Source organism: Grampus griseus (assembly GCF_964374135.1).
Source record: "Grampus griseus genome assembly, chromosome: 5".
Classification (NCBI taxonomy): domain Eukaryota; kingdom Metazoa; phylum Chordata; class Mammalia; order Artiodactyla; family Delphinidae; genus Grampus; species Grampus griseus.
The window spans coordinates 10,797,926-10,942,104 of NC_138998.1; the positions used below are offsets into that span (position 1 = coordinate 10,797,926).

Sequence of the window (144,179 nt, forward strand, 5' to 3'; positions counted from 1 at the left end):
ATGGACTCAACCCAAGGAAATTCTCTGCTGCTGGCTTTGAAGATGGAGGGGGTCATGGGGCAAGGAATTCGGGTTGGCCCTTGGCTGAGAGCAAGGAAATGGGGACCTTAGTCCTACAACCACAAGGAACTGAATTCAGCCAGCAACCTGAATGAGCTTGGAAGGACTTTTTCCTCAGAGCCTTCAGAAAGGAATGCAGCCTGATCAACACCCTGATTCAGTCTGGGAGACTCTGAGCAGAGAAGCTAGTCACACCCTGCCTCAACGTCAGGCCTACAAAACTGTGAGATAATGAACAAGTGCTGTTTTTTTTTTTTTTTTTTCGCGGCATGTGGGATCTTCCTGGACCGGGGCACGAACCCGCATCCCCTGCATCGGCAGGCGGAATCCCAACCACTGCGCCACCAGGGAAGCCCCACAAGTGCTGTTTTAAGCCAATAAATTTGTGGTAGTTTGTTACACAGCAATAGAAAATTAATACAGTATGCACTATTTTAAATTTATTTTAGAATTACACAAATAATCATAAATACATCCTCCTTGTAAGAAATGAAAACATTATCAAGAGATTAAAAGTTCCCTTTGACATGCCCAACCCCATCCTAGCCAATCTTGGGCCCCTTCATACTGCCTTTTCCAGGGCTAGCCACTCTTTGTTGGGTAGGAATCTTCCTTCCAGACCCTTTTCTATGCATTGATGTGCATATGTATGTGTCAATAGAAATATATAGTACGGCTGTGCTTTATTTATTTTCCTTACTTTAACTTTAGAACATCATGCTATAGCTGGCCCAGGTCTTCTAAAAATAAAACAACAGAAGTCTACAGTGATGTTCAGTGTTCAGGAGCAGTTGCCCTATATCCCATAAAGGCTATTTTTTTTTTTTTTTTCGGTACGCGGGCCTCTCACTGTTGTGGCCTCTCCCGTTGCGGAGCACAGGCTCCAGATGCACAGGCTCAGCGGCCATGGCTCACAGGCCCAGCCGCTCCGTGGCATGTGGGATCTTCCCGGACCGGGGCACGAACCCGTGTCCCCTGCATCGGCAGGCGGACTCTCAACCACTGCGCCACCAGGGAAGCCCGGCATTTTTTTAAAAAGAGACTACATTTTATTTATGTATTTATTATTATTATTATTATTATTGGCTGTGTTGGGTCTTCGTTGCTGCACGGGGGCTTTCTCTAGCTGTGGCGATCAGGTGCTACTCTTCTTTGCAGTTCACGGGCTTCTCTTGTTGCGGAGCATGGGCTCTAGGCACGTGCGCTTCAGTAGTTGCAGCATGCAGACTCAGTAGTTGTGGCGCACGGACTTAGTTGCTCCTTGGCATGTGGGATCTTCCCGGACCAGGGATCAAAACCATGTCTCCTGCATTGGCAGGCAGATTCTTAACCACTGCACCATAAGGGAAGTCCCCCCATAAAGGCATTTTGAACCACCTTATTGCTCTTAGATCTAAGCTTAAACCGTAATGTAATTTGGAGGCTATTGTTTGAATGGTGATGATGAGGTTCCATCACTTGGGAAGCATTTAGAATCAGGGCTGACCTCACTTGTTTTCAACCTCTGTCTCAGTTTGTGACTCTTAATGGCCATCTTGACCCTGCCTTCATCCATCGTCGGAAAATGAAAAGCAACTATGGCTTTAGCAGGGAATTTGAGAACATCTCACAAAGAATTGCTGTCACTTGATTTAAAGAACAGTGAACAGGTGTGACCTGTTCAGAACCAAGCCCATGGTGTACACCTGTGTTACCTCCAGGAGACAAGGAAGCTCCTGTGATGGTGGACCACAGTGCCAGGGTGTGTAGGGTGGAACCTTGCCCAAGGAGTAACCCCCCCGAATTAGCTTTTGATAAAACCATCATAAGCAGGTTTCCCAAGGTTGGCTTTAATGACAGGCTCTCGGAAAGAAGCTCCTTTCTCAAGCAAGTCTGCCCTCCGAACTCACAGAGCCCGCAGGCCACAAGCTTCCGTGTAGAAAGTGTGTACGCTCTGCATTTTTGTAGTGAAGGAGACATTAGCAATGGCCAGTGGCAATGTCCTTGCCTGCTTTGCTAAGGTCATCTGACCTTCTGCTCTCCTGACATCATAGTGGCCCGGGCATTTCATAAAAGCACAAACATTCCCCTTATTCTTTGGCTTTTTGTGATATTGAATTTGCCAGGCAAGTTCTGGCTCTCCGCTTGTTCAGGGTGGGCAGGAAACCTCACCAGTTCATAAATCCTTGGATGGCGTGTGCCCATGAACAGGGGTTATACTCGCATCTCCTTGAGAAGGGTGTACTGGCAGGCACCCGCTCACTCTCGCACATCCCTGATCAATGGATTTTCCATGCTTCCTGCCTCTTCAGGTAGGACCATCCTGCAACTGTGAAAGCACAGGAGCCTGCGTATGGAGCTCTGCTCAATGGGGGCCGCAGCCTTTGGGCAAGGAATCCACGCAAGGAGCTGCAGCTGGCTCCCTTCTTTGTTCTTTTGTGTCTATGTGAGCATATGTTTCAGTTCCCTTTTCTGGGGAAATCTTCAGGTACACACATTTCCCCAGGTTAACCCAAGGGGACAAAAGTGCTTTGAGTGTACACGGGGGTTTGAGTGAGTCTTGGGACTGGTCCAGGGTCACGGAGTACAAGCTTCTAAAGGTGCCTTCAGATGGTGGGAATACCCCAAACTTTCCTTGCATGCAGTCAATTGCCTTAGCAGAGGAGGGAGGGAGAGAAAAGCACCCTGACACCAGGCGGCCGACTTTCCGTAAATTGTGATCTAGTCGGGCTGCTATGGTAAAAGGGGGTGAGGGCTCCCCCATTTCACCACCCTCACGCGTTCCGGGAGTGAGGTTTTGTGACGGAGCCCCGGCTATCCCGGCCGGCCGGCCAGGTCTAGAGTCGGGGCCGCGCAGAGCCGGCGGGCTGGGGGCGGAGCGGGCGGCGCTGCGCTGACGGCCGCGGCGGAGAGGGGGCGACCGCGCCCACTTCCTCCTGAGCTGGGCCCGGGAACCCACGGCGGCGAGCGGCGCCTTCTGAGCTCGCCGGGCGGTGGCCAGACGGCTCCGGCCCAGTCTGCGGCCGCCACCCCCGCGCTCCCAAGTCCGCCGCCCGCATGGACGCGGCGCCGAAGCGGAGCCGTCCGGAGGAGCCGGCCGAGCTGCCGCCGCCAGCCCGGGACTCGGAGGAGGAGGAGGAGGGGATGGAGCCGGGGCTGGAGGAGGAGGAAGAGGTGGACCCCCGGATCCAGGTAGGGCGCGCGGGGGTGCACAAGGACCCCGGCATCTGCACTGAGCCCGCCTCGCAGCCGCCTCCCCCAACCCCCCCACCGGTGCCTGCGCCCGGGGGAGGTGGCAGCGTTAAGTCCGGGGCTGGAGGAGAGGGTCTGAGTACCCGGTTTCCCCCAGTTCCTGGGAGGCTGCGGTGCCCGCGTGGACGCAGCCTGACTCTATCGCCGGGATTCCCCGGCAGGATCCGGGGGTCGCAGCAGCGTGCCCAGCGCTGCGGGCGGTTGCGCAACAAAGAGGAAAGGGGGCGGGGGCGCCACGCCGGCGTCTGGGTACCCGGCCAGGCTCGTGGCGCCGCGGGCTTTGCACAACCTCCGGGCTCCGGGAGCCGGGCGGGCCGCTTAGGCGCGGGCTCCCGGGGCGGTGGGCGTCGTCGGCGCCTGCAGGTGGGCGGCCACCCGTGCCTGGGGGTCAGAGCCTCCTGCTGGCAGAGGTGCCCGGCCTGAGCCATCTCCCTTCTCCTCTGATTCATTGTTAGCAAACCGAAGGGCTTATTGTCACCACTGGCTCAGCTCTCCGCTTGGCCTCAAACGGTTTAAAACCCAGCTTTCCCTCCGTATGAGGTCGGGTGTGAACAGAAATCTGGGACAAGCGGTGCGCATAGCTGACGCGCGAGAAGGCAAGAGGGTTGGCCCGGTTCCTGTGCCTCCATTTCTCTGGGAGATGATTAAAAACGATTTCTAAGCCGAGATCTCGGAGTGACAGCTTAACCTCTTCACCCTCCAAGCAGAAAGCACAGCACATCGCTTTCGAAGACCCGTGTTTCTACCCTTTCCATAAAGATTTTTTTTTTTTAATATTGCTTTTCAGCATGCGCTGCAGTTTCTGGAGACTTAATTGGTTTTTCAGCCGCAGATCAATTAAAAGCTCATTTAACTCAGCTGTTGCATTTAAATGAATTGTTATGGCAGGTTAGCAAGATAAAAATCAGGTGGAAAAATCTTTGCATTAGGAATTCTATTAAATAAAATCAGTTCGGGCTACTCAATTTTGTTTTCTTGGTAGGGGAATTCTGTTCACAAGGTCCTTTGTTTGCTGAGTAAAAGGAGTTAACTTCACGCTGGGCACTTTTTTTTTTTTTTACAAAATGTCAGTGTGTGAATGTTTATTTAAAGGATCAGGATTAAAGCTAGTTTTAGTTGTTTGTTTTGTAAAACAGCCAGGTAGGTTGAATAACTAGCAGTTTGCAAAAGACTTTTCATTCCTACAGAAAAATACTCAACCATGGATGAGATAATGCCAGAATTGTACCCTTGATTTAAATTATTTCATTGGGTTTATACTTTAGGCTTGGCTTTGTTTTCTTTTATTATCTTTTCTGCAAAATCCTTGCTCTAAAGCAGAAAGCATTGTTTTGATTCAGCCTCTAAACCATTTGTAACAGGTGGGTTTACGTGAAGGCACATGCCTGGAATAAATAATTGACCTTCTAAGAAAAGACAAATTCCTAGGACCTTAAAGTCATTTTCAAAAAGGCCACCATCAAGAAAAAGGTTTCAGAAATGCTGACATTCATTTGTTCTTCCAGCCAAGGCTCAACTGTTTTCCTTGAGAATTACCACTGACTCCTTCCTCTTCCTACAAAGTGTGCCAGAGTAATTTGCAGGTACTGGGGCTGAGTCATACTGGCAACAAAAGACAAACCCCTGAATCTTTTTTCTCTCCCTTTTCTTCATCAGGGAGAGCTGGAGAAGTTAAATCAATCCACGGATGATATCAACAGACGGGAGACTGAACTTGAGGTACGGAAAGCTGGGTCTCTTTTCTCAGTGAAGTGGCGTCTGTCCCGCTGACACCAGGCTGGTTCATTTTGTTTTAATAGCTGGGGAGGGTGGTTGCTGGCATTCCCTCCTCGAAGTTGAGCAACAGCCTACTGCCTGACAGAATAAATTACACCACTGAGGCCAGCTTGTGGGTGGAACACGTGTGGATCCAGTTTCACGTGGTTTTCATCATGGAAGCTCCGAGGGGCCCAAACCAAGGGCATTACACACGCTTAAGCCCTAAAGTTAATGTGTCTGTGGAAAAGTTAAAAGAACTGAGGGGAAAAGTAGCTGTGCTCTTTAATGGACAAGAATGAATGAGCTCACAAAATCTTTTAAATATTTTAGGGCAGCTCCTTACACTTTTACTCAGAAATATTGTGTGTTTCCTCAGAAAGACTTAGACTTGTTTGACTTTCCGGCCCTAATCATTCACCCCCCTTCCACTCCCCTGCTTCTTTTATCTTTATTGTCTGCTGGTGCGTAGAATATGATGATCTTAATGGTACCGAAAAGCTGTTTAGACTGGGAAGGGCTTTCCTGCTGGGAAGAATCTTGGGAGCCGAGAACTTGATTTGAATTTCATGAGCATCTTCCAACCTGAGTGTAAACAGATTAGCATTCTTCACAGCTCCCACTTAGTCCACATCCCTTTTCAGCACCGGTTGGTTTTACCATCCATCAGATTTGAACAACCCCCGCTTCTGTCTGAGAGCTGTGGGAGGACCCGTTTCTGTAGCAGGAGGAATGGCAGGGAAGGTCAGCGGAAGGGGCAGGACACCGCTGGTCCCTAGAGTGAGGGGGTGGGAGATAGGAATGTAATCTTACCAGCAACACCCTGGCAACCTTGATTTCTGCCTGCATGTCCAGGCCCTGGAGGTATAGTGGCCCAGAGGATTAAAGCTAGTTTTCTGAGCTGTGTGTGAAGTGTTCTTGCTCTGTTCTGATTCCAGGTATCTATGAACACTCTTCTCCCCCAGGTGAAGTACAGTCTGTGTGTTTAAATTTTTTTCACTTACGATGAATCAAGTCTCTTCATTGGGCAATTGAAATCTCTCAGAATCTCGTGTTTGTAATACATCCAACAACAAAACCCCTACCATTTCTGTCAGGATTTGGCATTTCTGAAGTGCTTTTACAAGCTTTATCTCCTTCCTGCCTGTCACAGCAGGCCAGAGCTGTGCTGTCCAGGATGGCAGCCTTTTGCCACATGTGGCTATTTGAATTTAAACTTAAATTAATTACAATTAAATAAGATGAAATTTCACTTCCTCAGTCACAGTAGCCACGTTTCGAGGGCCCAGTAGGCACTGTATTGGACAAATCAGAGAAGACTCCCATCACCATAGAAAGTTCTACTGGACGGCGTGGGCCTGGCAGGTAGGGACCGGCAGGGACCACCTCTTCTCCCGGGGAGGACACGGAAGCACGGCGTCCTCACAGTTCAGCGACATGGCGGAGCCTGGTCATTTTCCAGGTCCCCTCCAGCTCTCCTATTCTATCCCAAATATGAACAAACAACTTAGAAATGGTTTTTTTTTTTTTTGCAAAGTACTGGTTTATTCATTCAACACATACCTGTAGGCCTGCTCGATGCTGGCCCCTGTTCTGGCGGTGCTCCCCTTCTGAGGGCACAATTGTTTCATCTCTTAACTCTTTCTCCTTGATTTCTGAGCCCTCTGTCGGAACACACGTAGGTCTTTGTGGGTCACAGGAAGCCACGGGACGGGTGTTTCCTGCCTGCCTCTGGAGAGTGTTAGGCAGTAGCCTAGAGAGGTGGTCAGGGCTGGCCTGTGTCACTGGCTGCCCTTTCCATGGCATTATTATAACCCAGCTGGACTCAGACAACTATAGTGCCAAGCTCTGTACGTCATGAAAACTTCCTAGCAGCCATGCTCAAAAGCAACAGGAAACAGGTGAAGTTAATTTTAATCTAGTTCCTTTAACCCAGAATGTCCAAGATGCAATAATTTCAATATGGAATCAATACAATCATGAATGAGATGTTTTACATATATTTTTGTACCAAGTCTTGGAAATCTTGTGCATCTGTTACACCTAGAGCACATCTCACTTTGGACCAGCCGCGTTTCAAGTGCACAGGAGGTGCACGTGGCCCTGGGCCATAGTGGGCATCTAATCTGTGGGGTTTCAGCCTCCGTGCAGGCTCTCTGGACGCTTGTCATGCTCCCAGAACCTGCCAGGGACCTTGTGGCCGTGTGTGTGGTGGGCTGTGTCCCTTCAGGCAAGCACTGGCCACCCACCTTGTGTTGGGCACTGTGGCCCCTGCGGATACAGGCAGATATGGGTACAAGACAGAGGCTTTGCCTCCGGGAGTTGACGTTTCAGGTGGGGGTGAGGCGTGGAGGGTTCGCTAATACTTACTGATTGTGATGAGTCTAGTAGGAGAGTGATGTGACAGAGGAGTCTCCAGAAGACACCTGAGCAGAAGCCTGCTGAGCGAGGGAGCCGGTGTGTGGAGTGGCAGATGGAGAGAGCAGTGGGGATGATGGCGGGGGGCGGGGAGGGGGAATGCCAGAGGACGCGGGTCAGGAAGCAGCCACCTTAGTATATGGTCAGTTGTCCTTATTCGCGGTAGTTTTCACTAAGGTCGCCGTGAACCTTGAATTAGTGGATACTGAGCCGTGGCTCCCAAGGGAGATGTTGTGACCAGCGGCTTTCGGGAACTTAAACCTCATTAGGCTCCTGTGAGCCTCTGGTCCCAACACCTTCATCCACTGATCAGTACGTAACCGTGTGTTATGTGTGTTTCTGTTTAAAGACACCTTACTTAATGTGTCTTGTTGGTTGAACTTGGCCCTCAGCACCATGGCTCAGCCTGATCGAAGCTCATTTAACACATGTTTTCTCCATAATGCTCACCACAGCTTTCCTGGGCTCAGGACACTAGCCAGCACTTCAGCGCTAGGCTTGGGGGCTGTTTTAAACAGCCAAATCACCAACACAAAGCACAGCAGTGCAGAAAGCCTGGCACTAAATGGACTGTGTAAAGGATGTTTGTTTACAGCATGAGAGCTGGACCAGAGTGGAGGGCGTCTGTTCATCCTCCCTGGAAGCAGGCACGTCAGGCTACTGGAGTTTCTTGCCACTCTGTGCGGGTCCACAGATGATTGTGGAGCAGCACAGTATTGATTTTGGAATCAGTTTTAGTGAGTAGGCAGATTCACAGATTTGGGATCCACAAATAATGAGGACTGACTGTATATAATTCGTAGCCACTAGGGGAGGGTCTTTTGCTGTCTGCATTTCCTTTCCTTTCCTTTTTGATTTTGGTCCACAGGGCCCAACACCCCTCCTGACTTTGAGTGATTAAAGCAGATTGGTGACCCCAATGTTCATAGCACTATTTACAATATCCAAGATAGGGAAGCAACCTAAGTGTTCATTGATAGATGAATGGATAAAGAAGATGTGGTACATATATACAGTGGAATATTACTCAGCCATAAAAAATGAAATAATGCCATTTACAGCAACATGGATAGACTTGAAGGACATTATGCTAAGTGAAATAAGGCAGACAAACACTGTATAATAGTGCTTATATGTGGAATCTAAAAAAATACAATCAACTAGTGAATATAACATAAAAGAAACGACTCACAGATATAGAGAACAAACTAGTGGTTACCAGTATGAAGTATTGGGTGTAAGAGAGGCTCAAGGATGTATTGTACAACACGGGGAAAATAACCAATATTTGGTAATAACTGTAAATGGAAAGTAACCTTTCCAAATTGTATAAAAAAATTGAAAAAACAACGAATTGGTGACCAGTTTGTGGCGCATTTGCCTCTGGGCAGCCGCAGCTGAGGTGTCAGCTGGGATTCGCCCTTGGATCCCATTCTGTTTCTCGGTAGTTTAAATGGGAGATGACCAAAGGTGTCTGATGGCTGGCCTGTTGTCAGGCAGACACCTGCTCCTTCCCATGACCATGGTTTGCCTCTGACCTTGTCTGGACAGCATGGTATCCCCTTGACACTCTGATTTGTGTTGAGAGAGCCAGCCTTTTCAAGCTGTTGAAGGGAGTAACCTTTTAACCAGAGAGGCTCTTGGATATAAGTCTGATGTTTCAAGTTAAGAAAGCACATATATTTTCTCACAGGCGCATTGGTTAGTTAGCTTTAATTATTAACTCATGGAGTATTTCTTGAGCACCTACTATTTGCTTCCGTGAAAGCCCATCTGGAGGGAGCGAGCCTCGGGGCCTTGTGCGGGAAGGGCGTTCCAGCAGCGGGAACAGCCAGTGCTAAGGTGAGAGAGAGAGGGGCCTGGTCCGGCTCAGGACCAGCCAGGGGGGCCAGTGCGCTGGGGGTGGGGAGAGCGATGAATGGAGAGAGATAAACAGGTCATTCAGTGCGCAGCAGCCCTGCCAGGTGAGGCAGTCCAGGTAAATGTACTGATGCACTTTTAGAATGCGTACCCAATAGAGCGATCTCTTCTCAAATGTTTGTTAAAACAAGAGGCAGCACAATTTCTAAATCATTTTAATCAAGATTTGTAATAGTCCGTGCCAGTTATTTATTTTTTACTATGATGTGTAGTGTTTTTGTATTCCCCCTGCTTCCTCTGAAGGCGGGCTGTTCTAGGGTGTGAGATGGTCCAGGAGGAGGGGGAAGGACACAGCCAGGCCTAGCTGCCCACAGACAGCTTTTCTGGCTCTGAGTAATCACAAGCTGACTTTTCCAGCCTGTCCTTACCTGGGGAGGCAAAGGCGGTTGATTGTAAATGGCCGTGTGCTTCCCCTCGGTGCTTGGGCGAGGGCAGTTTGCAAAGCATTTGATTCTGGACATCTGTGTTCCTCAGACTCGCATAAGGCCTGCACCCAGAATCTGCCTTTGTCCCTGCCAGAAACCAGCAAACATTTTCTCTTTAAAAAAAAAAAAAAAAAAGAAAGAAAGAAGACTGTCCTGAGCTTGGAAACCCAGGGTCAGGGGGGAATTGGGAGCAGCCTGGACTCTCTCGTAATGAATTTTTCACACAAGTCACGGGAAGAGAGAGATTCTTTTCTGAGAGGACAGTGCCATCACATCTTAGCACTTTCCCCTTGAAGACACGTGTGTGTGTGTGTGTGTGTGTGTTGTGCGTGACTGAGGCTGGGATCTCTTTTGTAGCCAGGTTAGATCTAGTTTGAGGAAACAGAGGCCTGGAGGCGTTCATGGAACCGGCACTGAGGGCCCCCTGCGGGCTGAGTCCTGTGTGGGGTTCTCACCTCGCGGGGGTGGGGGTGGGGAGGGGGTCCTGGATTCAGGCCTTGGACACAGAGCGAGGGACCCGGGCAGGGTCTTGGGAGCCGGGGGACGCTTTGCTGCAACAGGGGGCGTTGGAGTCGAGGCCTGGGGACCCTAGTTATTTGGGAGGATTAGCAGCCAGCAAGTGGAGGGGACCAGTGCAGACATCCCTTGCAGCCTGTGCAGTGCTAGGGACGGGGAGCATTGCTGATGGGACCCTTTGTTCATTGGCTGGTTGTAAAGATCAACACACTTGAGGTCTTTACTGGGCCTCCTGGGCCCCCGAGCTGGGGCTACTTCTGTCCCCACAGCTCTGACCTGAAGTTTGGCCATTGGAATAGTAGGCCTTAGGGCTTCCTGCTTGGGTAGTGGTCCCCACACTGCTGCTGGGATGTTGGGGGACAGTGACTTTTGACCCAGCAGTTGCACTTGTAAGAATTTATTTTAAGGGGTTAACTGGGCAAGGATGCAGGTCCAACAGTGCTCACTGCAGCATTGTTTAAAAATGTTGGAAAAATTGTGAGTCTGCATGACTGTCAGTAGGGGGTTGAGGAAATAAATGAATACCAAGCCTAGGCGATAGCTAAGAGAATCCAGGCTTTTAGATGATGACACAGCTTGTTATTAACCTAGAAAGGCATCTGAATGGAAAACAGGTTCCAAAAGCTTGGAGTCATGATTTAGACTCATGATGCTATTCTAAAAAATATGTTTATATGCATAAAAATATCAGGAAAGGATTACATGCCAGTTATATCTGGTGAGAGTTGAGTAAGACGTATTCTCTTGATACTTTTCTATATTTTCTGAATTATTTGCACTGAATTGTATTACTTTAGAATCAAGGGGGAAAAAACCCAAAGTCATGGGGAAGGGGTAGGTGGAGGGACGTCTTGGCATCAGGTGACGTGGTTAGAACCCGAGCTCTGCTGACTTTTGGGGGGCACTTGCCCCTTTGGAGCCCGAGCCCCCTCGTCTGTGAACTGGTGTCGTTATTCTTCCTGGGTGGCCTGGGGGACAGGAGGAGACACTGTGTGAGGGAGGGCTTTGCTAGCGGCACAGCCTGGGTGAGGGAGAGGCTGCCTGCGTGCGGGGCTGGCAGCGGGCGCCGGGGACTGCTGGATGCAGAGCAAGTTCCATCGAGATGTGCATTGGAGCCAGGCCCACCGCAGCTCTGCCCTCTTCCCCCCAGGCCCCGCCATGACGTCTCTTTGTCAGAGACCGGCTCTGGGCAAGGGGCCAGAGAGAGGGCTCGTAAGGCTAGGATTACAGCAGGGTGGACTCTGCAGTCTCTGGAGCAAGAGGGCTTTGCTCTGTGGCTGGTCTGCGGGGTGTGGAAATCAATTGTTTCCCTGCATGAGCCCTGCTGTGTTAGGCTGTCTTCTCTTGGGATTTGCCCGGCACATAATGGGTGCTCAGTAGATGTTTGAGTTGGATGAATGTCAACAGGTTGCCCCTTCGTGACTGTGTGACCTTGGGCAAGTTACTTAATGTCTCTGGGCCTCAGTTTCCTTATTCCACTGCTGGTGCGTAGTAGGCCATGAATAAACATCATTGCTGCTGTTACTGGAGCAGGGCAGGTGAGGGCCGCAGCATGGTGGGTACTTGCAGGAAGGACTTGTGTCCATCCTGGAATGTCTTTTCTGCTTGTTTTTGTCTGCTCTTCAATAATAATGATAGTTAATAATAATAACAATAATAATAATAAATGCCTACCATGTACCAGACCCTGTTCTAAGCACTTTGCGTAAAGTCACTGAATGCTCAGCACGACTTTCTGTGATAGATACTATCATCCCCATTTTGCTGATAACAAAACTGAGGCCTGGAGTTCAAGTGTCTTGCTCTCGAGGAGTTGCCCAACTGCGCTGTTGACATCGTCTATGGACGTTCTTTGTTGTGGGGGGCTGTCTTGCCCACTGTAGGAGGGTTAGCAGCATCGACTCACTAAAGGCCAGTCAACCCCACCCCCACACCTCAGTTGTGACAGACAAGCATGTCTCCAGACTTGCAAGTGTCCCAGGGGAGGGGGGCAAAGTTGCCCCTGGTGGTGAACCAGTGCCCTAGAGCAGTGCCATCAACGTGTGGTCTTTGCATCGCAGGACCAAGCTGGAATTGCAGAGTCTTGGGCCCCACCCAGACCTGATGACTCAGAATCTCCGGGGGTGGGGGATGGGGCGGCGGTGCCCAGGAGTCTGTCCTCACCGGCACTAGCAGCTTCGCGCATATCCATTAGGCTGTGTTCTGGTCATCTGTGTATTTGGCTCCCCCGCTGGACTCCCTGGAGGGAGGGGCTTGGCCTCCCCATCTTTGTGCCCTAGTATCTCATGCAGTGCCTGCACACAGGGGTACGATGAATGTCGGAATGAACGGCTAGAGTTTGTGGTTAGAACCAAACACCTTGTGGACTCGTGGCTCTTGGCGTTGCCATACACAGTGTCCTGCAAAACCGGCAGGTCCCTTTTCCCTAGTGCCTGCTCTGGAAATGCACTGGTCCCTGGGCTTTCCTTAGGCAGGGCCAACCCTGGGCACAATGGCAGCGCTGCTAAAGCACAACCTGTGACCTCCTTCCGCTCCCCTAAGCCCTCACTCCCGGAGGTCTTAGCTCATGGAGGTATAAGATTCTGCCCTGCTTGGAGATGCCAGGGTTTGAAGAGTGTTTTGCATTAAAATAGGATGACATGTGTGGTTGTGGACCCATGGCCATGATCTATTTAGTGGAAATAAAATCTAGTGGGGGAAAACATATAAAGCTATGTGTAGAGTATATGTAAAAGCATATATACATACAGTAAAAGAACATGTACATTTAACAGAAAAAATGTCTAGAACAGAGATATTCATAGTGTGGTCCACAGGCCACTGCTTGTTACCAATTAAGGTGAAGTACATACAGAAATTGAGAGTAAGACTTTAGAAATTCTTCTCTTTAGCAGTTTGACATGGCTGTGACATCCACGTGGCTTTTCACTTTTCTAGTTTATTTTTGTTGTATTCTGCAGAAGTGTTGATTCTTGTTGGTTGGTGATGGGGTGGAGGGATGCATTACCACAGAGTCTGAGAAGTACATACCCTCAGATGTTACTAGTGGTTACTGCTGGTCGCTAAGAATGCTGGTGATTTTAATTTTTCATTTCTTGATGTTTTCTGAATTATTTGCAATGACCATATTTTATCATTTTCATAGGCAGGGCGTGAGGGTGGAGAACAAAGCACTATTATAAAAAGATGTCTTTATGAGTCAAAGAGACGAATGCCTTCGGAAGGAATTTTAGGAATGATGAGGGCTGGTGGGAAAAAACTTTCAGATTGGTAATCCCTGCCCTAATTGTAGATAAACGCAGACGTTGGTGGGTTTGCTTGGTGAATTACTGTATTGTTAAACTCTCATGTGGTAATTCACAGAGGGATGAAAAGTGACTTAAAGGCATTTTAGAATTGTCTGCAGCCAAGAAACCCTCATTTATGAAAATCCAAAACAATCACCAAGATAGAGCAGTGGAAAACATTCCAAATATTAAGAATATTTAGATATTCAAACTTAGTTACTATATGGATTTGAGTAGTAGCATCCTTTCTACATGGATAAAGACTTGTGGGCACATATAAGTGGGCGTCATTCACTGTAGTCACTTAGGCAAAATGATTATTAGTGTGGGCTGTTGGCTAGAATATAGAAATAGCTGTCAATATTGAAATGGAGTCTACTGCTTTAAAAATATCAGATGTGTCTTTCTTTAAACTATAAAGACCAGTGAGGTAGTATGTAAACTTTCCTGGCCCCTTAGCTGGCATCATTGTGGGAACACGGGCCATTGCTGTTGTAGTAGAGTGACGTGACTGTGTCCCCACGTTTATCCGGGATACCTTCCCTCTGACTTCAGGGTGTCTAGAGGTGTCCCCACCTCAAAAGAAGACAGGCTCTGAGGGTTGGCGGATCCATTGTTGTCCCCACGGTTGATAGAATCTTCAGATACCCCTGTTGGCAGAGAGCTGTGGTCCCTGTGGGCTGCAGCCTTTTAATATTGAGCTGTTATTTTTCCTTCTGAGCGTTTATGGTAGGAACTTTGAACATAGCGGTGTATTTGTGTGTGTGTCGGCTGGATGAATTAAACATCTATTGAACCTCATCCTTTGGCAGCATCCCGGGTATCTTCGACCAGCCCTCCTTTCCGAGAGTTACTTAATCTGCCTATCACCACATAGATGCTTCTAACAGTAGAGACTGTATCCCTTTTATGCAACACATCTTAACCAAGAGTCTCACGATAATTTGCAAATTTGCAAAGGCACTCTTAGAGAGCTCAGAGAATCAGCCTCTTTCATTTCCTTAAAGGAAGATGGAAAACAATTTCGTTCTATTTTTGCCTGACTTTTTTCCTTTGCTGTGTTTTGCTGGATTATCCAAGAGATATTAATGTTTGCTCTGACAGAAAGAAACTGCCAGCAGGGAGACAATGACAGGAACATCCGCTGTTTATTCTCACTGCAGCCAAACCCACTTAATGTAAACGCATACTCTGTGGCATCAGACTCACCCGAAGCATGATGAACAGGGTTCGGGTATGTTCGTCCACCTGACCCTTTTGTTGCCAACACGCAAAAGGCTTCAGCTTCATTCTGATAAGATATGAAACCTGCAGATTTGATGTTTTCTTCCCTGGTTTTTGGCTTTAAAAAAAAAAAAATTTTGGCTGCGTTGGGTCTTCATTGCTGCACGTAACCTTTCTCTACTTGCGGTGAGCAGGGGCTACTCTTTGTTGCAGTGAGCAGGCTTCTCATTGCGGTGGCTTCTCTTGTTGCAGAGCGTGGGCTCTAGGTGTGCAGGCTTCAGTAGTTGCAGCACGTGGCCTCAGTAGTTGCAGCACAGGGCTCAGTAGTTGCAGCACGCAGGCTCAGTAGTTGCAGCACACAGGCCCTAGAGTGCACGGGCTTCAGTAGTTGTGGCACGCGGGATCAGTAGTTGTGGCTCGCGAGCTCTAGAGCACAGGTTCTGTAGTTGTGGCACACGGGCTTAGTTGTTCCGCGGCATGTGGGATCTTCCCAGACCAGGGATCGAACCCGTGTCCCCTGCATTGGCAGGCGGATTCTTAACCGTTGTGCCACCAGGGGAGTCCCAGCTTTTTTGGAAGAAGAGATGAAACGAAGATGTCCTTCCTTATGGTTCTGGTTCCTATTTCTACCTAATGAATTACCCCCCCAAACTACTTTACCCCAAATCAAATGCTTTATTTTGCCCATGATTTGTTGGGTCGGGAATTTGGAGAGGGCTCTGCAGGGTGGTTCTCGCCAGAGGAGTCTTGAGCAGTTGCAGGCAGATGTCGGTTGGGGGTGGGGTGGGGTGCTCATCCAAACGCCCCGCAGGACTGGATGTCCGAGGAGGCCCACTCCTGTGTCTGGCCGTGGATACTGGCTCTTGGCTGGGGGCTCAGCTGGTCAGTGGTCAGTGTTTACAGGCGACCGTCCCAGCACGGCGGTCCCAGGTACTCTGACCTCCTCATGGTGCCTGGCTTCCCACAGTGGGCATCCCAAGATGACCAGGTGGGAGCATCACAGCTTTGGAAGTCCCATAGCAGCACTTCTGTCGTATCCTGCTGGTCCAAGCAGCCATGAACCTGCCCAGGTTCAAGAGGAGATGGCCCAGACGCCATCTCTTGATGGGAGCAGTCCTAAAGCATTTCGAGCCCTGTTTTAGAATGGCCACACTCCTGGTGGTGATACAGAGACAGTGACTCGTTCTGAGGCCCGCAGGATGTCCGTTGGCTTCACGAACAGCCACATTTCACAGTGCCTTGCCGAACTGCGTTAATAGTTAACCATCCAGCAGAGCAAGGACTTTGATTCGTTCTGTCAATAACCCTTAAACCAACCAGCTACAATTAAAGCAAGAGGGAGCAGTTTTGAGCAGTGCTGTGGGTCTTGCGATAGGGAATTCTTTGCTTTGCCTGTTTCTTAAAAATGTTGTCTGAGAGAATATTATGCCATGGCTTCAATGCCTATTACAGAAAATTAGTGGAGCCTAGAGTCCCCAAAGTACAGTAGCTAGACAGACACTTTATAAATTCAGGGGGAAGGTTCTTAAGCTCCTTGGATAGCTCTTGAGCGCTGCTTTCTTTCCCTGCCACGGGTTTTGCTAGCGTCCCCACTGCAGAAATAGGATCCTGGTATTGCATGCATTTGCTGGAAATTGGATCCACTCCCCAAGTTGGAACTTGTTCAAGCAAATCGTACTTTGATGCTGTGAACCCTGGGATCAAAAAAGCATAGGAAAACTTGTTTTGGAGCTAATAGAGGAAAAGCATGGGCTTGGGAGTTCAGGAGAGCTAGGTTTGAATTCTCCCTCTGCCTCTTCATAAGCTGTGCAGTCTTGGCAAGGTTTTTAGCTTTTCTGGGTTTTTCATTTCCTGCTCTCTAAAGTGGGAAGAGCAATACCTATCTTGCAGGGTTGTTAAGGATTAAATAAGGTCATGATTGTAAAGTGCCTGGCACAGTACCTAGCATATAATACGTTCAGCCAGCTTCGGCCCTTCCCTTTCTAACCATTGCTATTTATTGAATAACAACACCTGCGTAAAAGTCACGATTATTTATCAAAAGCTTATTGTTATTCCAAGCACTGTGCTAAGTGGTTTGTATAGTTTATCCTGTTAGTTCTCAAAACTAACACAATGTCTTGAGGACATTGATGAGACATGGAGATTGAACCAGTTCTCACGGGTCACATGGCCAATGGGATGAGGACCCAAGATTTGAATCCAGGAGTCTGAGGCTGGAGCCCATGCCCTGAAGTAGTTTTTTTTTTTTTTTTTGTGGTACGCGGGCCTCTCACTGTTGTGGCCTCTCCCGTTGCGGAGCACAGGCTCCGGACGCGCAGGCTTAGCGGCCATGGCTCACGGGCCCAGCTGCTCCGCGGCATGTGGGATCTTCCCGGATTGAGGCACGAACCCGTGTCCCCTGCATCGGCAGGCGGACTCTCAACCACTGCGCCACCAGGGAAGCCCCCTGAAGTAGTTTTTAATATGTGTGTTTGTGGGTGTGGAGGCTCTGCTTCACAGGTCCTCACTGAGGCTGGTGAGATGAAAGAATGCTGATCTAGAACAAGTTTTCAGTCTTTGCCCTGACGCTCGCCAAATACACATCCTTGGGAGAGGCTTCAGTTTCCTCCTTTGTGAAATGGCAGCCTCTGAGCTAAATGATGGGCAGTGGCTTTTCCAGCCCTGATATTGAATGACCGAGATTTTTAAAAAAAATTATTTTATTGAAGTATGGTTGATTTACAGTGTTGTGTTAATTTCAGCTGTATAGCAAAGTGATTCAGTTATACATATATATGCATTTTTTTCATATTATTTTCGATTATGGTTTATCACAGGATATTGAATATAGTTCTCTGTGCTATACAGTAGGACCTTGTTGTTTATCTATTCTCTATATAATAGTTTGCATCTGCTAATCCCACACTTCCAATCCATCCCTCCCCCAACCCCCTTGGCAACCACAAGTCTGTTCTCTATGTTTGTGAGTCCTCACAAACTTTTGTAGATAAGTTCATTTGTGTCATATTTTAGATTCCACATGTAAGTGATACCATACGGTATTTGTCTTTCTCTGTCTGACTTTCTTCACTTAGTATGATAATCTCTACGTCCATCCATGTTGCTACAAATGGCATTATTTCATTCTTTTTTATGGCTGAGTAGTATTCCATTGTGTATATGTACCATGTCTTCTTTATCCATTCATCTGTCAATGGGCGTTTAGGTTGTTTCCATGTTTTGGCTATTGTGAATAGTGCTGCTGTGAACATTGGGGTGCATGTACCTTTTTGAATTACAGTTTTGTCAAGATATATGCCCAGGAGTGGGATTGTTGGATCATATGGCAGCTCTATTTTCAGTTAAAAGAAAGAAATTATTTATTTGGCTACGCTGGGTCTTAGTTGCGGCATGCGGGATCTTTGTTGCTGCGTGCAGGATCTTCATTGTGACATGCAGAATCTTTAGTTGCGGCACGCGGGAACTTTTTTAGTTGTGGCATGCAGGATGTTTAGTTGCGGCATGCGGGATCTTTAGTTGCAGCATGTGGGCTCCTTAGTTGCGGCATGCAGGCTCTTTTAGCTGCAGCATGTGGGATCTTTAGTTGTGGCATGCGGGATCTAGTTCCCTGACCAGGGATCGAACCCAGGCACCCTGCATTGGGAGTGCGGAGTCTTAACCATTGGACTACCAGCGAAGTCCCTATTTTCAGTTTTTTGAGGAACCTTCATACTGTTTTCCATAGTGGCTGCACCAGTTTACTGGAATGATTGAGATTTTGATTTGAATCTAGCCACATGCTGAATGAGCTGAGTCCCCCTCAGTCTTGATCATGGGGAAATACAAAACATTGGTCAATCTGTGCTGCAGCCAAATTAAAGTCTGATATTTATTGAAGCAATACTTGCACATAGTTGAAGAAAAGCCCCTGAGAAAATGAAAGTCCTCTGCCTCATTCCTTCCCACCCCCAGTTCTGCTAGAAGCAGCCACTTTTCCTGTTTTTAGCCACTTCCGGGTTCTCCCGTGTCTCTTAAACCAATGGCAGTGGATTTTTACTTTGTTTCCTTTGCATCCTTCGTCCTCCTTTCTTTCCGTTCTGTTCCGTGAGCTGCAGTCAGGAGGAAGGTCCTCCAAGAGGAGCAAGGCAGCAGCTTGCCTGGAGTGCTGGGAGGGGGGTGCGTGCTTTCCACAGAGGCCTCACTGCCTGGTCCCTCGAGCTTCCCTAGGCCGGGCCGTGAACTCACCATTGCCCTGATGCTGACACTCATGTTAATTTAAAACAGAACTTGTATTGCATAACTGCTTGATGGGTGGCTGAAACATCACCCCTGATAAATGTTCACATTATTTGTATGATCCGTCTAAAATCCAATATTTGCACATTGTTTTAAAATAGGAAGGCCTATTTTATTTTATTTATTTATTTTGGCTGCATTGGGTCTTTGCTGCTGCGCGCAGGCTTTCTCTAGTTGCGGCAGGCGAGGGCTACTCTTTGTCGCGGTGCGCAGGCTTCTCATTGCAGTGGCTTTTCTTGTTGCAGAGCACGGGCTCTAGGCCCACAGTCTTCAGTAGTTGAAGCACGTGGGTTCAGTATTTGCGGCATACAGGCCCTGGAGCGTGTGGGCTTCAGTAGTTGGCGGTGCGTGGGCTCAGCAGTTGCGGTTCTAGGGTACGCGGGCTTCAGTAGTTGTGGTGCATGGGCTTAGTTGCTCCACAGCATGTGGGATCTTCCTGGACCAGGGATCGAACCCATATCCCCTGCAATGGCAGGCGGATTCTTAACCACTGGGCCACCAGGGAAGTACCCCTAATATTAGCAAATGTTTGAAAAAAAGTGAGTCTTAAAATTGAGGAAATATGTTAAGCCTTTTGGTGCAGACATGGAGATAGTTCACTTGTGGTTGAACTCCATAAAATGCCTCAGTTTCAGCAGTTCTGCCTCCTCTCACACTAAGAATCTTGTGGATTTAAAAACATGTGTTTGGGGCTTCCCTGGTGGCTCAGTGGTTGAGAGTCCGCCTGCCGATGCAGGGGTCACGGGTTCGTGCCCTGGTCCGGGAAGATCCCAAATGCCGCGGAGTGGCTGGGCCCGTGAGCCATGGCCGCTGAGCCTGCGCATCCGGAGCCTGTGCTCCGCAACGGGAGAGACCACAACAATGAGAGGCCCGTGTACCGAAAAAAAACCCCCCAAAAAACACATGCGTTTGGCTCTGAGTGAAAAAAGCAGCGGGTCCTTTCAGCCTTCTCAGCTCTGCTGTGTATGTGTGTGTCACTGTGTGTGTGAGAGAGGGTGTCTGTGTGCATGAGTGTGCCTGTGTCTTTCTGTGTATGTGTGTCTGACTGAGTGTGTGTGTGTGTGTGTGTGTAGGGTGGTTATGTAGCTTCTGTCCCTCCTCCTGGGCCTCATACAATTGACCGTTGTGCCTGAAGACTAAAGGGCTGTTGGGTTTTCTCCTTTGTGGTGCTTTGGACCTTAGGCTATTTAAACGTATTTTTTTGTAATTGGTTAGATTCCATCCTGGTGGCTCCTGCCTACGTAACATCAACAAAAAAGGTGAATTGAAAGTGAGTCTTTCCCAGTGACAGACATTCTACACAATAACTGGTTCATATTATTGAAAACTATCAAGGCCATGAAAAACTGAAGAATGCTTCCAGAGTAGGGAGACTAGAGAGAGATTGACAGTAGATGCCGTTTGAGTCCTGGACTGGATCCTGGACCAGGAAAAATATCTTTTCCCCTTTGCTGTAAAAGACGTTGGTGGGACAGTTGATGCAATTTGAACAAAGTCATAGACTGGATTAATGGCATCGTATCAATGTTAATTTTCTGATTTTGATCATCGTACTCTGGTTCTGTGAGAGAATGTCCTCATCTTTAGGAAATACACACTGAAATACTTCAGGGTAAAGGGACATCAAGTCTGCATCTTACCCTCATTTTTTCCAAGTCTGAAATTATTTCAAACTAAAGAAGTTGAAAAAAGAGCTTTTTCCTTATTCCCAGACCTACCAACTGCCTTAACTCGGCCTCCAAATGGCTGTGGAATCTTGATGTTGCACGAAGCTGGGTGGTCCAGTGTGGGGACAGCTGCGGGGGCTGCTTGTGCTCTGGGAGATGGGAGGGGGTCCTCACCTGCTTGTTTGGAAACATCCCTCTAGTCAAATCAGAATTCTAGAGCACAGCCTTTCTGCCTGGGAGTAACTTGGTTCCACTTAGGCCTAAAAAAGCTCTCAGACCCTTGATAACCTCGGAAGAGGCCAACTGGGCCCAGGAAACCATGCTGACCAACCGTCTTTTCTTACTTTCCTTTTCTCCTCTCTCAGTGGAAGGAAGCTCTTGGTGGCCCAGAACCAGGACAGATGGTGTGGTGCTGTGGAAAGAGGAAGCAGGGCTGACCTTGTCACCAAGGCTGCCGATCTGCACAGGGCCTGACCCTGGGTCTGGAGCTGGGATGGAATCCCCTACACTTTCTTCCAAACCACTCAAACGGCTTAAATAAAAGGCAGGATTTTCCTTCATGAACCCCAAGGGTGGGGAGGGCGTTGTAGAGCCTTGAGTAGGGACACCAAGCATCCCAGCATCGTTATTTGCAGTCCTCACTCTCAAAGGTGCCTTTGCCAAAGGTTGATAAATGATGTGGCTGTGTAATTGCAGAATTCGGGTCGGGAAGCAGGATCATCGCCTGCATTCCCCCTCTGCTGCCTCCCCTTCTCTCGTTTGCTTTCTCTTCCCTCTCGGTCAACTCTTTCTGTGTCCCCATCTCTCCCCCCTCTGGCTTCCTCCGTTTTGTCCCCTGGGAGAGGGTCTTGTGTCAGAAGCACAGCAGCGGGGCTCTGCTTACGCGTGAGGCACAGTCCCCACAGAAGGTGGGCTTGGCAGACGCCTCAAGAAGCCTCTGCCTCTGAAGTTGGGGTTTGAGGTGGGAAAGAAGGGGGGTGGAGGGAGGGAGCTAGGCTAGAGGTCCCGGTAGCGATTCTGCTGCTTCTAACTCGGAGGCCCTGGTACTGTCTCCCCCTTCTTTCTTTTCCATGCACGTTTCCATCCTTTTGCAGCTGTCTTCACCAGGCTCCCTGGTTGGATGAAACTCGTTGATGGGGAATTGGGCCTGAGGGGTGCTGGGCGGGGAGGGGCTGGCTCCAGCCCCCCAGGGGCTCCTGCCCTCGCCCCTCCCCTTCTCCACCTCTGCCTCTTCTCTGCTCCTGGGCCCTCTTGCCTCGGCCTTTCTGGTTTGGCTCCCCAGGTCCCGGCTCTGCCCTGGCGCCGTTTTTCCACTTCTGCCTCTGCTGCAGAATTCCTGAAGGTGAAATCAGATTGTCCTGGCCGCCCTTCTCACAGGGCTGTGACAGCCGCTCCTTGTGGCAAGAAAAACCAGGCAGAGGCAAGGAGACAAGGCAGCAGGAGGACCCAGGAGCGTGGCGTGATCTCTCCGAGTGGGGAGCGGGGTGAAATCTGGGGTCCAGGAGCTGGACCTGTGCTGTCCGGGATGGCAGCCACTAGCCCCATGGGACGATTTGAAGTACACTTTAAAAATTAAAATTTAATACAAAATCCAGTTAGCTGCACTAAGCACATTTCAAGTTTTCATTTAGCCGCCTGTGGCCGGTGGCCTCTGTAGTGAGCTACACAGATACAGAACATCTGCATTGTTGCAGAAAGTTCTAGCAGCCAGCCCTGGAGGACACTTGATCCCTTTCACCGAAGCTCTAGGAAAGTGGTTTCTTTGTGTGTTTTAGTAGCTACCACAAGTGCTGTTAAAGAATAGATTGGATGGGTGGGGAAAAAACATATTGTAGTAACATTAAAAACGTTTCAGGTACCTTAGAATTGGTCAGGAAGTTGGAGTGTTTCCGGGGGTGCCTTTCATCGTGGAATTCTGGAACATTCCTGATACAGAGACTTTACATCCCCACTCTCTGGTTCTTCTGCCTCTGTCCTAATTTTTGCCTTGTTCTAGTTCTTATGTACTGTTTATTCCGTATTTTCCTGGATTCACATTCGTACTTAAGTTTGTTTGAAAATGAGACTTCATGACCAGAAGTGAAAAGTCATCAAAGGGAAATAACTTTGTTTCAAGCAGGCTTTTTTTCTAACATTTTATTTTCTTTTTTATTATTTTTTTAATATCTTTATTGGAGTATAATTGCTTTACATTGTTGTGTTAGTTTCTGCTGTATAACAAAGTGAATCAGCTATATGTGTACATATATCCCTATATCCCCTCCCTCTTGCGTCTCCCCTCCCTCCCTCCCACCCTCCCTATATCCCACCCCTCTAGGCGGTCACAAAGCACCAAGCTGATCTCCCTGTGCTATGTGGCTGCTTCCCACTAGCTATTTATTTTACATTTAGTAGCGTATATATGTCAATGCCACTCTTTCACTTCAGTGAAGAATCATATGGACGTGCCCAACTCATAGGGTCCCACTTGCTGATTTTGCAGAGCAATGCTCTTTTGTTTCCAGTGGGTTTATTGTTTTGCCTATCAAATTCTAGCAGATTCCCTTTGGGGAGGGCTCTGAGCCTAACTCCCCCTTTCTTAAAAAGGAGATTAGCAAACGTGAAGAAGGGCTATGAAGAGATAGTGACCCCAAATGGAGGCTTTCTCCTCTTGGGAAGGCCTGAGAAGGAATAGCTGCTTCTCTGTTACTGAAAATACACTGGTGTTTCCCTCCAGCAGGGTCTCTGCAGGGCAGCCCAGGGGCAGGGTGTGGTTTGGTGGTACCAGCTGACCCGATGCTTCTTTTTTTTTTTAATTGGGGTATAGTTGTTTTACAGTGTTGTGTTAGTTTCTACTGTACAGCAAAGTGAAGTAGAGTTCCCTGTGCTATACAGCAGGTTCTTATTAGTTATCTATTTTATACATATTAGTGTGTATATGTTAATCCCAATCTCCCAGTACATTCCCACCGCTTTCCCCCCTTGGTGTCCATACATTTGTTCCCTACATCCGTGTCTCTTATTTGTGCCTTGCAAACCTCGCCCGCTGCTTTTGGGCCTGAGGTTCCTTTTACACTCCTGTGATCACTGAGCATTTCAGAGCTTTTGTTTTTTGTGGGTAGCATCTACAGTATCTGCCGTGTTAGAGATTAAAACAGAGTTGTTTTAAACACTTGTATTCATTCATTAAAAATGACAGTAATAAGCCTATTACCTGTCAGCGTAAAGAATATATCTTATCAAAAATAACTGTTTTCCCAAACCAAAAGAAACCTGTGAAAAGAAAGCTGTCATTTTATGGTTTTTATGAGTCTCTTTCATGTCTGGCTTAATAGGCGAGCTGGATGCTCACTTCTGCTTCTGCGTTCTGTCTCTTGATGTCACCGCTCAAGTAGTCTCTGGAAACTCCACTCAACGCTCATGAGAGAATGAAGGTGAAAGAGGCAAATTAAGTCGAACTCAATTATGAAAATGGTTTTGACCTTGCAGACTCCCAGAAAAGGTCTCAGGGAACCCCCAGTCCCTACCCCTGTGTTCCCTGGACCAGACTTTGGGAGCCAGAGGTGAAGGGAAAGACACATGGAACTTAGGACTAGTGGTCTGTGCTCCTGACGCTAGCCTGATGCTCCCCTGCGTGTGACCTTAGGTCAAGACAGCACTTCTCCCCTGGGGCTGAGGTCTCTTATCTGGAGACTGGGGACCGCCCTTCTTGCTGAGCCTGGCCATCCTGTCCTACAGGGTCCTTGTGAGTCTCAGATCATGCCTGTGAAATCTTTCCATGAGCAGAAAGCAGTGTATTTATAAATGGCGTTACTAGGGATCTTTTGAAGTTTGGTGTCACCCTTAATTTGTAGGACAGTTATTTTTAAAAACTGACATTGTGTCCTAATCTCGCTTGGTTCTGGGGACGTCTTTGTGAAGGGGAGAGGCTGCCCTTCTCAGCTTACAGGTGAGATCATCGAGGCTTGAGTGAGTGGATTGGCCAGAAAACAGGATTGTCCCCAGGGTGGTGACCCCTGCCCGCTGTTTCCAAGGCCCACGGGTGCTGGTTTCGTGGGGCTGAGGTTCCTGTCCGGTAGGGCGCTGCATTTTTGACACACTGACATATTCAAACAGGGAGACTGCCACCCTCAGCAGTTCTCTGCGTGAAGAAATTGCCCTCAGTCTGAGTCACCTGGTGGATGTGACACAGTTTTGAGATTGGAAGATCTGAGGCCTCATCCAGGCCGAGGGAGCCCTTTTAGAACTCCTTCAAGTGGTGATCTAAAAAAAATCAGCTGGTAAACAGCCCTGGCTGGTATGTGGCTTATTTTTGTTGACTGGTGAAAGCTCTACTCGTTCTCCTGAGGTGTTTGTACTTCTGAACTGCTTCCCTCCATGGGTCACTTACCGTAGGGAAAACAGCCGGCTCTCCTCCCTGGGCACTCCTGGAAGCAGCCCCCATTCTGATCTTGGGAGACACATTTGTCTGTAATTGTAGGAGACAAAGAACCACGGTCGAGTCTTTTCTCGCACTAGGAAATAAGGCAAAAAACACAAGTTCAGTTGTGGCCAGCTGGCCTTAAGATGGATTAAAAAAAAAAAGAAAGAAATGCTTTATACGGGGTAGGTTGAATTAAGTTCCCCAGACCCTGCTCCTCATAAGCATGGCTTTATTATCAGGGGCAGAAGCCCTCCAGCAGTTACCTGTATTTAGTTACAGTGCTTTGCCACATTATAGACTGTGGATTGACTTTCCCCTCCCTGAATACATTAATATGACTACCTTAAGGCATACAGTATTTTTCAGTTTTTTAAAAGCTTAATTCAGTTGCAAATGGTAGAAATTCAATTCCAAATAACTTAAACACAACATAAAGCGAGGGGGGACAATTGGGTGTGTGTGTGCATTATTTTGGCTCTAGGAGAGTGGAGTATGGGGTTAGACTGTAAAGCATTGCTAGGACCAAGAGCTCAAAGTGTCATAGGGACTCCCTCCCTGCCTTTGGCAGGCTCTGCCCTCATGGTGCCAAGATGGCTGCAGTCTGCTCCAGCTTTCATTCCATCTTCTCAGCCATCTCAGTGCAAAAAGTTCCTCTAACAGTTTCAGAAAAGTCCCAGAATGAAATCTTACTGGTTCTGATCAGTCCCGTGCCCTCCCTCAGCAATCCCTGAGGCTAGGAGTATCCCCGACTGATTGGCCAGGCATGGGACCAGTTCTGGGACCAGGGTGAGGCCTGGGAAAATCAGGGCTATTATGTTGGGTAGGCAGGAAAGGTTTTGGTTTGTGGGCTCCCACACCCCAGCATTTGTAGTGAATTATTACTCAGGTAGCCATGACCCTTTGTGGGATGGTACCAGAACTAGGCCCACTCTTTTATCAGGAAGAAGGCTGGCTTTATGTTTAGCTTTTAACACGTCTTGGATGAATAAGTTGTTGGTGCTTGGCTGTCGGCCAGCCATGCGTCATCCTCTCTGGCAACACAGCCTCTTTTATAGAGGGAGACGCTGACGTCAAATCATATTTCCTGGGCCCAACACCCTTTGATGGTCACACGCTTGACCAGGCTGGTGGTCCCTGAATCTGCCGACCAGACTCAAATGAAGACCCCAGTCCACTCTTTGGTAAAACCCAGATTTGATCTGGTGATGCCTCTGCTTAAAAATCCACCGTGATATTTTACTACAATTTTAAAAAGGGCAGAAAACAAAATAAAACAGACAACACCCTCCCCCCACCCCATCCCCATTTATTTCTCCCTTAGAGGCAATTTAATTGATCAGTTTAACATATTTTAGCTGATTCTTTAGGTATTTACATCTGTGACTCTAGTGGCATCTTTAGGAGTCTCTATGTATAGTGTCATGTCATCTGCAAACAGTGACAGTTTAACTTCTTCTTTTCCAATTTGGATTCCTTTTATTTCTTTTCTTTCTCTGATTGCCATGGCTAGGACTTCCAAAACTATGTTGACTAATAGTGGTGAGAGTGGACATCCTTGTCTTGTTCCTGATCTTAGAAGAAATGCTTTCAGTTTTTCACCGTTGAGGACGATGTTGGCTGTGGGTTTGTGGTGTATGGCTTTTATTATGTTGAGGTAAGTTCCCCCTGTGTCTACTTTCTGGAGAGGTTTTATCATAAATGGGTGTTGAATTTTGTCAAAAGCTTTTTCTGTATCTACTGAGATGATCATATGGTTTTTATCCTTCAGATTGTTAATATGGTGTATCCCGTGGATTGATTTGCGTATATTGAAGAATCCTTGCATTCCTGGGATAAACCCCACTTGATCGTGGTGTCTGACCCTTTTAATGTGCTGTTGGATTCTGTTACTTCTGTGACTCTAAACAGTAGGCTTTGTGTGGCTACTTCTTGACTTTTTAGTTTTAGTTCTTTTTTTTTTTTTTTTTTTGCGGTACGTGGGCCTCTCAGTGTTGCGGCCTCTCCCGTTGCAGAGCACAGGCTCTGGACGCGCAGGCTCAGCGGCCATGGCTCACGGGCCCAGCCGCTCTGTGGCATGTGGGATCTTCCCAGACCAGGGCACGAACCCATGTCCCCTGCATCGGCAGGCGGACTCTCAACCACTGCGCCACCAGGGAAGCCCTAGTTTTAGTTCTTATCTGCGGACACCCCCTATGGAAGATGAGGCTTTAGTCTCCTTCCTCCTGTGTCCTCCGCCACCCCCGTCCCTCCCAGCAGGACTGCGTTGTTGTCAGTGTTCGGCGTTTACACTGTTACAGCTAGGAAAGATCTATTCACAGACATGCCATCCAGGGAACGATGCGAACTTTTGTTTTTTGTGGTAGAGAATTCTTCAAGCATTGCTGACGACAGGCATGTGGCAAGTAAATTGAGACTCACACGAGAAACCCACCCTGTCTCCCATTGCGTGTGGGATAGAGTTCAAAGGCCTCAGTGTGGCCCACGTGCCTTTCCTTCCTCCGTCCCACCAGCCCTCCCACCTGCCACCCTTCTTTGCTGGTCCTTCGATGCCCCCTTCTCTGTCTGGTGAAATCCTCCTCCATCCAAGGCCTGGCTGGAATGGTGCTTTCTCTGGGTGTGTCCTTCCTGGTTGTGTGTTCACTGCAGTGTGTAGACCGAGGTCTTAGTACTTATCACACTGCACGGTGCTTATTTATTTACCGCTTGAGTTTAAATCTTGGCTGAGCTGTTTCCCAGCTTTGCGACCTTCAGCAAGCTACCTAGTTGCTCTGTGCCTCAGTTTCCCTCTTTGTAAAATGTGGATAACAACCATAGCACCCACAGGGGACTATACTCAAGGTTTTGTAATAACCTGTGATGGAAAAGAATCTGAAAAAGAATAGATAGACATGTATAGCTGAATCACTGTGCTGTGCACCTGAGCTGTACACCTGAAACTAACACAACACTGAAAATCAACGATACTTCAATTAAGAAAAAAAGGAACAACCATAGCACCGACCTGGTAAGGTTGTTAGTGATTGCATATGCTGATGGAATGAAAGCATCTGTAAGTGTCTGCCCCAAGGGAAACTGTCCATCTGTTCCCTGTACCCGCCTCATGCAGGCAGGTGGCTTATAGGCACTGGTGCCCAGAATAGCTCTGGGCAAATCAGAAGTCTCTGAGGGCCTGGCAGGGGAGCTCAGTGAGTGAAGCAGGCTGGGTGTGGCTCAGGCACAGGACGTGGGGACTGGAAAGGACAGTCTCTAAGGGGTGTCTTCTCCTTTACTTCTAGCCAGTGGTTGCCAAGTAGGAATGGGGGCCCAGTTTGGCCAGATCATCTGATTTAAAAAATTTTTTTTTTTTTTTTTTTACGAGAAATGTGAGCATCCGCATTTAAAAAAATATACGATTTTTCCTGACATTTAGTACACAGCGTAGCGGCTGAAGGCCCTAAGCCTGTGGGCCCATAGGCCACTGGTTTGGGGCACAGTTCTCATTTCCCAGAGGAGGTGCAGAGTGATGGCGTGACCTGCCCTGGGTCACACGCTGACTGATTTGGCCCCTGGTGTTCCCACCTGTGGTCTGGACGTGGTGCTGGCCCCTTCCCCACCAGGGTGCTGAGTGGGAGGATTCAGCCATGTGTGTCGGTGCGTCTGCCAAGCCTCTGCCCACACGGTAGCAGGTTATTCCCGCCCTCACGTCAGCTCCCCCTGCCTCAGAGCCACCCCCTTGGTGGTGTTTAATAGGATCGTGGGTCTCTTTTTATGCCGGGGGGAAAAGAATTGTGTGCATTTATTGAATACCTGCCGTGTGCCCAGGAACTAGTAGGTGTTTTATGTTTGCATTCTCTCTTATTCCTTCCAACAGCCCTCCCTATGAGATGGAAAGTCACCATTTTATAGGTACTAAAAATTATTCATAAGGAAGTTACCTGATGGGGACCTCACAGAAAGAGGTTTAACCAGGATTAGATCCATCTCTCTGATACAAATCCCGAGCTCTAGACAACCTGTTACCTCCCACGTACAGGAAGTCAAGTCTAACAGAAGCTCGGTGGAGCTTTGCTTGTCCCTGGCGGCCTGCATGCATCTGTGGCGCGTCCTCTGGAGGACAAGCCTAGCCTTGTTCCGTCTTCGGCAGCTGTAGCTGTAGCACGTGACTGCAAGCCTGGCCAGATAGGAGGGAAGGCAGAGAAAATTATGATAATGAGGAGGATACAGGCCTGGGGGAAGCAACCAAGGCCTCTGTCAGAAGTAGGATGGGACTCAGGAGCTGAGAAGCTCCCATACAAGACAAAGGCCATGTCTTCATATGCTGCAGCCCTGGCACTTTCAAACCCATCTAGAAAACCCAGGGTATGAGATGATGGGGGAAAGGAAATTAGAAGTGATCGGGGCCTTCCTCACCCCCATGAGCCATCCTGTTGGCCCAAGAGGCCCATATAATTTTATGTTTAGAAATAGTTTTCAGATAGCGAGGCAGCCCCTTTGTAGCCAGCGAAGCTCACGTGTTTTACCAGCAGTGCAGCCGGCTGCTCTTGGGGCAGCCCCATGGCTGATGATCATGTGTTGTTCCTCTTTCCCTGGGCACCCACTTCTGCTCTCAAATGCCCGCACACACCCTGAGGCATGGCTGTGATAGGCCAGTGCCCGAGGGCAGAGGAGTAGAGGGGAGGGACGTGGGGTCTCTGAAGCCCTCACCGACCATCCAACATGTCCTCCTAGACCTGGGACTAAATGTTGTCATTTTAATTTTTTTTTCCTCCTTGTGGCATCCATGGATCTGGTTTCCTGACTTTCACAACGTGGTTAACCCTGGCACCGCCCACCTGCCTGTTCTTTTCTCCCAAACTCTTATGCAGGCCACCTTGCTCGTGGCATCTCTGGGAGGGGTGGCCGCCCTTATCTCTAGCCATTCTCTGCATTCCAGACGTCCAGCTTCCTTCAGTCTCTGGAAAACGCCACACTACTCCCTCCCCCCACCCGGTGGGCGCTGGTCTGCCACCTGCTCTGGACTCAGTATTTTGTCTCCTCCCCAGGTGCCCATCCATGATTCAGGCTTCTGTGCAGATAGTAACCCCTGGAAGTTTCCTGCGAGTCTCCCTCTAACCTCGCCCCCCTCCCCCTGCCCGCCTGACCTGGCCTGGTGAGGTTCTCTGCCCTGGGTTCCACGGCACCTGTACTGGTCCCATCCTGGCTCAGACTCGCTGGGTTGGGCTGTAAATGCCTCCCTCACCCACCAGACTGGAAGTGCCCTGAAAGCAGGGACCAAGCCCAAGGCCTAGCACAGGGTTTGGCATGTGGGAAATGTGTACCCGCTGTTTAATGTTGACCACGTTGCACGGGTGGGGACATCATGGGAGTGTAGCAAATGGTGCCATCATTAGGGAGTGAAGCTGCCAGGCGTGGCCGGACTGGGCATCTTCCCCTGGATGGAGCCTTTCAGTCTAACCTGCATTGTCCAATGAGGTAGTCACTGGCCACATTGTTTAAATTTAAATATAGTTACTTAAAATGAAATAAGTTAAAGACTCAGTTCGTCAGTCTTGCTAGTCAGTGTCAAGTGTTCAGTAGCCATGTGTGGTCAGTGGCTGTCATACTGACCAGTGCAGCTCATAGGACACTCCAGCATCGTGGAAGGTTCTCTTGGATGGTGGTGCTCTAGACACCGTCTTGTAAAGGCATGAAATCAGGGGCTTGTAGGCCGAGTGGAAGCCCTTCTGGGTGCTTCCGGTTAAGTAAAGCAGATTTCCGCACGTTCCTTCTTAAGCCTGAACTGTGTCCTCAATTTCCTGTCTGCAGGACATTCGTCAGAAGTTCCGCTCTGTTCTTGTTGAGGCAACAGTGAAACTGGATGAGCTGGTGAAGAAAATTGGCAAAGCTGTGGAAGACTCGAAGCCCTACTGGGAGGCACGGAGGGTGGCGAGGCAGGTAAGCTCTCCTGCTCTGCCCATCACCCCACCCCGCGCCATGGGCGCACCTCTGACTTGTGGGCCTCCTGCTGAAGCTCAGGGGCACGGGACAGCCGTGGCTTTGTCCACAGGTGCGTTTGGAGTCAGCCCCTTGTTTTCCTCCCCTCCACAGGTTGCTTTCACTCCCGCTCTTGGTACTATTAGTAGGGTGAGCGTGCTGGCATTTGGTTGCCCCTACCAGTGGGCGCTGCCTTACTGCTGGAACTGGTACCCAGGTCCACCTCCCAGGCGGCTGGACCAGAGGCTGTGCTTAGAACATCGGGCTTGTCCTCCGCCCTCCCTGATGACTGCCTGTCGGACAGCAGGAGGAACACTCCCTCCCTCGTATTCTCCTCCCTGGTTTGGGAGAAATTAGCCATCTGCTTCTCTTGGAACATTGGTTCTTTGTCCTGAGAGCCCAAATAGGCAACAGAGGAACCAAGACCAGAAAAGGGGCGGCAGAGGGGCTGTGGTCAGGCAACTGCCGGGGCTGCTGGTTTCAGAGTGTCTTCCTTGGATCGTCACCGATGTGAGGACTTCCCAGCCTGAGATGCAGGCCCTGTGAATGGGAAGGAAAAGAGCTCCCAACACATGGTGGTACCTGCTGTGTGCCAGGCCCTGGGCTGGGGGCTCTCACACTCCTTGGCCCACACTGGGGCTTCCTGCTCAGGTGACTCTTGAGGAGCTGGTCCCGGTTGAGTTCCTGTCCCTGCTGTGTGTTATGTGACAGAAGATGCTGTCGCCTCCCAGGGTCTCTTCCTGTAAGTGGATGCTCAGTGAGTGCAGGTACCACGGCAGGCCCCCACTGTGTGTGCGCAGTGTGCTGTTGGGCTGGGGCGGGGGTGGGGGAGGCGATGGGAAAGCGAGCCCTTGGGAAGTGAAGCCCCAGGAATGTGTTAAGACGGGAGCCATCGAGGATAAGGGGCCAGGACTCGGGCATTCCTCTTCCTTGCCCCGTTCCGCGCACCCCTCAGATTTCTCATCCCCTTGACGCTTTGGTGGTTCTGCCGAGATTCTAGCTACGTATTTGAGTTTTGCACTCTGCATGCTGAACTGAGCTTTCTGGTTGGAACCTTCCAGATAATGTGGCCTTTGTTCCTAGACAGACCAGCTGCCCGAAACCCTTCCTTCCCTGTCCTGCTGCCCTGGACTGTACAACATCCAAGTGCCCATGACTTGGTGGCCTGCAACAAGCCTGAGCAGCCGTCCTTCTCTCCGCCTCCCTCTGTTCCCACCCAGGCTGCAGCTTTCTAGAGAGAAGGAGCCCTTCTCCAGAAGGTGCTCACCAGTCCCCAGAAGCTCCCCAACCCTAAGGCATCCTCCCTCCAAAGTGCCCCACGTTGGCGATGTGTCTCACCCACCATAGCCCAGGGTGGTAGTGGTCTTGACCTTGCAGTGAGAAGGCTTCTGGTTAGGTTTGAGGAGAAATTTCTGATAATTGAATGTAAACATTGGGTCAGTGCTGAGGAGGTCATGAAACCTCCTCTTCTGAAAGTCTTCAACACTTGGATTTACGGTCCCTTTGAGGACACAAATATCTGTATAAGAACATCCATGTCCCCATGCCGTCGGGTGATGTCATAGTGGTCTGTGAAAGCATCCCCTTGGAGCCTCTGCAGTGGCTTCCCCACGGGAGTTTCCCCACTGGGTCCCCTGAGCTCAGATTCTGGAGCAGAGCTGGGAAAGGGACCTTTGTGTTCAGGGGCCTCTGGAGGTTGGCCGTTTAGCCACCAGCCCCAGCTGATGGGCCTTACCCTCCTCTGGCTGAACGGATGTCATATATGCTCCTACCTCAGAGTCTTTGAACCTGCTGCTCCCCCTGTTTCTTGTTGTCTTAACCATAGGGTTTGCACGGTCCACTCCATCTCCTTCAGCTTTCACTTTATCAACAAGGCCTTCCTGGGCTAACATTTAAATGACAACTGCCAGCCCACCATCTCTGCCACCCCAGCCCTCATTCCTTGATTGGCTTTTTCTTCATAGCAGTTCTCACCCCCGACCTGTTATTGTTTACTTGTTTATAGTAGTGAAACTCCACAAATTCCCAGACAGGGAATTTGGTCTGTTTGGGTCATTGCCAGCATACAGAAGGTGTTCCGTCTTGAGGAAACAAACAAATGAACCAATGAGTGAATGATGAGGCTCCCGGCCTTCCGTTGGCATCCCGAGCTTTCCCTCTCCATTGCCGCTTTACTCGCGACTTCTTCCCTGCAGAGGGATAGGAGCATGACTGGCAAATCCAGCTTCATCTGGGTTGGGTTTGTTCAAATCTCATTTGGTGGGTGGGTCTCCAGTTGGCTGTGACACACCTGGAATAGATTTCACACCACTCCCTTTTTGTTCCTCACCCCAATCCTCTTTGATGGAAAAAGAGGTAGGAGGGAGCTACGTTGGGAGGGTCCCACTGCTGAGCAGCAGTGAAGTGTGGCTTTGCGCCTTCCTCTCATCTCTTGGCCAGTGAGGACAATTACCGTGCAGTTACTGAGTCCCGTGGTCAAGTCACTGAGTCATCAGGCCTCATCAGGTGATACAGACTCTCGGGCTGAGTGACTCTCTGTCAGCTGGCAGAGCCCAGGATGAATGTTGAGGGAATCCTGCCTGGCATTATGCCTGCAAACCCCCCCTTAAACTCCTGCCTTCTCGCAGGTGGGCAGGAAGAAGGGTAGAAAAGGCTCAGCGTGACCCCTACCCCTTAGCCCCAAGGGACCTTGTTGGTCTCTGGCCGAGGAACTGGAAGGGCGCTCACAGGCTGAGGCTGGGTGAGGATGTCACTTTTTATCTCTGCGGACGGTGGGCCGTCTGGGCTTGGCCAGGAGGCTGAGTCTGTCTCTGACCTTCCTGGTGGTGAAGGGGGCTGCCAAGTAGGGCTTCCTGTTTTCTTCCTCTGGTCTTGCCCCCACCCCTTCCTTTCTGTATATACAAACCCCTCTGACTGTGTGTAGCAGGGATGGTCTCTGAGACATGGCTTCAAAGCGTCTCCTCCAAGTGCGTCTCCTCCAAGTGTGTCTGCATTCTCAGAGCCTCAGCATCCTCGTCTCTGTGGAAACAGTGATCTGAAAACAGTGAAACAGTGATGGTCATGGACCGTGAGAGTCCTGAGGTGTCCTTAGGACTTAAATGAGCTAATGTTTGATGATGGAATCCCTGTATGATCTTAGATTTTGGTTTCACTAAAAAAAAGATTGTAGAAAGTTCAGAAAATAGACAAAAAGAAGAAAATAAGTCCCCATACCTTCTGTTAATATTTGATGTATACCTCCTTTAAAAAAAAAAAAAAAGAAGCGGTAATACTGTAGTGATGGTTTTATAATGTCTGGAAAGCTCCTGTCCATCCATCCAGAGTCTCAGCGAACAGCGGAGACTTCAAAGGAAAAGACTTCTACAGCTTGGTTTTCCATAAAGCGTTTACAAAGGCTTGTGATTGTTGGGCCAGTAGGAATTGTGTCTGATCATCAGAAATTTGCACTGACTTTATTGTTCCTGATGTCAACTCATTTTCCTACCAGGAGTCAGATCCAGTTCTGTGATCTTGAAAACCCAATCCACATTCCGCCAAGAGTGGGCAGAGCACTTGTTTTTTTTCCTGGGCCAGGTGGGGGCAGGAAACTGGCTTTGATTTATTTGAGGGTTTTGTCCGTGAGCCAGAGCTTGTTTTTAAGGTGGCTTTGACATATCTGCCAGCCCATCTGGCCTTCAGTGTGTGGCGGGGGACATTCTGAAGGGGGGTGGGTGGGCGTGGAGCCTGTGTGACTCAGCAAACTTGAATGGAAGACAGTTTCTTGCTTTCTCTGCTCCCTGTGTTCTAACTAGTCCAACAGTGGCCCCGGGCCTGTCATTTTATCACTGCCTGTTCCAACCCTTGTGATTTTTTTCCTTTTTAAAAAATGGTGGTAAACTGTATGTAGCATAGGATTTACCGTTTTAACTGTTTTTAAGTACACGATTCAGTAGCATTAAGTACATTCACATTGCCGTGTAACCCTCACCACCATCCGCCTTCAGAACTTTATCATTTTCCCAACTGCAACCCTGTACTTATTAAATAATTACTCCCCACTCCTCCCTTCCCCCAGCCTTTGGCAACCACTGTCCTACTTTCTGTCTCTGAATTTGACTCCTCTAAGTACCCCATGTAAGGAGTTGTGCAGAGTTTGTCCTTTTGTGACTGGCTTTTGTCACTTAGCATAATGTCTTCAAGGTTCATCCATGTTGTAGCCTGTGTTGGAATTTCATTCCTTTTTAAGGCTGAATAACGTTCCACTGTATGTGTAGACCACATTTTGTTATTCGTTCATCCATCGGTGGACCTTCGGATTTTTTTTTTTTTTTTTTTTTTTTTGCGGTACGCGGGCCTCTCACTGTTGTGGCCTCTCCCGTTGCGGAGCACAGGCTCCGGTCGCGCAGGCCCAGCGGCCATGGCTCATGGGCCCAGCCGCTCCGCGGCATGTGGGATCTTCCCAGACCGGGGCACGAACCCGTGTCCCCTGCATCGGCAGGCGGACTCTCAACCACTGTGCCACCAGGGAAGCCCGGACCTTCGGATTTTGAAATGATTGGAATGTGTCAGGAGACTTTGGAACCCTGAAGGGCAGCATAAATGCAAAATAGTGAGGGTTATTCAGTGCTGACGGTTGCCCGTTTTGTGTTTATGGGACCAGGTAAGTCCACGTGCTTTAACCTCCTTTGGGGGAAGTAAGTGGTTGGGGAAATGTTTGAAACTTAGCTGACTTAACTGTAGGACCACTGGCAAAGCTTGGCCTCTGAGCCAGACTGCCTGGCTTTTAATCCCATTTTACCATTTAATAGCTATGGGACCTCTGCAGGTTACTTAACGTTTGTGCTTTAATTTCTTCATCTCTAAAATGGAATTGTGTATCAGTTAGTTGTTGCTGTGAAACAAACCAAACTCAGTGGCTTAATACATTTATTTAGCTCATAATTTTGCTGGGCAAGTTTTCTGAACTTAGGTTTTGGCCGATCTCATGAATGTGCAGTCAGGTGGTGGGTTGGCTGGGGCGCTGGCTGACCTGGGATGGCTTTATCTGTCAAGCGGTTGACTTGTTGTCAGCTGAGGTGTCGGGTGGCTGGACCACGTGCATCTCATCCAACAGGCTAGTGTGGGCTTCTTCATATGGTGCTGGGATTCTAGGAACAGAAACGGCAAGCCCTTTCCAAGCCTCTGCTTGCGTCACATTTGTTAATGTCCTGCCGGTCTGAGTAAGTCACATGACTCGTCCAAAAGCAAGAGGTAGGGAAAAAATAAACTCCACCTGCAAAAAATACCTGCAAAGTATTACTGCCATTTTTGCAGTTTACCACAGTGATTAAGTTAGTTCATATAAAGCATTTGGATGAAAGAAAATGAATGTTAAGTTATTATTCCAGATGTATTTTTCTATCAAATATTATATCTCCAAGGTGGATCTGCTATGTTAAAAAACAAAGCAAATACACCACCGCCACCGCAAAAAGATACCCTGTGGGTGGAAGAAGAAACAGTCCTCTGCTGGCTGGGAGGGGATATGGAAGATGTAGAGACAGAAGGGTGACCCCAGGCAGGGTTGGTACATACCAAGTTGCTTGTGAAGATAAAACGTGGCAGAGGATCGAAAATGACGATGAGGGGATAGCTGACTTACCTTGCGACTGATGGAAAGCCCTCCAAGCCCAAACGGATGAGTGGCGGGGACCTTGAATGGAAGGGAAGTCATGTTTCCAATGAAAGGAGTAAGTCAAATATGTCAGATAATCCCCTGAATTCTTATGTTAATCACTATCATAGTCTTCTGTTGTTGGGAAATCTGGACGTTGATTTTGTTTACAGAAGACCTTCCCTAAGTGGAGAACAGGAAGCCTGGGACTTTGCAGAGATGGGACGAAAATGCAAGTGTATGTCAATACAGATTATACTCTACTTGTCCATGAATTTTTTTTCTTCTAATTCATTATTTTCTTTCATTCGACAGATATTTTCAGTGTTCCTACTAAGTGTCATGCACTATTTTAGCCACTTGTCAAGAACAGAAGAAAGACTGTGTCCCGTAGAGCTGACAGTCCCCTCTTAGCAGTCTTATAAAAGTTGTGTGGGATGGAATGTTTTGGGCAAAAGTAGAATCTTTGTTACTGCTCTGGATTCGTGTGTGTGTGTGTGTGTGTGTCTGTGTGTGTGTGTGTGTGTGTGTGTGTGTGTGTCTGTGTGTGTGTGTGTGTGTGTGTGTGTGTGTGTGTGTGTGTGTGTGTGTGGTTCCCCCTTCATTTGAGAAACGGAGTGAAGCATTGCTCCCAGGGAAACAGGGTTGTTCCTGAGAGCCTCTGGTCACAATTTCATCAAACACAATTTTGTTTTATGTATGTTTCTCTTTAAAGGCACCTTCTTTAATCTGTATGTCTTATTAATTCTCTACAGTGTTTCTTTACAATGAAACACTAGCCCAGAAGGGATGAACATTTCCCTGCCCCTGGGTGAGGGAACCAAAAATTTCTCTGGCTTTCAGCCCCACACCGTATTGTGCTTGTGTCGTGACCTCTCAGGCGTTGTTGCCACACATTTAGCTGCGTTTCCATGGCCTCATCTTGCCCTACAGTCTTGACGTGAGCGCTTACTGGAGCAGCGTCTTGTACGGATCTGCACATTTCCTCTTCCTTTTTCTGAATGTACTGTATTGTTGATTCATTAACCGTGAACGCATGGCCAACGGCATGATGACTCACGCCTGGAAGTGGCTCATCTGAAACACGTATTTTCTCTGTAAGGCACGTCACAGCTGTCCTGTGCTTAGGGAAGACCCCAGACGGCACTCAGCACTAGGCTTGGGGGCCACCTTAGAGAGGAACCACTAATGAAAAGCACAAAAACGTGAAAAACATGGCACTCCGTAGACCGTGAGAAGGATGGGTGTTTGCAACCTGACAGCCGGAAGAGAAGGCAGGGGGTCCTCTCTGCTTGGCCTCAGCTGGCATCGTGCACATCAAGACTCACATTTGTTTTGCTTCTCTGGGCTGGTCCGTGAATGGCTCCAAAAGTGCAGTAAATGCTGATTTTGGGGTTACAAATAAATCATAGCGGGTAGGCAAATTCACAAATATGGGATCCATTGAATAATGAGGATCAACGTACTCAACAGGTGGAGAGCCCGGTGGGGAGGAACATCTGTTAGAGAACAGGTATAGATGGCACAGGTGTAGACAGTGTGTGGAGGAGGCCGGTGGAGTGAGGTCACGGGGTGTGTGTGCATGTGTGTAAAGCTTTGGAAACACACCTGGGCCCCTGAGTATGAGACAGTCTGGGTAAAGGACAGAGGAGCCGCAATCTGAGGGTGGAGCCGGCGTGGACGGGACCTGGCCTGAGTCCGTCAGCTCCAGGGCTGTGTGGTGGGGCTTCGGGCAGCTGAAGGACCAGGCAGGGAGGGAACCGCATGGCCCGATGAGGGAGGGTGCAGCCTCAGCCTAGCCTCCTGCCTGGGTAGAGTAGCCGTGGTGGCTCTTGCGTGTGGGCTCAGGTTGTGTTGGAGAAACTGATGGGGCACTGATGCCACATGTCGGGTCCGTACTGGTGGCAGCTCCGCATGGAGGTCCAGCGGTGTCTCAGGCACCACGTGTCCCCATAATACAGATGAGGAAACGAGCCTCGCAGCCCAGAGACCATCACTTGGGCCTTCACATGCGCCTTTCCCGTGCTGTGATCTGATCTGGGAGGACGTGGAGGGGGCTGGATCGGATTCAGTGGTTACCAGCTGCCAAGAGTGAGTCATGAGAACTCCAAGGCTGTGACCCGAAGAGGCAGCAGGCAGTTGAAGCGCAGTTGGGTGTAGCCCTGGGAGAAGGTGGTGAGCTTCTCCTCCCCTGAAAGTTCTAGCAGCACCTGGTGCCCGAGTGGGAGCCTCGCAGTGATGCAGGCACGTTGCAGGGGGGCTCTGGGCGTGGACAGCACAGAGGTGACTGTTTCCGGGAAGACAGGATGTGGACAGAGCCATCAGAGGTCAAGGATGGAGGGGAAGGAGGGTTGTTGTAACGCTCTTTGTACACCAGGCACTTTCCCAAGCACCAGGGCAATACTTTTTTTTTTATGCGGTATGCGGGCCTCTCACTGTTGTGGCCTCTCCCGTTGCGGAGCACAGGCTCCGGACGCGCAGGCTCAGCGGCCGTGGCTTATGGGCCCAGCCGCTCCGTGGCATGTGGGATCTTCCTGGACCAGGGCCCACCCGTGTCCCCTGCATCGGCAGGCAGACTCTCAACCACTGCGCCACCAGGGAAGAAGGGCAGTACTTTTAAAAAAACCTGCTGCAGTGGAGGAAACTGAGGCTTAGAGAAAGGTTATTCAAGGGGCTCCCACGGCCCTCATTTATTTGGATCTGTGGGGTGCCTGGGCCTGCAGGGGTGGGTCCCTTATAGAGATGAACCCACTGGGGCCTGACGGAAGGTGGCCAGGCGATGGTATCATTACTGCCGTCACACGGAGGAGACGATAACTAAGGCTTTGGGAGGTAAGGGAACGTGCCCAGACCACAGACCCCGTGGAGAGGAGCGAAGATTTGAACCCCCATCTCCCTGCTTCTGGCTGTTGCCTGCAGCCTGGTGCTGGCACTCTGACAGTATTTAGGGACTGTTGAAAACCTGACCATGTCCTGACACGTCTTATGGGAACAGGTAAGAGAAATACTCGACTCGTAGGGCTAAGGGGAGATGCTGGGCTCATCTGCAGTTATTTCCCTGCCTCTGCTGCCCTGGGGCACCTGGGAGGCTCTTGCCAATTCATTGGTGGCCCCTTGAAACTTCTTCCCCTCCTGGGACCTGAGTGCACTTTCGTCCTGCCTCCCTCTTTCCCGGTCACTTTTGTTTCTCCTGAGCCTGTGCCTGCCTGGGTGGCAGCTGTCTGCGTGAGGAGGGCCAGGTCAGTGACGTCCGTCCCTGTGATCCTGGTCACATTCCCACTGGGCGGCCACAGGCCAGTTCCTGGGAACTGCATCACCCGTGCACCCGGGCTGAGGGCAGGCCGCTGGGTGACGGGGGCACCTGTCCCGAAGCAGAGTCCCTGGTGATTTACGGCAGGAGGGGGATGTGCTATTAACCCTCCTTGGCCCGCAGGACCGCCCTGACTTGCAGTCTTGGCTGGAGATTCCAGGGAAGAAGCAGCCACATTGGGAGGCCTAGAATCTTGCGTCAAGATGGGGTCAGTGGGGAGACGAGGGGCAGCCTCTGACCCAGGGTGAAGGCTCCTGACATAGAGCAGGTCTCGAGGCTTCCAGAAGGACCCAACCCCCTTTGGAGCCGTTGCCCCTCCTGCTGGGCTGGCTGTGCTTCCAGCATCCTCCACTCTCCCATGACTGGAGAGGGAGTGTGGCAGATCTGAGGTTTTCTCTTCTGTGGTGCGAGGACCACCTGCATTTGACCCCTTCCTGCCTGGTGGGCAGCAGGAAGCCAGGAATGGGGCTAGTGGCCAGCAGGGTCTCAGCGGGGCAGTATGATGCTGGGGGTGCTGCCCCCGCGCCCCCCGCCGATGCCTGGTCTGTTGGGGGCTTCTCAGGGACAGTCCCCTTTTCCTTTCAATGGCCTTTTGCTGAGGCCTGGCTGATTCCCATAAGTGCTGCTTGAAGCTGACAGATGTGGTTTGTCACCACAGGAGGGGAAGCAGGATGTGGAGTTCTGTCCCGAATCTGAAACCATGAGGCTCCTTGGATGTTTCTCTTTGTCTTTTCTTTCTTCCCTCCCCCGCCTCCATCCCCCCTTCCGTCTATTATCAATAAAATCAGTGAAATTGCTGCTTCCACATGGATCGCCCTTCCCTCCCCCTCCTGTAAACCACTGGCATTCCCTAGAGGGAGCAGCAGGGTGACTGATTTCTCAGTTGAAGAAAATCAGAGTATGGGATGTATTTTTGCTACCAGTTTTGTCAACACGGGTAGGCCTCTTATGTTGCCAGGCAACAGGGTTTGGTCCCCAGCCAGCGGTGACGTTTCTCTTGAACATTTTGACTTAGCTTTCCTCGCCTGGGGACACCCCCTGCCCACCCTACTTTCCTCCTTTTCTCTTCCCCTTCCCAGTGTGACTTCCTGTCCCCCCCTTCCCTTCTAGGAAAACTTCCCCCTGAGAATCTGATGGACTTATTCACGCTGAGAAGTGGATGCCTGATAGGCTTCGAGATTTATGATCTTTGGATGTTCAAGTAGTTCTGCTTAGAAATACTCCCATAGCTTGGGTTTTTCTGCTTGGGGCTCATCACACAGGGGGAGCTTCTTGAAATGTGTGTAAGGGAACCATGCCCATCACACCAAGAGAGAGGTGCTGAGGAGTCCAGGCCATAGACGAGTTTTCGTTTCTGCCTGGTGAAAGATCCTTGTGGAGTTGAAGCCCTAAAGGTAGGGTTGGCAGACAGAATACAGGACACCCAGTTCAAGTTGAATTTCAGATCGTTTTTTTTAAGCATCACTCTGTCCCATGTAAACCTTGGGACACACTTCACTGAAACAGATTATTTGTTTATCTGAAATTCAAATGGGCCTGGGAGTCCTGTATTTTTATTTGCTAAATCTGGCAGTCCTGCTGAGGGGGGAAGCTGTGGTCTGAGTCATCAGCCAGGCGGAGAAAGTAGTTTCAGAGTCGGCAGCCCCTTCTCGGGGCTCCTGAAGTTACAGCGCTCAGCCGTTGGAGAGTTGTGGTCCCCACCTTGCCACCTGGCAGGTACAGGACGGGCACTTGTGCTAGGATTCCAAATGACTAAAATGCACTCAGCTTGGTGCTTCTAGGAGGAAATGGGGTTCCTAAGAGAGGTGCCTGAGGCTGACATTTTTTTCTGTCCCTCCCTGGCCCTCCCTAGCTTGATCGCTGCATTCCGAAGGGCCTCATGGGAGGCCACAGCACTGGGTCTCCTCTGAAGGACCTTCCAGAAGGTGAGCTCCCCAGCTGTCCTCCCTCCGCTGCCGGGCGTAAGCCTCCCTCCAGCTCTCTCTCCTTCCCCATCCTCGAGTGCCTTAATTAGTTTGATCATTTATTCATTTGCTTGTTTATTCATGTTTCCATTTAGAACTTCCTTAGGCACTAGAGGAAAGGGTGCCTCTTTGCTTCAATTAAGGCAGTGATCAGCTGGCTTTAGGAAGCCTCACTTTGAAGAAGTGGTTTAAATGGAAGTAAAATAAACAAAATACCATGTGTTCATCAATTTGTTACTGGCCTCAAGTGCATTCCACAGCCTTTTGGCAAAGCACTGTACTGCAGAGAAGGTGATGGGCCTTTTCTATTTCTGAAAATCATGGTGTGTCTTCTAAGTTCTCTCATTCTTTGAATTTAAGTCTCTTGATCTCAGGCTCAAGCCAACTGAGCGAAGATTCTCTTTATACAGAAACGACTGGGAGGTGTTTTCACACACTGACCCTGGGCAGTCATCCAGGGTGGCTGCAGGCACCTGTAGCGGGCTCTCCTGAGAGCAGTTGTTGGAAAGAAATTGACATGTGAGGCAATGTATTAGTTCAGGTAGGTTCCTCTTCAATCTGGCTCCACCCCAAGCCCGTAAAAAAATATACAAATGAACTTCTCCAACCTAAAATTCTGAAATTTATATTGCCTTGTACACAAAATAATGGCCTCATCCTGTATCAGCCAGGAATTTCCTTTTGCTGCAAGTAACACAGGGCTAAAAAACAGTGGCCGAAACACACAAGAGTACTTTCTCTCACCTGAAAGAAGACCTGAATTAGGCAGTCTAGGTGGATGCCCTGAGTCCAGGGTCATCTGAGATCCAGTGTCGTATTTATTGCTCAATCCTAGTGTGTGAGTCCCATCCTCGGAGTCACCTCATTGTCCAGGATAGCTCCAGACGCTCAAGCCATCTCATCTGTATTTCAGGAAAAGAGGAAGGGGAAAGGACGTTTGCCCCTTGTATTTGAAAGAGTCTACCCAGAAGTCCCAGGCAACACGCTGCTTCTCTTTCATTGCTGGTTCTCTCATTCTTTGAATTTAAGTCTCTTGATCTCAGGCTTACAGCTGAACACAGTTTCTCTTTGTACAGAGAAGACTGGGGAGGTGTTTTCACACTGACCCCGGGCATAGTCGTGGGTAGCAAGAAAGGCTTGGCTTGGAGCGTTTTAGCTAGCAGGGTTGTTTCTAAGGATGAAGAGAAGCATGGATACTGAGAGGCAGCTAACTACCTCTGCCGTGTCTTTGCTGTGGTTTATTCATCTTCTAGGGAGGCTCTTGGTTGGAAAGACTTAGAGGTGGGCATATGTGACCCATAGAGCAGGCATAGGACTCCTCCTCCGAGGGAACTGCTGCAAACCCCGTACCTCTCTGCTCCATCACTTCTGTCCCTTTCTGCTACATGGGAAACTTCCTTTCCTTTGCATTATGTTGGAGTCCTAGGAGAAAATGCTAGCTTACCATAAAGGAAGGGGTGTGTGTGTGTGTGTGTGTGTGTGTGAGTGTGAGAGAGAGAGATTTCGTAAAGTCACAGAATCTATTCATATCTTCTTTTAACACACACTCATTAAACGACTCATTTCCCATCACCCCTTCTTTGGTGGAAGCCCTCATGTCTTACCTGGATTGTTGAAACCGCCTTTTTCCGTTGGAATTCTGCTTCTCCCAGTCCCCCTTCTCCACTTCTCCCCCATAACCTCCCAACTCACTCTTGGCAAAGTCAGTTTTGCTGATAATCCTGCTCAAAAACTGTAGTGGATGTGCTGCTTAATTTTTTTTTTTTTACATCTTTATTGGAGTATAATTGCTTTACAATAGTGTGTTAGTTTCTGCTTTATAACAAAGTGAATCAGTTATACATATACATATGTCACCATATCTCTTCCCTCTTGCATCTCCCTCCCTCCCACCCTCCCTATCCCACCCCTCTAGGTGGTCACAAAGCACCGAGCTGCTCTCCCTGTGCTATGCTGCTGCTTCCCACTAGCTATCTACCTTACGTTTGGTAGTGTATATATGTCCATGCCTCTCTCTCGCTTTGTCACAGCTTACCCTTCCCCCTCCCCATATCCTCAAGTCCATTCTCTAGTAGATCTGTGTCTTTATTCCTGTCTTACCCCTAGGTTCTTCATGACATTTTTTTTCCCTAAATTCCATATATATGTGTTAGCATACGGTATTTGTCTTTCTCTTTCTGACTTACTTCACTCTGTATGACAGACTCTGGGTCCATCCACCTCATTACAAATAGCTCAATTTCGTTTCTTTTTATGACTAATATTCCACTGTATATATGTGCCACATCTTCTTTATCCATTCATCCGATGATGGACACTTAGGTTGTTTCCATCTCCTGGCTATTGTAAATAGAGCTGCAATGAACATTTTGGTACATGACTCTTTTTGAATTATGGTTTTCTCAGGGTATATGCCCAGTAGTGGGATTGCTGGGTCATATGGTAGTTCTATTTGTAGATTTCTAAGGAACCTCCATACTGTTCTCCATAGTGGCTGTACCAATTCATATTCCCACCAGCAGTGCAAGAGTGTTCCCTTTTCTCCACACCCTCTCCAGCATTTATTGTTTCTAGATTTTTTGATGATGGCCATTCTGACTGGTGTGAGATGATATCTCATTGTAGTTTTGATTTGCATTTCTCTAATGATTAATGATGTTGAGCATTCTTTCATGTGGAGCAGTCTGTATATCTTCTTTGGAGAAATGTCTATTTAGGTCTTCTGCCCAGTTTTGGATTGGGTGACTTTTTTTGTTATTGAGCTACATGAGCTGCTTGTAAATTTTGGAGATTAATCCTTTGTCAGTTGCTTTATTTGCAAATATTTTCTCCCATTCTGAGGGTTGTCTTTTGGTCTTGTTTATGGTTTCCTTTGCTGTGCAAAAGTTTTTCATTAGGTCCCATTTGTTTATTTTTGTTTTTATTTCCATTTCTCTGGGAGGTGGGTCAAAAAGGATCTTACTGTGATTTATGTCATAGAGTGTTCTGCCTATGTTTTCCTCTAAGAGTTTGATAGTTTCTGGCCTTACATTTAGGTCTTTAATCCATTTTGAGCTTATTTTTGTGTATGGTGTTAGGGAGTGATCTAATCTCATACTTTTACATGTACCTGTCCAGTTTTCCCAGCACCACTTATTGAAGAGACTGTCCTTTCTCCACTGTACATTCCTGCCTCCTTTATCAAAGATAAGGTGACCATATGTGCGTGGGTTTATCTCTGGGATTTCTGTTCCATTGATCTATCTTTCTGTTTTTGTGCCAGTAACATGCTGTCTTGATTACTGTAGCTTTGTAGTATAGTCTGAAGTCAGGGAGCGTGATTCCTCCAGCTCCATTTTTCTTTCTCAAGATTGCTTTGGCTATTCGGGGTCTTTTGTATTTCCATACAAATTGTGAAGTTTTTTGTTCTAGTTCTGTGAAAAATGCCAGTGGTAGTTTGATAGGGATTGTATTGAATCTGTAGATTGCTTTGGGTAGTAGAGTCATTTTCACAATGTTGATTCTTCCAATCCAAGAACATGGTATATCTCTCCATCTATTTGTATCATCTTTAATTTCTTTCATCAGTGTCTTATAATTTTCTGCATACAGGTCTTTTGTCTCCTTAGGTAGGTTTATTCCTAGATATTTTATTCTTTTTGTTGCAATGGTAAATGGGAGTGTTTTCTTGATTTCACTTTCAGATTTTTCATCATTAGTGTATAGGAATGCCAGAGATTTCTGTGCATTGATTTTGTATCCTGCTACTTTACCAAATTCATTGATTAGCTCTAGTAGTTTTCTGGTAGCATCTTCAGGATTCTCTATGTATAGTATCATGTCATCTGCAAACAGTGACAGCTTTACTTCTTCTTTTCCAATTTGGATTCCTTTTATTTCCTTTTCTTCTCTGATTGCTGTGGCTAAAACTTGCAAACTATGTTGAATAAGAGTCGTGAGACTGGGCAACCTTGTCTTGTTCCTGATCTTAGAGGAAATGCTTTCAGTTTTTCACCATTGAGGACGGTGTTGGCTGTGGGTTTGTCATATATGGCCTTTATTATGTTGAGGGAAGTTCCCTCTATGCCTGCTTTCTGCAGGGTTTTTATCATAAATCGGTGTTGAATTTTGTCAAAAGCATTCTCTGCATCTGTTGAGATGATCATATGGTTTTTCTCCTTCAATTTGTTAATATGGTGTATCACATTGATTGATTTGCGTATATTGAAGAATCCTGGCATTCCTGGAATAAACCCCACTTGATCATGGTGTAGGATCCTTTTAATGTGCTGTTGGATTCTGTTTGCTAGTATTTTGTTAAGGATTTTTGCATCTATGTTCATCAGTGATATTGGCCTGTAGTTTTCTTTCTTTGTGACATCCTTGTCTGGTTTTGGTATCAAGGTGATGGTGGCCTCGTAGAATGAATTTGGGAGTGTTCCTCCCTCTGCTGTATTTTGGAAGAGTTTGAGAAGGATAGGTGTTAGCTCTTCTCTAAATGTTTGATAGAATTCGCCTGTGAAGCCATCTGGTCCTGGGCTTTTGTTTGTTGGAAGATTTTTAATCACAGTTTCAATTTCAGTGCTTGTGATTGGTCTGTTCATATTTTCTATTTCTTCCTGATTCAGTCTTTGCAGGTTGTGCTTTTCTAAGAATTTGTCCATTTCTTCCAGATTGTCCATTTTCTTGGCATAGAGTTGCTTGTAGTAATCTCTCATGATCTTTTGTATTTCTGCAGTGTCAGTTTTTACTTCTCCTTTTTCATTTCTAATTCTATTGATTTGAGTCTTCTCCCTTTTATTCTTGATGAGTCTGGCTAGTGGTTTATCTATTTTGTTTATCTTCTCAAAGAACCAGCTTTTAGTTTTATTGATCTTTGCTATTGTTTCCTTCATTTCTTTTTCATTTATTTCTGATCTGATATTTATGATTTCTTTCCTTCTCCTAACTTTGGGTTTTTTTTGTTCTTCTTTCTCTAATTGCTTTAGGTGCAAGGTTAGGTTGTTTATTCAAGATGTTTCCTGTTTCTTAAGGCAGGATTGTATTGCTATAAACTTCCCTCTTAGAACTGCTTTTGCTGCATCCCATAGCTTTTGGGTCGTCGTGTCTCCATTGTCATTTGTTTCTAGGTATTTTTAAATTTTCTCTTTGATTTCTTCAGTGATCACTTCGTTATTAAGCAGTGTATTGTTTAGCCTCCATGTGTGTATTTTTTACAGATCTTTTCCTGTAATTGATATCTAGTCTCATAGCATTGTGGTCGGAAAAGATACTTGATACAATTTCAATTTTCTTAAATTTACCAAGGCTTGATTTGTGACCCAAGATATGATCTATCCTGGAGAATGTTCCATGAGCACTTGAGAAAAATGTGTGTTCTGTTGTTTTTGGATGGAATGTCCTATAAATATCAATTAAGTCCATCTTGTGTAATGTATCATTTAAAGCTTGTGTTTCCTTATTTATTTTCATTTTAGATGATCTGTCCATTGGTGAAAGTGGGGTGTTAAATTCCCCTACTATGAATGTGTTACTGTCGATTTCCCCTTTTTTGGCTGTGAGTATTTGCCTTATGTATTGAGGTGCTCCTATGTTGGGTGCATAAATATTTACAATTGTTATATCTTCTTCTTGGATCGATCCCTTGATCATTATGTAGTGTCCTTCTTTGTCTCTTCTAATAGTCTTTATTTTAAAGTCTATTTTGTCTGATATGAGAATTGCTACTCCAGCTATCTGTTGGTTTCCATTTGCATGGAATATCTTTTTCCATCCCCTCACTTTCAGTCTGTATGTGTCTCTAGGTCTGAAGTGGGTCTCTTGTAGATAGCATATATATGGGTCTTCTTTTTGTATCCATTCAGCCAGTCTGTGTCTTTTGGTGGGAGCATTTAACCCATTTACATTTAAGGTAATTATCGATATGTATGTTCCTATTCCCATTTTCTTAATTGTTTTGGGTTAGTTATCATAGCTCTTTTCCTTCTCTTGTGTTTCTTGCCTAGAGAAGGTCCTTTAGCATTTGTTGTAAAGCTGGTTTGGTCGTGTTGAACTCTCTCAGCTTTTGCTTGTCTGTAAAGGTTTTAATTTCTCCATCAAATCTGAATGAGATCCTTGCTGGGTAGAGTAATCTTGGTAGTAGGTTTTTCTCCTTCATCACTTTAAATATGTCCTGCCAGTCCCTTCTGGCTTGCAGAGGTTCTGCTGAAAGATGAGCTGTTAACCTTATGGGGATTCCCTTGTGTGTTATTTGTTGTTTTTCTCTTGCTGCTTTTAATATGTTTGCTTTGTGTTTAATTTTTGACAGTTTGATTAATATGTGTCTTGGCGTGTTTCTCCTTGGATTTATCCTGTATGGGACTCTCTGTGCTTCCTGGACTTGATTAACTATTTCCTTTTCCATATTAGGGAAGTTTTCAACTATAATCTCTTCAAATATTTTCTCAGTCCCTTTCTTTTTCTCTTCTTCTTCTGGAACCCCTATAATTCGAATGTTGGTGCGTTTAATGTTGTCCCAGAGGTCTCTGAGACTGTCCTCAGTTCTTTTCATTCTTTTTTCTTTATTCCGCTCTGCAGCTGTTATTTCCACTATTTTATCTTCCAGGTCACTTATCCATTCTTCTGCCTCAGTTATTCTGCTATTGATCCCATCTAGAGTATTTTTAATTTCATTTATTGTGTTGCTCATCGTTGCTTGTTTCATCTTTAGTTCTTCTAGGTCCTTGTTAAATGTTTCTTGCATTTTCTCTATTCTGTTTCCAAGATTTTGGATCATCTGTACTCTCATTATTCTGAATTCTTTTTCAGGTAGACTGCCTATTTCCTCTTCATTTGTTAAGTCTGGTGGGTTTTTTTCTTGCTCCTTCATCTGCTGTGTGTTTTTCTGTCTTCTCATTTTGCTTATTTTACAGTTTGGAGTCTCCTTTTTGCAGGCTGCAGGTCCGTAGTTCCCGTTATTTTTGGTGTCTGTCCCCAGTGGCTAAAGTTGGTTCAGTGGGTTGTGTAGGCTTCCTGGTGGAGGGGACTAGTGCTGGTGTTTTGGTGGATGAGGCTGGATCTTGTCTTTCTGGTGGGCAGGTCCATGTCTGGTGGTGTGTTTTGGGGTGTCTGTGGACTTGTTATGATTTTAGGCAGCCTCTCTGCTAATGGGTGGGGTTGTGTTCCTGTCTTGCTAGTTCTTTGGCATAGGGTGTCCAACACTGTAGCTTGCTGGTCATTGAGTGAAGCTGGGTGCTGGTGTTCAATTGGAGATCTCAGGGAGATTTTTGTCATTTGATATTATGTGGAGCTGGGAGGTCTCTTGTGGACCAGTGTCCTGAGGTTGGCTCTCCCACCTCAGAGGCACAGCACTGACTCCTGGCTGCAGCACCAAGAGCCTTTCATCCACATGGCTCAGAATAAAAGGGAGAAAAATTAGAAAGAAAGAATTAGTAGAAGTAGAAAGAAAGAGGAAGGAAGGAAGGAGGGAGGAAGGGAAGGAAGGAAGGAGGGAAGGAAGAAAGAAAAGAAAGAGGATAAAATAAAATAAAGTAAGATAAAATAAAATAAAGTTATTAAAACAAAAAATTATTAAGAAAAAAATGTTTTTTTAAAGAGGAAAAAAAAATGGACGGATAGAACCCTAGGACAAATGGTGAATGCAAAGCTATACAGAAAAAAAATCTCACACAGAAGCATACACATACACACTCACAAAAAGAGGAAAAGGGGAAAAAATAATAAATCTTGCTCTCAAAGTCCACCTCCTCAGTTTGGGATGATTCATTGTGTATTCATGTATTCCACAGATGCAGGGTACATCAAATTGATATTGGAGCTTTAATCCGCTGCTTCTGAGGCTGCTGGGAGAGATTTCCCTTTCTCTTCTTTGTCCGCACAGCTTCTGGGGTTCACCTTTGGATTTGGAGCCGCCTCTGCCAGTAGGTCGCTCAGGGCGTCTGTTCTTTGCTCAGACAGGACGGGGTTAAAGGAGCTGCTGATTCGGGGGCTCTGGCTCACTCAGGCCACGGGGAGGGAGTGGTGCGGATGCGGGGCGAGCCTGCGGCGACAGAGGCCAGCGTGACGTTGCACCAGCCTGAGGCGCACTGTGTGTTCTCCCGGGAAGGTTGTCCCTGAATCCTGGGACCCTGGCAGTGGCGGGCTGCACAGGCTCCCCGGAAGAGGGGTGTGGATAGTGACTTGTGCTCGCACACAGGCTTCTTGGTGGAGGCAGCAGCAGCCTTAGCGTCTCACGCCCATCTCTGGGGTCCGCACTGTTAGCCGCGGCTCGCGCCCGTCTCTGGAGCTCCTTTAAGCAGTGCTCTTAATCCCCTCTCCTTGTGCACCAGGAAACAAAGGGGGAAGAAAAAGTCTCTTGCCTCTTCGGCAGGTCCAGACTTTTCCCCGGACTCCCTCCCATCTAGCCATGGTGCACTAACTCCCTGCAGGCTGTGTTTACACCGCCAACCCCAGTCCTCTCCCTGCACTCCGACCGAAGCCCGAGCCTCAGCTCCCAGACCCGCCCGCCCCGGCGGGTGAGCAGGCAAGCCTCTCGGGCTGGTGAGTGCTGGTCGGCACCGATCCTCTGTGCGGGAACCTCTCCGCTTTACCCTCCGCACCCCTGTTGCTGTGCTCTCCTCCGCGGCTCCGAAGCTCCCCCCCTCGGCCACCTGCAGTCTCTGCCCACGAAGGGGCTTCCTAGTGTGTGGAAACCTTTCCTCCTTCACAGCTCCCTCCCACTGGTGCAGGTCCCGTCCCTATCCTTTTGGCTCTGTTTATTCTTTTTTCTTTTGCCCTACCCAGGTACGTGGGGAGTTTCTTGCCTTTTGGGAGGTCTGAGGTCTTCTGCCAGCGTTCAGTAGGTGTTCTGTAGGAGGTGTTCCACGTGTAGATGTATTTCTGGTGTATCTTTCTGGAGGCTAGAAGTCAGGAATCAAGGTGCCATCAGGCTTGGTTTCTGGTGAGAGCTCACTTCCTGGATTGTAGATGGCCACCTTCTCTCTGAGTCCTCACGTGGCCTTTTTCCTAAAATCTTCTTATACTTCCTCACAGTGATAGACTGTGTTAAAGGTGCTCCTGTTCTGCTGAGAAGTGACAGGCGTTCACGTGGCGCAGGAGAGGAAGGGACAAGCTGTGCTGCTTAATTTTATGTGTCAACTTGGCGGGACCTCAGTGCCCAGATACACGGTCAAACCTTATTCTGAATGTTTCTGTGAGGGAGTTTACTGGATGAGATTCATATTTAGTTCCGTGGGATTTGAGTAAGCAGATTGCCCTCCATGGTGTGGGTGGGCCTCACCCAATCAGCTGAAGGCCTGGCTACAACGGAAGACTGCCCTCCCCCAAGCAAGAGGCAGTTGTGCAGCAGAGGTCTGCGGACTTGACCTGCAGCATCAGCTCTGCTTTGGGTCTCCAGCCTGCTGGTCCACCTTGCAGATTTTGGACCTACAGCCTCAAAAATAATCATATGGGCTAATTCCTTAATATAAATCTCTTTCTATACACAGATCTTCCTCAATTTATGATGGGATGACATCCTGATAAACCCATCATAAGTTGAAAATATCATAGGTCAAAAATTCATTTGATACACGCAGCCCCCCGGACATCCGAGCTCAGCCCCGCCCACCTCACACGTGCTCAGAACACTCACATTAGCCTGCACGTGGGCAGAACCCTCTAACGCAAGGCCTAGTTTATAATAAAGGGTTGACTGTTTCACGGAGTTTATGGAATACTGCACTGAAAGGGAAGAACAGAATGGAGTGCGGGTCAGGATGGTTGTCAGTGTATCAGTTGCTCACCCCCGTGACTGGGGGCTGCAGCTACCCTGCCCAGGATCAGAGAGAGGGTCGTGCTGCATGCCGGTCCCCCAGGGAACGGTCCGCCTTTGAAGCGTGGTTTCTACTGAATGCATATAGCTTTTGCACCGTCATAAAGTCGATAACTTAAAAGTTGAACCATCGTGAGTCAGGGACCGGCTGTGTATACACAGCCCACTGGTTCTGTTTCTCCGGAGAACGCTGCCTGACACAGCACCTCTTCTGTCTCTGGTGACACGCCCAGGTCTGAGCAGAGCACACAAGGCTTTCACCTCCTCCTCCGCGTCTGCTCCTCACGGTGCTGAGCCCCGCGTGCGCCCGCCTCCGCCGCTACTCACAATTGCTGGCTGCATCGTGTTGTTTCAGTCACAACCTCTGGGTACGTCATGGGATGTTTTGCATCTGCGCACACTCTGTCCTCTTTGCCTGTGATGTTTTCCTCCCCAGACTGACTAGGTCTGTGAGGTTCAAAACAGTGGCCAGTAGCCACGCGTGGCTACTTAAATATAAATAATAAAATGAAATACAAGCAGAAGTTCAGCCCTTCGGTCTCACCAGCCACACTTCAGATGCTCACTGGGCACATGTGGCTGATGGTGGCTGTTTGGGGACAGTGCAGACAGAGGACATTTCCACTGTTGCAGAAAGTTCTATGGGAAGCTTTTGCCCTTTGCCTGATGACCTGATAAAATGAAGGCACAGGTCAGTGCACCTTCTTGAGACTCTTGCTGCAGGCCCTCTCCCGCTCTAAGCTTTCCTGCAGCTTTGCTTTGAGAACTGGATGAAAGTTGTGATGTCGTCCTCTGGGAACACACGAATGTGCACGGGGGTGTATACCTCATAATCACAATTTCAAGGTGATTGTCAGCTCCCCTTAAGGGTGAATAACAAACCTACAGGACAGGTTTGTCCTGTGGGTTAATAACCATGGGCTAATACTACGTCATGCTTGCTGGTGTAACAGCGGACACTTACGTCCTGCTCGCGCACGCCTGTTCTGAGCACTTTACGTGTGTTAACTCACTTGCTCCTCAGATCAACCCCACAAGGTGGCTTCTGTTGTCCACATTTTGCAGATGAAGGAACCAAGGCACCAAGAATTAAAGTGCTCACGGTCACTCAGCTAATGACCCAGGCAGCCCGAGCCCCGCGTCTGGGTTCCTAACCTTTCCAATGAGGGCTGAGAACCCTGACCGCCCGCCCTGAATCTGAGCTCCTTGATGACAGAAATCGCATCTTATCTTTCTGACTTTTGCAGATCTTCATGACGCATGGTGCATGGTAGAAGTGAAATGATCGCTGGGTGGAAGGAGAGTGCTGGGACTGCCTGAGTTATGCAGTGGCTTAAGGCAAAGTTGTCACAGCCCTGAGACCTTGGATTCTTCCCCTGGGTGTCTTTTCCTTTTTCTTTCTTCTTCCAATGGCTGTGGTTTGTTCCTGACCCCCTAGGGCCGGGAGAGGCCCCGAGTCCCTCAGACCTGCTTTGCTTGGCAATACCAGATGGAAAGCCAGCGGGTGCCCACATGGCCTCCCCAAGCTGGGGGCCCCGCTGCACCCTGGCCCTATTACAAGGCCATCCCTGTCTTTCTCAGAGCGCCCTAGCTGGCTTGAAGTGGCGTGGGCTCTGAGGCCTGGGTGTGCTTGCTTCTGTGTCCTGTTGCAGTGACGGCTTGCTCTGGCCCTGGCTGGGGGCTGCTGGCTTTTCCATATACCGAGCTAGGCGGGAGGTGTGCTGTGCTTACTCTTATTTATATTAGGCCCTTGTTTTCATCTGCGTCCTCCTGACCTTGAGTTCTTTTGGGGTTCATCTTGCCGGTGGTAGTTAAAATTAAGCCAAGTCATGCTAACCCAGAGGCAGAAGATGAGCTGGAGGGGAGGGGGGTTGACCTTTCGGTGAATCAGTTGCTCCTCTGGCTGTGCTTCAGCGTCCCAGGCAACCCCTGGTGCCAGATGATCCAGGGCAGGCTGAAACCCGGAGAAGGTGGGAAGGGGGCAGCCAAGGTCCCTGGCTGATGAGGGGCTTGGAACAGCTCCTGTTTCCAAGTCACTGCCCTGGTGGGGGGCACTCACAGATGTACAAAACATCACTGCGGGCTTCCCTGGTGGCGCAGTGGTTGAGAATCTGCCTGCCAATGCAGGGGACACGGGTTCGAGCCCTGGTCTGGGAAGATCCCTCATGCTGCGGAGCAACTAGGCCCGTGAGCCACAACTACTGAGCCTGCACATCTGGAGCTTGTGCTCCGCAACAAGAGAGGCCGCGACAGTGAGAGGCCCGCGCACCGCGATGAAGAGTGGCCCCCGCTCGCCGCAACTAGAGAAAGCCCACACACAGAAACGAAGACCCAACACCGCCAAAAATAAATAAATAAATAAAATTAAAAAAAAATGTTTGCTGAGTAAACTTCAAATAATTAAAAAAAACAAAAACAAACATCACTGCCTTCAAGGAGTTAGCAGTCTTGTCAAGAAGGCCAAGTGAAGGATAAAATAATTCGAGATACGTTGTCAGTACGTTCATATGTTGGACAGTTTTCAAAGTGTTAATAACATGGCAAACTGTTGAAATATAAGTATAGAAGTTTGGTCCTGTAAATTCAGAGGGTAAAATTTCACCTGGCAACAGATTTCCCGAAGACCCACTGCGACCTGGGTTATATATCAGTCAGCTTGGAGGAGGTGAGGTCGAGTAGAAGGGGAATTATTTAGATCTCAAGAGAATGACATTCACACCACACGATTTAGTGTATACCGTGAAGTCCTTATTCAGGTGAGTTTTCACATCACGTAAACGGGCACTTCGGAGGATACGTGCACCCAGAGAGATCAATGTCCATTGATCTGGAGCCACAGAAGGAGAAAATTACAAGGTGCATGTGGATGACTGACCACCAGGAAGTTGTTTGTGGCTTATCATTTGTACCCTAGCTTGGTACCTAAATTAAACAGACTGCACTATTAAAATAAGACATTTCTTAAACGTCTGCCATGTACTGGCCACTTGGCTAGGTTTTGGGAATTAAAAGTTCAGGAATGGGGCTTCCCTGGTGGCGCCGTGGTTGAGAGTCCGCCTGCCGATGCAGGGGACACGGGTTCGTGCCCCGGTCCGGGAAGATCCCACGTGCCGCGGAGCGGCTGGTCCCGTGAGCCATGGCTGCTGAGCCTGCGCGTCCGGAGCCTGTGCTCCACAACGGGAGAGGCCACAACAGTGAGAAGCCCACGTACCACAAAAAAAAAAAAAAAAAAGTTCAGGAATGGTCTCCCCGTCACTAGGGCTCCCCGGGTCACTGGATGATGCTCTGTAGAGAGATCATGGAAACTCCCTGTGAGCTTTTCTGCTGTGGCACCAACTCTGAGGGCCCTCAGCCCGGAGGACTGACCAGGTGTCTCTGGTCACCGGCATGTGTTGGGGTCCCAGGGGTTGAGTTGTCCTACTGTTCCCCCTCCTCCCTGTCTCCCTTCATGGCTCCCCTGTGGGTGTCTTCCAGCCCTCCAGGCCAAGAGTAGAAAGCTTTGTGAATCCTCTTCCCAACCATCCATCTTTAGTTGCCAAGGAAGTTGTGTGAATGGAAGTCACTTTGGAATGGGCATGTCCCCTGCCCCCGTTAACAGCAGCCTCTTGGGTGTGAAGCCAGGCAGCTGTGTGATGGAGGCACCGGCTTGGGGGAGGCCAGTCCTGGCCAATGTCAGGAAGCTTTCCAATTGAGAAGCCCCTTTTGTGGATCCCAGACTGGCGGGGAAGGGGCCCTTGACAGATACTCCCGTTATATCTTCTGAGTATTTCTTACCTCAGAGGCAGGAGGAATGTTTTTTGAGCCCATTTGTTTTAATAGTGTAGAGGCTGGAGATGTCTTTGGAACCCATTCAGTCCTTGGTACAGAGCTGGGGGTGGGGAGGTTGGCCGGGACTTGTCCAGCTTTGGATGCTCTACAGAGAGAATGTCTTGGCCAGAGGGCTGGGCAAAGTGAATGTGCAGATGGCGTTGTAGAGACAGTTTGTCAAACTGAGGATGGCCCGGTGGGTTCTGGGTTTCTCATCAGCGTCTAGAGACATGGGTCTTGTCAGCCTCCCCGCTGGACAAGTGGAGTAATACGGGGCCTGTGCTGGTGCTTTTCCTTTTCTAGGGCACTGCAGTCGTGGGACCTGGGTCCGAGCCTGGTCTGTCTGTCTGTCTGTCTCCCTCCCTCCCTCCCTCCCTCCCTTTCTTGTATAGTTGATTTACAATGTCATGTTAGTTTCAGGTGTACAGCATAGTGGTTCAGTGATACATATATCTGTGTATATAGATATTCTTTTTGAGATTCTTTTCCCTTATAGGTTATTACAAGGTATTGAATATAGTTCCCTGTGCTATACAGTAGGTCCTTGTTGTGTATTTTATACGTAGTCTATATCTGTTAATCCCAAACTCCTAATTTGTCCCTCCCTCCCCTCTTTCCCCTTTGGTAACCATAAATTTGTTTTCTATGTCTATGTGTCTGTTTCTGTTTTGTAACTAAGTTCATTTGTATCATTTTTTAGATTCCACATGTAAGTGATATCATGGTATTTGTCTTTCTGTGTCTGACTTACTTCACTTAGTATGATAATCTCTAGGTCCATCCATGTTGCTGCAAATGGTACTTCATTCTTTTTTATGGCTGAGTAATATTCCATTGCATATATATATACCACATCTTCTTTATCCATTCATCTGTTGATGGACATTTAGGTTACTTCGGTCTCCTTTCTTTCTAGCCGTGTGACCTTGGATCAGTTCCTTAACCTCCGTTTCTTTGGGTTTCAAATGGGTACAGCAATACTTACCAACAGGGCTATAGGCTAGATTCCGTAGGTGAATACTGGTGCAGCAGGAGTTGAATAAACACCCTTGACCTGGTTCCTTTTATCCTGTCGGCAGTAGAAGTGAGATGCAGGGCAGGGCAGGGCTTACCCAGGTTTCTGGTTTCTGCCCTCCTTGGAAGTGCTTTGTGCTGATAACATGCTTTGTCATTGTTAAGTGGGTGCCCTCCCCCCTCCCCCCGTCTCTGCGAGGGAGGGTTTTAAATCACAGCAGAAGAGATCAAGACTAGAGATGAGAAATTCTGGACAGCCGGAGTGGTTTGCCCACTAACAGGATGGCGGTGGGGGGGGGGCAGTGTTGGACGCCACCACATTTTTGGTAAGTTGCCCACATGGGCAAGGTGGGTTTCGAAGGGTCAGGAGCCTTTCCAGTCTTGTAAACCTGTCTCAGGCTTGGCTAAAATTTGGGCTCTTTACCTCCCCTCATTGGCAATCCTACAGGCGTTTTATTTTATTTTTTAAATTTTTATTTATTTTATTTATTTAGCTTAAATTTTGCCTTCAGTGAGGAGCACCTTTGACAAAATACCTTTGGTTTCCCTAATCTTTCAGTGAGTAGCATTTTCTTGCGTTTTGTGATTACGTGGCAGGTAAATAGCAAAAGTGATAACTGATGAACCAAAGCCTTCAGAAAACATTTCTTTACCACGTTTTATTATGGAATGTTTCAAGTGTGCACAGAAGTAGAGAGACTATCAGTGAACCCCAGGCACCCATCACCAGCAGCAACATCTTGCAGTCCTATGTTCCCCACTGTCCCCAGTTTTAATGGTATAGCTGTTCACAGATACCATATCACTTTACCCATAAATACTTAAGTGTTTATCTCTAACAGATAAGAACCTTTAAAAGATCACATTTTCACACCTAACAAAATGAATAACAGTTCTTTTTGTATCATCTCATGCCCAGTCCTTTTTCAGATTTCCCTGGCTGCTTGAACAATGTATTTTTCTTATGATCAGTTTAAAGCATTTGACTAGAAACAGCGGTTATATTTTGATTTGATAAATAGTGTGGGCCTCTCCTTTTCCCTCACGTGATGCCCTTACTCAACCCAGTGACATAATTTTGAGTGTGAGGAAAGAACTATGTGGTAGATAAATAGCAAAGTAGCAGCTGATTAAGAAGTGCATCAAGAAGCAATTTTGTAAGCTTTTTATTATGGAATATTTCCAAATATATACAATAAAGATGACAGCAAAAGCAAATTAGCCCAGTGGTAAACTCACCTGCTGATGGACTGTTTGCACATGTCTAAGCCAGACGCTGCGTTCCAGACTGCGGCCTCAAAAATCCTGCTGTAATTACATGTCTTCTGTACTGGGAACCAGGCTCCCTGGGAGATAAGAGAGGCCTTGTCCTTTCACCTCCAGTCTGAGACATCCAGTGACTTGTTCAAGGTTGAAGACCCAAGAACAATGGTCATTGTTGGTGCTGGGAGTGTACCCTGGTGCTCTCAGTTCTTTGGACGCAGGACGGTGCCTCACAGCGGCCCAGCTGTGCCAGGCGATCAATGCCAGTTCTGTGCAGGGCAGGGGAAGGTTTCTTTCGTCAGCACTATGGTGTGTTTAGAACCGGGGGCCCTGGGATTGGAGAGCTGCAAGGGGGGTGTTTGTCCACGTGGTCCCGGTGGGCCTGCCTTCTGGAGAGCAGGCCCTGGAGATGTTGGCAGCTCCCTCACAATCCCCAGGTAGAGGGAGGGCTGTGCCCACAGAGGCAGAACGGGCTGAGGGCCAGCCAGCCACCTGGCTCCCCGCCGGAGAGAAAGGAGAGGAGTAGTAGGTGAGAGCAGGGACAGAGCTCTGCCAAGGCAGCTGCTGTCTTTGGGTGCGAGACTCTGGCTGTGGCTGAGCGGAGGGAGATGCCGTTACTCATCCTGGCATCCCGATTCTTCATCCACCTCTCGTCTCCCACGCTCCCTCTTCCCCATGGGAAGCCAGCAGCAGCTCATGAGCTGTGAAGGGCCGTCATGAGGCATAATTACAGAGCCCCGGGCTCTGCCCACGCAAAGCAGCCCCCTCCCCTCCCTCAAAACCTCGGGCCATGGTCGGGCACCCTGTTGTGCCCGGGGTCTGCGCTCTTTTCCAGGGAAGCTTCCCTGATGCGTGCGTGTGTCTTTCTGACCCCGAGACTTGGAGATGCTGTGCTTCCTGTGTCCTGGGAATGACCTGGGGGTGTGGGAGGGCGGTGGGGGTGGTTTGGGGACAAGGCAGAGACAGAAATAAAGGGGAGGATTTGCGGGGAGGAAGGTACAGCCCTGCTGAGTCTGGGGAACCCTCCACAGCAGAGAGGCTCGCCAAGTGAGCGCGTATTTGAGGAAGTTAGAGGTGGTATGTGACTTGGCCCTTTGAGCCGGCCAGTTTACTTCTTAGGCTCTTGATTTCGCTTCTGTAAAACAAAACGGTTGGTCTCCGTTGTTTCTGTCTCCTCGAGCCCAAAGACTGTGATTAGACCCCCGTGGGCCAGGGGTCTGGGCCTGGTGGTAGCTCCCGGCGTGCTGCTGGGTCACGAGGGCCTTGGCCTTGGGCACCGTCCCCTGCCTCAGGCTTGCCCTGGACCGACTCGTGCCAGCTTGGAGCCCAGCCACGTGAGCATGGGAGCAAGAGGGAGCCGGGGGGTGGATGTGGAGGCACTTTTCTGGCTGGGGAGGGGGGCGCAGAGAGAGGCTTGGCATCTGTTGGGTCCCAGCAGCGGCAGCAAGCATTTGGTTTGGGGGCCCATGTGGGATGTGCCGTTCTCGGAGACCCCGCCACGCGTGGCTGGCAGGCTGGGTGAGCCACAGTGCTCGTGCAGGGGGAGCCGAGTGTGAAGGTCAGAGACGGCAGCGGCTGGCCAGCCCTGACCTGCTGACTTGGGCTAAGAACCCCATGCCCTCCCTCCTGCCAGCAGCTCTTGGCTGGACCGGGGACCGTCTGTAGTGAGGCAGATGGTGCCCACCTGAGGCCAAGGGACAAGCGGCAGGTGAGTGAAGCGGGAAGCCCCCGGGTGTGGTGTGGACGTGTGTGCTGGGCCCAGAGGTCAAGCACAGGCTGATGGCTCACACAGGAGACAAGCAAGGTGGGCTCCATCCCAGATGAACCTCCCCGAAGCCCCCAACCGAAACCCCTGAGTCACACCCAGCCCTGGTCACTCTGGGGCCCTGGATGACCAGGGGAAGTGGGAATTGTCCTGCCAGAAACTGGGTCATAGCACCCTATTGAGTGGCTGGGCCTTCCCCGCACCCAGGGTCTCACCACAGTGTGCCTCTAGGGTTCCTTTATGACAGGTTTTTAACTGTATGATTATTTATAAAAAAGAGCAGGAACAAAAATGCTGCTTTAAAAAAATTTTTTTATTTTATTGAAGTATAGTTGATTTACAGCGTTGTTAATTTCTGCTCTACAGCAAAATGATTCAGTTACACATACGTATACATTCTTTTTCATGCTCTTTTCCATTATGGTTTATCACAGGATATTGAATATACTTCCCTGTGCTGTACAGTAGGACCTTGTTGTTTATCCATTCTACATGTAATAGTTTGCATCTGCTAACCCCAAACTCCCAATCCATCCCTCCCCCACCCTCCTCCTCCTAGGCAACCACAAGTCTGTTCTCTGTCAGTGAGTCTGTTTCTGTTTTGTAAATAAGTTTGTGTCGTATTTTAGATTCCACATACAAGTGATATCACATGGTATTTGTCTTTCTCTTTCTGATGTACTTCACTTGATATGATAATCTCCAGGTCCATTCACATTGCTGCAAATGGCATTATTTCATTCTTTTTAATGGCTGAGTAATATTCCATTGAATATATGTACCACATCTTCTTTATCCATTCCTCTGTCAATGGACATTTAGGTTGTTCCATGTCTTGGCTATTGCAAACAGTGCTGCAATAAACATAGGGGTGCATGTGTCTTTTTGAATTACGGTTTTCTCTGGGTATATGCCCAGTAGTGGGATTGCCGGGTCATATGGTGCCTCTATTTTTAGTTTTTTGAGGAACCTCCATACTGTTCTCCATAATACCTGCACCAGTTTATATTCCCACCGACAGTGTAGGCGGGTTCTCTTTTCTCCATACCCTCTCCAGAGTTTGTTATTTGTAGAGTTCTTAATGATGGCCATTCTGATTGGCGTGAGGTGGTGCCTCACGGTAGTTTTGATTTGCATTTCTCTGATAATTAGCAACGATGAGCATGAAGATGCTGTTTTGATGAACACAAACCAGAGATTGTGGATGGTAGCTGAGACCTTCCACCAGCCTTTATTCATTGTTGGCCAGTGTCTAGGCCAGCCTGTCCAGTAGAACTTCCTGTGATGCTGGAAATGTTCTGTGTCTGCACTGTGCAGTGTGGGACCACCAGTCACATGTGACTCTTGAGCCCTTGAAATATGACTGGTGCAACCAAGTAACTGAAAACCTAATTTATTTCATTGTAATTAAATGTAAACAGCCACCTGTGGCCAGTGGCTCCTGCATAAGACACTGCAGATCTAGAGAACAGTAAGTAGGTAATTGCAAATGAGAATCATTTTTTTCTTTACTTTTTATTATTGGAAATTTCACATATATACAAAGTAGTGTAGTGGAGCCCTATATACCCTTCACACAGCTTCTGTAATCACTAACCCATTGGCCAGTCTTGTTTTGTCTTTACCTTCCTACACCCTGACCGCCCCAGCTCTCACTTCTGTATTATTTTGAAGCAGATAAAAGCTTTTTAATTTTTGTTTTTAAACAGCTCATCTTTAACCCCAGGACAGAGCAAAACTATTTGACCTTGATGTTTTCTCATCCCTTGGGACTCTTGACATTCTGATTTATTGACGAGCCTTCCACTAAACCAGCTGCAGGCCCTGTATGATGTCTCTTAAGACTGCTCACGGCTTCCTCGTATTTCTCTAATGAGAAACACGTACCATGGATCTTTCATGTAATTTGTAATATATATTGTTTAATATGTTTTATATTATACAGTTTAATATTAACTGATAACGGCTCAAACTGTACATGGTAACATTTGGGACTGATTAAAAATTGATGTCCTATATGTTCAACACATTTTTAGATCTGCAAAAAATTGGTCCAGGAAAATTGAGTTTGACAGAAATAACGGAAAACTCCATGGCATAGGCTGTATAATGAGTAAAGTTTGTGGATGAAACTGCTCAATGGCTCAAATTGATTTGAAATTGAAAAGAACTGATCCTAATGAAAATAATTTTGACTAAATAAAAATGAAATAATTAGGAACACTGGATATGAAAAATAATCAAGGAACTAAATGGACTTCTTGGCATTCTCTCCAGAAAATTCTTCTGATTAAAATGTTTGTGTCCGGAACATCCTCAGGGTCAAGGTGGCGGATGCCCATCTCTGGCCATTCTTCCATTAACCTCAGACAGGCTTGAAAGGGCGTGGAAGGAGGAAGTTTTCAGAATTGAAAGTCTCAGACTCTGGCAACTTCCCATCCCTGGGATTGCTCGGAACACTGGCGGACAACGAGAGCTTGAGTGAAACTGAGAACACATGACCCGTCTCCCGCCCACTTTGATGTTCATCCTGATATCCCTCCCTCGCTGGGGATCTTTGGTCTTCCTGAGATGGCTCGGAGAGGCATCTGTGGCTTTTCTTCATGAGCTTCTAGCTGGGGGATGGATTCTCCCAGCAGCACATGCAACAGTCACTGTAAAGGGGCAAGGACAAAATTGTATCTTTTTTTTTAAACAGGCAAGGACAGGGGGCTTCCCCCCAGTGGATGTCCAGTGCAGCAGGCACCTTGACCTCGTCCTGCTCTCCTGTGGGGTGGGGTCATCCCAGCCAGAGTACTCGGGCCATAGAAGGCGGGCCTCCCTGTGGTGCTCTGAGGCCCATGGCCCCTGAAGGGCCGTTGCTGCCCTCACGCTCTGGACGGCCTCTGCTCTCCCCAGGCTGGTGACTTTCTGATCCTCTTCAGGAGGCAGTGGGGCACCCTATGTTCATTTCACGCCCAGGTGTCCCGAGGTTTCCGGAAGCCTCTTGTTGATCCGTGATTGTTCCCATCGAGCACTGGGAGGTGGGTGCAGATGGAGCCCATTGGTTCCTAAGTAAACCCAGAGAATCCCTTTGGGTGTCAAGTGCTAAAGGCGTTCATAGCGAATAGGGAAAGCCATCCAGAGGCCTCTGACCTGAATGGGAGTGTGGTTTGGATAGAAGAGAAATTGTGACTGCCCCATGCTCCCCTGGGAGTGGGGTCCGAGTTGTTGCCAAGAGCAGGTGAGGGAACAGGGTCGGGGTGCAGGAGAGGTCACGCTCAGAGAGCTTTCAGCATCAGCCTCTACAGACCCCACCATCTGCTCCCCGGCTCCTGACTGGGAAAGCGCTCAGCTCTTACACCGGGGATCCCACATCCCTTACCCCCCTCACTCGCACTCTGTGGAAGGGAAACGTGGTCTCCTTGGTGGCTGACATCTTTTCTCCCTGCAAACCCCCTACCCGTCCCCATCTATTTAGCAGTGGCCAGTGTGGCCCTGTGATTAGGGAGGAGAAGTAAGAGGGACCTCGCTTGGGCTTCCCTGGTGGCACAGTGGTTAAGAATCCTCCTGCCAATGCAGGAAACATGGGTTCGAGCCCTGGTCTGGGAAGATCCCACATGCCGCGGAGCAACTAAGCCTGTGCGCCACAACTACTGAGCCTACGCTGTAGAACCCACGAGCCACAACTACTGAGCCCGTGAAGCCCGCGTACCTAGAGCCCGTACTCTGCAACGAGAGAAGCCACCGCAATGAGAAGCCCGCGCACCGCAACGAAGAGCAGCCCCCACTCGCTGCAACTAGAAAAACCCTGCACGCAGCAACAAAGACCCAATTCAGCCAAAAATAAATAAATATAAATAAACAAGCAAATAAGTAAGAAAAAAAAAAGGGCTTCTCTGGTGGCGCAGTGGTTGAGTGTCTGCCTGCCGATGCAGGGGACACGGGTTCGTGCCCCGGTCCGGGAAGGTCCCACGTGCCGCGGAGTGGCTAGGCCCGTGAGCCGTGGCCGCTGAGCCTGCGCGTCCGGGGCCTGTGTTCCGCAACGGGAGAGGCCACAACAGTGAGAGGCTCACTTGACCAGCACCTCTTGGTCAGAAGTGTGTAGCCCAGTGGGTGGTATTTGGTAGAAGCTTAGCAGGGAGGCACTGGGTCAGGGTTTTAATCTGGACCCACCCTTGCTATCTGTGTAACCTTGGGCAACTTCTTTAACCTTTCTGACCTTGGTCTCCTTTCTAAAGTAGGGATGACACTTGGACGACCTCACAGGGTAATTATGAGATCTAAATGAGATGTGTCCCAGAACGCCTTATTATGTATTATACTCAGAATAAATGCTCCAACAGTAGCTGCTATGATTTTCTTTGTAATCATCTAAATCCACACTTAGGGTTTGTTAGGAGTCAGGTACTGGGTTAGTCTCGTCTTGCAGGCTTTCTGCGTGATCTGGAGCTACCCCTAGCTAGAGCATGGCTTTGGGCAGCCGAGTGACACAACCCCTACTCTTTTTCAGTTTCTGCAGCTCACTGGCTGGTGTGAATCCCAGGTAGGGGCGCAGTCCTGCACAGTTTGAGCCGCTATCTGGTCTTTGGTCCCTCAACAGCTCCTCTAGCTGTGTAGTATTTATGGGTAGACTGTCCACTTGCCCCACGATCATGTCATTGGCAATGTTACCCAGGTTGCAGGCACCTTGTTGTAGAGCAGAAATAGCCCCACCAAGGGTTGGGGGCTCTGGTTTCCTGGCTCTGGCCAGCTACCAAGTAGCTGTGTGATATTTAACAGGTGGCCTTGCTTCTCTGGGCCCTCCTTTGAAAAATGAGGGTTGAACTGGATGGCCTGCAAACCTCCTTCCACTTTCTACCTCTGTTGCAACCAGCACAAACATCCGGGTGCTTTTGTTCCTTCCTGAGGCCGATTGTGGGCTGGCGTGGAGTGGAGTGAAGGCCATGGCCATGGCCTCGACAGTGGCCGGCCTCTCCACCCCCTCCCCCTTTGTTGATGACACTGTGGGAACCCACTTATCAAATCCATTCACAAGCAGCCTTTTAACACTCTCCCCATAGCGCTGTTTCCGTGAAAGCCATTAGTATTCACGAGTCATGAAGGTATTTCACCTTTTTCCTGTGTTGCATTGTACAGCGCCAGCCTGGTTCTGCTAACATCTCCTCCTCAGCGCTGTGTCGGGCAGGCCTCAGCTCTCTGGTTTGCTAACTGGGTTTCCCTGCCGTGCGTGAGCCCCGCTGGGCCGTGTGCGCACTTGGGGAGCCCGGGAGTGTAGTGCCCTTATTCAGATAATGTATTAATACCAGGTCCTGGGTCCTTTGTTGGAGTTTGAAGGTAAAACCTAGTTGGCTGGGCTAAAAATTTCTAGGTATCATCTTTCATGTGATGGTGAGAGCCAGATACAGCCTGCTCTTTTCTTGGACTCTAAGTTGGCTTCTGATTTTCGAGGTCACGTGTTCCTGTTAGGAGGCTGGGAAGTAGTCTCTGAGTTAAGCCTCCTCCGTTAGACATGGGTGTGAGCTCTTGGATGCCTCCTGTGCTCCATGATGCCTGGTGCCTGACACCCTCTGCTTCGAGAACTCTTCCCTAAGAAACCTTGGACTAATCACTCTCTCTTTCCAACATTCCCATGTGCTTTACACTGGTCCCTTGTCACTGTCTGTCTTGAATTGGAGTTTGTAATGAACGTGTCTGTTTACCCGACGGAGTTGGAACCCTATATGTTGGTGTGAACCCCTCCTCCCCAGAACTCAGCGCCCAGGAGATGCCTCATCAATGTCCAGCGGCTCGTGTCCTGCTGGGGGTGGGCGATGGCATGCTCCCCTCCCCACATTGTGTGCACCCGCCTGGTCCTTCCTTGTGTGTGTGGGTTTAGAAAATGTTTTATGAAATGCCTTACAAACAGGCCGTGTGCTTTGGGGTTCTTTAGGAAGCCCCAAAGTTGTTTCCTTGGGCTTAACAGTTATAAACTAGGCTCTGAGCAGCCTGAAAGAAGTTGAGGGAGATCTGACCAGGCTATGCGGGCTGCTATAATCACATCTATCAGGTTTACAGAATAGCCCAGCTGTGTGGAGGGGAAGATGTGTTATCATTTAGGTTTAGATTTGGCAGAACATAACAGAAAACCCCCAAATAACACTGGCTTGAATATGAGACTTTATTTTCTCTGTCATGTAAAAAGTCAGTTCAGGGCAGGGACCTAATTTACTGTTCCTTCATCCTTAAGAGAGTTGCCTCATGATCCAAAAAGGCTGTTGAAGCACCAGCTGTCATATTAATATCACAGATGGAAAGACAAAGGAGCTCTCCTGAAAGTCTCGCTCAGTATCTATTTATATCTCGTTAGCTAAAAGTTAGTAAGAGGAGTACTAGCTAAAAGTTAGCAACAAGGTTAGTAACAGGGGTACAAGCCTCACTCAATATCTATTTACATCTCATTAGCTAAAAGTTAGTGACAGCTGGGAAGTAGGTTTTAGCTGGGACATTGCCTCACCTGGAGACATGGGGGCTCTATTTCCCAGAAAGATGCAGTGAATAGACAGTGAGTACAGAACACGTGTCCAGCACTTACTTGAATGAATGAATGAGTGAGGGGATAAGTGATGGAGAGATGCCATCTGGGTTAAATGTATACCACACCCTCATATTAGCAGGATCCACAATATGACAAGGAAAGCACATTTCTGATACCACAAGAGGGACAGAGCCTTGAGGAAACTTCAGAAACTCCCCAGGGACTCAAAAGAGAGCATGTTCTACAGGGCACTTCAGATGGGCATCCTCTTCTCCCTCTTTGTAGGGATCTGGTTCCCCTATTTGGAACACAGCAGATGCATAGCAGCGGGTCAGGAGGGGCTGGGTCTGGGTCACGGCAGCCACATTTCAGAAGGTTCCCATGAGGGCATCTGTTTTTGGCTTGTCTGAAGAAAGAAAAGCTTCATTACTCAAGCAGGGAGACGTGGCTGAATTGAAATACTAAAATTTCCTTAAACACAGATCCCTTCTTAGAAAATGTTAGAATCCTGTGGGGTTAATTATGGTCTCATGGTCCTGGTTTGAAGCCTCTAGGTGGTCTGTGGTTCAGCATGGGGCGGCTTCTCAGTGCCAGGTGCCCTCCAGCACGTCTGGGCAGGTGGAGGGCCCCCGAGGGCTGTCCTCACACGGGAGAAGCACGGTGGACCTGGAGCTCGGGCTCTGGAGCAGTGAGTGTGCTGCTGACAGCAGGTGGTGCTGTCTTCTCAGTGGTTTGTCCTAGAGGGTGGCCCCTGGTCCCCACTGTGTCCCTGAGGCACACCTGTGTGGTCCCAGGGCCACATAGTGGGTCTGCAGCAGGCAGGTCCCCTGGTGGAAGCTTTAGCCTGGCATTCATTCACAGCCTCTGTTCTTGACTCCCTTTTTTTTTTTTGCAGTACGCGGGCCTCTCACCGTTGTGGCCTCTCCCGTTGAGGAGCACAGGCTCCAGGCGCGCAGGCTCAGCGGCCATGGCTCACGGGCCCAGCTGCTCCGCAGCATGTGGGATCTTCCTGGACCGGGGCACGAATCCGTGCCACCAGGGAAGCCCTTGACTCCCTTTTGAAACCTTGATGGGAGCCTTTGTCAAGCCTCCTACAGACACTGTTTCATAACTCTGCTTCCTCCAGGCCCCCCACCAACCGGCATTTTCAGATCATCCCCATCTCCAGCCCTCAGTTCGGGATCATCCTCATTTAAGAAGCCGTCCTGGATTCCCTCCATGGGAAGAAATTTCTCCTTCGTGTCCCCTCCCTCTGGTACTTCTGAATGTCCACTCCCTCCCCAGTTCAGCTCCCTGACCAGGTAGTTGTTGCCTGAGGGTCGGGTCGGGTGTGACCCGCAGTTACAGGATCAAAAAGATGGAGGGGGCGCCGAGAGGTCACAGAGCTGTCCCTCACCCTGGGGGCTGATGGACTCCAAGTCTGATTTTGTTCCTCTCAACTGCCTTTGAAAAATGTCCTTGGCCTGTGGTATCTGAAGACTTCCTCTCAGTCACGTGAGACTCACTCGGGGAATGGGTGTGGGCCCAGATGTTCCACCCACCCCCTGGGTCCCAGGGACTGCCTCGGGGGTGTGCCCCAGTTTATGCAACTGACTGAGGGATCCGGTTAGCCAGGGGTGAGTGGGAGGCTGCAGCGGCCCAGCATCTGGCAGTGGCTTGCCTGAACCCTGGCGGGGAGTTCAAGGTGGGTCTGCTGAGAGCAGTGACAAGGATTTGCTGCAAATTTCTGGTGCAACCTCATGGCCCACTCCTGGGGGATGCGTTTCTACTGAATGGAAACAACGGAATGCGAGTCAACTATGTGACTTACAATTTTAGTCCCAGTAAAAGATTTAAAAATAGCAGGTGGAATTAGTTTTAAATAATATATTTTAACCCCTTAGGTACAAAATATTGTCATTTCATCATGTAATCAACCTGGTCATTATAAAGGAGATCGCTGTTCTCTTTTTGTTCTAAGACTTTAAAATGTGGGGTGTTTTACACTCAGTTTGGATCAGTGACGTTTCATGTTCCTGATAGTCCAGGCTAACGGGGCTCTGCTGCCGCTTCTGTTGATTCTCCCACTTGAAGTTCCCTGAAAGCAGGGACAGCATCGTGACGATCAGGGCCTTCCCCCCACCCATCGCAGGTGTCGGCGCGTGTGATTTGAGTGGGGGCCTGTCCCGCAGGGTCACCGGCACGGGGAGGCTGGGCCTCGGAGCGGCTGGAGTCTGGTCCAGCCGCGTGAGCTCAGGGACGGCCCTGGCCTGTGGAAGCCACGGTTCCCACTCAGAATGACGCTGTTGGACAGTAATCTCCGGGGCTTTTCTGATTCTCACGTGCTGTGAGCTGAACCATGTGTCTGGGCAGGGGTGCTGCTGGAGACACTGATACCCTTGGCCTCATTAGCAAATGAGATCATCTCTTTGAAGGGCCACGGTTGACACTGTACCCAGCACGGATGGGCCAGTTCGCTGCCTCTAACTCTGACCCAGAGCCTGCGTGTTTATCTGGTATGTTGGGTCCCGGGCTGTGAAGACCCTCCACTCCCCCATCCAGCATCTACACAGACCTGCAGGTGCCCGGCCTGTTCCCAGGCTGCCCAGGCAGAGAAGGACAGGTCTCGCCCAGGCAGAGAAGGACAGGACTCGTCCAGGCCCTCGGGACGCCCACCTTCTGGAGGGTGTGATGAGCCAGCGGGAGCCCCTGCTGTGTCCGAGGCCTCATGAGGTTTCTTTCTCGCGCAGGCGCAGCTGGAAGCTCAGAGAGCCACGCAGGACTTCCAGAGGGCCACCGAGGTGCTCCGCGCCGCCAAGGAGACCATCTCCCTGGCCGAGCAGCGGCTGCTGGAGGATGACAAGCGGCAGTTTGACTCGGCCTGGCAGGAGATGCTGAACCACGCCACCCAGAGGGTATGAATCTCAGCGGAACGTTTCCGTGGAACCAGGGCCGGGCTGGGCTTACGCCCGGGTGCGCGCCTCTGCCTTGAGCCTGCCTGTGGGCCGGGGGGGGGGGGGTAGGGAGCGGGGCATGCGTCTGCGTGTGGGCGTGGGGTGGGGAGAGGGGCTGGGCTTGCGTCCGCCTTGGGATCCTGTGGCCTCGGGGTGCAGGTGCCCATCAGACCCAGACTCCCCGCTGGTTTCCCCGAGCAGAGGAAGCAGACCCCCAGGCATGTTGTGCATCACAGGCGGTCATCTCCATGGGGTCTCTGCGGGCCTGGGACTGAGCCGTACTCTACGATGACAGTCACCCGGTGACAGGCGTACCTGCCCCTTCCCTGTCGTTTGAGGTTTGTCTGGTTCAGATCACCTCTGACGGTCCTGACTGGATGGGGCTTTCCCGAGGGACCCGATCGTTCTCCAGAGTCCCCTCCCTCTGAGTCCCAGGGGACTGGCTGGGTTTGGAGCCTGGGGTGGAGGACCTTGATTACTTGCGGAGCCTGGACTCGGGGGTGGGTGCCAGTTGGTGAGAAGCGGGGGCCATGGCAGATGAGGCCAGAATACAGGGGGTGCGCAGGCTGGCCTTCGGGCTGGGCTGGGGTCTGGGGAACCAGTGTATGCACAGAAAGTGGGCTTTGACTCCTAGGTTTGGTGCCATCATTGTTTGGCCCTTTACCAGCTCCCACGATCTGCCCTCTGGCCATATTGCTGAGAATCGGACGTGGTGGGTATAGCTGGACTTGTCACCTCTTTCCTCCCCTCCTCCAGCTGGTTTGCTGTGGGGAGGTGGGTGAGGCCTTGGATGAAGGGTGATGTAGGGGGTGGGAGCTAGTCTGGATTCCCTGAGAGGCCGCCTGCGGGGCTGGAAGAGAACCTTTTCAATGTCACCTGCCATGGTGGCTCAAGTCCTGGGGGACCTGATAATTAAAGATGGCCTTGTGCTTCCTTAAATGGAATGCCTGGCACACAAACGGCTTGGACTTGGTGTCAAATGCGGGTCAACTCTGTAGCACCTCCCCTGAACCCCGGGCTCCCGGCCGGGCTTGTGTGGCCTGGGGCCTCCTGCCACCTAGTGAACACGATGTTGGGGGAGCCAAACACAGCTTTCCTGGGTCCACTGGGGAAACGCCAAAGGGGAGGTTGGAAATCTTGGAAGTTTACAAGCCACAGCCTGACAGAATGAAAAGGACAAGAAAAAAAAAAAATTAGAGTAGCTCCTTGCAAGAAATTAGCTGAAGGCCTGCCTTTCTTTCCTGCCCTTCGTCCACCCCAAACAAGACCCAAATCAGGCTAGTCAGAATCATTCAGAAATCACTTAATCTGTCCTTTAAAAATGAACAAAATGGGTTTCTGCTTTTTTTTTTTTTCCTTCTACTCTTTAAGTCCTGGGACCATAAGTGGATGGTGAGTGGCAGTCCGGGAGAGGCGTCCTCAAGACCTCCACATCCCATGACTCCGGAAGCACCATTCACACCAGTCTTTGGGAATGGCGCTTCTTGGGGTTGTGCAGTGTGCAACTTGTGGGGCTGTACCAAACGGCCCTGGACCTCCTGACATCGCATGGGGCCCCTGAGGTCCCGGGGAGGGTCATCTGATGTGTGCTGTCACTGAGGTCACTGAAGGTTTCTTGGTCATGGGGGTGTAACGCCTGCAGCTGAGCAGATTTTCTGGGTCACAGGCCAGGATTTCCACCCTGGGGCTGCCGTTCCTCTTCCCTAGATTCCTCCCCAGTTTTATGGGCCTCAGATGCTGCTCCTTGACCTGCTGATGGGGAAAAGCAGAATTGGAAACTGACACTAGCAAGAGACAGAGCCCTTGGCAGAGCTGTCCTCGACCATGTCCCCGTGTCACTGAGAAATCCAACCTGGAGGGGGCACACTCCAGGGATGTGACGGATGGTACAGACGCTCACGTGTGGCTTTGCTGTGAGCCGCGCTCTGACTGAGCATGCTCCCGGGGCCACGCGGGCCTGGCATGCTCGGCTTCCTGAGCGCTGCTGGACAAAGACAGTGAACGCCCTGGAATATGTCCCCGACCTTGGCTGACTTCTAGATCCTCCAGGAAGCCTGTTTCTTCAGGAGAAGGGAGCGTCATCTCACCCTCTTCTCCTGAAGAAACTGCCACGTGAGAGTCTAGAGAAAGATGCAGAGCTCAGAAAGGTCCAGGCTGTCTTGAGGAAGTGGCAGTGCTTTGGGCTGTGTGACCTCTAGCCCAGGCACAGTGGAAGGACCCTGGGGTCCCCACATTCCTTACTTGAGGCCATCCGTGTGTCCCTTCTGTTCCTTCAGACTTAGGGTGACAGCGGGCAGCCCCACTTGGAGCCACGCTGGAGCCCCGGGGTCTCTCTTGTTAGGCCACATGCAGTGCCCCGGTCAGGGACAGAGGAACAGTTCTGCACTCAGAGCTGGGATCAGCAGGGCTTTGGAAGCTGCGACGCACTTGAGTGGCCTTACTGGGGACGTGGCATCCCTGCTGCTCCCACTTGGGCTTTAGGCAGCTGAGGCCCCTCCAGCTTCACCCGGTTTGGCCGCGGAGCAGCCCTTCTAGGGAGGAGGTGTGGGGAGGCATGAACTGTCAGGGACCAGCAGCTCCTGGAGAGGAAGGCCCTGGGGGCATGGATCTGAGCCCTGGGATGCACATGGCCAACTTTTCTGTGCTGGTGGGCATGTACCACCTGTCGCCCAAGGCCCTGGGAAGCTACCTCCTTGGCCCTGTGTACCCAGGGCTGCAGGAGGAATCAGAAATCAGCCTGAATGGGCCAAGGATCTGAGGAGACCGTGAAGCCACCTTCTCGGGAGCGGAGGACCCTGCTCTTAGCTCCGGGATGTTGGGCATGAGGGTGGATGGCCTCGAGGTTGGGAGAGCTGAATGTGAGACGGAGGAGCCGGGCTGGCTGGACGTCTCCTGGTCGGTTGAGCTCATTCTGCCGGCAGGGGACCCAGCCTGGCTGGCAGTGCCCGTTGGTGTCCCTGTAGGAAGTATCTGTTTGAGCATCTTCTGTGTGTTGCTGTGAGCAGAGGGCCTGGGCTGCCCTGTGGCTCCCGGGAGGGGGCCCGTTAGCACTTCTGGGCCCCATTCTGTCTATTCTGCTGACCCAGGGGGAGGCCTGTGGCTTCTCAGGGTCCCGAGCACCAGCGGTGGCCTCCCCACATGCTTTCTTCAGGGCCCGCTACCTGCTGCCTGCCTGGGCCGTGGTGCTGCGGCTGTTCTGGTCACTCAGGCCTCACGCCTGGGGCCTCAAAGCCTCCCATTGGGCAGCAGCGGGTGGTCAGTCCTTGGGCGTTTGGAGCCGGCCCGGGGGGCGGGGTAGGAGCGTGTGTCTGGGTTTTGGGAACCCCAGGGATGCTGACTTCTTAGTCGTTAGAATCCGCAGAGGCCAGTGCACCCAGAGGTTAGCACAGAGCCCGTGGGTCAGCCCTGGGACATGGTCCCCCTAGGGAAGAGGGTCCCAGGGCTGTTGGTGCCCAGATAGTGATTTCTCCGGGAGCCTGCCTGCTCTGGGGAAGGAGGCGGGAAGCTGAGCGCTGCCCGCGGAGGGTGGACAGGTGGCTCTGCTAAGCGCCCCCAGCCCTAGGTACTTCCCCGCCCACGCCCTTTCCCCCAGCACCCCGCACCGAGCCCCCCAGCGCAGCCTCTGCTGCCGGTCCCCACCCACGCCCCTGGGCCCGGTGGCCCCGACAGCCTGGATCCCAGCTGCCTGAGTAGCGCGGTGCTGCTGGGCGTCTGCCCCGTGAGGCTGGCGGTCCGGGTTTGGTCTCCAGTGTGCTCTGTGCACGCAGTAGGTGCTTAATCAGAGTACGCAGCTCTGAGTTGAATATGCTGGTGGTAAACTGAAGAGCGTGGTGCTGATCGGGGGTTCAGGGGCCCAGAGTCCAGGCCAATTATCTGTCAGCCCAGCCTTCGCAGAGGTCTGGGCGCTGGCGCCCCAGGGCTGGGTTGCACGTGCGTCTGGCCACCTTGAGGTCTGCACGGACATCTGCGTTGTGCTTCCATTTGTGGCTTCCACCTTCCCAGCATCCGCCCTTATCCCCACATTCCTTTCCCACCCCTGGGCACACAGTTCACAGCTGGTTCCATGTTTCAGGGGCTGCTTGGTTACCTAGGAGACGTAACCAAGGTGACCTGCTTGGAGACTTTCTCCCTAGAGGCGGGAAGCGGAGTGGAGACTCTCCTGCGAGAGCAGGGGGTTATGTGCACGTGGAGGTTGGGACGGGGGATGGTAGATGGACTGGTGGGGGTGAATCGGGACGGCGTCCTTGCTGCTGCCTCACTCTGCGCTGGCAATGTCGCCAAGTGCTCGGAGCCTTCCGAGTGTTTAATTTTAGGAAGATTTTTGCAGACGAAGGGCCAGGGAAGACAAAGGGCCTGTGTGCAGTCGGTGAGAGCCCTGCTTCTTGCAGGGAATGCTCTATATTGTAGCCTCAGATTAGAGCTTTTGTAGATCGTCTATTTAAAATGCTTTCAGACTGGTCCTTAAAGGTGAACCCTGCATTGAATCCTCTTGCAGTGGAACAGATCACAATAGGTTGCCTTCATCTGTCTGATATGCTTGGGTTTTGTGTGTTCATAAAGGTTACACCAGTGAATCCTTAAAGATTAAGATTTAAGACAAGACTGAAGAGTTACTACCGTTTCCCTAAGTGACCAAGCTGGGGAGGTTTCGAGTGCGTTTCATGTCACTGTGACATCTTTGGTGTTAGAAGCCAAGGGGAAGGGTTCTCCGGAGCCCCTTGGTCTTGATTGAGAGGTCATTTTAGCAAGCCTGTCACCACGTGCCAGCTTGTCTCACTTCCCTATTTCCATTCTCTGACTTTGTTTTAATTCTGTTTTTAAAAGTATCTCAAGCATTAAAACCATTGTTAAAAACAAAAAACAGAAAACAAAAAAAAAAAACATTGTTAAAAGATATACATTTTAAAGAAGGTAAAGGGTGAACTCTGATAAGTATAAAGTGTTCTCCTGTCAAAGATTTTATTTAACTCATTAAGGATGGAACTAATAAGATGTTACAGCTCTTTCAAAGGAGAATTCAAAAAGCACACTCATACAGAAGTTTAGGAATGCTGAAATGAATTCACAAGATACAGAATTGGTCAATATTTACAGGGCAATCAATAATCAAATGCATCTCTACTGGACACAATCTTCATTTCTAGGGGTAAGAATCATTTATATTACTATCAGTTTTCCCCAACTTACAGGGTCATAAAATAGCTCCAAGACAACGAAAGGCAGAGATAACCTGGAAGGGGGCAGGACACCCAGACAGGACAGGACACCCAGTCTCGTTTTATGCTCATATCGAAGTCTTTCAGAATTTTTCCTGACACTTAAAAAACCCCTTATTATAAGTGCATAAGTAAACTTCCCCGGGCTGACTGTGGCTGTTGCCTGGAGGGGGTGATGGACCGCTGGCTTCCTCCTGGGTGGTGTCCTCCTGCAACTGTCCTGCTGGGTCTCCTCCCTGCTGCTCTTTGGGTAAAATAAAGCATGGCCCTCTCTCCCCACCTCACTGCTGCCTTTCCAGTTCATCCCATAACACTTGGGTGAGTTGTAAGTAAAAGATGAGAAGGAAGTTGTGAGCCGCTGATGTGGCCTAAACTGCTGTTTATCTCCTGCATCATCTGTCCTCCCAGCTGGCCTTGTTCTGATGCTTTTTAGGTGATGGGGGAGAGAACCAACACTGTCCCTGTTTCTAGGAATGTGCCTTTGTGGAGGGCCCTTGATTGTTGGGTCTTGAACTCATTTTTTTTTTTTTTTTTTTTGCTGTACGTGGGCCTCTCACTGTTGTGGCCTCTCCCGTTGTGGAGCACAGGCTCCGGACGCGCAGGCTCAGCGGCCATGGCTCACAGGCCCAGCTGCTCCGTGGCATGTGGGATCCTCCCGGACCGGGGCACAAACCCACGTCCCCTGCATCGGCAGGTGGACTCTCAACCACTGCGCCACCAGGGAAGCCCCCTTGAGCTCATTTTTAAAACCAGAATCTCCCACCAGAACACTGACTGGTCACCTGGTCACAAATTTTTGTAAACCCCAGAATCTGTTCAGTTTGACCCTCTGGATCCTGGATTCTTGTCCACCAGCTAACTCAGGATATTTGGGAAGGGGCCGAACAGCTGAGGTCACCATTGCCTTGCCGTCCTGACGCGCACACACCTGGCTTTGTAGGGCTCCCAGGTCCCTGACGTCTGAGTTCCCGCTGGTGCTGCCTGCCTGCCCCTCAGTCCCTGACCCCAGGTGAAAACAGGAGGTACCCATGGTGGCTACTCAGAAGAAGTGGACGTCAACTGAATCCGAGAACGTTTCTTTTTTTTTTCCCTCTGATTTTTTGTTTTTCCCTCTCTTCTTTCCTGCTCATTGCCTCAGCCGATCTGTTTCATCTGATCTGACGTGATTTTTCCAGAATAGATGAATAGGGAAAAATAATCCTGTTCTCTTTGGAAGTTCATTTAATCTTAGTCTGCCCACTAATTTCCTCAAATAATTTTTTTTCATTTATTTTAAAAACATTTTATTGAAGTATAGTTGATTTACAATGTTGTGATAGTTTCAGGTGTACAGCACAGTGATTCAGTTTTATACATATATATTCTTTTCATATTCTTTTCCCTTATAGGTTATTACAAGATATTGAGTTTAGTTCCCTGTGCTCTACAGTAGGTCCTTGTTTATCTACATTATATATAGTAGTGTGTATATGGGAATCCCAAATTCCTAGTTTTTTTAAATGACATAAGTAATACCCCAACAAGGGACCGTTCTGGGTTTGGCTGGGCTGACCTCTGCTGTCATTTGAAGGTCATGGAGGCGGAGCAGACCAAGACAAGGAGCGAGCTGGTGCACAAGGAGACGGCAGCCAGGTACAATGCGGCCATGGGCCGCATGCGGCAGCTGGAGAAGAAACTCAAGCGAGCTATCAACAAGTCCAAGTGAGCCTGGGAAAGCGGGTCCCTGGACTGCTGCTCGTTTCCTCTTCCTCATCTTCTCAAGCTTTTCTGTGGCCTGCCCCACCAGAGCCCCCTGCCCAGGCTACCTGTAACCCCTCAGGGGTGGGGCTGCTCCGACCTGGGAGCACAGGAAGAGGAATTTCAAGAGCAAACCATTAGCTGGCCCGTGGGCTGGGGCTGGGCTTTGGGAAACTCAGGGCGTGCCCTTGGCTCTGTGGCTGGTGGTGTGGATGAGGCCCTGTCAGCACAATGGGGTGAACTAGGTACATAATACACATCCTTGTAGACCAAGAGCTGATGAAGTGGAGCAAGACTGGTTTCTTTTCTTTCTTCCTTCCTCCCTTCCTCCCTTCCTCCTTTCCTTCCTTCCTCCTTTCCTTCCTCCCTCCCTCCCTTCCTTCCCTTTCTTCCTTCCTTCCTTTTTCTTTTTTCTTTCTTTCTTCTTTTCTTTCCTTTTCTTTCTTTCTTTCCCTTCCTTCCTTCCTTCCTTCCTTCCTTCCTTCCTTCCTTCCTTCCTTCCTTCCTTCCTTCCTTCCTTCCTTCCTTCCTTTCTTTCTTTCTCTTCTCTCCCTCCCTCCCTCCCTCCCTCCCTCCCTCTCTCTCTCCTTCTCTCCCTCTCTCTCTCTCTCTCTCACACACTCTCACACTCTCACACTCTCTCTCTCTCTTTCTTTCTTCCTTTCTTTTCACAGGATATTTATTTCAAAAGTTTCTTATAATGTTACCAAGTCCAAGCTCACTCTGTTCAACACACGACAGGCCAATAAATCAGGAGATGAGGTGTTGAGGCAAGGAATACGACTTTATTCAGAAAGCCGGCAGACTGGGAAGATGGAGGACTGGTGTCCCCCAAAACCATCGTTTCGGGGTCTGGATGCCAGTTTCTTTTATAGAACAGAGAGGGGGAGGAAGTGAGGAAGTAAAATAAAAAGGCCATTAGTTGTGCCTGGCTTGGCCAGCATCAGGGAGGGGATGTGTTAATTTCTTCTTTTCTGCCGCCATTCTCAGGTGGGCAGGGTCAGATTGTCTCCCTGTGAGCTGAACAAAGGTACTTTAATATTCAGGCAGAGGGGCAGGGTTTCCTGAGGCAGGCCATTATGTATGATTATAATAACAAAAGCAATGAAAAGCAAAGGTTAAAGTCAAAGAAACAGATCCAACATGGAGTCAGATTTTGCTCTTCCCTGTTATAATAATACCAAACACTAGGAACAGTTAATTTGTCCAACAATATAGTCTTTGGTTAAATAAGTCTTGACACTTCCAAACACTGGAATAGTTTAGAGCAGTTAAAATAATGACATAGATGCTGTCTTCATTAGTATATAAATATGTTCATAATATTTATATGTAATAAAGGTAGGCCATAAAACAGCACTGAAAGCACAGTTCATCTTATTACTGACACACACAGATGGGCCCAAAGGAATTATTTTTTTTTAATGTATATATTTTTTATTCAAGTATAGTTGATTTACAGTGTTGGGAAGACTGGTTTCAATGGAAGTTTTCTTCCGCTTTTCTCACTACCACTCCTATATGTTGTCATATGACAGTGATCTTGGGGACTAACCCCGGCTTCACTCACAGTTGCTGGGCCTCCAAGCAAAGAGATAGGACCTGGAATGGCCTAGACCCCACAGCCAGAGACAGACCCCGAGCTCATGGAGGGTGAAGGGCTCAAGAATAAAGTATTGTCAACTCCTCATGCTCAGACACCCGAGTTCCTGAAAGAGCTGGCGTCTTCCCGCTGACCCACAACCCACAACCCGTAGAATGTTGGCCTTTCTTGTCCTCTCTCTTGCCCGTGACCTGGCTGGGTCAGCACACTGTCCGGTCCCCCTAGTCCGGCACAGAATCCAAGAGGCCGACCTGAGCCCCTGTCCCTGTGGTGGCCCTGCTGTCCTCAGTGAGGGACGGTGGTGCCTCTCCCTTCCCTGGATGAACTCAGCAGAGCCGGTGTGTGTTGAGGCAGCTTCTTCTCAGCCTCATCTGCTAGGCATCCCTAGGAGAAGAGGCTGGGCCACCTTAGCTGCTGGGCACACCCTATGTGGCCTTGAACAGCCCCTCCAGAGAGGACAGTGAGCCAGGGTTTGGGGCCCTGGGATATGTGTTCCTATGTGTGGGTTTCCCGTGTCTTGAGATAGGCCTTCTGGCAGCTTGGCCTTGGGGGAGTGTCTGTATCCGTCAGGCCCAGGAGCTGGGAGCACCCCCTTATCTCATGGCTCATCAGAGCTGAGTAAATGCTGGAGGATGGCCTGGCCAGCTGCAGCCACTGCCCCCTGGACACCCCGTGGAGTTGTTTGGGGGCACTGCTATCGTGCTCTTATAGGTTTCCTTCCTGTCTTCTACAGGCCTTACTTTGAACTCAAGGCGAAGTACTACATGCAGCTTGAGGTACGTGTGGCCTTTGGCTTTGAAGCAGATCGGAGTTTTCTGCCCTCAAAGCCCGCCTTTCTGTAGTGGGCTTTCAAATGGCCCCATGGCTGCCAGTGAGGGGGACACATTCTTGACCAAGTCTTCAGCCTTCAGAGTGGTCTTGCTGCGTCCTTAGTGCTCTCTGCCGCCCTCTGAACCTGCTTCAGTCACTTTCCATATTGTACTCGGTTAGTGGTTCTCAGCAGGGCCCGGGAGCTTTGCTGGCAGTGCAGATTCCCAGTCTCGCCCCAGACCGACTGAACAGAGGCTCTGCAGGCGGGGCCCAGCCATCTGGGTTTTAACACACCCTCCAGGGGGTCCTGATGCACCTCAAGTGTGAGGACCACAGCTCCCGAATCAGATGGCTGGAGTGTGGGACTTCTGTGGGAACTTGACTCCCACTGCTGCTTCCCTGATGGGCTTATTCCCAGGGGTTGCTCCTGGGTATAGAGCTCAAGTTGTCACCTGGCTGGGAGTTGCGGGGTGGTGGCTGCTCTCATATCTGCTGCGTGGAGAGCTGTGGAAGGGGATCAGGGCCCCAGTCGTGTCTTGAGGGTAGAGTGATGGGCGCAAATGTTTGAACCCGTCACTCAAGAGCATCGCCAGGCCGGCGGGGGTGGCCTCACTCACAGAGCCTCCCTTTCTCCCGAGCAGCAGCTGAAGAAGACGGTGGACGAACTGCAGGCCAAGCTGGCCCTGGCGAAGGGCGAGTACAAGACGGCCCTGAGGAACCTGGAGACGATTTCCGACGAGATCCACGAGCGGCGGCGCTCCAGCGCCATGGGGCCCCGTGGGTGCGGTGTCGGGGCCGAGGGGGGCAGCCCGGCTGCCGAGGACCTGTCGGGGCGCAAGCCCGAGCCTGACGCTGTTTCTGGTGAGTCAAGGGCACATGTGCAGCTAGTGCGGCCTGCTTCCTGGGGCCTCCCCCATTGGTGGGACACTGTGTTCACCAAGATGCTACTGAGCATCCTCAGAGTCAGGATTCTGTGGTTAGATATGTTTGGGAAATGTTACACGTTCACTCCTGACATTCCAAGTACGTGTTAGGGCATTGAAGGCTCTGAGAAGTCCCGCAGGGAAGAAGAGTCGTCTGGAATAGGGACTTGGGAATCAGATTTGATTCAAGTCCTGACCTTCCCACTATGACTAGTACATGACATGGGCTAGGGTGTAACTTCCTGTCTGTTTCTTCCCCTGTAAAGCGGGGGGCACATGAAGGTCCCTGCCGTCCACTACAGAGAACGGTCGTCAGGATTAAATGAAGGAGCGCCGGCCTCCAGTGGTCACTGCACATGTGTCTGTCCTTGGGGACCTGTTTTCCAAGGACCACCCCTGGGAAATGGATACAGAGGGTTGTGGTGGCTCCCTCTATGTCAGTCCAGAAACCACCCCCCAGCACTGTCTCTGCACACATCCTTCTCTGCCTTTTCTGTGGAATGATGGCCGTTGGCCCTTCCCCACACTCCGCCCTTGGGTGTTCCTTAATTCAGCGAATAAACATTCAAGTGCCAGGCCCCAGGTAAAAGAAAAGGAAAACTAATTTGAGCAACCGTGATGTGAGTACTTTAGTATACATCATCTCATAAACCCTGTGTGGAGAGGAACATGAAGCTCAGAGAGGTTAAGTACCTTGACCAAGGCTACACAGCAAGTAGTGGAGATGGGATTTGAACTCAGAGCTGAGCCCATTTTCTGTGCTCAGCATTACAGTACTTCTCGTGGATGATCATCTAAGGGATCCTACAGGCTGTTTTTAAAGCAGAGGGAGGAGGAAAGGGGCGTGGGATCATGTGTGGGCTGAGGGGGAAATAGTTCAAAGCTGAGGCGGCTTTCAAACCGGGAGAATGACGTGTCTCTGGGCCTTGGTCATAATGGTCCACAAAACAAACGAGGCACAAGCTACAGAACACTGTAAGGGAACTGTGTTCTCCTGTGGCCAGTAGTGATCTAGCTGGGCTCCGAGCCACGTCTTTTATGAGATCACAGGTTACTCAGAAGATGGTCCCAGCAGACACTCCACGCAGGGCCGTCTCGTCCAGCAGCTTCTGCTGCCCATCCCGTGGAAGGAGGCAGCCCTGAAGCCTGGCTGGCTTGGTTCAGGGTGCGTTACGCAGGCCAGCCCTCTTCCTGTGCACGGGGGGATCTGTTTGGGGGGCTGGGGTGGATAAAACCCCCGATCTGTGGCTGAATTCACCTTCCACCTTCAGGCAGTGTCTGGTGACGCTGACTTCTAGGGCAGGGCTGGAAAGTGTTGGTAAGGACACTGAGTATCCACGGGGTCCAGCGGCTTCCCTGCAAGGTGAAGGGATCCTGGGATCAGGTGGTTGGACCCTGCAGCTGCCAAGCCCTGTCTAGCTCCTGCCTGCAGTGGATGCATCTGGAGACGTGTAAGGAACTGGGTGGCTGTCTGTCAGGCCTGGGTGATGGCTATTCTCTCTCCTCCTAGTGGCCTCCGAGGCCTTCGAAGATGACAACTGCAGCACCTTTGTGTCTGAAGATGATTCGGAGACCCAGTCCGTGTCCAGCTTCAGCTCGGGTCCCACGAGCCCGTCGGAAATGCCCGAGCAGTTCCCCGCAGCCGTGAGGCCCGGCAGCCTGGACCTGCCCAGCCCCATGTCCCTGTCGGAATTCGGGATGATGTTCCCGGTGCTAGGCCCCCGCAGTGAGTGCAGTGGGGCCTCCTCCCCTGAGTGCGAGGTGGAGCGAGGTGAGTTGAGCCCCCTGCTCGGGGGAGCCTGCCCCGGAGGCCGCGCTCAGGGCCTCGGTGCACGTGCTGTGGTGTGGCGGCCTGAGATGGTGCCCAGCTCCACTCCCAACCTGCTTCCTTCTGTATCTGCCATCACAACAGTCCTCTTGACAAGCACCTGCTAGAGAGGTTTCTGTTTCCCAGCTGTTACATGAGTGTGACAGATTTCATCTGCAAAGATGAGGGACATATACGCTTTCCCGCACAACGAAAGCGTAGGCAGTCCTGTGATGGAAGCGCTTGTGTGATGCGCACAGTGGGGCCACACTGGGAGTCTGGAGGTTGAGCTGGCTGACGGGCTGGGGCCCAGGGGGCCCTTGGAATTGTCGGTACTCACCCCGTGATCTTTACGTTTCTACAGGAGACAGGGCGGAAGGGGCAGAGAATAAAGCAAGTGACAGAGCCAGCAACCATCGGGGTCTCGGCAGCAGCAGCGGTGACAGTGGCGAGAGCCCGAGCAGCACGTCCCCCGAGGGCCAGGCCTTGGAGGACAGGATGCGGCAGCTGTCCCTGCAGGGCTCGAAGGGCAGGGACAGGGTCATCGAGGACATAAACGTGGTGCAGATCGGCTGATCGAGCCGCGGCTCTGGCCCAAGCGCATATCAATATTTAGACATGAAACTGTATGGAGAACAATTGTGCCATTAATCATTTAATATATGCCAAATCCCAAGCATTGCCTCTAAACTGCACTAATGACGTTTCAGTGAACTTGAGAGCTGAAGATGTTTCTTCTGGGTAAGAGCTCTCAGGCTGGTGTTTTTCAGCACAGAGTCGTTGCAGGTGGGCTGTGACCAGGCCCACGGCCTTTGTGGAATGTCCCCTGTCAGTGCTGTGGAAGCAGTAACCAGTTCCCGGGGAAAAATCCCCGAGCCAGTAAAGGGGCCGGGGAGCTGAGCCCCAGCGGGCTCGACGGCTGGCTCGATTGGGGAAATGGCCTTGTTCTCTCCTTTGTATCCCAGGGGATCTAAAGGAAAACAGGTACACAAGACAAAACTCAAATATTCAGAAGGACACCTTTTGGACCCAATGAAGGCTTAAAAAAAAAAAAATCCAAGGACACAATTCATTTTCATCATCTCTGGTTTTCAGAGGGGGCTTTTAAAAAAGTGAATTTGCTGGGACACCCATTAAAATCATCTTCTGTAAAAGGTCACCAAGAGCTGCACTTTTGGGGGTGGGAAAGGTGAATGCTGGTGTGGGGATGGGGGGCGGGACGAGGGCAGCAGGGGCCTGTCACAGAAGGGGGTTCATGGCTGTGGAAGAAAAGGTTCTACAGCGTAAACCTCATCCTACCGGCCCAGGGGACTTATTCTAAGAGAAGTGCATGGGGAATGGTTGCCAGTGTTGTTCTAGATTGACAAGGTGTTAATTTCTCTGTAGGCTGTAACTTTAAAAATAAAAAATTATTTAAGGGTTATGCTGCACTAGTATTTCTTAGAGGAAATTGTTCCTTACAGCTAGGAAAGGGAGGAGGCACATGTTGGCAAAGGCTGTTAAACAGAAGCAATGGTGTCTGTTATGCTAAGTGTAAGTGTTCTATTACTGCTTTTCTTGTTTTCATGGTTACACATATTTAGAGCATTGTATTTTATTTGTCCCTTTTTGTTAAGAAAACTTAGCGTTTCTAAAAGAAAGAAAAGCAACCCCATTCAAGTTGCCCATTAAGTCTGTCAAGCTTATATATTTGTCATTTGTGTAAATCCCTTCATACTGTCCTGTTTTCTCCTTTTTTAATGACTGATACAGTATCTATCTTAATTACAAGGTTATTTTGTACTTGTCTTAATACCTTGAGTGTAATAAAAATGGCTTAAGAAAATGTCTTTCTGTGACTTCAATAAGAAATCCTGATGTTGCCTAAATCTTCCAGACAATCCTCTTGCCATAAGGAAGAGCATGGAATGCAGTGGTCATCTGTTCTTATCTTCAGTTAAGGTCCTGGATCTTAACAATTTAAGCCCTGATTACCAGGTTTGAATCAGAATTCCACTTCTGCTGCTACTAAAGCCGAGCAGTATGGAGACGCAGTGGCAGGAAAATAAATAAAGATGAGGTGCTTATGCTGGAGGCCTGGTTCTCCTGTCTGTGGCACCTGGGCATCTCCTAGGTCTCAGCCCCACAGGTTGATTAGTGACTCAGGTATACTTGAGCACTGAAGAAGTTCGAAACGCTCCCCAGTTGTTTCTATTCTCTTTCTATATTGGTCCAACCAAAATTAATCTTTACTTGTACATCGTGAGTTCTATTTAGAGCTCTGTTACAGAATTCAACATTACAATATAGTAAATTGTTTACATAGGTCTCCTCCATTGGATTTTGAGGGCAGGGATTAGATCTTAGTTTGCATCCCGTATAAGATCTTTAACACAAAAGGTTCAAATCATGTTTATAATAAATATACCTCTTATGCTTTAGATTTTTCTTTAAAAAGTAATAGAAAAGTAATCCACCTAAAATATGCTAAAAGTGAAAGCACTATTTATCAAAGTGAAATCTATCAATCACTAGTACAATCTACCACTATCCTGAATGTAAAAGAACAGACCTTTTTTGTAAAAGTGTCAATTTTCGTGCAACTAATGAGTTCTGTTTTAGATGGAACATACCACATGAAGTCCTCTAATAATTTCTCTAGGTTAAACTATGCAGTTTCCATAAGTATAAACAAACATTTTATTTCAATTAAAGATAACAGAAATACAAAAGAAGTTTTAATAATTAGAGATGATGAAAAATCCCACTGTGTTAATTTTTAGATCTTTAAAGTCTTGAGCATCATTCTACTCCGATGAATTTTTATGTAAACAACTGGGAATTTATACATAACAGTATCCTGGCAATTTTTTCAAATGCAACCCAATTACCATATATTAAATCCTCAACTGTATTTTCTTTAGAGTGATGTTACCATAAGAACACTGAACTACAGAGCAATTTAAAAAAGACTAGACAAACTAAATTGTAATGTCTTCAATGTCTCAGACTACTGCTTTCATCAACCTGATAAAAACTACACTGATGAATATACCTCAGTTCTCTTTACATGAGTCAATGGGAGACAGGTATCTAACTTCAACAACCTTCATTCTTAAGCATGAGCATCTTCATGCTAAGTTAATTAGTATTAAAACCTTATCCTTTCATAAACTATGGGCAACAGTAAGCATTTAAAGCCATAAATAATGCAGAATTAAAATCTCATGGTAATATGATTCATTTGATAATTAGGTGCCCAGGATGTACAGCAGACTCACGACACAAGCAGGTCTACCTTAACAACATGCTCGGCCAAGAAGACAACATAACATAAATACTTCAGAATATTATCCCAGCCTGTTCCACTCAGTGAGTGAGTCTACACCCCTCATTTTCCTCGTCTGGTCTCGGTTCCCTCTTGGCAAGGGCATCTATCTCAGTGCTTGACTGAGCCTAATCTTTAAGCAGCTACACTTTTTTGTACAATGTGGCCCCTAAATGCAAGCCCACTCCATATATACACAAAACCATGTAAATGGTACTTCTAAGTGACATAGGGTAATTCTGACTACATACAGTTCTCACCACACACCCTGACTTCAGCACCAGATTCCACAGGAACACTTTTAGAGATTTAATTCTGTTCTGATGACTGTGTTCAGTGTCCTGGAGATCTGTGTCCTCACTTGAAGAGATGACGTTTGCTGAGTATAAGATCCAGCTATTGCTGAGGTTTCTCTGTCACTGCAGTTGTGTTGTCTTGATGGGGATAATACTATTAAAGTCCAAGAAAAACGGTCCTTCTTGTTTAGGCAAAAAAGTACTGGGAATGATATTGTAGATCCCAGCAGGTATATTTTCTAGTTCCAGGTAGCAAAACCCACACCTATATTCAGGGAAAATGAGAACAAGGTTTTCAGGTGATGACGCCACAGAAAGTAAAGTGTAAATTAGATAGCAATCAAAATGCCAACATTACCTGTAGTCACCACTAGATTTCCTCTGAAAGCCATGGGGACCAGGGTCTCCCACCACAGAAACTGTTACAACTTCAAATCCAACACTATATTGCCTAGCAGTAAAAAAGAACAAATTATTGCTGTTATTAAGTCGTCTCAAACACATACCCAAAATAACTATACCTAAAGTGCAGATGGACTATTAAATCAAGTACATGCTTCTAAAGCTTCAGTAGGAGGAAACAGCACTCTGAGACACATGCATACTATTTTTACTCTTAATTACAGAAAACACCATTTATGTTTTGAAATTGATGCCATAAAGATTAACATTTTATTAAACTTACTTTAGAAGAGACTATTTTTACCACAGGCTCTCAGAGAATAATGTTAAATTTAAATGATAAAATAGTGTATTAGGCAGAAAAAGTACAGGAGAGGACCCTGAAATAAGATCTAAATTTACAGAAATAATTAGTGTATGGTACACATGGCATTCCAAATCAGTAGGGAAAGGATTACTTATGTAGGTGGTGATAAGGTGACAAGAGCTTAGAAAAAAAATTGTTAAACTGTATTTCACACCAAATATAAAATACATTCCACATGGACTTGAAACAAATAATGTAAAAAATAAAACCATAAAAGAACTAGAAGAAAATACGGTAAAAATTTATTTGATATTAGGGTGAGAGTTCCTGCCCACAGCAAAATAAACCAAAAGAAACAGATCTGATTATAAAGAAACATTTTTTTCTATGTGAGAAAAAAAATTAATCTGGGAAAAATACCTGCAAATATGTGAAGGAGTTAATACCTTTACATACATACCCTTATTCACGCTTACAATTAAGAAAAACGTGACAAGTCCAACAGAAAAATGGTCAAAAGACATGAATAAATATATGAATAAAGGAAAAAATACACATCGTCAATAAACATTTTTCCATATTCAAGCTACATGGTAATGAAATACAAAAGGGCAATTAGGTACCTTATTTCACTTATCAAACTGGTAAAGGCTTTTAAAATGACGTGGAAAAATAGCTTAGTCTTATCTAAAGGATTGTAAGTTTCTTTTGAAATAGTCTATAATTACAGGAAGGCAAAGTTAAGCCTAGTTTTATTTAGAAGCTAGTACTATTTTTATTTGTATTCTCTGTATTTTTTAAACCTTTTAAAATTGTGAAATATAACACAGTGCACATAAAATAAATATCAGCTTAACAAGTAATTCATAAAGTGAACAGACACCTGGGTTACCCCCACCTCAGTCAACAAAACCCTCTCAGCACTGCAGAAGTCCCTGTGTGCTCCCTTTTGATCACCGCCTCTGTCCCCCAGAGCTAACTTGCCTGGTCATCACTTTCCTGCTTTGTCTATAGTCTGACTACGTAAGTGTGCATCCTTCAACAATAGTTTAGTTTTACCTGTTCCTGACTTCATACAAGTGGAAGTCAAGAACAGGTACACAGTCACATATCCTGTTATGTGGCTTCTGTCACTCATCCTTGCTCCCAAGACTTACCCATGCTGTGGGGAGCTGTAATTTATTTTCATTGTTATGGCGGACTCTATTACTGTATAACTGTTTTATAATCTTAAATGCCACTGATGAACACTGGCTTTTCTAATTTTGGGCTTACACAATTTATTGGCCATTTGGATTATTTCTCTTATGACATGCCTATTCAAGTTTTTGTTTGTTTTTATTTTTTAAAAACTGCAGACTTGGGACTTCCCTGGTGGTCCAATGGTAAAGAATCCGCCTAACAATGCAGGGGACATGGGTTTGATCCCTGGTCAGGGAACTAAGATCCCACATGCCGCCGGGCAACTAAGGCCACATGCCACAACTACTGAGCACGTGTGCCTCAACTAGAGAGCCTGTGTGCCGCAAACCACAGAGCCCATGAGCCCTGGAGCCTGCGCGCCACAACTAGAGAAGAGAAAACCTGCACGCCGCAACTACAGAGAAGCCCATGCGCCGCAACGAAAGATCCCACATGCCTCAACAAAGATCCCGTGTGCCTCAACTAAGACCTGACGTAGCCAAAAAAAAAACACACAAAAAAACTGCAGACTTTTTCTTACTAATGTAGGATATTTACAAATCTTTTTATGTGTTCTTTGTGTCTTAAGTCTTTCCTTATCCTGAGGTTCTCATCTCCTGTATTAGTAATCCACCTGGAATTGATTTTTAGATTGGGTGTGAGACAGGGGTCTAATCACCTTTTTGGTAAGTGGATATTAATTATTCCAGCACCATTATTGAATGGTGCCCTTTCCTCACTCCTCTTTCATCATAAATTAAGTGTCCACACATATATATATTTCAAAACCCTATTCGGTTCCACTAAACTCATTTTTAATATAACATTATTAATTTAAGAAAGTTATTTATCACAAACCTTGGTCCTCTTAGCTCGATCAGTAGTGGCCCAGTCTTCTCTATATGGAATTGGTAAATGGGGTTATTTTTGTGAGTCTCTTGGAAATTTCCACATCCTCCGGCACTCTGACCACTCCACTTTCCATTAATCTAATAAAACAAAGCTTTTGTATTAACAAAACTTCACATTCTATAATTCTATTTAAAAGACAAAATTCCTTTGTGCCTTAAAAAAAAAAGAAAAAAGAAGAAAAAAAGCAACTCTCCACCGTGGCTGCATCCTCTCTCTCCAGGCTTTATTGCCACCAGCAGCCAGCATCCCTCTCCAAGGCAGCCCGGCTACTTTGCTACTCTCAGCCCTGTCTCCAACTCTCAGCCTTCAAGTCTGCCCTGCCAAGAATTCTCCCTAAAATCCTCTTCCACACGTCCAGCCCGCCCTGCAGAGTCGATCTCAAATTCTGCTTACGGCCTTCCCTACTGACCAAGGTTTGCATTAGTCTTCCTTCTCTGAATTTTTTTCCCACAGAATCACTTAACGGTGCTCACTGAAGAGCTTGTATTCCAACCCAGACTGGAGACTACTTACATTTCCCTTGTAGTCCTGTCAAGTCCCAGAATGTTTTTACTTTGTAAGAAATTGTTAAACATGAAAAAAAAAAATGAGAAAAGGAGAAAAAGGAAAGGGAATTCTAAGATTTCGATGAGATTATGACCCAGAGAAAAAATTCTCTTACCTGCTTTGATATGGTATATGGTGAAGGAATCTTTGAAAAAGTAAAGCTGCATGCTGAGTATACCTAGAGTTAAAAAAAAAAAAAAAGAAAATTATTATAGTGATAAAATTTATGCTTATAAAAACACTAAAGTGATGAAAGAATGTTTTGGAAGACTAAGAAATTAGTTGGCATATATAATAGTCCTGATTCTGTAGGCAGCCTGGCATCAGGGCAGGAATAAACAACTGCGGGTTGGGCGGCTAAGGCTCTGTCTGCTGCTAACTGTATGACTCAGGACATACCACAATCTCCCTAGGCCTTGGCTTCTACATGTGAAGAATGAAGGGGTGAAAGCAGCTCCCAAAGTCCCTTTCGTCACTAAAAATCTATTCAAATTGAGCTTCTTGACTGATCTACGACAAAGAAATCTATGCAGAACAAAATTACGATGACCTTCCCAGCTATCTGAGAGACATGTTTATAGGCAATCGATTTCCTTTCACTAAGTTCAAGGTCTTCTTTTTTAATTCAATAAAAGTATTATATAGACTAAAGGAGCTTTTATTGCTCTGTGAATTTATTAGTCCAACATACCAAATTACCTCAGGACTAAACTACTACTCTAAAAACTAAAATGTTCAGTCAAAATGTTATTCAAAATAAAAATTTTACCATTCAAAAGCATTAATTTCTGCATGAAGCATCATCATAATTTAATACTGAATTGTTATACAGATAAACACACACTCAACAATATATAGATTAATCTTTATAAATAACCTTTTTTGTAGATAATCCCACTCACAAAGCAGAGACGTTATGTACTTTCTATTATTGTTCTGTCATGTTGGTTTACTTACCCGGACTGTGTAATGGATTGTGTTCTGTTTTTCATACTGAGAAACCACTAATGTAAAGGTATGGGTCCCAGGTGTGGTTAGCTTTATCTTAGTTAAATAATGAGGGCTGTTAATTCGAATCCCATCAATGTACGGAGGTGGGTCAGCTGCAAATAAACAAGTAGATTTACAGAAGACAGGACTTTAGTTTTTAAGTTTTATGGTTGATGTAGGAAAAATAATTAAATGGATGGACATCCCCTTAATTAATTCATCTTTAAAATATAATGTACTAAAGAATTAAATTTCAATTTAAAACTTTACAATTAAGCAATTTAAAACTTTAAAATGAAATAGTTTCTAATAAGTAAAAAGAGATCTTTTGGAATACATCCAATGAGGTTATGATAATCCCTGCTATTTGCCCTATGTTTTATTTTTCTCTCCTGGTAGAGGATTTTAAAATCAAGATTAACTTTTTTTCTGTTAAGGAAATTTTTAAAAACGATACAAAGAAGTAAACATATATATATGTTTATATATATATATAAACATATATATAAAAGTAAACATATATACGTTTATATATATAAACATATCTATTTCCCACCACTCAGAATTAAATTAACATATTTTTTGTCATACTAGCAAAGTTCCTTTTAACCACCACCCTTAATATTCCATTCCACTCTGATGGATTTGATGGGCATCCTTTCAGACTCTCTCTCTCTCTCTCTCTCTCTCTCTCACACACACACACACACACACACACACGAGCATGTATCTAAAAAAACAGACAGTATATGTCTTATCTTTCATTTTTCACTGAAGTTTTTGAGATCCATGTTGATCTACACAGATAGTTTATTCCTTTTAAATCAATGTGTACAGTATTGTATGCCATCACATGAACAGGACATATTTTATCTATACTCCCCCATCTCGTCATTCAGACAATGTGGAGATTTGGATTATTTCCAATATTTTGCTATCACACACAATGCTGCCTGTCATATCCTTTCACAGGCTCATGAATTAAGGCTGATACAATAAAATCATTTCATGCATGTCAATGAAGTCATTTAAGATCAATACTATATCACTGAGGTTATTTAGGCACAATGAATATTTATAAAGCAATCTGTAGAAAAAATTTTAGTATCTCAAACAGGTAATAAGTCTCTCAAGCTTAGAGGTGGTGCGATCTAGTGTGAAGGGGAAAAGAATGGGCACGTCTGTGGTCCTGAAAGGTGTGACCTACGTCTCAGTTTACTCTCCTGTCAGATGGAGAACGGTCTGATTTACCTCAGAGTATTGTGATGAAAATAAAACTAGAAACCAGAAAGTATCCTGAAATGGCAAAGTCACTATGTGTAAGAGAGGAAGCATTGTTTTTTTAAAAATCCAAGTACAAAGGGTAACAAGGTGTTTGAAATTCAAAAGCCATGTAACATGTTAATGCTCAGAATATACTCACAAAATTTGTGTTTTGGTTATATAATGACCAACGTGAAAAATGGAAAATTTAGCTAGTTCAACTTGACATTTATCATTGGACCTACCGTGTGCCATGCACATGCCAGAAAACCTTGGGATACCCTCAATGCAGCATAATGGGGAAGAAGGCCATGTTTTCCTATGATCAAGCAAAACGAAACTGGACAAAACCACTTTTGATCCCATCTCTCCCATCAGTGCCCATTTCTCCGCACAGCCTTCTTGAAAGAACGGTCAGTGATTGCTTCCTTACCTCAGGCCCTCCTCAATCCACTCCACCTGGGCTTCCAGCCCACCTCTTGCCAACTCTGTTCTTGTCAAGGTCAAAGATGCTGCCAGGGCACTAGGTCCAACAGTCTCTTCTCTAGCCTAATCTCACTGGACCTCAGAAATAGCAATGGGTGGAGATGTCCACTCTTTCCTGTATGGAGTATTTTCTTCCCTTGGGTTATATGATACCTTACTCTGTCTCGTCAGGTACTCTGTTCAAACTCTTCTGTGGTAACTTGCCCTCTGCTCAGCCGTAAGATGCCAGAGTCCAAGGACCAGGTGCTGGGTGTTTGTCTCTGAACCTACAACTCTCTCCGTAGGTGATTTATATACAGTCCTACCTTCAAATGCTTTCCTTATCCCGACTCCTCCGTCTGTACCTGCGGCCCTACCCTTGTCCCAGAATTCTGCTCAAAACCCCAACTGCCTACTTGGCACCTTCACTTGGAGAGCTAACAGGGATCTCAAATTTAACAAAACCAAAAATTAACTTTTGATTTTACTCCACAACAATTCTGCTCCCTCCCCTGCTCCCACCAACATTTACATCTCAGTCAATGTTACACCTTTCTATGGCTCAAGCCCAAAACACAGGAATCATCCTTGACTCCTCTTTGACCACACATTAACCCAAGTCCTGACAACCCTAACCAAGCCCAAATCTGTCCACTCTCCATCTCCCCTTTAGCACCCTCAGTTCAAACCACCGTCACTTCTCACATAAATAAAATCACCTAATTGGGTTCTCTGCTTCCAGTTTTTGTCCCCTCCAATATATTCTACAGAGAATTTTCTTAAAAAAAAAATCAGATAATGCCATTTTCCTGATTAAGACCCTCCAAAGATTTCCCATCGCACTTAGAGAAAAATCCAAACCCTTTCCTGGGCTGATAGACCTCCTGTGATCTAAGCCTGCATACCTCTGACCGTTTCTGTGATACCACACTGCCCAGGCCTCCTGGCCTTTCTTCTGTTACCAGAAAACACCTATCTTTCCCTCATTTTAGGGTCCTTGCACTTGCTGTTCCCTCTGCTTATAATGCTTTTACCTCTACTTCTAATGCTTTTTCCTCTACTTCTTTGCATGACTCCTGTTCGTGATTTGGAGTTCCTCTTATCCCTTCTTAAAGAGGCTTTCCATGGCCACCCAACCAAAGTAACCAATGTGACCCTATGCATTTCTTTACAAATATGTGTCACTATCAGGTCTTTTTTTTCCTTATTGTTTGTCTCCCAAACTAGAACATAAACTAACAGCTCCTATCATGAAGTGCTAAAAAATTTTTTTTTAATGTGAAAGCAAAATGGTCTCAACCCAGTATGTTAATGCCTTAGGGAAAGATTTACTTTGCCTGGTAGGAGGGTTATCACAGAGAAAATCACATAAACTGGATCTTAACCACATTCATTACACAGAATAGGGTAAAAGAAATATGTGGGCAGAGGGCAGGTAGAAGAGACTCTCGGCAGAAGAAACTGTGTGAAAACAGGGGCAACGAGGGCATGGTGTGTTCAGGAGAAGCCAGACCCACTGTGAAATGCTGGGGCATGAGATAAAGGGGGACAGCGAGGTGAAGGCGGAATATAAAAAGCCTTAGACATCAAGCTGAAGAGCTTGGATTTTATCCAAGAGTCCACGGAAAACCACAGAATTTTTGATCAGGGGAAAAAAGATAGGATTTAAATTTCAGAAATAAAGCTCTGACAGCAATGTGCAAGAGTGTAGAAATCCCAAATTCCTGAGGTCTCTAAATTAAAAATAAATCAAAACAAAACACACAAGTAGCATAAATACCTACCCATCTGTTTGAGTAGTTTCTATTAGTCTATCAGCATAATTATTAATTTCTGCATATCATCTACATAAAATTTTTCATTTTCAAATTAATCACACAAATAGAATTTTAATGTTTGTTTGAACGTCTGTTTACTAAACATACCTGGGTAATAAACTTTTTTCCCATCAGTCTTGTATACAACCATTGTGATAAATTCTCGATTATTTGCGAAATCATCCTAAAAGCACAGAGAATCCGATATGGTTAGGAAAATGGGCTCAAAATGCTCCTGTGTGTGTGTGTTCGTGTATGGAGGTGGGGAGGGGAGGGGAAGGAGATTATTTCTAAGTTTAAGAGCATTTCTATTTAGTGTTATTAAAAAATGTCATTTTTCTGAATTAAATTGTCATTTCAATAGATGACCATATTGTACGAAGCAAGATACTAAAAAAACCACTTTAAAGCCATTAAAATCATGGTTACCCTTTATAAAATCAGGCCCAATGAATCAACATTTCCAAACCCTCTTTAGCATATTTTTATGTTAATATTGTTAAGATCTAAGCATATAGAATCAACACTAAAACCCTCTCTAGAAAGAATAAACTCCCTCATATTTTTCTTCATAGATGATTTTTGAACGAGATTTTAAGTGTATAATTATAAATGACCAATTTCCTTTAAGGAAAATATTCATTTATCTAAGTAAACACTATTTTCAAGCCACCTATATAAATGAAACAGGCTGGTGATCAAGTTACATATCTTGCTCACAATGGTCTAATTATATTTAAAAGAATTTCTGTATGGGATATAAGAAGGGTATCAGTACCTTGTCTGTTATGTGTCTACTAAGCAAAACCCAAACCGCAGCGCCCCCTTGTGGACACTGCACCTCCAACTTGTACTGGGGATTGTTGGCCAGGCTATAGGCATCTTTCACAGGTCCTTGCTTAGCATCCCAAGTGCTAAAGGACAAAATCAACAAAGAAAGTAGTAATTAAATTTCTCATAGAGCTAAACTGAAATACTATTTTTGTTTTGTGTTTCAAATACAATTAGGTTATTGGGTTTTCTTGTTTTTTAAATTTTTGGCATAACCAAGAAGCATACAAGGATAATAACTATTACACGATAGTCATCTGTGGGTATGACAAAAAGAGAGACTACTAGTCTTCCCAAATAATTTCATTTTAAATGAAAAAAGGGAGACTACTATAAAGCATATTCTGAAATGTGCAAAAAAAGTTACCTGTGAATACATGTTGATTCTTTAAAAAGACCTGGATTCCAACTCAAATAAATCACATCATAATACTGGCAGAGATCATCCCATGAGATCCAAAATATTCCTGAAAATCAGATGTCTTTGTTAGTCTAAAAAAAAAATCTTAATGACTTGTCAGTTAAGTACATTTCACACTGTTAAAGCATGTTATTTATTTAAAGATCAAATATTATTAAATTAAAAATATAGGTACCATTGTCTATTTTCTGAGCTGTTCGAGGATCAAAGTTTAAACACTTTTGCAACTCTGGGGTCCAGTTTTTTACATCGTTTTCACTATATCTTCCTTTCCAACGTAAATGACTCCAAGGATTTTTCAGTTGGATAAATCGCAGCCCCTATTTAAAAAACCAGGAGGTAATGAAGTTGCAAAACAGTTTTACCATATTTTTATTAGTTACATCATTCTCCAAGCGAGGATGCAATTTGAATACTTATCCATTCTTTTCCCTACAAATAAATTTGAAATTACTATTCTTTAATCAATACTTCCCCGAATCCCATATCTGATCAAAAACTATAAATGGCTACCTATCCCTAGAGCTATGCTGTCCATATGTAGCCGCTAATCACACGTGATTAGTTATATTATGATTAAATCGGGACTTCCCCGGCAGTCCAGTGGTTAAGACTCCGAGTTCTCAATGCAGGGGGCACAAATCTGATCCCTGGCTGGGGAACTAAGATCCCTCATGCCTCATGGCGCAGTCAAAAAAAGAAAAAAAAAATTGGTATCATTTAATTCAGTTTACAAATCAGTTCCTTAGTCACAGTAGCCACATTTCAAGAGTTCAAGGACCAAATGTACTAGTAGCTGATGCATCGCACAGCACAGACACAGAACACTGTCATCATCACAGGAAGTTCTACTGGGCTGCCCTGCCTCAGAGAATCGAGTCCTTCCTCTCACAATCCCACAAACGATCCTTATTCAATTTCACCTCTAAATGCCTTTGCTCACACTGCTCCTGTTTCTGGAAGGCGCTCTCTGATCCCTTTTAACTACTCTTCTTTTCAGATCCTCTTTAGCTTCGTTCCACTGTCTCTCAGTGAAGACTGAAGCAATGAAAAAAACACGAACTCTGGAGTCATAATGAAATGGGACCAAATTCCAGCTCTACTATTTATCGGCTTTATGGGCCTTGGTTGGTCGTTACTCTCTCTGAGCTGTTGTGAAGATTAAATGGAGTAACATATGCAAAGTTTCTAGCACTCAGCAACTTCCTTCTCATTTTAATTACTACCTCTCCTTTCAAGTTCATAGTGCTAACAATCTGTATTACGTTAGTTTACGACAAATAATATCCTATCTTGTATCGTTTCCTACTTGTGCAAATGCAGGAGTCTTGTCTCCCCAATGCGACTATAAACTCCTTGAAATGGTAACACTATTATGCTTTTCAGACGTCTCCACTGAGTTTATGGAACACAGTATGCACTCAGTAAATACTGGGCATGTCTACAGAGTTCATTACATTAATTCAGAAAAACAAAAGAACCTGTAAATCCAAAAGATTTGTCTTATTTCAAGGAGTCAACTTAGAGAATTGTGGTCTTTTTCTAATGATGTCACAAATCAAACTATTTGAAAGACATTTGAAAAAAAACACATTCCTTTGCTATTTCAAATGTGGCAAAACAGGGCCTGGGGAAGATGTGATTTCTGGACGTAAGCCAGACTAATTACTCTCAGGCCATATTCCCTAGAATCTCATTAATACAATTTCTGTTCTCAATCTCTTCTACACCACTTGTGCCTCACCCTGCCCCTGCCACGCATCAGCCAACAAACATTGAACTCTAACTCCTTTCTTTTCATAAAACCTATTTCTACATGAGCAGGAAATCTCCTTATTTCAGGACTCTATCACTTCTTAACGGAAGGAGTATACATATAAAGGAGAGGAAATTGCCGCTAAGCTTTTCAGAAGCAGGTCCCAGGTATCACTGACATTCAAGGGCACTTTTGGTGGGAATGTAAATTGGGTCCAGCCATTATGAAAACAATATGGAGATTCCTCAAAAAATTAAAAACAGAACTGTCATATGATCAAGTAATTCCACTTCTGGGTATCTGTCCACAGAAAACAAAAACACTAATCCAAAAACGACCCACACCAATGTTCACTGCATCATCATATACAAGAGCCAAGATATGGCAACAACCTATGGTTGATGGATAAATGGATAAAGAAATTTGGTATCCATATATACAATGAAATGTTAGCCATAAAAAAGAATGAATTCTTGCCATTTGCAACTACATGGATGGACCTAAGGGTATTATGCTAAGTGCAATGTTAGAGAAAGATAAATACCATATGATTTCACTTATGTGTGGAATCTAAAAAACAAAACAAATGAACAAACATAACAAAAGAGAAACAGACTCATAGATACAGAGAAAAAACAGGCAGTTGCCAGAAGGGAATAGGCTGGGGGGGGAAAGAGTAAAATAAGCGAGGGAGATTAAGAGGCAGAAACTTCCAGCTACAAAATAAATGAGTCATGGGGATGAAATGTTCAGCACTGGGAATACAGTCAATAATATTGTAATAACTTTGTATGGTGACAGATGGTGACTTATTGAGGTGATTATTTTATAACATGTAGAAATATCGCATCACTATGCTGTGCACCTGGATCTAATGCAGTATTGTACATCTATCATACCTCAATTTAAAATAAAAAATAAAATGTATAAAAAAATAAAAAACAGGCAGCCTTAATCATTACAGAATAACTGACACATGGGATTGATACTGTGTAAACAATGTTAACTGATTTTTTTGTTTCTGTTTTTTTCTTTTTTTTTTTTTTTTTTCTTTAGCAGTACGCGGGCCTCTCACTGTTGTGGCCTCTCCCGTTGCGGAGCACAGGCTCCGGACGCGCAGGCTCAGCGGCCATGGCTCACAGGCCCAGCCACTCCACAGCGTGTGGGATCTTCCCGGACCGGGGCATGAACCCGTGTCCCCTGCACTGGCAGGCAGACTCAACCACTGCGCCACCAGGGAAGCCCTTAACTGATTTGCAACAAGGCTATTATTTGAAATGTTTACTTTACTGAAATTTAACAACTTTTTAATGTTTTGTTTTCAAGTCAAACCACCTGTACCTATTTTTCTCTTAAATATGTTGTTTTTCTAGTTTCCTGTGAACAATCATAATAGTCTTATTACTTGAAGTAAATGATACATCTTTAGAGAAATATTCCTCATATTCAAGCTTACTTTCATATTGACTGTTTCATTATCTAAATTTAAATCTCTTGCCAGACACATTCATTAACACCTATCTCAAAGGATGTTCTAACAATAAAATTGTTACTAAATAATAGCAACTGTTATTCCCAATGTTTTTTTTTTGCAGTACGCGGGCCTCTCACTGTTGTGGCCTCTCCCGTTGCGGAGCACAGGCTCTGGACGCGCAGGCTCAGCGGCCATGGCTCACAGGCCCAGCCACTCCGCGGCATGTGGGATCTTTCCGGACTGGGGCACGAACCCGTGTCCCCTGCATTGGCAGGCGGACTCTCAACCACTGCGCCACCAGGGAAGCCCCCCAATGTTGTTTTTTTCTTTTTTTTAACATCTTTATTGGGGTGTAATTGTTTTACAATGGTGTGTTAGTTTCTGCTTTATAACAAAGTGAATCAGTTATACATATACATATGTTCCCATATCTCTTCCCTCTTGCGTCTCCCCCCACAATGTTTTAATTAGTGTTTGTGGCAAACTACATTCCTGAAACAAACACAAACCTCTCAGCTTATTCAATTTCACATAAATTTTTATATTTTTTGCTTTATGTAGTCAATATTTATTCCACTTTAAAAGGAAGAGACAATTCTACACAGAATGTTTGGAGGTATCACAATGGGGGCTGATTTAGAAAGCTTTGAGACTATAAATTTTTAAATGATGCAGCAGGTCCCAATTGCCTTTGTAATTCATACAGTTCCATGTGCCACATAAGAAAATCAGACTAATTAATACACAGTAGTACTCTGTTCTTGCCAATTAATCACTATTTCTTTCTATAAGTTTAAACAGAAGAAACTGGAATACACTGCTAGTTAAACTTTCCAGTAACTAGACAGCTTAGTTTCTATACCATCAGGGAAAAAGAGTCCTTCCTTCCTTAATAATTTTTGTATCTTCTAATCCATAGAACAGATCTATTTTTCAGTGAAAAATAACTAATCAATAACATGAGAAGTAATGAAGTCAACCGTGCCAACACCCACACACAGAAAAAGGGTCTGAAAAAAGCCTCATAGCATGCAAGGGCTGTTAGGAAAACACTTACAAACCCACTGGCATGTTTCCTATTCATAGGTATCCTCTTATTTTTCGTCCGTGCACAGCTATTCACTGAATGTCTACTACGCTCTATAGCCTGACACTGCGATTGACCCCCACCGCCAACAGACAGCTCAGAACCTTGAGGGACACGTTTTCACTTTGACCCTGCTACTTTTATGAGAAAAAAAAAGAGGCATACAATGTTCCTGTTCTGTCATCAATATCTGTGCTGCTACTGTCATTACACTTCCCATCTTTTTATTCATAATTTCCAATGGTAGAGGTCAAGTTGTTTAATGTAATAGGTGGAATGATTTTAAAACTTGGCCTAAACCTTGATCTGTCAGTATTTAAAAGGCTCACGTATCACTTGGAATCCTTGCAATGTCTTACGAGCACACAAGAAAAATAAGGGAAACAAATGTAAGGCAAAACCTTGAACTCTCTGATGTCCAACACGGCGTATGCGTGTGTGGGAACCAGGCCCCACCTCTCGCCTTCAGCTTCAGTCATCACTCCAGTGGATGCGGTGATGAGGACGTCCCCTTTGTGAAACCTGGAATGGACCCAACAGACCAATAATCAAAGGAAAACACATCTGTACTCTCAGATCACACCATCTTTCCTTTAGCCTCATGGTTTACATGAAAATCTCCACAAAGTGGAAATCTTTTCTAAAATGGGCTATTTCCAACAGCCCCCAGAGAACTTGTAACAAGTACATTTCTATTTTACAGCAAATCAAAAAAACTATCACATTTCTTTCTTTTCCCTCCCAGTTTTAGACAACTTAATTCTCAGGTAGAAACCGATCAATGAAGGCAAATAAATGCTAAATTTTCAAATGATTTACAAATAAAGGTGAAGATGTGAAATACCAAATGTATTTTTCCCAAAGCCACATCCTTTTATTTATCCAATCAGTGAGCTTTCTGGTTTCAATACTGAATGTGTATTATTGTACAGACAGTTTTCCAGCTCTTCATGTGGATTATCCATTTAAGGCTTAAGCTATCTTCCTCTTTATGTTCTCACCCTTCTCTCTTCCCACCTTCCCTCAAATTGGTAAGTACTCAGGAAGTACAAAATTATATATTCTAGACTCAAATGTTTGGATTATCTACCATCTGGATTAACTGTAAGCATCAGTGAGGATGACTGAGGGCTGGCTGGACCGTCTGCATAAAGTGAAGTCTATTTTAAAAACACAACGTCCCTAATAACTGAAAATGACAGCCTCTGCAATATCCACTCTAAATAAGACATGAAGTTTTTATTTTTTTAATTTTTAAATAAATTTATTATTTTTTGAAATTTATTTTTGGCTGAGTTGGGTCTTCGTTGCTGCGTGCAGGGTTTTTCTAGTTGAGGTGAGCGGGGGCTACCCTTTGTTGTGGTGTGTGGGCTTCTCATTGCGGTGGCTTTTCTTTTGCGGAGCACGGGCTCTAGGCATGCGGGCTTCAGTAGTTGTGGCTCGTGGGCTCTAGAGCGCAGGCTCAGTAGTCGTGACGCACGGGCTTAGTTGCTCTGCAGCATGTGGGATATTCCCGGACCAGGGATCGAACCCGTGTCCCCTGCATTGGCAGGCAGATTCTTAACCACTGCGCCTCCAGGGAAGTCCCAACATGAAGTTTCTAAATAGCCTCTTTTAGTACAAAAGACAGAGACAGAGAAATGTTTACCTTTGATAAAGCATTCGGAAAGAATTATCCTTACTGAAAGTCTGGCTGTCTGAATGCATGGCGATCCTTTCTGGTATCCATCCAGTCAGTGCATGAAGATCAATATTCTGCAACATAAACACAGGACTGCCAACGTGGTTTTCAAGCTCATAAATAAATCCCCAGGGTAGCTATTAAATCTCATTGATCTGATATGATGATTCTGATAGAAATAAATCAGAAGGTAGTAAGTTGTTCTCTACCGGTAATAAATCTCTTATTTAACTCAAATTCCTACCTGGATTTAAGCACAAGCCTCTCTTCTTACAATCTCTGCTGCTTTTCCTGAATTCAAAGAATTGTTTTACTGATAAATATGATGAAAACTCAAAATGTTTAACAAAAAAACTGCTTTGATGATGATGATGACAGTCACTCACCATTTACTGAGTTTTTACAATATGACAGTCACCTTTCCTAACATTTTACATATATGCTCATTCCTTCTCTCTTTCAGCTGACTGGGTAAATCAACAGGCAATGGATTAGAAAGCTAAACTAAAAATATTTAAAGGACAGAGCAACTGAACATGGAGGCCGGGAAGAAATTTTAACATCCTATTACCTTTAACTATGAACTATACATTCTTGGACTATCATTATAAGAACCAGAAGGATGAAGGAGGCTGGGTACTAGGCAAGGATACTAACTAGGTATGAATAATGGGTGATTTGCATATATTACTTCAATTAATCTTTACAGTTCTTGAGAGGTGAGTATTATCCTCACATCACAGACAAGCAAAAAGGCTAAGAAAGGGGTAAATACCCTTCTAAGGCAACAGGCTCATTAGTGTTATAATTCAAAGTCATGCTAGTCTGAATAATTTCTGGCATAAGGCCAGTGGTTTACAACTAAAGGACACTGGCACATACCTTGATTTTACAGGTTAAGTTGTGTTAAGGTTGGGAAAAACTAACTCCAAACTCCTTGAACCTGAATTTACAAATCAAAAAAAATATACAAGGATGACAATATGACATATCCCTTTGATTTGCAGAGGCTTCTCTGGAAAGGTACACTGTATTTAACTGGCCATATATCCCATCAGACACATACACTTTAGGCTTTCCTGAACACCCAATCTATACAATGTGCAAATAACCTTACAAAAGAAAATATGTACTCCCATGATAAGGTGACTGATCAACATTTTTCAGGGGTTGATAATGTTTTCATTTAAACCAAATATATCATCTATAATCTTCTGAACTTAAAATAGTCATATCAGATAGCAAAAGTCTATGCCTGGATCCTCTTATTACTTACTGAATTAGATCCTGGGAAATCATATCCTCCCATGACTTTCATGTATGCTTTTTCTATGAGAGAAACCCATAATTCACTTTTGTTGTTAGAGTAAGAACACAGCAATTCTCCCTTATGATCCACAGGTAACTGGTCATCAATTATCACCTGGAGAAAGAGAACATTAATTTCCTTAGGTGGTATAAAATATCTTAAAATCCTTTCTATCAAAAAACCTCCACACCTTTCATACTGATAAAATAAAAGGCATGCTATGCTTATTGTTAAGGTAATGATAGTTTCAAATTTCTAGAATCTGATCAATTATAAAATGTTTTGTGATGTCTTTCTTCAGGTTGACATCTGTCAGGTATTAACTTTGAGCCAATTGGTTGGTTAAATGTTATGGATCGATCAGCAAAATTGTTAGAAATTCTAGAAATGTATACTATATCTAAAATAATTACAGAAGGGCTTCTCACTATTAAGCTAAATAACAATACTAACCTAAACCTGCAGAAAGAGTCATGCTGTGTTTAGTTGTAAAATATTATGGCTAAAAAATACATTTAAATAGTAGAGAAATATAGAAGTAATCACCACAAAGATACGGCTTCTAATTCACATTATAGAGTGATTTGGGAAACAAGAGGATAAGAAGAATTTTGATCTAATATTAACAGAAGAACTATGCAACTGTATTTTGAAAGATTCTTTAAACAAGAGGTTATCTAAAAATTATAGTTCAGAAAAACCACACCCTCAATAATTTTGTTTAGTTTTTAAGAAATCAGCTAGAGCAGTGGTTCTGAAAGGGTATTCTCAGACAACAGTATCATCATCATCGCCTAGGAACCCGTCAGATATTCAAATTCTGGCCTCCTCCGCAGACCTACTGAATCAGACACTTTAGGGACGGGGCCCAGCAATCTTTTCTAACAAGCTCTCCAGGTGATCCTGTGCACAATAAAGTTTGATTATCATTCAACTACAGAGCAACTTCTCAGTTTCTCACACGGGAATCACTAGGGGATCTTGTTTAAATGCATATTCTGATTCAGCAGGTCCAGGATGAGGCCTAAATTCTGCAATTCTAACGAATTCCCAGGTGATGCTAATGTTGATCCCTGGACTTCCGTGAGTCGACAGGAGCTAGAGAATCCTAACAACACAAGGCCCTTACAACATGGTTCGGAATCCTTAAAGAAATTAAAGATGTGAAATTTATTTATTTATTTATTTATTTATTTATTTTTGGCTCCATTGTTGCACGTGGGCTTTCTCTAGTTGCAGCGAGCGGGGGCTACTCTTGTTGCAGTGCACGGGCTTCTCATCGCTGTGGCTCCTCTTGTTGTGGAGCATGGGCTCTAGGCGCGTGGGCTTCAGTGGTTGTGGCACACGGGCTCAGTAGTTGTGGCTCACAAGCTCTAAAGCACAGGCTCAGTAGTTGTGGCACAGGGGCCCAGCTGCTCCACAGCATGTGGGATCTTCCCGGACCAGGGATTGAACCTGTGTCCCCTGCACTGGCAGGCAAATTCTTAACCACTGCACCATCAGGGAAGTCCCAAGATGTGCAATTAAAAACTATGTATATATTTCACAAAGGAAAACAATATTAAAGGTATCTTACATCTCAATTTATGACTATACACCTAAATTGTTCTGACCTAACAGACTTAGTATGTCTGATATCCTTTTAATCAAAAAGATAGTTAACAACCATCAGATTAAAATTCATTTTAAGCATTAGCAATCATTAGCTCAATGTCACTTCTGGGAACTTTCTATAAATTTTCCCAAACCCATTTTTTAAAAGACTTTATGCTTGTCATGATTTTTATTTTTAATTATTACTGATGATCTTATTGTAGAAATATGTATAATATCACAGAGTCAAAATCAACTAAACTGACTTTTAAAATGTTTATACAAATAACATTTCTTTTTTTTTTTTTTTTTTTTTGCGGTACGTGGGCCTCTCACTGTTGTGGCCTTTCCCGTTGCGGAGCACAGGCTCCGGACGCGCAGGCTCCGCGGCATGTGGGATCTTCTCGGATCGGGGCACGAACCTGCGTCCCCTGCATTGGCAGGTGGACTCTCAACCACTGCGCCACCAGGGAAGCCCCAAATAACATTTCTTAATGATTCTACTCAAGAGCCAAAGGTGGGGAGAGAGAAGGGGCTGATATGGGGAGAAACATTCACCTTTCTAGGGACACCATTGAGGTGAAGTTTTACCATATACTTTCCACATGGGTTGTACTCTGGCTCACCATCCTTATTCTGAGGGTAAATTATGCTTTAATAAGGAAAAGAAATAGTGAAATACCAACATTAATATTCAATATAAACTACTAGGCAGAATATTACATTTTATTTAAACATATGCTATTGTCTTAGAGATTTTATAAAAATAAACATAAGAATATTTGTCTAAAATAGGCCTGTAATAGAAAAAGAATTTTACCCTAGTCAAAGTGCTTATTCAATATAAACAAATGAAGAAAATATCTTATGCAATCATAGAGCAGAGCATACATTTTACAATATTCTGAAAAATGCTCAGTTTTTAATTATATACTATAATAAATTTTCTATTCAGTGGATATATTTTAAGCCAGTTAAAATAATCTACTTTTGTCCCCAAGACATAAAGAGAAGATCATTTCAATTAACCACAACTAAGGAAATTATAACTCTGACAGAGATAAAGTGAGCAGAACTCTGATGAAGTACACAAAATTATCTAGTAAGAAACCTGTAGAAACTCTCAGTATCAAGTTTCTTTCACAAACTGCACATTATTTACTTACATGGTCTGTTTATCCAGTGGCAAACGGCTTGAAACTAAGGTATCTGTATCTAATTCATCTTTGTACTTTCAGGACTTAATAAAAACCACTTGGGAAGAGTTGTACAAAAAAATTATAATGCTTAATTTTTACACTGAATATTTTTAAGGTAATAAAACTTTTAAAAATTGAAAGAAAAAGTATTTCCCAGTACCATTTCAGTACATTCTAAAGAAGTTCTAGCCGACAAAAATGTTATTTTATATTTCACACATTATATTTTAAAGTCTTATTTAACCCAATATATCAAAAACATTATGATTTCAATAAATAATAAATATAAAAATTTGAGATATTTTCCAAGAGACATTTTTTGGCGCTAAGTTTTCAAAATCTGATCCATTTTACACTTATAGCCTATCTGAATTCAGACTAGCCCATTTCAATTATGTAATATCCACATATGGCTTATGGCTACTATACAGTACAGTGCAGTTTTAAATATGACATGATTTTAATGTGACAAATTTCATTTATTTCAAAACATATTTATTTCATTTATATTATTCTAACTATACATGCATATGTTCTTAGACTGTCTTAGCAAATCTTTCCACACTCACAACCCATCTGCTTGACACAAAAGGGCCATAATATTCTAAGTGATATGCCCTCCTCACTTTCTGTGCAGATAAAGCCCAAGCTTTTAATTTCTAGTTACGAGACAATTCTATGAAAAGGGCTAAAGGGACAAATATAAAATTTTACCTGGTAATCAACTTCTTATTAAATCGTCTTTCATAAGCTGCACTGATAGCCAGTGATGCCACAAACGAACAATCTGATACTATTGTCTGTTAATAAGAATTTATTAATACATTTATTCATGCGATTTCAACATTACCACAATATTTAAGCATTGCTTCTAGAGCCTAACTTTTTACACTAAATATCTTGACTGTTGCTTGAACAGGTAAATAAGAAATAGAAATGCCATAGCGCCAACTAACACGTGTTTTGTTCCAACAAATCCTAGGAAAGACAAAGTATTTCAATTAAGTTAATTTAGAATAATTAAATATGGATGAAGCATTCCTACATGGATAAAAAGCATACTCAACTGAATCACACTCTTTTTAATGAGAAAAAATTACGGGCATTTTTAAAAAGTTGGTTTACTATAATATGACCAATTAAAATGAATATGCACATCAAAAGATTTGAATCATAGTATTTCAGGACCGTTATTTTTATACTCATGTGGAAAACATCTGTGACTTCAATGCTCAAATGTCATTAATAAACTTTACAATAAAGTCACAGAGTTGTTCTACCACTGAAGTGTTTTAAATTAGCCCAATACCTTTCTATCTCTCCTATCTATTCTCTTATCAAAGGTGTAATTCAGATTCTCATCCACAAGCACATATCAATAAATAGGATGTATATAAAAATCTGTAATTGTTCAACAGTTATCATATCTCAGTATGTCTAAGTCAAAGTATGCAGGGTGAATAATTTTTCCAATTATACTAATGCATCTAAATATATAATAAAAATCTAAGGAAAAAAGGCAAATGCCTATTCAAATTACTTTAAAATGTTGGCTTTTCATATAAAATTATACAAAATAAAAGTTTACCTGCTTTATGCTGAAACTAGACACAGTATAAATCATTGTAGGATTGTTGGTGAGGTCTTCTGGTCGTACCCATTTAGAAAATGTAGCTTTTTGTTTAGGTGATAATGGTAGCTTGCCACATCTATCACTGAGGTGATAACAAAAATTAAATAATAATAATAATGATAAAATTAATCTTAAAAGATGACTCAAAAGCAAAATTAAATTTCCTAGAGAATTTTTTTTGGTATAGTGATCACAGCTAAACTATATAATCCGAAAAAACCCTCTGGTCAAAGATGATGATCATCTCATACATCTCATAGAGCCACTGGTGTTCTAGGCAACATTTTGGTACCTGTGTACTATCAGGGCCTGACTAAACAGACAGTGAGCTGGGTGAATTGAGAAGAATTTAAAGACAGCTATCATAAAACTTTTAGGAGAAAAAATAAGGCTGAGTCAAATCTAACCTGCCATATAAACCAGAATTCAGTAAATCCAAGACTCCTTAATATCTGTTTCTCTCAAGTCACCACTAAATCAACAAATTCAATGCTTATTTCTTAGAACTTTAAAAATATTTTATAAATATAATGTTTATTAAAATACATGACCAGAAAAGAAAAAAATTTAGTCACCCAATCTTTCTAACCAAAGATTCATACACTGGGGAGCTTTTAGCCATCAGTCTGCTATCTCTGAATTTTAAAATGTTTACTGTTACTTTTTCTTCTGATTATTCTTACTGTAAAATAATCCAGAAAACAAGAAAGGAAAAATCTTGCCAGTTACAGCATTTAATTTTACTTGATTTTTCTTAAAATTTAATTAACTCAGTAAGTATTCACTGAGCACCTGCCACATGCCAGACACTGTGCAGGCACACGTTCTCTGTCCTCATGCAGCTTATGGTCCCGTGTGGGGGACAAGCACAGAGCAAGGGGTCACACACACAATGTAAAATCCCAACTCTGACAAGTGCCATGCCTAAACTAAGGGAGTTGGTACAGTTATATTTTTCTGTTTCCATTACATGGTAAGCATTTTCCCACGTTACTTAATTTCTTGAAAACTTGATTGTTCATGATTGTACAAAATTCTTCTTAGGGACATTTTGTTGTATGAGCACTAAAAATATGATTTATCTCAATCTGTTACACAAAGACTGGAACTACTTATAAACAGAAGTCTATATCTCTGCTTCGATATAACCATTTAAGAGCATTCTAGAATAACTGATTCACATTTTCATAATTATAAAAATATTGATGAATATCTTTTATATAAGTCTGACTAGATCTGTAAATATTTTTTAGAATTGGTCTCTTGAATTGAAATCACTGGGCACAGGGGTATAAACATTTTTAAAGTATTTGAAATGTATAGCCAAATTATGTAATATAACTTAGTATTTAACAAAATAATTATGTTCTAATAGTTAATCCTTATTATATAGTGCTTGCTACAGAACAAGCACCATTGTAAGTGCTTTATATTTTAATAACTCATTTAACCATCACAGTAACACCATGAGGTGGATTCTATTATTACTTTAAAATCTGAGACAGATTAAAAAACTTGCAATGTCACACAGGATATGACACTGGAGAGCGTGGGTCTGGATTCTGTGCCCTTAACGTCAGTGCTATAAGCTTCTTAGATATAAACAATTCCTAGATCCAAATCAGTCACTAGCATCACATGGGTGCCTGAGGAAAACGTTATGCTGATAACTTACTGGCTTTGAGATATTTAACTTCTGCCCATCCAAGAAGAGCAGAACACTTGAAATGAGAGAGCAGCTCTTTTGTTCTTTATAGTCTTTATATATTCTGTACACAATAAGCATTCAACTCTCTGATGCTTTCTGATAATAAATACAATATAACATGCTCACTGCAGAAATTTTGAAAAATAAATATGTTTTAAAAAGTAAATCACCTAATTTTGCTGCTTAGAGATAACCACTGTAAACATTTTGATGTATAACTTAACATCATGTTTTTCTATATATCTATAAACACAAGAAAAGAAAAATAAAATTTGGATGTTATATATAATTTTCTATCTTTTAATATTCATATATTGCAAGCGTTTTCCTTATATTCTACAGACTTATTTTTTGTGGAGAGCATAATATGTAATATAATAATATGGACATGCCATTATTTAATCACTCCCATATCGCTGGATACCAACTTTGTTTCAATAATTTTCTGCTGTAACAGACACTTTGGTAAATGCTCTTATTATATACATCTTTGACCGAATTATAGTTTCCTTGGGAAGGCTAGAAGCTGGGAGTCCTGAAACAAACAATGGTTTTAAGGTTCTTGACATAAGCTGCCACTGTCCTGGCAGGCTGTGCTAACACTTTCATACTGAACCCTTTAATTGAATTGGATCTTCTTAGTAAACAACAACCCTGTCATTCTATTCCACCTTTCCATTCAACATCTCTGCTGACTTGCCTTTCTGCTGTGATCCAACACCAACTGGGCAAATATTTACCCACTACTTACCTTGTGCCAGGTACCGCGTCAGACACTATGAGTATAACCTTAGGCAAAAGGAGGCGCGCGCGTCCCGTCACCAGGGAAGGGTCGGAGGCACTCTCGCGATGCTGCCACACCTCCTTCCCACAGCCACACCTCTTTCCCAATCGAATTTTTTTATTACGCATTTTAATTTCAAGGCTATGGATTTAATTGGATTCCAGAGGATGGGAAAAGTACTGAAAAATCAAAATAATTTTGAAAGTAAACATTGCAGTAGTGTTTACTTACCAGAAAGGCATTGGGTAAGCAAAACGTTCCCTCAGATCAATGCTCATGAAAGGAACATATTCCATACCATTTATTTTTGACGTTGTCCTATAAAATACAAGAAAAAAATCTAAAGTAGATGTTCAAGTCTACCTTGATTACCAATTTTATTTAAACTTCTTAAAATTCAAATGACAAGGTATGGTACTGTAATAAAATTAAACTCACCACCTCATATAATGTTGATAACTTTATTTGAACAAAATTTTCACGAAATAGTTGAATACCAGAAAATAACTAATCCAATTCAATTCAATCAGTTATTCTTTTAAGACTAACATCCTTTACAACAAAACAACTATCTCAAGATAGGGCTACACTAGAGGTACTGAAAGTGTCACCAGGACACAATGCGAATTGTTTCCTAAGCCCAAAGAGAGAAAGCAATTGCTTAGTTATTTGGGGATTTAAAAAACATAGCATTTACAATTCTGGGAAATATGTTCTTTATATTTTCTGGTTATGAGACTAAGGAATGGGTAGTGAAGAAGGTAGTGGCACAGATAACAGTTACAGCCTCTTGACAAATTTAAGAAATGTGACTTGTAGTAGTTTTGCATGTTCTCTTCCTGTTTTGTTTATATGTTTACTTGCATATATTAGCTATTTCCTTCTGTTTCTTTCCCTCCTTTCATTTAGAAGGAATTGCAGGGTAACTTCACCATTTAGTCTCTAGGTAACAATATACAATGAGACAATGACTGAACTGGAGAACTAATTAATGCAGCGGGTGATGAACATAACATCTGTGTATCCTCATCTTGAGATGGTGAGAGCTTTTCACTCGTATGAAGGACAGCTGCATCTTGTTAGGCAGAAACACAGAGCTGTTCTGTAGTAGTGCAGAATATCAAACGTGTGCGGAAGGGAGCATGTGGGTGCTGAGTAGCCAGAGTGTTGGACTGTTACTTTTCTCTCAGGTCCAAAACCACTCTTTTTGTCCTCCTTTGTGTTGTGCTGGTTCATATGCATTTTTTCTAGGCAAAGAGACCCAGATTCGTAGGAGTAGAATTAAAATCTTTAGCAGGAAGAGAGAAAAATGCCCCCAGGTGGCTGCTAAAGAGGAAGGAGCCCTTCTAGTGCAACTTCAGCAAACTAGAAAGAGCAACCTCATGATGTGCGCAGCTCTAAGCAGGCTGATCTCCTTCAAAGCCCAAGTGAGGAACAGCTGCACTGGCTCAGAAAGCGATCAAGGATTTCCACAGCCTGTTCTTTTGTATTTTTAATATCCCCTGAGGCTGCTTCCAGACACTGAGCGGGCTTCCCAGCCCAGGTGTAGGCAAACTTTTTCTGTAAAGGGTCAGACAGTATCTAGTTTTGGTTTTGCAATGAGGTCTCTGTCACATATTCTGGGTTTTTTTGTTTTCTTTTTTGCAACCCTTTAAGAAATGTAAAAAAACCATTCATAGCTTAAGGCTGCCCTTTGCTGACTCTGGCCTAGACTGCTATTTCAAGGTAACAATTAGGGCTCTGATCAAGGTGGAAGAGATGATGAATGGTCTGCCATAGCTCTACTTTGCCCCATAATCTTTATTATTCAATTCTGAAGAATGCTAAGATTTTCAGAAAAAAATACATCTAGCGGAAATGAGAATACTAAAATATATTAGAAGAAATTTTAACCATTTCAAGTTGTGACTATGTGACAACATAATTTATAATTACATAATAACAGCATGACACATTATACCAAAGATGTGACTACGACTCAGCAAACCTAAGGAGAGTAACATTACCTGCACTGATTATGTTCATTACAACCAATCATAAACTGATTTACCTGAGAACTTCTATTTCTTCTGCTGTGTATCTCTGTCCTTGTGCATCACATGACTGTGGACTTATAAATGGCTGAGGTCTTTCAAGGAAGGGATTAGTTCCTAGTGGAAAATGTGCTCTCACTGGAGGTGGCTTTGGTTTAATATTCGTTGCCTTGATTTTGCATGATGGCTTTGTTAAAGGCTCACTCAATGCTTCTGCTCTACAATAGAGAGAGGTACAGAAAAACCGTTCTAGTTTTTCTTCTCACATTTAAGCTTTCCAGAACATAAAATTTACTTCAAGAACCAGTCAAGCATCCCTAATGTAAAATTAGTATATAAAATTCCTACATACTAGTCAACAGTTCACTACTTAAGTTACTCCCAAAGGTAAGTATTTTTGCAAACAACATTTTATTGACAACATTAATTGAGCACTTATTGCATGTCAGATCCTATGCAAAGTAAGGGGGATACAATAATGTACGAAACACAAACTCTACTCTCAAGGTGCTCCTAGTGTTGTGGGGAGAGAGACAATTGCATCAAAAGTGAGATGCGAGGCTGGAAATACTCTATGCAAGTGAATGCACAGTAGAAATTACTGACTTGATGGGAAGCAGGTGAGTCAAGGAACATTTTTCCAAATTGACATTTGAGCTGCAGAAGAATCCACCTGGGGAGCAAGGAAGGGTTCTAAGCAGAGAGACCAGCATGAGCAAACATGTAACAAGCTAAGGTAATTTCAAAAGAATGGACGGGGCCCCTGTGAACAGTACAAATGAGAGGCAGCAGGAGATGAGACCAGTGGCAGGGACTGGATCACGGAAGGTCTCACATGGTATTTAAGGTAATTTTGACTTTATTCTGTCAAAGAACTAACAATCTAAAAAACGGAAGTTCTTAACCTAAGGTCCTTATATGAGATTTAGGAGTCTTGTTAACACTCTGAAATTATATGCAAATAAAATGTTACGTTATCTTTTCTGTACAGCGTGTCCATTCTTTAGAAGAGATCCTAAAAGGAGCCCGTGACTGACCCATGCCCCTGCGCTGAGGATGCACTCAGAGAGTACTAGATGGGTTACCCACATAGGTAATAAAAGCCATCTATGATTCTGACTGGGGAAAGAAGTAAAAATGGAGAAGATAGCTACGTGTCGAGTGCCCATAACTTCATGAATTTGGAGAAACAAACTAAATGCTAGCTGATGGTAATGAAAAGGAGGGATAACCGCTATACCTCAATAAAAAAGAAGGGCTGGGGTAGCACAGCTACCTAGTCTGAGCCTCAAAAGGATATATTTTAGTAATTCATGCTATAACTATAAATGCCATTCCAACCTTTTCCTTTGCCTATAATGCTTTGTCTATACAAGAGGTACAATTCTCTTGTGCAAATACATTCATTATTTCTCAACAAATATCTACTGCCTGCCCTCTGCTAGGTGCTTAGTTTCAGCATTGAACAAAGACAAAATTCTCTGTCCTCAAAGAGCTTATATTTGCGGGACAGGGGTTAGAAGGGACACAGACATTGATAACAAATATGATAAACTGGGAAATCTCATATACCTTAGAAAACAGTAAGAGTTACAGGAAAGAATATTAGAATAGATGAAGCAGGATGAAAGTACTGGAGGAGATTAAATTTTAAACAGAGTGGTGATGGCAGGCCTTATTGAAAAGTTGACATTTGAGCAAAGAGTTAAGGGAGCTACACACATGTATAATTTGAGGTATCTGCATGGCTGGCTCACTCTCAGTTTCTCCATTTCTAGTAGTAGCTCTGGAAGGGCTCTCTGGAATTCTCTCTTTGGAAGTCTGGTATTAAACAACAGAAGGGAGTCTACCATTTCAAATACCATAATCATTTTTGTTTTAGACACAGCAAAAACTAAGTAAAATATTTCTTGACTGATTTGTTATTTTTTGAGTTTAAAGCACGGATGAAGACACAGAGATGAATAAGATGCTCTCTGTTCCCCTAAGGAGTTCACCATCTAATGAGTCAAAATGACATGTAGAAAAAAGCAGCAGGGAACTAGAGAGGGGTAAATTCACTCAGAGGAAGAAGGCCACTTTGCTCTGGATCTCAGGTTTGCTACCACGAGCTCCACCACACATTCAGATAAACCACTGAAGTAACACAGTACGCTGCCATCCACAGATAAGAACTCTAGGGACCAAAACTCACCTGTCTAGTGCCTGTCGTGCCAACTGCTTCAGTTTGTTTTGCAGAGTTTTATCAGCGGTTTCATAAGACTTAAGAGAAAGAGAGACAGATGTTCCAAAGCATAATTATTAATTTGCCTGATCCATGATATTTCTAAGCAAAAAAAAAAATTACAATGCACATTACACTTCTTAAAATTATGAGAGAATAAACCAAGACACTTTACTTTTGTCCTTAAAGGTATCATTTAAATTGTGTTGAAAACTCATCACCACTTAACCTAACACCACTTAATTCGGACAGGTAGTAAGTGGAACACAACCGTATAATCACAGTGCCACAGAAGGCCTGGCAGCAGGAACCCCAGAAGAGCAGGGCTACTGTACTAAGTGAAATAAGTCAGCAGGAGAAAGACAACCACCTTATGCCTTCATTCATATGTGGAGTCTAAAAGACAAAACAAATAAACAAACAAAATAAACAAACTTATAGGTACAGAGAACAGATTAGTGGTTTCCAGAGGGGAAGGGGGTTGGGGGACGGGTGAAATGGGCGAAGGGGGTCAACTGTATGGGGATGGAAGGTAACCAGACTTGCGGTGGTGATCACTTTGCTGTGCGTACAGATGTCGAATTATAATGCTATACTGTGCACTGAAACTTACATAATTAAAAACAAAAAAAAACAGCACTTACCCGTAGTCTCAGGTACCTACAGAAATGAGGCTAGATAGTTCCTCTGAAAAAAGACCTTGGACAAAGAGCCGGCCCTCTGAACAATGCTGAGAACACCACTCTCTACCACATCACATCCCCTGTGAATGCGCTACTCTTACGCACTAGATGCCCCGGAGAGCTAACAGGCCCACCGGGCTCCTCGGGAAGCAGTAAAAACCGCTCGACATATAGACTCTACACTGCAAATTAATAAAGCTCTCCCAAACCACTAACTTATTTCTTAGTGTATGAAATTGAAAAAAAGGGGGAAGTTTTATTTTTTTTGTGATGAACCAAAGTCGTTTTTTCCCTTTTTTTTTTTAAATTGAAGTATGTACAATGTTGTGTTAGTTTCAGGTATACAGAAAAGTGATTCAGTTATACATATATATCTATTCTTTTTCAGATTCCTTCCCATTATAGGTTATTACAAGACATTGGGTATAGTTCCCTGTGCTATACAGTACATCTTTGTTGTTTATCTATTTTAAATACAGCAGTATGTATCTATTAATCCCAAACTCCTAATTTATCCCTCCCCCAGGAAGTTTATTTTAAATTCACAGATTGTGATGGTGAATTCTTCCTATAATAAGTTAATTTAAGTTATAGGGGTATAAAAAGGTCAAAAATGGTACCTATAATTTAAAAAACAATTGCCAAGGGACTCAACCTCAATACTGTCAAATTTTTAACAAGATGTTAAAGTCCATTAACAATTTTCTATTCTTCACTATGTTTTAATGAGGAGTAACTTAGTTACATGTGTAATAACAGGATAATTTTTTTTTCTTTAAGGAATTGTTAAGTAAAACTCACTAGTAAGGGGAGAAATTTCTTAGCATAATTCCACCAAACTTAACTTGTAGCTATTATACATACGGTTTTCAGACAGAGATCTACAGCTTCTGTATACAGTTCTATAGCATCTTCAACATTCCCTTTTTCATCTTCATCAAAAGCTTGTGTAACGAGGAAATGGGCACGCTCTAAGTCCAACTGATGTTTTGATTTCAAAGGATCCGCACTCTTTGACTGAACTAGGATAGGAAAAAAAGCCACACAGAAGAACTAGCATAGGAAGAAAGCCACATACCTATATATGTATCCAGGGAACAACATACCATTTTAATTCATTCTTTACCAAAACTCTATAATCCTTCATTTAAAAAGCTTAGCAAGGTCAAAAAAAAAATCCTTAAAAAAATGTCCCCTGAATTTCTCTGTCCCTACCAGCACTTTCTTCATTTAAAATATAAAACATAGGAGTTCTCCACACAAAAAACAAAACTGAAACTTGGAAAAGACTAAATCAAAAGAAACTCAATTATGTTTTAAGGTAATTTAAATTTTTATTCAGTATAGACGATAATTATGTAATATACTAGGCCTTGATGATAAAATGCATGCTGTTTCCTATTCATCTGGGTCCAGAATAAGCTGTATTTTTACTGCTTTTTGAAATAAGTGCTTCTGTTTGTTTTTAATATAAAGATACGTATCCATAAGAGACCTGCATCTAGAATATATAAAGATCTCTTACAACTCAACAATAAAAGGACAAACCCAATTTAAAATGGGTGTGATGATGATGTCATCAACTTGTGTCAACTTGACTGGATCACAGGTTACCCAGCTATTTGGCTAAACAAGATTTCTGGGTAGCCTGTGTGGATGTTTCTGAATGAAAGCAGCATTTGCATTGACACTGAAAGCAGACTGCCCTCCCCAGTGTGGGTGGGCATCATCTAATCCACTGTGGGCATGAACAGAACAAAAGGCAGAGGGGGAGAATCTGCCCTCACTGCAGGACTGCTTGAGCTGACACATTGGTCTTCTCCTGACCTTGGACTGGAACTCACACCATCAGGTCCCCTGCTTCTCAGGCCTTTGGACTTGGACTGAACCACACCACTGGCTTTCGTGAGTCTCTAGCTTGCAGAGGGCAAATAGTGGGACTTCTTAGTCTCCATAATTGCATGAGCCAATTCCTCATAATAAATCTCTTTATGTACATCCTACTGGTTCTATTTCTCTGGAGAACCCTGACATATACCATGGGCAAAGGATCTGTATAGCCATTTCTCCAAAGCAGATATTCAATGGCCAAATGGCATGTGAAAAGATGCTCAACATCATTTGCCATCAGGGAAGTGCACATCAAAACCACAATAAGATGCCATTTTATACCCACTAGGATGGCTAAAATAAAAAAAAGACAGAAAATAACAAGTGTTGATAAGGATGTGAAGGAAATGGAACACCGCTGGTGGAACTGTAAAGTGGTATAGCCACTGTGGAAAACAGTTTAGCAGTTCCTCAAAAAGTTAGACATAAAGCTACCATACGACCTAGCAGTTCTACCTGTGGGCATATATCCAAGAGAACTGAAAACATATGTCCACACAAAAACTTAGACACAAGTGGTCATGACAGCATTACTAATAATAGACAAAAGGTGGAACCAAGCCAATATCCACCAACTGATGAATGGATTAATAAAATGTGGTATATTAATACAATGGTGTATTAACCATAAAAAGAAATGAAGCACTGATACATGCTACAAAATGGATAAACCCTAAAAACATTATGCTAAATAAAAGAAGCCAGACACAAAAGACCACATACTGATGACTCCATTTACATGAAATGTCTAGAATAGGCAAATCCATGGAGACAGAAAATAGATTAGTGGTTGCTAGGGCCTAGGGTGTGGAATGGGGCGTGACTACTAATGGCTAAGAGAAATGTTCTGAACAAAATGTTCTAAGAAAATGTTCTGAAGTTAGATAGCGGTGATGGTTGCACAACCCTGGGAATACACTAAAAACCACTGAACTGTACACTGTAAAAAGTTGAATGTTATGGTATGTGAATTACATCTCAATAAAACTGATTTTTTTTTTTTAAGTTTTAAATTTTGTTTCTCTCAAAATTGTGTCTGATCTTTTAAAAACTGTAACCCTCGGTAACACCTCTCTAAAGTATGTATTAATCCCATTTATTAAATGAATGTTAAAATATTTAGCTCAAGGCTTCTCAGCCTTGGCACTACTGACATTTTCGACTGGATAATTCTTTGCTGTGGACAGTGCTATGCATTACAGGATTTTCCCTGCAGCACTATCCCTGCCCTCTACCCAACCAGATGCTAGTAGTATACTGCATCCCTACCCTGGCATAAACACCAAACATCTCTCCAGACATTGCCAAATGTCTCCTGCGGGGCAAAACCGATTCTAATTGAGAATAACTATCGAGCCTAAGGTTTCAGAGCTACAGTGGAAGGGTAGGGACTCAACTTAGATCTTTGAATTCCAAGTCTTGAGTTTCTTATACTAAACTGGTGAATTTCAAACTGGGTTACCTTTCCCCAACCCTAAAGTCAAGCCATCTCTCAAAGTCTCTTGACTGTCAGCAGACTTTATCTGTTTTAAAAATTGGGATTCTGAACAAGATTTTTATTTGATAAAGGACTCTCCTGTTTGAAATAATCATTAAGTAAACCATTTAATTCTCTACAGATTACATGCCATTTATTGAACAAAACAGGTCGAAAAACCGGCAAAACATTTAATGTATATTATGCTTTAAAAATCCTTTTTGAACTTTACTTCTGTTTCACTGGCAAGTTTTCATTCTTCAAGAGATTAGGGCTGTCTCATTCCGTGCCTGAGTATCATATAAACATCACATTTATAAATTTTAAAACTTCATTTACTTAGCTGGGAAAATGAAGTGCCTCTGAATTCCATGGTATTTTGAATACATGAATCAGTATAACTTTGTATTAAGTGAGGCCCTGACACACAGGCAGTCCACTTTTCAATGCATGCAATTTCTGGGCACTGTCTTAAAGGAAAGTGCCATGTCTGTATGGGGACTGTCATAATAAGAAATCCAACAATCAAATCTACTCTATCCTAACTATGAGCTTGTAACTGCTCTTATCTATTCAGAATGAGCGGTAGAAAGTAGCACAAAGTCCATCAGAGAATGCTGAATAAGACTCCTCTAAGCTTGTGGCTTTATTACACAGCCCCAGAAAAAAAGGGGTTAAAAAGAGTCCTCAGTGACATGAATGCATTCCTAAAACAAAATGTCAATAGATGATCATTTTCTTTCCTACCACGTGAAAAACCAGATTTCGCCAGGAACCACTTACCTCTAACAGAACTGCGATCATTAAGCCTGTGAACTTGTTTCACAGCGTTTGCAAAAATAACTACAGGTTGTTCCAGGTCTCTGCTTACATGTCCCTTTTCCAAGATATGGTTTAAAACAAGAGTTTAGCTAAGGTCTTGAGGTTGAGGATATCGATACAGTAAAGACTGTGAACCCACTGTTGAAGTCTTCACACACTGAAGAGGAGGAGTCATTTAATTTTAATAGCAGGAGAGGGGCACGTGACAGATGTTTAAAAGCAGATTTTAACAGGGTCCTAACACTGACTCTGCCAATGATACACTGTTTGAATGTAGATAGTTCATCTCTATCCTCTGGGAAATTAGGATATCAGACTATATCACCTCTAAGGTTCCTCTTCACAGATTTATCACATATTTCCACATTATGATTTTCAACGATGTGATTACCATAAAAGAAATGAGCAGTAACCAAGTGAGGATCAAGAATCAAAGATGAAAACGAAAAGGAAAGAGAAACACAGGGGAAAAGTAAGATGTGATGCGACAGAAGAAAAAAAATACAGTGACATGGTTAGTAGTCCTTTACCAACCTGCTGAATGTAAAGCCTGCACTCTTTCCAGATACTCATTTATTTTTTCTTGAATATGTTCTAGGCTTGATCCTGCCATCTCAGCATAAATTAAAGCTTGTGCAGCTTCCTAAAAATAAAAAAAAGAATTCAAAGGAATCTAACAGATCAATTACAATCTGAATTTTCTTTACCACTTTCTAACTATTGGTTTCTATGAATGACAAAACAAGAATGTCTTTGATACCAGTAATTTTTTTCGTAAAGTAAATGAGATATATTCCTTTACTACTTTTTTGCAGTTCTCAATGCTCTCTTTCTCCTACTGTTGAAAATTTATGAAGTCAAATAGAAGGGGTTGATTATAAGTATTTTCTTAGAATAACTGTGATTTATATGTTCTCTGTTTTCCTTTTTCTTTTTGCAATAGGTCAGACTTGAAATTATGTACTGTGAAAAGGTGAATTGAGTCTCAAAAGCATTAGAACAGATAGTACCCGATACAATCAAATTAAATATCAATAGAAGATTATAAGAAATTATAAAGGTTAAATATCTCACAGTGGAAAGAAAATCTTTCTCCACAGAAAATATTGTCAAAGGGGGACACATTTTAAGGCAGATTTCAGTTGTATGAAATAAACTTATTTTAATTAAGAAAACCTGGATTTGTCTTCCAGTTATTCCATGACTTCCTCAGCCAGTTAGGCTGTGCTGGTGAGGAAAAGCCTCCATTCTCGCCATCACCATTCCAGGAGGGTGACCAATGCTACCACACACAAGAACCACAGAGAGACTTTCCCAAGTACCACCACCTTCACTGCAGTAATCTAAGCGTGTGCACTTCAAGGAACCTCACGCCTTGTTATCTGGATCCAAAGAAGCCATCTACTGAGCATCACTTTTTTTTTTTTTTTTTTTTTTGCGGTACGCGGGCCTCTCACTGCTGTGGCCTCTCCCGCCGCGGAGCACAGGCTCCGGACGCGCAGGCTCAGCGGCCATGGCTCGCGGGCCCAGCCGCTCTGCGGCATGTGGGATCTTCCCGGACTGGGGCACGCACCCGTGTCCCCTGCATTGGCAGGCGGACTCTCAACCACTGCGCCACCAGGGAAGCCCTGAGCATCACTTTTTGAATCCAGTTATTGGAGCAGGACTTGTTTCCCTGAACCTACAAAATCAGTAAGAAGAGTACAGGTTTGATCCAAACGGAAATTGGGGGTAGAAAACATATGTTTTCCTCAGATTCTGCAATTCAGATATTTCAGGGGAGGAAAATATAACTGTACATGTAAACATTAAAACTAATTTTTTAAATTGTTGGTATCAACTTTATTTTGCTCATTTTGCTTACACGTGAAAGTGATTAACAATTAAGGAATCTCTAATAGAACAGCATGAAGGCAGAAAACACTAAATATCTGATACAGTTTACATAAACAGCTCCTAGAAACACAACCACTTTTCTGATTCTCTCAAGGAAAAGAAATTCTTCATAACAACATGCATGTAATCCTACAGCAAAATAAGAGGCACTGTACAGTACTTCCTTTCGCTTTAAAAAAGCTATTTTATATGGCACTATTTTCACCTATGAACATTTGTCAGTTATTTCACAAAACTAATAAAACAGTTTTACTTTTAAAGAAATACCATCGTCATGAAATTGTCAAAAAAAAAAAATGTCCAAAAAGAATGATTCTGAAACACACCCAAAGTCTCTAAATATAGATTACAAAATGAAGGCAATCAAATATTGATCTGAGAAAAGCAAACCACACATTATTGACAGCATATAGGTTTATGGAAAAAAATTACGACTACTGTATTATCAAATTCTTTCTAAAACAAAAGATGACAATGTCAAGAGGATACAGCTATCTGCACGGGGAGCCGGAGGGGTGTGTTTGCAAATGCTCAGGATTGGGGAGCAGGCGGTGGACTGTGAGCTCCTACTCTGATTTAGTATTTCTGGCCCCAGTAATTTACCCAAAAGAAATACCAAAGAAACGTGTAAAGCATTAGCTATAAGGGTATTATGATGCTGAAGATCCATAATGAACATAAAATGGCCAGAAGAGTCTGTAAATAAACTATGGCACACCCACATAATGGAATACTATACATCTATCATTAACAAGTTTATACTATGAAACTTTAAAAAAATTCAAAATTTTTTAAAAGTTCAAATGCAAAGAACAGACTTTAAGAAGTATAAACAGTCTGATCCAAGTTTGTTTTTTTTAAAAAGGTGTGCACACACACATGCGTAGAAAACCAAAGATACGTAGATGTCAAATACCAGGATACGCGATGTTTTATTTTTGATTGACTTTCTGCGTTCTTCCGTGAGCACTGTTTCCGTGTACATCCGTGACGGTGAGAAGCTGCGAGCTGACAGTCCAGCTCCGCCGCCGCCCTCAGGAGCGGTCAGATGGGGACTCGCCGGCCAGGACCGACCCCAAAGCGGCGACCAAGCCCGCCGCTGGCCGGACCCTGGGGCGGGGGCAGGCCTGACCCCTCAGCCCGGCCCCCGCCGCGAGAGGGACAGCGGGACGGGGGACCGCCACGCCGAGCGCGCCCGTCCCCTCGGCACCTGGACCCGCCCCCGGCCCACCTTGTAGTAAAACACGGCCTCCGAGTAGCGGCCCTCGTGGTCGCGCTGCACCGCCAGCCGCGCGAACTGCACCGCGTCCCGCTCCAGCGCCGCCGAGTCCATGGCTGCCACGCGCCGAGGACCCCCGCCGACCGCCGCGCGCCCGAGTGCCGGGCGAGGACCTCGGCCGCACGGAAGGAGCGGCGGAGCTCACTTCCGGCGGCTGAGAGAGGACCACGACCGACCCCTCGGCAAAACTCCGACTCCTTGCCCGCTGGCAGCCTCGCTCCGCGGCCACCGCATTCGCCGTCCCGCCCACCGGCCACACTGCGCAGGCGCAGCCGGACCGGCGCAGGTGTTTTGGTAGCCTGGGCTGCCGAACTCGCAGGAGGGTGAGGGAAGGCGCGGGCGGTGGGCAGGGCCCGGCCTGCGCGGTGGCGTGTGCACGTGACTGCCGGGGCGCCCGGGATTGGGCAAGCAAAAGAGGTGCCACGTCTGAGCGGCTGCCGGCTTCGCAGTCCGCCTGTCCGGGCAGTGACTGTGGAGCCTGTTGCCGGCCAGGCTGGGAGGAGGGGCGCATGCGCCTCCCGGAACATTTTTCCCCTGAGTGTAAAGAGAAGGTGAGCAGTGCTTCTTCCCAACATCATCTGAGATGACTTTTTTTTTTAATTAGGGGAGTGAAGTAAGGATATACGATTCTTAGATACTTTTTAATAATATTTATATCCACAAGCTGAGTCTTAATTAACCCTGTATACATGCCCCAGTGTATGGTATTGGTTGAATTGCCAACAAACAAGGTAATGCATTTTCCCGTGTACTTCTCCTTAGGTTAACTTAAAGCTGTTGTAATTAAATACTCAATTAGGTGATTATTTGATTAGTGTCTCTCTCCCCTAAAACTCCGAATTCAGAAATAATAAAAATAAACTAGTGAGAGGCTCCACAATACGGATAAAACTCAAAATTCACGCTAAGTCAAAGAAGCAAGACACAAGAATACAGACTGAGCGACTTTGTTTACAAGGAACACTAGCAAAGAGGAATCTAATAACGTAAGAAGTTGTTAGGGAGCCATCGACTAAAACTGCCTGCCTTGGCGGGGCACTGTAACACCTTTGCTTCAGTCTCCCACCTTGGGATGCTTCAAAAGAACACAAAACCAGTGAAGGGCCCACAACCAACCCCAGGGAAAATCCAGGAAGGGCCAAGAAATGGAGGAGACACCAGTCCATAAGATGTCTTGCCAATCTCCCCAGAAATCCTCGCGCTGGAAACCATCTTGACTGAAGGATGCACCAGGAAGGGCCCTGAGTTGGACCAAATGAAGGCAAAAGCAAGGTGATTGGCCAGAGACAACCGCAACCCAGAAAGCTAACTGCACCACCATAAAGCCTGAGACTGCGAGCCATGAGGCAGAGCAGTTCTCCTGGATTCCCTTACCCTGCTGCTGTCTGCCTGAGGGACCCTTTCCAATAAAGTCTTTCACTTTGTCAGTGCTGTGTCTCCTCGGACAATTCATTTCCGAGTGTTGGACAAGAGCCCACTCTCTCGCCCTCAAAGAGATCCCATCCAGTGACAAAATCACATCAATGGTTGGGAAGGGATAAGGGAACCTTTGGAGGTGATGGAAATGTTTTGTATCTTGTTAGTGGGTGATGTCAAAATGTACATCCATTTGTTAAAACCTATCACACTGTACATTTTAACTATGTGCTGCTACCCTATTTACAATAGCCAAGACGTGGAAACAACCTAAATGTCCATCGATAGATGAATGGATAAAGAAGAGGTGGTACATATATACAACGGAATAATACTCAGCCATAAAAAAGAATGAATGCCATTTGCAGCAACATGGATGGATCTAGAGATTATCATATTAAGTGAAGTCAGAAAGAGAAAGACATATACCATATGATATCACTTATATGTGGAATCTAAAACACAACACAAATGAAGATATGTACGAAACAGAAACAGACTCACAGACATAGAGAACAAACTTGTGGTTGCCAAGGGTGAGGGTGGTGGGGGAGGGAAGGATTGGGAGTTTGGGATTAGTAGATGCAAACTATTATATATAGGATGGGTAAGCAACAAGGTCCTACTGTATATACAAACCATATGGAAAAGAATATGAAAAAGAATATATGTATATATAACTGAATCACTTTGCTGTACAGCAAAAAAAGATAAATGCATGCTTCTAATTTTTCTTAATTACACCTCAATAAAATTGTTTTAGTCAGCTGGCCTGCATTTAAGTGGGACTCATTTCTTAATTAATTTAACCGTTTCTTCACATTTTGTGAAGTTAATAGTAATAACTATCTCATTGGACTGTTGTAAAGAGCATAGGTGGAGAATTTGACTCTGCCTGGCACAAAGATGGTTCCCATCATTAGCTACAACAGTTTTATAACTGAAGCAGGGATGGTTTCTGTCTTCACCAGTTTTATCCCAGAATTAAGCCCAAGCTTTGGCCCAGAGCAGGTGTTGGATAAATATTTCAAAATGTTGAGTGAGTGAACTCCCCAACTAAATATACTCAATGTGCCCTCCCCCATCTTTATTCTGAAGAATGAAATAGAAATTCCTTAACACAGAGTGGAAGGTCCTTCAGAACAGGAGCTCAGGGTGTGTTCCCAAGGTGTCTGCAGCCACTGTCTGGCAGGAACTGATCCCCAAGTTACAGCAGATGAATGCAGTTTTACCCGCTCATAAGAGGACTTCTGTGTCTAATGTTCCCCTCTCATCTCAGCTTATAGAATTCCTAGCCCACCTTGAAGGGGGCTTTTCTAACTCTCCCAGGCAGTTGTGACCCCTCCTGTTACCTGCTCATTTATTCCCTTATTCCTTGTTCACTTATTCATTGAACACTGGATGCCTGCTTGGTGCCAGGCACAGAGTGACACGTTGAAGATACAAAGACAAATGAGAGAGAGTGAGATAAAGCTGGGTAAAAGCAAGTCGAAGCTTCAAAGTATCTGCAGTCTTTAACAACATTGAGACTTCCAATCCATGAACATGGTAAACCTCTCCACGTATTCAGGCCTTCTCTCATTGCTCTCGGCAATGTTCTGTAGGGCACAGGTCTTATACATCCATCTTTTGACAGATTTATCTCCAAGCATTTCATATTTCTGATGCTATTTTAAATGGCGTTGTTTAGTTTCAATTTCCAATTGTTTTTGCTAGTATATAGGAATAGAGTTGATATTTATATATTGACATTGTATTCTGCAATCATGGATTATCCAGAAAACCCTGGAGTGAGGTGGTGGAGCCTCATGACAGCTGCCTCTGGGGAATGTATGCCAGTATGTCCAGTAGCACTGCCACCTGCTCTGCCAGGTCTGTGATACTTACCAGGGCAGAATTTGCCCAACGTTAAGCACTCAGAGGTGCTTGGTCAAAATGCCTTCATCCTGAAGTATGGGGGCCCCCACCCTCCAGAGAGCTGGGAGAGACCTAGAGAGAGGGGTGAGTTCAAGAAGACTGGCCACACCTCTGTTCAGGAAGCCCATGCTGTTGTTGTTGAATCTGTGGCTCCCTTCTTACACACGACTTCACAGGAGGAAGCAGCAAAGCATCCTTGTGAAATCCAGCCTTGCAGAGGCTAATGGAAATAGCACCATCTGAGCCACTGTAAGTAGAAAACAGAGTTGTAGTAGTAGTAATAGTAATAGTAGCAATAGTGTAATGATAATCGTAGTAGTAGTAGTATTACTCTTTTTTAAAGCTGCTAACCCAGTAATGGTAATTTATTACTTCAGTCAACAAATAGTAATTCTGTTGACCAGACAGTGGGGATCAAAACAAAATGACCAAAACAGCTCACCCTGTAGTGAGTAAGACATGCATAAGCCAACAGTTCAAACAGCCTTTAATAATTGCCGAGAGAGGGTAAGTCAGGGGCTGGGGGGGCCAGAGGAGCAGCAACCAAATCAGCCCAGTGGACGCTCACACCGCGTCCCAGAGGAAGGGATGCTTGAATTTGTCAACCGAAAACTTAATGCAGCAAGCTGTGAATAAGAAGAGTTTATCTGGGGTCTTGTTTAGTGTAGCCACCTTCATGAATGTCTTAGCTGGATCCTCTAGATAACTTGCTACAGCTTCTACATCAGCACTTGCTGCTTCACTTTGCACTTTCATGTTATGGAGATGGCTTGTTGCCTTAAACCTCATGAACAAACCTCTGTTAAGCTTCAACCTTTCCTTCTGCAGCTTCCTCACCTCTCTCAGCCTTCATAGAAACGAAGAGAGTTGGGGCCTTGCTCTGGATTAGGCCTTGTCTTAAGGGAATGTCGCGGCTGGTCTGATCTTCTATCCAGACCACTCAGACTCTCTCCATATCAGCAATAAGGCTCTTTCACCTTCTCATCATTGGTGTGGTCACTGGAGTAGCACTTTTAAGTTCCTTCAAGAACTCCTTTGCTTTCACCAATTTGGCTAACTGTTTGGCGCAGGAGGCTTAGTTTTCAGCCTATTTGGGCTTTTGACATGCCTTCCTCACTAAGCTTAATCATGTCTAGCTTTGGATTTAAAATGAAGATGTGTGACTCTTCCTTTTACTTGAACACTTAGAGGCCATGGCAGGGCTATTAATTGGCCGAATTTCAGTATTGTGTCTCAGGGAATAAGGAGGCCCTGGGAGAGGGAGAGAGAGCAGTCAGAGCACACACAACATTTATGGATTAAGTTTGCCATCTGATATGGCACGGTGTGTGATGCCCCAAAACAATAACAATAGTAACATCAAAGATCACTGATCACAGGGCTTCCCTGGTGGTGCAGTGATTGAGAGTCTGCCTGCCAACACAGGGGACACGGGTTCGAGCCCTGGTCTGGGAAGATCCCACATGCTGCGGAGCAACTAGGCCCGTGAGCCACAACTACTGAGCCTGCGCGTCTGGAGTCTGTGCTCCGCAACAAGAGAGGCCGCGATAGTGAGGGGCCCACGCACTGCGATGAAGAGTGGCCCCCACTCGCCGCAACTAGAGAAAGCCCTCGCACAGAAACGAAGACCCAACACAGCCATAAATAAATAAATAAATAAATAAGATCACAGATCACTGTAACAAATATAATAATGAAATATTTGCAATATTGTGAGAATTACCGAAATGTGACACAGAGACACCAAGTGAGCAAATGCTGCTAGAAAAATAGACTTGCTCGACTCAGGGTTGCCACAAACTTTCAATTAGTAAAAAACACACTATCTGTAATGAGGTCCGCCTATAATGGAAAAATGAAATAATATTCTTTCCCACAAACAGCACCCTGTGACCTCCCACATGGGAAGAGCAAAACCTCATTGGATCCTGGTTTCTTGTTAGAGTTGCTCACCAGTATGATCAGGGACCAGTTTTTCAAATCATTGACAGATTGGGGACACTGGAACTAGAAACAGACAACAGAGTATTCTGAGGGAAGACTGTACAAAATGAGTTTTATTTTCCAACAGATATGATTATTTTGGCCCATTTGAAATATTAGGTTTGACTATATGAAATTGCCATTTTTGTAGGTCAAAAACAGTTGAATATCTGCTGCAATCTTCAATTTCCTATGGTTCAACCTGATATACATATATATCTCCTAATTATTTTTATATCCCAAAATGTATATATATCCTATTTACTTCTATATATTCCAACTATATATCTTAAATTATATATATATATTTCAATTATATACATGTATCTTAATTTTATACATGTCTTAACTATATATAAATAATATATTAATTGAACATATATGTAATTTACATATTATATATAGTAGGTTATATTATATATAGCTTAAGTATATATAATATGTAAATTACATATGTTCAATTAATCAAATATATACCTAAAATTAGAATATATATATAAATATATATACACACACACTATTAGAAGATATACAAAATTAGAATGTGTATATATATATCATATATACACATGTATACAGATACCCTAATTCTGTCTCTCTATTCTAATTTTTAAATATATCCTAACTATATATACATATCTTCATTTTATTTATACACACTGTAAATTTATTAGTATATATTTAAGATACAAATTTCATAACGCTAATTTTACATATCTCCTAATTTTATATAATCCTAATATTATACGCATCCTAATTACATACACACACACTCATATGGTCCTGAATTTGAAGTCTGGCTAGCAATAAAAATTGAGAAAGTGCTTGTTTGGACACAGGATTACATTGCCATCTCACCAAACAAACAAACAAACAAGCATATCAAGAACTGAAAACCAAACAAAAAGGGTTTGTAGGACAGTTCATCCCGTTTACTGCAAAGCATTACCAGCCACAATAAATCTGTGAATTTCTGATAGCACACTGTCACCATGTGTTTCCATGTGACACTGCAGCTGTATGGCATAGTGGCAGGTTACCACACAGATGTTTATGGTCACTGATTTATTCCTTCAATGAATGGTTATTTAAAACACCTACCATGATCCCTAAAGAGCACAGTGATTCCCAGTCCCAAGCTTCCCTGGGGCTCTATGGAGTTTATAGCTCCATCCCTGAGGCAAGAAATAGGGACAATGGAAGCAGGCTGGTGGTAGACAGCTGAGTTGAAGAGAGATGCCCTGCTAACTGGGGCAGCCACTGCTCAGCTCTAGAAAGTTCAAGGGAATGTGGGCCCAGAATTTTTTTTTTTTTAATCAAGAGAAGCCAGAAATTCAAATTTTAGTGTGAAAATCTCTGATTTTTAAATGAACACAAATTCCAGTGTTTTTCTAAACACTATGAACCAACAGTGCAGATCTGCAGGCTACCTTGGACCCACATCTTGCCATTTTGATCCTCTGGCTTGTACTTTATTTCTCTTCATAATTTTAGAGGGATCTCAGGGAGGATGTGGGTTACTGCTGACAGCTGTGGATGCAGTGATGTGTGGAAACGGGAACAGCCCTCCTCTCACAGGCTTTTGGTCTCCCAGGGGACACAGACCTCAATAAAAAAAATCCAGTAGTGAACGAACAGTTACAGATGGAGGGAGTGCTCCAAAGGTAATTAACTCCATCCTGTAAAAACTTATGAAAAAGAAACTGACCTTAACTAGGCAGTCAGCAAAGACGTCCCTCCAGATGGAGGGACCTGCTTGTACAGTGGCCCTGTGACAAGACTGAACAAGACTGGGGAGAAGGCTGGTGTGGCTGGTGCAGAAAGCGTGAGAGGGTCAAGGTGCACAAAGAGGCCAGGGAGGTCGGGGGGCAGGCGCTGACCATGCAGGGCCTTGTTGGCCAAGCTAAGCATTTGGATTCTGTCTTAACCCTCAGTACACCATAAGGACCACTAGACCCAATTTTAGTTTCTGAGTTGCTTTCTGGAGGAATTTTAATTATTTGTAGGGATTGATATTTCAATGACTTTTATTCTTCATTAAAGTTGTTCCAAGGAACCAAGAAAAAATTTTCTATCTACTATCTATCTACCTATCTATCTATCTATTCATCCATCCATCTAAAATCTATCATTCTATTTAGCAGTTATCGTATGGGTCTATTGGATCTTTTTAGAGATCACAGCTACCTTTTAGTATCTAAGCAAGCCTTGGGGATCTTTTTCTGTGTGTTATAATATTTTGCTATTTTATCATTCTATAAATTACTTCATTATTAATAATTCCAATCTATGCTTAAGAAATACTAAGATAACAGGAAAACAGAAGAAGGATGGAATGCATAAATCAATGAAGTAATAATGAAATAAATCCTCACTATTACATCACCCTTCAGTTTTCTCATTGCATTGCCAAAGTACTGCATCATCTCTCAAAAAGGTATAAAAGAAGTCTGGACAAACCATCTTTGTAGGGCAGTTTTAGTTTTTTTTTTTTTTAATCAGACTTTTACTTTGAGATAATTTTAAATTAATATGCTGTTGTAAGAAATAATACAGAAAAATCCCATGTACCCTTTACCCATTTTCTCCCAATGGTAACATCTTGCAAATCTATTGTACAATATCTGAACAGGAAATTGGCATTGTAACAATACAGCAGTCTTAACGCTTTCAGTTTTCATGGAACAAAGTTGAGAAATCAGAATTTTAAATTTCCACCAGAATAGCAAAGATGAGAAAATTGACAGAGAAAGTTGTGTCACAATTTTTGTTATGATTTTCTAGTTTGCAAACCTGAGCACACTGCTTAACATCTCTAAGCCTCAATTTCCTCATCTACGTGGGGACAAATGAGCTGACATGGATGGGGGATGTTAATACCTACCTCGCTAAGTTTCTGGAAGATTGAATGAGATAAAGCCTTTAGCACAGCGCCTGGCGAATATGAGATATTTGACCAAGCTCTGTCCTGCTCCACTTGACTGTACTCATTATTCTTCTGGCTATTTCAGGAAATGATCTGTCAGTTCAGGGACAGATCGTTTGGTCCTGGAACAGTCTTGCCTCTGAGCTGCTTGGAGTTCCATTTCCTGGAGACTGATCCCTATGGGGAAACAGAAGCAACAACAGCATCATCTGAAGAGCTCCATTGTTAACAGGCAACGTGAGTGTTTATCAGGTCCTTTTCTTATAGTCGATGAGTGCAGGTCTACCGTCCTTTATCACATCCTTGGAGCCAGATGTGTTTCAGAATTTGGAATTCACAGGACACAACCCCCTGAGAGTCCTGATAAGGAATTGGAAGCCCAGATGTTACTGAATCAGGTCTGGCTGTTCACCACTCAAAAATCAGTACTCAAGAGAGTGACAGATGTTGGTAGAAAGGAAAAATGCTTTTAATCAGAATGCCAGCAATCTGGGGAGATGGTGGACTCAGTGTCCCCAAAAACCACCTCTGAAGAGTTTGTTCGAACATGAAAGTTTTAAAGGGAAAAAGGGAAGTAATCTTGAGGCAGGAGATAGATGGGGCCCAGGCTGAGCAGCTGGAATCTGTCTCCTGTGGACAGACACTTCAAGATAAAGATAATGACAGGATCAAGGAGGATCTGAGTCCCGCTTTGATACAAGATAAAGAGAGCACATATTTCTCATTCTTGAGGTCAAGGAGACCTCCCACCCTACACATGCACAGAAAGGTTCCTCATGGGTCAGAGAAGGGAGGGGGCGCCAGGCCATAATACATTCTAACTTCCAAGAGACCCTCACGCTGGAATCCATCTTGGCTACAAGACGTCTGTGCACACAGGGGAGGACCCTGAGCCAGACCAAATATGGACTCAAAGCCAGACAAAGCAAGATGATTGACCAGAGGAAACCCAGAAGAACTGCCCCGATATAAGTGATTTAATCCACCCCAAAAGCGCGTGGCTCTTTTTCTGAGCCCACCTGTGTGTCTATCCACACATACATTTTTTCTCCTAATAAACACGTTACTTGTTTTGCTGCTTTCCATCTTTTTTGCTGAATTCCTTCTTCAAAGCAGACAAAGAGCCAGGGCGCTACTCCTAGCTACTAGTCCCTGGTGGTCTAGTGGCTAGGATTTGGCACTTTCATGGTCGCAGCCTGGGTTCAATCCCTGGTTGTGGAACTGAGATCCTGCTTCAAGCCACTGCGGGCCACCCGAGATCAATCTCAGTTAACCACTGAGATAAGGGGTCAGAGTCACTGCCATCCCCTACTGCGTGCAGGCTTGTCAACTCCTCGGGATCTTCCTCTAGGGGTTATCTTGTTCACACAGTTTGGTCACACGGTTTGTTTGTGAGACTACTGAAGGGGAAGGTAGGAAAGAGATCTGGTCACCTGTTAATTACTTATTCTTCATTTCTACTTCTTTGATCTGTGGAAAAAACCAACAAGTTAGCAAGGTATTGTGTGATGAAAAGATTTGAAAGGTGTGCTTGGGCCATAGATGAGTAGAGCATGGGGGTGCCTCGTTTAAAAGTTAGTGACAATATAGCTTTGCTAAAGTGACAAGGAAAGGGGCTTCCTGCTGAGGTTGGTTTCCGGCAAAATGCTGCTTACACAGACACAGCTGGATTTCAGAATAAGTGTGGACTATAGCTGTGTGCCCCCCTTCCCCACCTGCTTTTGAATGGGATTTTCTGTAGTGACCATCCTACAGTTGTCTTGTTGTTGTCTGTTGGATGTGATGGGGGAGGGAGAAGGAAGCCGATTACTTGTCTCTTTAATCAACAGCTCTCCAATACAAAGGACTCTTATTAAAGGAGCAGCACCCAGTGAATTGCACCCAACGGGTCTCATCTGCACCTGAACCTGATGTAGATGGTGAGATCAAGCTGATGCCATGATGGTTGAAGACAGGTTACTCATATGGACCAGTTTCCACCCAGGCCCTCCAGCAAGTTGCTCTGATAGGATGCACATCCCCGTGCAGCCACACCCTTTGCAAAGAGACCTGCAGCTCAGCCTTCCAGGGCACGTGGCCCTTGCCTAAATTTCTCAGTTCCTCCTCGTTCACGTTCTCTCAGCCCTACAAGCAGTAGCCGCTTTCTGCAATTGCTATTGTAATTAGATAGATCAGAGGGTCCCCAGAGAAAGAGAACCAGCATGGCTTTCTTGACATAAGAGAACACACTTTCGGCCTAAGCTATTTTGGGTCCTAAGCCTGGCCTCAGTGCTTGCCCTTGAACAGGTCTCAGTAATTAATGATCTTAAGGGAACAAAGAAAAAAAGCAGTCAAACAATAGTGTAGTGATAAAGCAGAGTCCTAATTCCTTCTCAAGGGATATCCATAATAATATATCTTTGAGTCCTGATGGAACACAGGCCCCCACCCAGGAGGAGGATGGTATGATGACGTTGACCCTCCTAAAAAAAACCACTAAAAAAAGTCCACTAAAGCTTGGACTCTGTCGACCTTTGCCCCAATTCTATGCTGAATTCTCCTCTGCTCAGGCCCCCTCATGAATATGCATGTACCCTGAGCTTAAAACTTCCCCAGTTTTGCTGTTCATGGAGATACTGCGTGGGAAAAGGTCTCTGGTGTTCTCCTTACTTGCTGTAAGTAATGATAAATCCTTCCTTCTCCTGATCTTTGGCTTGGTTGAGTCTATTGGCTCAACACCCACCAAGAGGCGAACACAGTTTTTGGGTAACACTACTTCCATTGGACTGAGAACCCTTAAAAATAATCCCTTTTAGCAGTTTACCTCCTTTTAAGAGCTAGCATTTCTTCACATTTAATTTCCGTATTCAAATTACTTGTATGGTTTCCACCTCCTAATAACTTCTATCTCATAATTAAAATATGTTTTTTATTATACAATGTAATTAACTCTGCCAACTGATTGTAGGATCTGGAACCAAGAAAGAATACATTGTTTCCAGTAAAGTAGGTAAAGTTTCTTGGGACTAGAAGACAGGATTCTCATTGTTTCTGTAGTTACAGCATCCATCTGGCTGATGTCTAAAATAGCATCCACAATCCCTCTCTGGGTAGCCACTTAAAAGTGCTTCCACTCTACAAATTCCCAGAGGTGTGTAGACTGAAAAAAAAAGCACAACCTAAAAGTCGAGAATTATGTTTTATTGGACAGACTTTTTGAGGACTTAAGCCTGGGAAACAGCCTCTCAGATAGCTCTGAGGAACGGCTCCACAGAGGTAAGGGAGGGGCTAGGATGCATAGGCGTTTTTGCAACAACACACAGGTAGTTGGAACATCAAAAGATTACTGTTAATTAAAGAAAAAACAGACATCTCAAGGTTATTAGTTTAGTGCTTTTCTATGTATGGGAAGATGCAAGAGTCTGGGCTCATTGAAATCATTCCTTTGATATGCGCTTCAGCTGCCTGGGACCAGTATCCTGCTTTTCTCCATCCTGAATCCTCTCAGGGTGCACAGTCAGGGGTGGCTGCAGTGGCTGAGGGCTTGACGGCTTGATGGCCGCAACATCCTTTGTTTACTGATATGGCAGCCGACCTTCCTCATCCACAGGTGAAATGTGTAATGATATCAAATTAAGGAAGTTTATACTTTTCTGATGATGTCAACCTGGTTTATTAAGTAGAAACTGAAAATATGATTGTTTCCCCCCTTTTCCAAAGAAATTATGTTTTGCTATAGCAGATATTCCTATTATCCAATAGGTCACAGTTATGTTGGTTTATACACAATTCTTCCTAGGCATGGGGGACCAGGTAATACGAGCAGAACTTAAAACATCCGCAGGAAACAAAAGGCAAAGCTCTCAGATGGCTACCACCCAGCCAGGAGCCTCTTCAGCTCCATTTTAAACAAACTGACAATGAACACCTGCAGGATTTACACACTACTTGGTGGGTTGTACCTCTTCCTGTGCTGGCCCTAAGTAAGAGAAGCCACTGGCTCAGAGAGAATGGAGATTCCACCTGCTTGTCTCAGAATGCCATCCAGGATTCCCACATGGTGTTTTCGTGCATTTACAAATATCCTCTGAGGCAGTCTCTAGACATCCAGGGAAACCTGCCAAGATGATTATTTCAAGGTAACAATGATCTCTTTTGTTAGGGCTTTGGTGACAAAGTTGTTTATGTTCTGAGTGACCTACTCACAGGCCTGTGTTTCCCCATAAACCTTCAGTGCTTAATTTTGCAGAATACCAGGTTTGCCAGAAACATGTATCATGTCTAGAAGGAATGCATACTACAGAGTATTAGAAGTAACAAATTTTATAACAAATGTTGGAGAGGGTGTGGAGAAAAGGGAACCCTCCTACACTGTTGGTGGGAATGTAAATTGGTGCAGCCACTATGGAGAACAGTATGGAGGTTCCTCAAAAACTAAAAATAGAGTTGCCATATGATCCAGCAATCCAACTTCTGGGCATATATCTGGACAAAACTATAATTAAAAAAGATACATGCACCCCTATGTTCATAGTGATAGGGACAGAGTAAAGGGACAAAATAGGTGATTTAATAGTTAATCCCACTAGGGGATTGTAAGTAAAGAAAACAGTATGGGAGTGCCCTATAAGTTAATGATCACACAAGAAAGCAGGTTTGCTTAACCACAAACCAAGCAGGCTTGCTTAGCAACAAAACCATGCAACAGAAGCATGAGACATGTCCCCAAACAATAAAACAATAGTGGCATGAGACCCACATCCTTCCCAGTGAGATCAGTAAGTTAATGATTCCTAGGACACAACTCCTCTGCGTGCACTAACGACAAAAGTGTAAGTAAAGGGTGATGTTATACTAAACCCTGAGATGATTTACCATTTTTAGCATATGTTACCACCTTTTTGCTCATTTCCATTGTGCCATGACAGACTGGGCTTGACCATGTAAAGACAAGAAAACTCCCCCACCTGATGTGGAGGAGAAGCTGATGATGGAAGCGTGACATCTACTCAAGACTGAGGAAGAAGGTGGTCTTTTCCCCCTCCCCTCTTTTCCTTTGATTATAAAACTGTAGCTCACTAAGTTCTCGGGACGTGGCACCCTCTCGCCCACCTGCTTGTACATCCCACAAGCATCCTGTTCTAATAAATCATTTCTTATCTATCACTTTGCCTCTTGCTGAATTCTTTCTGCACTGAGATAAAGGACTGGAACTCCTCAGAGGCCCCCTGAAACGCTACCTAGCAGTTTCAATAGCAACACTACTTACAATAGCCAAGATGTGGAAGCAACCTAAATGTCCATCGACAGATGAATGGATAAAGAAGATGTGGTACATATATACAGTGGAATATTACTCAGCCATTAAAAAGAATGAAATAATGCCATTTGCAGCAACATGGATGGACCTAGAGATTATCATACTGAGTGAAGTAAGTCAGAGAAAGAGAAATATCATATGATATCATTTATATGTAAAATCTAAAATACGACACAAATGAACTTATCTACGAAACAGAAACAGACTCACAGACAAAGAGAACAGACTTGTGGTTGCCAAGGGGTAGGGCGTGTGGCAGAGGGTTGGACTGGGAGTTTGGGATTAGCAAATGCAAACTATTATATATAGAATGGATAAACAACAAGGTTCTACTGTATAGCACAGGCAACAGTATTCATTATCCTGTGATAAACCATAATGGAAAAGAATATGAAAAAGAATATGTGTGTGTATGTGTGTGTGTGTGTGTGTGTGTGTGTGTGTGTGTGTATATATATATATGTATAATATGAATGAAACTGAATCACTTTGCTGTATAGCAGAAATTAACACAACATTGTAAATCAACTGTACTTCAATAAAATAAATTTTTAAAAAGTAACAAATTTTATCAGTTTATTTCAGATTTTAACTATAGGATAATATAATTACATAATAGCAACACTGTACACTATGACTAACGTCAAAGTAGGACAAACCTAATGAGGACAAAATTACCTGCCTTTGATATATTAACAAAATTCTTCATGTCAGTGAGTCATCAGCTAGTTCCTGACTTACTGAGCATTTCCATTTTTTTCTCCCGTCTCCCTGTGTCCTGGCATGTCACATGGCTGTGGAATTTTACAAGGCTTTTCAGGAAGGAACTAGATAGTAGAGGAAAAAGTGCTCTCATTGGAGGTGGTGTTCCTTTAACATTTGTTGACTTGATTTTTTTAAAAGAACTGTCCAGAATTCACTCAATGTTTCTCCTGTAAAATGAAGGGGAAAGTATAGGCAGAGAAAAATGTTTTTTTCTTCTCACATTTAAACTTTCTGGGAAATCAAGTTTACTTCAAGGCCCAAACAAATATCCTTAGTGTAAGAATTAATATATAAAATTCATATGTATCTGCCACCATCTCACTGTTTAAGCTATTTCTGAAGGTTAGAAAACCATTTCTGTAAACAGTATTTTATCAACATCAGTTGAGCATTAATTATATTCCAGATACTGTGCAAGGTGATAGCGGTACAATGTGGAAAACAGAGCCTCTACCCTGAAGGTGTAGTTTCACAGTTTTGTGGAAGAAGACAGACATTTAAGCAAACAGTTGTATCACAAAGTACCAAATGCGAGGCTAGAAGTATCACATGCGAGCAAATGCACAGCAGAAATTATTGACTTAATGATGGGAAGAGGGTGAGTCAGGGAACGTTTTTCCAAATTGACATTTGAGCTGCAGAGGAGTCCACCTGGGGAGCAAGGAAGGGTTCCAAATAGAGAGAACAGGATGTGCAAATGTGCAGACGAGTTAAACAGCAGAACGAGCTAAGGTAATTTCAGAATGAACAGAGCCCTTGTGAACAGTGCAAATGAGAAGCAGCAGATGAGGCCAGTGGCAGGTATTGAATCACAGAAGGCCTCACATGGTATGTAAAGGAACTTGGACTTTGTTCTGTGGAAGAAATAATAAACTAAAGAACAGACCCTCTTAACCTGGGGTCCATATACCGCTTCAGGAGTATTGCGAATACCATGAAATTAGATGCAAATTTTGTTGATAAACATTTTCCCTGAAAAATGGTCCATAATTTTTAAGATCCCCAAAGAGGCCCATGACTACATCCTCCCACCAGGCAACATTAGGCTGCCCTCAGAGAACACTGGCTGGGGTATCCACGGAGGTAGTAATGTCATCGGTGACTCTGCCTGGTGACGACAATGTGTCGAGTGCCCAAATCTTCGAGTCTGAGGGAAACAAACTAAGATTTGAGATCTGATAATGATGAAAAGGAGGGGTGTTCTGCCTCACAGAAGTGAAAAAGAGAAGGGCTGGTAGGGTGAAGCTACCTAGTCAGAACCTCGGAAGGAAACAGTCGTATTAATTCATGCAATAAATACAAATGCCATTTCCACTCTTTTCCTTTGCCGCAAATGCTCCTCAATTTCTCTATTTTTGGCAGACCTCTCCTCTTTGGAACACTTGAAATATGCCTGGTCCAAACTGAGATGTGCTGCAGTAAAAAACTTATACCAGACCTCAAAGACTTAGTACAAAAGAGAGTGTAAAACATCTCATTATCTTTTATGTTGATTACATGTTGAAATGATATTTAAAATATATTGGATTCAATAAAATACATTTAAAAAATCAGTTTCATCTGTTTGGTTTCCTTTCTAAATATTTGTTCTATGGAACGATATTTCTACTAGAAAATTTAAAATTACACAGGTGGCTGATGAAAGAAATTTTCACACATTGAGGTCTGGGGAAGTCATTCTGGCTTATACATGATTTAACTAGCATTTTATGCTAACTAGAACAGCCTGTGTGTGGCCTATCAAACATACATTATACATCTTCTTTAATTTTTAAAGAGAAGTGTGCATTGACCAGAAGTAAAGAATGTCTATGTTAAAAATAAAGATTAAATGCCTCCCTTTCTGGGACTCCAATGCTGGTCCTCCTTTGATGATAAGACTCCCTTCCCAGGTGCCAAGGACATGCTGACTTGCTATGTATGTGCTGGTCCGTTTTGTTTTTCAACATTGAAGGAATGTACTCCTGACTTGTTTGACGTTCTTTTTCTGACAAGATATAAAACTGTGCTGAAAACTGTGCTTCTCTGGAGCAGTTCCTCAGAGTTATTTGAGAGGTTGTATTCCAGGCTGTAGTCCTCAGTTGGGCTCAGAGAAAACTCTTTTCTGTTCCTATTATAGATTGCTTATTGATTATTTCCATCGACATGGCTAATATTATATTTCTGTTAGCAGCATTATCCTACGACATTCCTTTAGTGCATTTCAGACTGTAACATTTGCTTTTCAGGCAACGTCTTGGTGATATTCTGTTCATATGTCACATTTTGGGTTCTCAGGGAATCAGATGAAATCAGTTGAAATGGACAAAAAGGAGTCTTACTTGGAACGTTTGTGAAAGAGAACGGGAGGAAGAAAGATTGGGAAGGGGAGCCATCAGCCTGCCATGTAGACCTGGCAAAGTCTCTTCCAATCTAATGGAGACACTGAGCAAATACTGCTCTGGAGATGTGTGCCGCTTTGGGCACAGGTGGCCAGGCCTTGTATTGCTGCCTTGCTTGGTTATTGGTTGGGGGCTTTTCCAAGAAGAGCATGCCCTCCACTGAGAGCTGAAGCAGATGTGACGGGGTTAACACCTGGAGGCTAGGGGCTAACCACACTTCTCAGCTGGGCACTGAGTTCTTTCTTGTCGTTCTGAGCAGAACATCTCTGTGTTCGCCAAATTATGGGTTTTTTTCTGTTTTGTTTTGTTTTTGTTTTTTTTTAACATGAAACATGCACACACACATACACCTTGGAAAGTGATATACAATGAATATTCATAACCCCTTGGAAAGTGATATACTATAAATATATATGTATCACTTTCCAAGATCCCCTCCCTCAATTTCCAGGGATTGCTATAAGGGTCAATAGTCTGAACAATTTCATATAAAATTTAATAATAGCCACTCTTTTGCCAGTATATCCACCTCCAAATTACATATGCCCTAAGGATTCTAATTTGCTTAATCTTTAAAAAATTTAGTTATAATAATCATTTAGAAAAGTGCACCAGTCTTTTGTGTATAACTCAATAAAGTTTTATATTTGTGTGCACCCATTTAACTGCACCCAAATTAAAATAGAAAACATCTTCAACATCCTAGAAGACTCTGTTGTGTCACCTCTTAGGCAGTATCTCCCTTCACCCAGAAACGACAACTATTCTAATTTGGTTCATTGTAGATTAGTCTTACCTGTTCTTTAATTTCATGCTGTTGGAGTCATGTAGTTATGTGCTCTTTTAGTCTGTTTTTTTTAACTCATCATTATATCTTTGAGATTTATCTATATTTTTGAATGTACAGTATCAATGGTTTATTCCTTTAAAACTACCATATGATATTCATTTGTGTAATGGCATAATTTATTTTTTTATTTATATTTTATTTTTATTTTTTTTTGCGGTACGCGGGCCTCTCACTGTTGTGGCCTCTCCCGTTGCGGAGCACAGCCTCCGGAAGTGCAGGCTCAGCGGCCATGGCTCACGGGCCCAGCTGCTCCGCGGCACGTGGGATCTTCCCGGAACGGGGCACGAACCTGTGTCCCCTGCATCGACAGGCGGACTCTCAACCACTGCGCCACCAGGGAAGCCCCTATATATATTCTTTTTCAGATTTTTTTCCCTTATAGATTATTACAAGATATTGAGTGTAGCTCCTTGTGCTATACGGTAGGTCCTTGTTGGTTATCTATTTTATACAAAGTAATGTGTATATGTCAATCCCAAGGGATAAATCAGGAGTTTGGGAAAACTGCCGTTTTTGTAGCCTCATGAGAGGAGGGCTGTGTCTGTTCTTGCTTACCACTGCATCTCAGGGATCAGCATTTGCCTCCTCTCATTGGTGAGACACCCTAGAATGATGGGAAGGGTTAAAGAAAACACAAACCAAGGGTTCAAACCTGGCAGGGTGTGAGCTTAATGTAGTGCACAGATGCCTGATGTCGGCTCATGGTATTTAGAAATAATTAGAATTAGTTGTTATCTAAAAACCAGGGATTTTTCAAACCAACACTTGAATTTCTGGTTTTTCTTGGAAAAAACAGTCTAGGCCCATATTCCCTTCTTGGAGCAACTGTCTAGGGCTGAGCCGCGCTGCCCCAGCTCTGTAGGACGTGCACTCTCTAACTCCCGTCCTCCAAGCAGCATGCTTCTCACTGACATCCTTTGCCTGAGGGTGGGTGGAGCTAATGTGCCCTGAGAGTCCCTGGGAGGCTTCAGACTGGAAAACCCCTGCTTTGAGTCTATCCCACTGCGAGGTTCATGGCAGGTGGTCAATAAATGTTTATTAAATGAATAAACAAGGGACCCCAAGTCCTCCCCAGGGCAACACGCTGATACTCACATGTAGCTCTGCAAGGAGACACACAGTGGTGCTGTGCTCTCAGAAATCCACAAGCGCCTGCCATGCAAACAAAGTGAACATCAGTCCTGATCTTCCTTACTGGCCAGACTGAATTCCATCTGCTGTGACAGTGCGCACGTAACCTCAATGATATAAATATATCATAATTTTACATATATCCTGCTGTATATGTCTTTATCTACACATACACACACATGCATATACAATACTGGAATTTAAAATTAGAAGATACCTAATTAGATGTATATACACATATATTTAAGTAACATATATGTGATTAAAATATATATGACTTGTACATATAGGATTATATAATAGAATACACAGCTAAAATACCTTTAAAATTAGATGTATAATTAATATGTAATGTCTATTAAAATATATAGTTAGGATGTGAAATTAGGGCATAACCTTGGATATATATTTAATATTTATAAAAAATTAAGATGTATATAGAATTTTATATATTTAATATAACTAGAATACATAGTTATGTTGAACCATATGAAATTGCAAATAACTGAGTGTTTTGGCCTTCCAACGTGGCAGTTTTATATAGTTGGACCTAACATTTTTCAAATGGACCAAAGTTATTATATCTGTTAGAAAACAAAACTTATCTGTATTCTCGTTCACTGGAACCTTCTCCCTCTAAATTTTTTTTTTTTTTTTTGTCCACGAGGTGTGGCATGTGGGATCTTAGCTCCCCAACCAGGGACTGAACCCTGGTCTACGTCAGTGAAAGTGCAGAGTCCTAACCCCTGGACTGCCAGGGAATTCCATCAGCTTCTAATTTTAATGTCCCCAATCTGTCAATGACATGAAAAATTGGTCCCTTATCAGAGTAAGGGAGCCAATATTACCAAGAAACCAAGGACAAACAGTTGGTTTTGCTTTTCACACGTGGGACGTCATAGGCGGTGTTTGTGGGTAGGCAAGTTATTTCATTTTCCCATTACATGGGAAGGGAAGGAGGTCACTGGGGTTGACAGTTTCTGTAAGAAGTGGGGGCCTGAGGCAACAGGGGTGGGGTCTGGAGGGGGTATGGGAGCACCTCGGGGTTACTCACCTGCACGCAGGTGACTCATCAAAGCTCAGTCTCCTTACAAATGTGCGAGATGGTGAAGCTTGGTCAGACGCATCGCAGGGTCAAAAGCAAAGTACCCTGAAGGGTCTTAGAAGAAGCGATTAGGAAGGAAAGACACTTCAAGGACACAGACCCACACGGCAGAGGCAGGACGGCAGGGAAGGAAATCAGCTCACCCCGTCTCGGCACCATCATCACAATGTGCTGAGTCCCTGAGTGCTGGAATTTCAAGGTCGTGGGCCACGGTCAAGGGTCTTGGCTGAGAACAGACTTGAGTTTCCCATGCCTCCTTTCAAATCTAGAAAGGTGCTTCGCTAAGTGTGGCCTCTGGGCCGGAAGAATCAGCATCACCTGGGAATCTGTCAGAAATGCACATTCCAGGCCCCTACCCAGACCCACAGAATCAGAAACCCTGGGGGTGGGCCCAGCAATCTGCGTATGAGCAGGCCCCCTCCTCCGGGTGATCCTGATTCAGCCCAAGTGTGGGAAGCATGGCTCTCAGGTCTCATGGCCACCATGTCCCCACAGCCAAACCCAAGGAGTCACAGTCCTCCCCATGCCCAGGGCTCAATGCTCTGGCCTCTAGCTGAGCCTGAGTCATCCTCTCTTCCTCTCCTATTTGCTTTTATTCCACTTTTGGGACTTTACTCAAGCATCCCTTCCTCTAGGACATGACGTGAGACTACCCTGGGCTGATTTTGGTTTTTTTTTTGCGGTACGTGGGCCTCTCACCGCTGTGGCCTCTCTCGTTGCGGAGCACAGGCTCCGGATGCGCAGGCCCAGCGGCCATGGCTCACGGGCCCAGCCGCTCCACGGCACGTGGGATCTTCCCGGACTGGGGCACGAACCCGTGTCCCCTGCATCGGCAGGTGGACTCTCAACCACTGCACCACCAGGGAAGCCCTGGGCTGATTTTGATGTTGCTCATCTGGGCCTCCCAGTTCCTGACAAATCTCTTTCTTAGCAATTATTAGTTGGTGTTCAAACTGTGGTGTGGGTCTTTCTTTTTTTGTTCTTTTTTGTTTGTTTGTTTGTGGTACGCGGGCCTCTCACTGTTGTGGCCTCTCCTGCTGCGGAGCACAGGCTCCGGACGCGCAGGCTCAGCGGCCATGGCTCACGGGCCCAGCCGCTCCACGGCATGTGGGATCTTCCCAGACCGGGGCACGAACCTATGTCCCCTGCATCGGCAGGTGGACTCTCAACCACTGCGCCACCAGGGAAGCCCTGGGCGTGGGTCTTTCTCGTTCTACTAGGTAAACTGTTTTGTCCATTTCCTAAAACTCCCAGTGCCTGGCCCATGGAATTTAAAAAATGTGTTGCTCCTGGGCATATATCCAGACAAAACTCTGATTTGAAAACATACATGCACCCCAGTGTTTATAGCTGCACTATTTACAATAACCAAGACATAGAAGCAACCTAAATGCCCATCGACAGATGAACAGATAAAGATGTGTTATATACACAGTAGAATATTACTCAGCCATAAAAAAGCATGAAATACTGCCATTTGCAGCAACATGGATGGACCTAGACATTATCATACTAAGTGAAGTAAGTCAGAAAGAGAAAGACAAATACCATATGATATCACTTATATGTGGAATTTAAAATATGACACAAATGAACTTATCTATGAAACAGAAACAGACTCACAGATATAGAGAACAGACTGTGGTTGCCAAGATGGGGTGGGGTGGGGGGAGGAATGGATTTGGAGTTTGGGATTAGCAGATGTAAACTATTATATATAGAATGGATAAACAACAAGGTCCTACTGTATAGCACAGGGAAGTATTTTCAATATCCTGTGATAAACCATAATGGAAAAGAATATGAAAAATAATATACATATATATGTATAACTGAATCACTTTGCTGTACAGAAGAAATTAACACAATATTGTAAATCAACTATACTTCAATAAAATTAAAAAAATAAAAAATGTGGGGCTTCCCTGGTGGCGCAGTGGTTGAGAGTCCGCCTGCCGATGCAGGGGACACAGGTTCGTGCCCCGGTCCAGGAAGATCCCACATGCCGCAGAGTGGATGGGCCCGTGAGCCATGGCCGCTGAGCCTGCGCGTCCGGAGCCTGTGCTCCGCAATGGGAGAGGCCACAACAGTGAGAGGCCCGCATACTGCAAAAAACATAAATAAATAAATAAATAAAAATAAAAAATGTGTTGAGTGAAATAACAAATTACCATTGCTTGGCTAGCAACTTTAAAATGTAATAATAATAATAAATAAATAATTAATATTTATGCAGTCCTTCCTAATTTTTTTTACAGATTATAAAGCAGCTTTATTTTTAGTACAATTTACAAATAATAAAATGCACATGTTTAAAGTGCACATTTCAATTTTGAAAAATTATTTACCCCATGTAAACACCATCACTCCCAAAAGTTCCACATACCCCACCCCAAATCAACCTCTCACCCCTCCAACTCCAGACAAGCCCTGACCTGCTTTCTGTCATTATGTGTTAGTTTTGTCTTTCCTAGAGTTTTAGAAATACAGAATCACAGTTTGTATTCTTTTGTGTCTGACTTTTTTTTGCTCAGAATAATGTGTTTAAGATTCATCTATGTCCTTGTGTATATCATTAATGATTTGTATCTTTTTTGCTGAGTAGTAGTCCATTGTGTGGATATACCATTATTTGATTATCCATTCACTTAGTTTTGGACATTAGGATTGTTTCCAGTGTTTGGCTTTTAAGAATAAAGCTGCTATAAACATTTGTGACCAAGCTTTGGGTAAAAGTACTTTTTTTTTTTTTTTTTTGCGGTACGCGGGCCTCTCACTGCTGTGGCCTCTCCCGTTGTGGAGCACAGGCTCCGGACGCGCAGGCTCAGCAGCCATGGCTCACGGGCCCAGCCGCTCCGCGGCATGTGGGATCTTCCTGGACCGGGGCACAAACCTGTGTCCCCTGCATCGGCAGGCGGACTCTCAACCACTGCGCCACCAGGGAAGCCCTAAAAGTACTTTTTGCTTTTATGTAGTTTCGTACACATCTTCTCTGAGCTTCACAAAGTCTGGGAGATCTGTCAGGGGAGGGCCTGGCCCATGTGAATGTCTGTAAATTCCTGTCGAATGGATGGATAAATATACAAGTGTATCACTACCCATCTGAAAGGGGAGGACATCCCTGCAATCGGTTTAGTGACTTGTCCAAGTCACATGGTTGGTTTGTGATGGCTCTTCTGAGGCAAGGACTCAGCCTCTGGTGTGATAAAACAGAAGGAAAGCCCTGGGCTGAGTGCTTTGGAGAGCTTGGGTGGAAGGGTTCTGACTGCTGGGCGTGGGACCATAGAAAGAGGAGGGGAAGGGTGACAGGGCACTCAAAGCTGGTGCCGACAAGGTTGGAGGCCAGACCTATGTACCTTCTGGGGCTGCTGGCCACAACCTCCTAGGCCGTGCACTCCAGTTCCAGAGATGCCCTGCACATGGTCTGTGACCTTACTGCTCAAGATGCAGTCCCTGCATCACATAACAAGATAGGAGTCAATTCTGCAAGAACACATAACAATTCTTAACATCTGCGTACCTCACAACAGAGCTCAAAAGCTATGAGGCAAAAACTGATACAACTGTGAGGAGAAATAGATGAATCCACTATCATAGTTGGCGGCTTCAACACCCCTCTCTCACAAATAGACGGATCCAGCAGGCAGAAAATCAGTATGGACATAGTTAAACTCAAAAAAAAAAAAAAAAAAAAAGATGTGGTCCCCGGACCAGCATTAGCAACACCTGGGGGCTTGTTAGACATGTAGCCTTGCTGGTCCCACCCAGGCCCGCTAAATCACAACCAGCCCTTAACAAGATCTCCCTGGGATTCATGTACAGGTTAGAGTTCTAGAAGCCCTGCCCTGTGACAGGAAATTATACTTACATCCTAGGAGGATGGGGATGAGGTCAGGCTTGTCCTTTATCCTGGTCCCTCCACGTCACTCCTCAG

The 144,179-nt window shown here is 45.2% G+C and overlaps 2 protein-coding genes across 2 annotated transcripts; one reads left to right on the forward strand and one right to left on the reverse strand.

The window, feature by feature from the left end:
* The first annotated feature begins 2,993 nt into the window (after positions 1 to 2,993).
* Positions 2,994 to 83,035, forward strand: SH3BP5 (SH3 domain binding protein 5). Its single transcript, XM_082655083.1, has 9 exons — positions 2,994 to 3,231; positions 4,948 to 5,010; positions 30,968 to 31,096; positions 68,906 to 69,070; positions 75,896 to 76,026; positions 78,399 to 78,441; positions 79,117 to 79,336; positions 80,909 to 81,169; positions 81,570 to 83,035. Exons 1-9 carry the CDS (start codon positions 3,097 to 3,099, stop codon positions 81,779 to 81,781), a joined length of 1,359 nt encoding a protein of 452 aa, XP_082511209.1. The 5' UTR covers positions 2,994 to 3,096; the 3' UTR covers positions 81,782 to 83,035.
* Positions 83,036 to 83,521: 486 nt separating this feature from the next.
* CAPN7 (calpain 7) lies at positions 83,522 to 120,113 on the reverse strand. Its single transcript, XM_082654335.1, has 21 exons — positions 120,110 to 120,113; positions 117,832 to 117,940; positions 113,973 to 114,130; positions 112,396 to 112,463; positions 110,219 to 110,419; positions 108,400 to 108,486; positions 105,632 to 105,758; positions 104,758 to 104,843; positions 103,403 to 103,496; positions 101,219 to 101,365; positions 99,910 to 100,016; positions 98,663 to 98,783; positions 94,120 to 94,264; positions 93,891 to 93,990; positions 93,471 to 93,606; positions 92,801 to 92,876; positions 89,115 to 89,260; positions 88,273 to 88,335; positions 87,558 to 87,688; positions 85,167 to 85,259; positions 83,522 to 85,073 (listed from the first exon to the last, which is right to left on the reverse strand). Exons 2-21 carry the CDS (start codon positions 117,908 to 117,910, stop codon positions 84,929 to 84,931), a joined length of 2,310 nt encoding a protein of 769 aa, XP_082510461.1. The 5' UTR covers positions 117,911 to 117,940; positions 120,110 to 120,113; the 3' UTR covers positions 83,522 to 84,928.
* Positions 120,114 to 144,179: the final 24,066 nt, after the last annotated feature.

Excerpts from the sequence above, each read along its gene's own strand:
- SH3BP5 (XM_082655083.1), top strand. The coding sequence starts at position 3,097 with ATGGACGCGGCGCCGAAGCGGAGCCGTCCGGAGGAGCCGGCCGAGCTG. Across the intron at positions 69,071-75,895 it reads TGAACCACGCCACCCAGAGG|GTCATGGAGGCGGAGCAGAC; the intron begins GTATGAATCTCA and ends TGTCATTTGAAG. Across the intron at positions 78,442-79,116 it reads AGTACTACATGCAGCTTGAG|CAGCTGAAGAAGACGGTGGA; the intron begins GTACGTGTGGCC and ends TCTCCCGAGCAG.
- CAPN7 (XM_082654335.1), bottom strand. The coding sequence starts at position 117,910 with ATGGCAGGATCAAGCCTAGAACATATTCAAGAAAAAATAAATGAGTAT. Across the intron at positions 103,497-104,757 it reads AATAAGAAGTTGATTACCAG|CATAATTTACCCTCAGAATA; the intron begins GTAAAATTTTAT and ends TCCTTATTAAAG. Across the intron at positions 101,366-103,402 it reads TCAATGGTGTCCCTAGAAAG|GTGATAATTGATGACCAGTT; the intron begins GTGAATGTTTCT and ends CTCTTTCTCCAG.